This window comes from Anabrus simplex, chromosome 1 (assembly GCF_040414725.1).
Source record: "Anabrus simplex isolate iqAnaSimp1 chromosome 1, ASM4041472v1, whole genome shotgun sequence".
Taxonomy (NCBI): Eukaryota; Metazoa; Arthropoda; class Insecta; order Orthoptera; family Tettigoniidae; genus Anabrus; species Anabrus simplex.
The window spans coordinates 108,886,372-109,030,550 of record NC_090265.1 but is presented as its reverse complement, the minus strand read 5'-3'; positions in this window follow the sequence as shown (position 1 = coordinate 109,030,550).

The window sequence follows — 144,179 nt, the reverse complement described above, 5'->3', positions numbered from 1 at the left end:
AGAGATCTGTATTTCTGTTTTCAGTTCCGTTAATATGATTATCCCAACGAAGTTATTTCATTATATCAATACCTAGGTATTTACAGCGATCCTCATGAGTAACTTCCACTCCATAATACAGTTTACCGAGCGAGTCGCTTCGCAGTTTCGGCCACGTAGCTGTTAAATTGCATTCTGGAGATAGTGGGTTCCAAGCCCACTGTCGGCAGCCATGAATATGGTTTTCCACCGTTTCCCATTTTCACACCAGGCAAATGCTGGGGCTGTACTTCGACTAAGGCCTCGGTAGCTTCCTTCCCACTCATTACCCTTTCTTATCCCATCTTCGTCGCCATAAGACCTATCTAGTTCAGTGCGACCTAAAGCCAAAAAAAAAAAAAAATAATAATAATATGTCAACACAGTTTACAATTGAGAGGACCTTTCCTCTCGGTGAAACACTTACAACGTGAGACTTCACCCTCCACCCTCACCCCGTTTACCATCATACCGTTGTTTGCTGTTCATCACACAACGTAGTCATAGTCATATAATACTAAAACAAATCAGTGGTTCCCGAAGCACTAAAATATGAAGGTCTTCCGCGACGACGATGGAAAGGAAGAGAGTAGGATAGGAAAGGCTTTGGTCAGGGCTTTAATCTTTGAATTGTTTTCAGAAGAACTCACAAATCTATCTACGCTGAATTATTTTCACAACTGTGTACGTCTTCATGGCGTTGGGTCAAATGAACATATCAACCATGTAAATACAGTATTATCTTTTTTTTTGCTAGTTGTTTTACGTCGCCATCGACACAGATAGGTCTTATGGCGACGATGGGATAGGAAAGGCCTAGAAGTTGGGAGGGAGCGGCCGTAGCCTTAATTAAGGTACAGCCCCAGCATTTGACAGGTGTGTAAATGGGAAACCACGGAAAACTATCATCAGGGCTGCCGACAGTGGGATTCAAACCCACTATTTCCCGGATGCAAGTTCATAGCTGCGTGTCCTTGACCGCACGGTCAACTCGTCCGATATGTTATTGTCTATCGCACCTATACCCTTATATATATCTTTATATAATAATTTTCTTGTCATTAAATACATTCTGAATCATGCAGTACCGAAAAAAAATCGATCCATAATCTTACGTCGTATGAAGTCAAACCAATGGAAATATCGTCTAGTTCTAAAGACTGTCACGTGATCCTGATTAAGTTCGTATCCTAACAATATCACCGCGCTGTAGACGGCTATAGCTAAACAAGTGTGTTAATAGTGATGAACTATTTCGTACCAAGCATTTTAATTAAAGTTCAGTCTCACATTTACCAAGTGAGGTGGCTGCACGTTTTGAATCACGTAGCTTTGAGCTTTCATTCGAGAGGTGGTAGGTTCGAAATCCACTGCCAGAAGCCTTGATGATGGTCTTCCGAGTTTTTCAATTTCCACACAAGATTATACTTTAATTAAGCCCATGGTAGATTCCTTCCCAGTCCTAGCCCAGTCGTATCTCATCGTCGCCATGAGACTTGTCTGTGTCGGTGCGATGAAAAACAAATAGTAACATTTCTTCCATTTGTCTAGTGTGAAAACTGGAAATCATACAAAAACCATTTCCAGAGCATCCGATGATACTGGTTAGACTCTTATCACTTCCCGTCAGCTTTTATTTACACGGCCATTACACTGAAGCCAACCGGTTCGTTAGATTGCAAACTTGGAATAATCAGTTTTCTAATGAAGTTCTGAGGTTACATTGATGAAAGTAAGAGAGTAAGTTCTCTACAGGTCTGCTTGTTAATTTTAAACCAAACACTGTACTTCACTTTCATTTTATTTATGTCCCAACTTCAGTATTCGAGAACCGCTTCTTGGTGAGGCTTGACAACATTAATGATGCCCAAGTATTAATTATTGCCGTCTTAGAGGAAAGGAAGTTCGGTGGCTCCAAAACAAATCAATATACTCTGAAAGACAAAGCTACAGATTTAGAAAGCTGCTCGCTCTCAAGTTTGACATTTTAATTACTTCTGTGTGACGTCGCGCTCCGGGTTGCTTAAACTTTCATTACAAGGACTATATACTACTACTTCACAGTTAAAGTAGACGTTCGAGAGCTTGTTCTCAACATTAAACATGTTTCTTAATTCACTTCTTCACTCACTGATATACTCACGTATAGATTTGTGAGAAACTGCAAAATGACCTCAGTAACGTTGTGAGATGGACAGTAGACAATGACATGATGATAAATGGGTTAAAAATTAAGCTTGTGATTTTCACAAATAGGAAAAATTCTCCCAGTTTTAATTACTGCTTTGATGGGGTGAAAGTTTCTATTCGGGATCATTGTAAGTACCTAGGTGTTAATACAACGAAAGATCTTCATTGGGGTCATCGCATAAATGGGATTGTAAATAAAGGGTACAGATCTCTGCACACGGTTATGAGGGTATGTAGGGGATTTAATAACGATGTAAAGGAGAGGGCATATACGTCTCTGGTAAGACCCCAACTAGAGTATGGTTTCAGCGTATGGGAGCCACACCAACATTACCTGATTCAAGAACTGGAAAAAATCCTAAGTAAAGCAGCTCAATTTGTTCTGGGTGATTTCCAACAATAGACTAGTGTTACAGAAATGTTGCAAAGTTTGGGCTGGGAAGACTTGGGAGAAACGAGAAGAGCTGCTCGACTAAGTGGTATGTTCCGACCTGTCAGTGGAGAGATGGCGTGGAATGACATCAGTAGGCGAATAAGTTTGAGTGGTGTCTTTAAAAGTAGAAAGATCAGAATGTGAAGATAAAGTTGAAATTAAAGAGGAAAAATTGGGCAAATATTCGTTTGTAGGAAGGGGGGTTACGGATTGAAATAACTTGCCAAGGGAGATGATCAATAAATTTTCAATTTCTTTGCAATCATTAAAGAAAAGTCTAGGAAAACAACAGATAAGGAATCTACCACCTGGGCCACTGCCCTACATGCAGACCAGTAGTGATTGTTGTTGTTGTTGTTGTTGTTGTATAACAGATTATTTATCTATCAGTTATGAGTGTTTTTGTGTCCTGCATCAATTATTTATCTACCGTCCATTTTACCAAATAAAACAGCTTTGATAAGAAAGCACACATGGAAATGTTAATTACAGATTAGAAGGATAATTGAATGATATGCAGTCAATTTTCATGATTGCTTACCTGTACTTCAACGAATTATTCTTTAGGTTTGTTAGTTGCTACTTTGTTGTTTGCTTGTTGTTTCAAGGGCCTAAAGTCTATGTCATCGACCAGTAGCGTAGCCAGGATGGACCCCGATTAGTGTGGAGGGGGAGGGGGAAGGTTATGCTTACAAAATGATGAAATGAAATTAATTGGCGTATGGTTTTTAGTGCAGGGAGTGGCCGAGGACCTGCCAGATGCAGGTCTTTTGATTTGATGTCCGTAGGCGACCTGCGCGTTGTGATGAGTATGGAATGGTGATGAAGACGACACATACACCCAGCCCCGTGCCATCGAAATTAACCAATTATGGTTAAAATTCCCCAACCTGCCAGTAATCGAACCCGGGACCCTGGTGACCAAAGGTCAACGCGCTAACCATTATGATGATAGAACATAATGAAGGTGTTTGTGCTTGTGCTTGTGCTTGTGTGGTGTGCGCATGCATGAATGTCATTCCAAGGATACTGATACATGTAAATTATGTTAATATTCAGATTGCAGTAGGCCTACCGGTACACTACAAAATCTTACATTAATATAAAACACAAAAACAATGGAATCAAGGTGAATAGTTTTACAGCGAATGGTGTGTTCAGATTACAATCTAAAACTCAACTTTCAGACTTCATAGAAAACAGACTCAAGAAATCCGTTGGTTTTAGAATTATGTCTCTGTGAATGTTCAAAAGAGTTAACCCCTTGAATCGACTTTCACTTATTTACTGTCAGTTTCTCTTTATTTCTCCTTCTTCTTAACCTGTTAGCCCACCGGGGTTAGTTTTTCCCTCGGGCTCAGCGAGGGATCCCTTCTCTACCGCCTTAAGGGCAGTGTCCTGGAGCTTGAGACACTGGGTCGGGGGATACAAGTGGGGAGAATGTTCTCTTTATTTTCTTTTCTAAAAAATCCAAGCCGGGTTCTAACCCCACAGTAATCCCCCTTGGCTACGCCCCCGTCATCGATGCAAGGCTATTAGATGTTAAGAGTGTGCTTCTATAACACTTCTTCTTCTTCTCCTTCTTTATCGGTTTGCCCTCCAGGGTCAGTTTTGACCTCGGACTCAGGTCTGGGTCGAGGGATACAACTGCGGAGGACGACCAGTACCTCGCCCAGGTGGCCGCACCTGCTATGCTGAAAAGGGGCTTGCGAGGAGATGGGAATATTTGAAGGGACAAACAAGGAAGAAGGAGAGAAGCGGCCGTGTCCTTAAGTTAGGTACCATCCCGGCATTTGCCTGGAGGAGAAATTGGAAACCACGGAAAAAGACTTCCAGGATGGTTGAGGTGGGAATCGAACCCACCTCTACTCAGTTAACCTCGCGAGGCTGAGTGGACCGCGTTCAAGCCTTCACACCACTTTTCAAATTTCTTGGCAGCCGAGAAACGAACCCGGGCCTCTAGGGGTGGCAGCTAATCACACTAACCACTTCACCACAGAGACGGACCGCTTCTTTAACACTCACAAGGTAAAAGCAGACTAAGAGTAGAAATATTTTAAAGATTTAAAATACGTAGAAATATTCTGTACAGTATTACAATTTTGAAATTTTCCTCGATATACGATGATGGAAGAGAATACAGTAATATTATTTATAGACATATGTTACTTCTTTTTCTTACCATCATAACATTCTTACCATCGGCACTTAACAGTCTGTTCTCACTTCTTGAAAATAAGTTTTATGTGAAACGTAATCGACTGCAACAATGAACATATAATTTTAAGACCACATAATTTCACAGTATGATGTGCTAACGTACCATATCGATACTTAATACACGTCGAGAGAGTTGGCCGTGCGGTTGCGGTCGCGCAGCTGTGAGCTTGCATTCTGGAGAAAGTGGGTTTGAAACCCGCTGTCGGCAGGCCTGAAGATGGTTTTCGGTGGTTTCTCATTTTCAGACCAGGCAAATGCCGGCGCTGAACCTTAATTAAAGTCATGGCCGCTTCCTTCCCACTCCGATCCCCTTCCTATCCCATTGTATTCATAAGACCTATCTGTGTACGACCGAAAAAAACAATAACAAAACAAAAACTTAGCGCAGAGGTGGAATTACACGCAAAGTTTTGAATCGAATATGGAAAAACTTCCCTTTTGACGATACACTGAACTGTGGTTTATTATTATTATTATTATTATTATTATTATTATTATTATTATTATTATTATTATTATTATTATTATTATTATTTAGTACAGGGTTCAAATGACAAACCGCGATCTGGAACTGAACCAAGAACCTCATCCTTTTGGGATTACCGTGACACTGGGCGCACCGTCTTACTAGAGTGACTTGACATTCTTACTATGGATTGCTACTGAGGACTCTCTTCCCGGTCAATGTATGACAGATTTTTTGAAACGAAAATAAGCCACGACCCTGTCGTTCGGATTCTATGTAAGACTGCATTACCTACAGCTAATAATAATATTGTTTGCTTTACGTCCCATTAACTACTTTTACGGTTTTCGGAGACAGCGAGGTGCCGGAATTTAGTCCCGCAGGAGTTCTTTTACGTGTCAGTAAATCTACCGACACGAGGCTGACGTGTTTGAGCACCATCAAATACCACCAGTCTGAGCCAGGATCGAACCTGCCAAGTTGGGTTCAGAAGCCCAGCGCCTCAACCGTCTGAGCCACTCAGCCCGACTTTCCTACAGCTATAATCATATATCAAATGTAACGTTAAACTACAATCTTTGTTGTTAGTAGATTCAGATCGATATTTCAATGGGAAATACTACTACTACTAATAATAATAATAATAGTAGGTTCGAACCCCACTATCGACAGCCCTGAAAATGGTTTTCCGTGGTTTCCCATTTTCACACCAGGCAAATGCTGGGGCTGTACCTTAATTAAGGCCACGGCCGCTTTCTTCCCACTCCTAGCCATTTCCTGTCCCATCGTCGCCATAAGACCGATCTGTGTCGGTGCGACGTAAAGCAACCAGCAAAATTAAAATAATAATAATAATAATAATATTAATAATAATAATAATAATAATAATAATAATAATAATAATAATAATAATAATAAATGTACACTTCATGGGTGGCAAGAAGCCGGGTGTCACTGTCACAGCTTTGCACCAAATAGATCATGCTTCGAATCCCGACCATTGCATGCGGAACTATTATAATGGAATATCACGTCCTTGTGGTTCAGATTCCCCACGCGAAGGTTGAGTGCCCGTGGCTGCAATCACGATATCAGCACTCACGAAAAACGATTTCTGTTTTTACTTGCTGTTATCTATTCCCTATTGTTTCTATTTCATTTTTTACTTGCTGTTACCTATTCCCTATTGTTTATCATGTACCACGACTAATCCAGTGGAAAACCAATTACTAAAAGAGGAAAAAGAACGAAGTATATTAATGTTTTTCTTCGAGCATCGGTAGCAAATCTAACAGTGATCCTATTTTCTTAGAAAGCCTACGATACTGTTAAGAGACTGATTATCACATGTTAAATCTGCCAATTAAGAGAGTCATTAAAAGCCTCGTACATATTCCGCATGTATATGCTATATGAAATTATATCTTCAAATCCTTTTGGAACGGATCGATCAAAGATTTCAAAGAAGTCTTCGAGTGAACCTCCACTTTGTGAATAGAAGAGCATTCTTCAATGGTTTATAATGTGATCGGATAATTTCTAAAACACCAGTCTCAGTCACGTGCACGGCAAGATGTTAATGTTCAAGGGAAACGCCACTTCTGAAAGGTTCTTAACGTTATACATTTTTCTCTAATTTTATAAAATGTCTTGGACTACTCAAAATTCTGAAGCTGTCATGAAGATAAGGTTGCTGAACTGACGTCTTGTCGTTTCTTATAGAGACACCAAAGAAATATTGATAAATACTTTCTTCTGTGCATGTTAAGTATTAACCCTGCAGGCTGGTTGGATCCTGGACAGTTTCACCATCGGCTTTCATAGATGGCCTATGCGACACTGAAGAGGCGTTCGAGGCAAATGAGGGTGAAGTAGTTCCCCATTGCTTTCCTGCTTTCCTCACCAAGCCATCGCGCATCATTGTGGTAAGCCCACTGAAATATCTGGACCAACCGACCCTAACAGCAACATTTTCAAATCATTCATAACAGAGATTGTTTGCATATGGAATCGCTCATACCTCAGTCACTTGCACATTGTCAGAGCCAAGGATGAAAGTGAGGCAGGTCATTAAAATGAACAAATTTTTCCAGCCCCTGCCAGAATATATAGTGCACTGTAAACACTAGGTTTACCGGGCGAGTTGGCCATGCGGTTAGGAGCGCGCAGCTGTGAGTTCGCATCCCACTGTCAGCAGCCCTGAAGATGATTTTCCGTGGTTTCCCATTTTCACACCAGGCAAATGCTGGGGCTGTACCTTAATTAAGGCCACGGCCGATTCCTTTCCATTCCTAGGTCTTCCCTGTCAGCCATTTAGTCCGCTAGATCTGGCGTCTTATGGTACAATCATTTGTCGATATGACGTACCGTTTAGCAGCAGTTAATCTTTAAATAAAGGTCTGCAATATTGTAAACAAGCATATACTTTCGTATGTCGATCTATACATATTCCCTGATGTCGATTTGTAGCGATCGAGAAAGGGTGTGTCTGCTATTGTAATCAGTACTCCCCACACCGATTTTGACAGGCAGTAGGAATGGGGTAAGATTGCGTTCGAAGAAACTAAGATTTCTTCCCGCATTCTCTGACGTGGGAGTTTTATGTATTATTCACTATTCCAATTTACCTCTTCTTTGTCTTGATTTGGCCGGCATACTTGGCAATAACTCCAATGCTGCGCTTCCTGAATACATCAGCATATTAAAGTCCAGATAGCAGAGACTGTATCGCCAATTATGGTAGGCCTAAGGGTGAAGGGCGCCACAATTCTTAGCGACGCCATTGTCCTCCCAATTCACATTCTTCACAGACCTGTTGATCACATACTGCGATACTAACCGTGCCAGGGACTGACCGAAAACAATACAACATGTTGTCAGTCACTCTGCGAAGCTGTATAGTAAATGAGTTTCATTTCGCAAGGCATCCTGATGTCCCACTGTAAGAATGTTAAAATAGGGAGTTAAAACGATTGCAATTCTGACGAACGATTCTAATATTGATACTGATCCTCATAGTTCATACAGCTTTTAACCCCATAAGGAATTTATCCCACTTCGAGATTGAGAAAGCACAAGTTTGTTAATATCATTGAAAGCACGTGTAACACACATACATAAAAATATCAAAGCCATTATGATGTGTTGATGATGTATTATTATTATTATTGATTCTTGTTTCCTGTGCAAAAAATACTTCACGGGTATTTCATTCTAAATCGTAGTTAACTTTAAAAATTAACTTCATGTCTTTATCAATGCCTTATAAATTATGGATGTTATTGTAAACTTGTTCTACAAAAGCTGAATATCTGTTGTATTTTATAGCCTTAAAATATTCTTGGTATCGCTGTATTAAGGTCCACCCAGTCTTAAAATTAATAATGGAAAAAAATAACAAAAAATATTTTTTAGTCCTCACATTGATAAAAAACAATAACGGAGTAGATTTGAAATTTTCATAAAAACTCACAATATCTATAACTACCGTCAACGAAATTCTAAACTTATAAACAAACAGCATAGAATTGCTACATTAAGAGACCGTTAAGAATCCTCATGAGCAAAGAAAATAAATTGAAAGAAATCAAAATAATAAAACAAATTGCAAAAACTACTGGATACAGCACCGAAATGGTCGACGGAAACATACGTAAAAAGGAAAACGTAAAGAAAAATACTGAAAACAAGAAAAATTTATATTGTAATCATTACGAAACACGTATACACGTCGAAAGTGAAATTTTTACATTTGCAGATATCTTCAAATATGTACAGTAACTTAATATCAACTTTCAGAACAAACAAACAAAAATCAGAGAAAGTCTCCAGTTCCAATGCTGTCCACAGGCATATGTTTATACCAATTCGGAAGTATATAGGCTCACCTGTTATTGTAAAATGAAATTAAATGGAAACATAACGACACAATATTTATAACAAACAATTATATGAAAACAGTATAGGCCTAATACGAGACTGTATTGTTAGGAATAAATCACTCACTTTTTATCGACCTTATTTAGTACTAGCGAATGTACCCGTGCTTCGCTACGGTATTCTACATGGTATTCGAATATCGAAGTAAATAGTGTACATGCAGTAAATAAGATTGTTTTAAAATTGCATGTCTCTTAGCGTTATCCGAGAAAGAGCACGGGGAGGTCCCCGTACGTTGTTTCCAATGTAAAGTGTTTGTTACGGATTTGTGATATAACGGCAGGCTCACTTGCCTACTGGCATTCACAATCGAGTTGGGAAGTTTATATTATAATTGCAGGCCCCATTGCCTACTACGTGGACAGAATCGATTTGGGGAGTTTTCGTTAAAATGGCAGCCCCCTTTCCTACTTCCAGACAGATAACAGTTGAGGAGCTTTTACTATAATGGCAGGCAATTACCCTACTATCACTCGAAATTGAGTTGCGCAGTTATCATTATAATGCCAGGCCCATTTTCCTACTGCCAGCCAGCTTACTGCCAGTCACACCAAGTTGGTGAGTTTCCATCAAAATAGCAGGCCACTATACTTAATGCCAGTCTCATTTTAGATGAGGACATTTCTTTATAATGATGGGCACCCCCTACTGCCAAACACAATCGGGTAGGGGAGTTTTAAACAAAACTGCATGCTCACTTGCCTTCTGCAAGTCAAATCGAGAAGGGAACTATTCATTACAATTGTAGGCCTTCCTTACTAATGACAGTTACACAGGAGTTGGAGAAGGAACCCTTTCCTACTGCCAGTCAAAGTCGGTGTGGGGAGTACTGATTACAATAGCAGACCCACCCTTTCTCGATCGTTAAAAATCGACATCAGTGAATATATATAGATCGACATACGAAAGTATATGCGTGTTTACAATATTGAAGACCTTCATTTACAGATTAACTGCTACTAAACGTACGTCATATCGACAAAGGATTATACCATAAGACACGCCGGATTTAGTGGCCTAAATGGCTGGTCCTATGATATGTCATCTATTCTTGGGTCAGATTGAGTTAGAAACGTGGAACAGGGTAAAGGTTTTGTAAGATTATCTCACATTACATTACTTTTCGGATAATTATGTGACAGCTACATACATAGCATTTGGCGCACATATGGCTACTGGGTCGGCCAATTTTCGTGAAGAGTTTGATGATTCTGTATTTCATATAAGTAATTGAAAGTATGAATTATGCATGTGAAAATTCCAAATTGACTTAACATCGATTAATAGAGAAAATCAAACGTAAAAGGGATACAAATACGGCAAAAAGTCATAAGACCAAGGTTGTAGATCATTCCAAACATCATTAAAATTGCCTGCATATTTCGATATTCTTCGGGGATAAAAAGTGAAAAATTTAATGATCTAGGATGTTTTCCGTTCGTTACAGGCTAAAACGTATAATTTTGTCAAATTTCAATTATCTTCTGTTTTTCTGGCAGATTATGCCGCAATCTGGATTTTGGGCGAGGCGGGTAAAAATTAGGACTTTCAGTAAACTAAACCAAAAATTATGGAGATGGTCATTATTACCCCTTAAACGGAAAGCTGTACGAAAATTTCGCAAAAATAGTCAGTGTAGAGGCACACAGTCGTTACGATTTAATATATATAGATAAGGAATCTGCTCCATGTAAAACACTTTTTTGGCTATGTCCGCTGGACTTAACCTGCAAAACTGACCATTCATGATATCTCCCTTATTAATCTTCGTGACGAAAAAATGCACATGAAAAAAAAGGTTTAGAGGTGGAATTCCATCACGTTTGGTCGATTTCCAGTCAGGTTGGTCTTGTTCTGTATATATTGTGGAAGAGTAAAATCACCATTTCGGTTCCCTATAAACCGCCAGTCCATTCCGGAACATGAAATGTTATTTACGTTTAAAACCTACCTTTGGACAGGTGGATGCTAAATATAAATTTAGGTTCGAATGTCTTCAGTAGTTTTCAAGTTGTAAGGAATACGCTTTACACGCACCCGCTCGTGAGTTAAGTCCGATGGGACTTGTACAGAAAAACGGTCCGTTAACGATATCTCCCTTATTAATCCTCGTATCGAAATGATGCACATGAGAAAAAGGTTTAGAAATTAATTTCTACCAAGGCAGGTAGATTTAAATTAACGTTGGTTGTGTATATTTTGTGGAAGTGCAAAATCACTGTTTCGGTTTCGTATAAACCCCCAGTCAGTTCAGGGATTTAGAAACAATATTTGCCCAAAAACCTATCAAGGACAGGTGTATTCTAAATATGAGTCTTGGTGGAAATATATCCAGTAGTTTGTAGCACTCGCGTACATACGGGGTAATTAAGGAAGATAATAATACAGTTAAGAAAGCTGAAAGTAATAGAAAATGGATTATAACTGAGGACAGCCGGATAACGACAAATATGTAAATGACAAGTGAATGTATTGGAAAATCAAATGCCCCTCAATAAATTATGTTAGTGTGAGTTATGGATATAATAAAGCGGTAACAGAGGAGATATTTCGGTCCAGTGATTCTTAGGTAAACAAATAATAAGAAGATGACTAATGGTGTTATTACTTGATCTATTCGAGGGCGGTTATAACAACCAACGATATTCCGCCAATAACCCGCAGATAGGCCGATTGACGCCTCTCTTGCCTTCTACCCAAGGAGCAACCACGAATTTAAAAGCATGATGAGGAAAATGGCAATACGTTACTTCCCTGCTGGCATGCAGTCAGAGACTTTGCCATGGTAACCTGTAGGTTCGTAGTCGGTCTGTCGGTCACTCAATGCAGAGCATGATACCAGCGGAAAATTGTAAATTTCGCCGTCATGTGAAGAGTAAGGTAAATTATGAACATAACGAAAGTTGTTTATAATGAAGAGACGTTTCACGTACGGTAAACTAAGTTTACATAAAATCAATAGTACAAGAGAAAATGGAGGAAAACCATTCTGGTTTTCCTATAAACCCCCCGTCTATTCAAAGATTTTAAAATAATATGCATATCAAAACCTTCCCCTGGATGAGTATACTCTAAATATGAAGTTTGGTTGAGATCTATCCAGCCGTTTCGACGTGATGGTGGAAAAACCATTCTGGTTTTCCTATAAACCCCCCGTGTATTCAAAGATTTTAAAACGATATGCATATAGAAACCTTTCCCTGGATGAGTATACTCTAAATATGAAATTTGGTTGAGGTCTATCCAGCCGTTTCGACGTGATGGTGGAACAGACAAACAGACAGACAAACAGACACGAAACGTAAAAACCACCGATTCGGTCTTGAGTTGACCTAAAACGGATAAATATCTGAAAAATTGGCAAAACGAAAGATATTACAGACACCGGACCCCGTACAATTTTATTTATATAGATAGGGTGATCTAATTAGTACAAAAATATACCAGTACACTCACACAGCTTTAACTGAAAATGAATGACAACAGTTCGCTTGTTAGTGGCTATTTACAAAATTCTTTAGTTTTGACAACTGGTCTCAATCTGACCGCTAATTACCTGGAGAGGGCGAGCCTTCAGTAATCTTGATAGACTCTTCGTTACGCACACATCAGTCGCTTCACCCAGCATTTACTTGTAGCTGGGTTCGAACACAGGTTTGTTGACTCTCATGCAGCACGTCGAATGTTCACTTGGCTTGACTCCAGACAAGTCCGATAACTCCCATATTCACACGAATGCTGTACACCCGGCTCGACTCCAGATGAAGCCGATAAATCGCCTACTCAACACAATACAAATAACTCTCAATAAACTTGACTGCTCTACCACTGAACTACTCGGGATGTATCACTCGACAATGTCCGACTCGTTGGCTGAATGGTCAGCGTACTGGCCTTCGGTCCAGAGGGCCCCGGGTTCGATTCCCGGCCGGGTCGGGGATTTTAACCTTCATTGGTTAATTCCAATGGCCCGGGGGCTGGGTGTTTGTGCAGTCTCCAACATCCCTGCAACTCACACACCACACATAACACTATCCTCCACCACAATAACACGCAGTTACCTACATATGGCAGATGCCGCCCACCCTCATCGGAGGGTCTGCCTTACAAGGGCTGCACTCGGCTAGAAATAGCTACACGAAATTATAATTATTACTCGACAATAACACAGCCCGACCGACACTAGCAACAACGACAATACTTCAACATTATTCTCCGACACACTACTCCAATACATTCCACGATGACAACTCTCCCCGACAGCCCACAATGACGACATTAACTAAACACTCTGACTTTGACACGCCCTTGTTCGCGACTAGCCCTGGTGATAGAGAACTAGAATTTTCGAGGCTCGGCAGGAATGGGAACACTCAAGTTTTGCCTTCCATGCAGACACCAGACGAATGCAGAATACAAGGATAGGCCGCACACACCCTCGGGCCCACTGTGAGGTCCCTGGCCTCACTTACTCATCCCTTTCAGGAAATACCCTTGAAGGGGGCCACATCAGTGCTGAAAGTCGCATGAGCACGTAACAATATTAAAACAAGAAACTACAAAATGATGAAAGAAGAACTGATTAGGAACAGACCTACATTAAACAAACAGGCAGGCACCCCATAACTTTTGACTTTCCAGAGTATGTTGTACCTCGGTAAATGAGTTTTCAAATCGTACGACATGACCTGATGTTTGCACTGACAAGTAATATTTTCATTTTTTTTTACTACTGTTTACCTCATTATATCAAAAAATTCAAAATTTTTAGCTACTTTTGTATAAGTTATTCATATTACTGTTATTTAATACATTCGAACCTATGGCCATATAGCCAACTATGGGCCTTGGCCTGCCAATATGGCTGGTGCCCAGCATATACATGGTGTATCCGTGGTGATGTTACAAACTTTCAGGGATGATGGAGGACGGCAAATAGATCAATTTGAGATAGGAAACCATATTCCGGAAACGATCGAGTCAAAAGCTAAGCAAAATTCTACTCATTTAAGTCCGTTTCGTGCACAAGTTTCACGAGCTGCTCCATTTACAACAGATGTTCGAAATGGAGTCCCCTTGCATCAATGCAGACATGACATCGTCGCGCATAGTTCTGTCGTACCCATTCGAATATCCCTGGTGTCGTTTGAACAGCGTCGCAGGCAGCGAGAATTCTTGCCAGTAGATCCTCTCCAGTCTTAATAAGTGTCTTATATACAAGGCTTTTCATATGGCCCCACAAGAAGAAATCAAGTGGAGTGAGATCAGGTGAACGAGTGGGCCACGAAACAGGACCTCCTCTTCCCATCCACTTTTCAGGCAATCAAGTAACCTCAGTCCAAAGTGAGGTGGAAACACTTCCGTTGACGAAAGGAGTGGGATGTGTTCCAGGAACGTGGGTGGTACATCTCTGAGCACCACTATGTACACTGTTGTATTTAGGCGGGGAGGAAGAAGAAATGGACCTACGACGTAATAATTGACTATGCCTGCCCACACGTTGACTGAAAGTTGTGCTGATGGCTCTTCACAACTGTAGCGTGGGGATTCTCATCGGCCTAAACATGACTATTGTGACTATTTAGCATTCCGTCTCTGGTGAAACAGGCTTCATCTGTGAAAAGCACATACACAGGAAAGTGAGGATTGACTGCAAGGTGCAGCAAGTCCCATTGGCTGAATACGACTTGAGGTGCAAAGTCAGCAGGACTCAAAGCTTACATTTTCTGTGGATGGTAGGGGTGTACCTGCATTTTATGTTTTACTCACCACACAGTCATTATGCGAAACATTCATTTCACGTGTAACTGCTCGAGTGCTGACTGCAGGCGCTTCATCCACGCGAGCAAGCTCTGCATTTTCTAAGTCGGGAGTCGGTGTAATTCGTTATCCTCCTCGGTCATTGTACTGTGCTACCAATTGTTCTGTTTTACTCAATCGTTGGAGCAGTCGTGTAAACATAGTGTGAGCCGGATGCCTCCTACATGGATATTTGGTTCTGTACAACCGTTCGGTTTCTCTGATGCTACCACTTGCTTGCCTATACTCGAACATCACACCTGCAAGTTCCGTAACCAGGTACAAGTCCATTTGGATAGGGCTGATCAACGTACTGCAACCCGTAAACATAGACTGAAGCCTACAGTAGAGACATCGCACACCCATCACGTCAGTACACAGTACGCCATCTGCATTGGAATCGAGTTATTATCCTTGCACCGTCGGGATTGTACTCTTAACACATGTGGTGTACAGTACAGTCGGAGGTATCAGACAGATTTCTGCTTTAACTTTGGACTGCCAGCCGCAGTGGTGTAGGGGATATGGCATTGGTCTACTTATTCCGAGTTAACGGGTTCAAACCTTATTGAGATTGGTGCCTTTGAATGGTGTTTGAAGGTGACAACCCCATGTCGTTGGCTTCTGGTACGTTAAAGAAATACTGTGGGACCTAATTCCGACACCCCAGCGTCTGTTAAGAACGGACGGACGTTAAACAACTTGGATTATTAATAACTTTTGTCTCAAACGTTTGCTGACTACGGCTCCGTACCTCAACTTGATTCATTTGCCGTCCTTCATCATCTCTGAAAGTTTGTAACATCCACACGGATACATCCTGTATCGTTGTGTCACGAAGTCAGTGTGACGCCTTCAGGCTCCTCACTTTCATCTATGTCCGGCTCCATGACTAAATGGTTAGCGTGCTGTCCTTTGGTCATAGGGGTCGCAGGTTCGATTCCCGGCAGGGTCGGGAATTTTAACCATAATTGGTTAATTCTCCTGGCATGGGGACTGGGTGTATGTGTCGTATTCATCATCACTTCATCCTCATCACGACGCGCAGGTCGCCTACGGGGGTCAAATAAAAATACCTGCACTTGGCGAGTCGAAGTTCTTGGACACATCCCGGCACTAAACGCCGTACGCCATTTCATTTCATTACCTTCATCTATCCTATCCGACGTTCCTTGATCAACACTTGTTCTTTCCCGACCCCGACGCTATTGGTTTTGCGAGTCCTAGCGAGTCATTTTCACGCCCTTTGTGGCCCTTGTCCTTCTTTGGCCGATACCTTCATTTTTCGGACCCCTTCCATTTTTTCTTTCTGATAGTGTTATATAGGGGTTGTTGCCTATTGGTGCATTCTCTTAAAGCAACAATCACCACCATCACAATCTCAGCCGTGACCGGACCACTGCCTATCATGTCAAACAGCTCATCAGTTGATCTCACGAGGCTGAGTGAACTCTGTTCCAGTTCTGAGTGCAGAATGAAAATACTTTGACGGGACTTCAGCGTTGGAGGCAGACACGCTGCCCTTACACCACGAAGCTGACAAATATGTATGGTTTAATAAGCTAAATTGGAATGGTTTTGATCATGAAGGATCACGTCAAAGATTATGTAAGTTCTAAACTCCAGTTTTAGACAGTTTGTGTCATTATAACCAGTTCCTATACATCTCCTTACTGCCGCTTGCTCCTCGGTAATAACTTGTTTCCACCACCTTCCTTAGCTGCTATTTATAAATTATCACACGAAGCCACATTATTAGCAAGAAACCAATGGAGTGCCATTCACGACTCGACATCACTGCAAATTAATTTCCTGGTCCCAAACCCTCCTCTACATTTTTCTGTAAAACACGTTTCTGACACCTGTAATGCAACGTGCCGGGCTGTGGTAATTTACCGCTATGACGTCAAAACTACTTAATTAAGGTAACTTCATAGGCCTTTTGTTAAGATGAACGCAAGTTGTTACAAAGTAAGTTGTGTTTGATACGTGAAAATCAGCAGCATTATTTTCGCACGTGTACAGGCCATCCATCGACATTTTTAGGATAATGCAGCCTATTATTAGGGATGAGATTTTGCATATTTTATTACTGTATACGGAAATATAGGCTTTTAATATACAAATTCATCTTTACTTTTATCTAGAATTTGTTGGTTTTATTTTGCCTAAAATGTCTATTTCATGGACACCCTAGCATTCGATCCATTTGGTACGGCCATTATTTCACTGACGCAACAAAAATACTCCAACCGATGTGGAGGCATTTTAGAGCTACTGCCAGGATATAATTTGGCCGCCCCTAACATGGAGTACAGACACCACTTGTAGCCGCCCGATCCGAAAGAGACACTACAATTGCTATCTGCCCCTTAATTGGGACAGATACCTTTAACTAAATTCACCCCAAGCCCTGGGTTGCCACTTCCGCCATCTACACTGTACCAAAGACTTTCTTCTCCACTCCAAATGCCGTTGAGGTCTTTACTCATTACCCTGAGCTATGGCTCTCCATATTTATGACCCCTGGAGAGAGGTTGTCCTATTATTATTATGCCCCCAGAAAATGGGCTGCCTTTTGGTCCGCTGGTTCATTTCCGGGATGTCTGAACCACCCCACATTTCTGTGGGTCCACTATCCGCCGCCTGGGGAAGCGCCCTCTAGAGGTTAAGAGGCTCCCCCGAGGGAGATATTACAAGAATGGACCATGTCACAAATGAAGATGTCCTAAGGCGATTGGAAGTAGCACCTAGCCCAGAGAAGATGCGAGAAACACGACTTAGATGGTATGGCCATGTCGTCCGAAGCTCTCCAGATTCAAATTGATCCTGGAGGTTCTCGATCTCGAGGTCGTCCCAAGAAGCGATGATCCGACTGCATCATGGAAGACAGACGTCTTGTAGGAATCATTGGAGCTGATGCCCTTGACCGCAGGAAGTAGAGAATTGCATGTTTAAAAGCGAACCCTGTACGAATGTGTGACTAAATGCTACGAAAGGAGAAGAAGAACAATGTCTATTTCAGGGGTTCTTGCCTTTTTGGAGTATTCAATGCATTTTGACAGTATTTTAATGTATCCGATTTTCTTACAATGCGTTATATTCCAGCTGGTGTGTTCAACAGAATAATTTTCTCGTTTCAAAACATCTGTTTACGAAACTAACAATAAGGAGAATTGTACAAAGGCTCCAGAAATAGCGATTGGGGAATTTACTTCAGGAAAAACAAGGGAAAATTTGACCACGAAGCGTTTCACCCCACCCATCTCTTAAGAAGATATGCGAGAATCAGTCATCGACAAACTATGTTGTACACAGCCAAATTCCCTACCTCCCTCTGACTGCAAATTGTTGAACGCTTTGTCTTGAGATCGTGTAGGATCTACTTTGATGAAGTGATGATGATTGTTGTATAAATGAGCCTATCATCTAAGTCATCAGCCCCTTTGAATAACTGGGTGTGGCAAATGGCTAAAGATAAATGTTCCAAGTCGTGCTGATTGAAGCAGAGGATCACTGGAGATCCGAACTTCACTACCGATGGAACAATAGTGTCTTCTGCCAAGCTTGAAGTAGTGAGGTCCCTTTTATATTTCTGAGTTTGACGACTACGATCGCATTCCGTTGTAGCATTTATAGGCTTATTAATTTATGTATTGTTGCAAGATGTTTTTTTGCAATGCTAAGTATTTTTTCATTTCATTTTTTGCACAGAATAAGTTATTTTAACTTTCCATTTTTGCACACAATAAGTTATTTTATCTTTCCATTTTTTCATTATTCTATACAGAATTGATAAGGAATGCAAGTCTAAGATCTGTGGGTGCGGACAGGCATTAAGGAGTATGATGGAGGAGTTGAAGAGTTTGAGGGATATGATTAGAAATCCCCCAGAGGACAGGATGGAAGGTAGGCCTCCCTCAAACAATGTACAGGGTACAGAAGGTGTAAAAGAGGGATGGGAAGGAAAGAGGAGGAATTGTTAAAGACAGGTTCTCTAATGTTTTAAGGGGAAGGACACTGCAGGCTAAGGACTCTATTCAGGATCAGATTTCAGGGCAGGTGTCTGTACAAAAACGATGCGAGTCACTGCAGGTAGAATAACAGAGGAAATATGAAGAAGAGGGAACTGTTGCTAAGAAGTGTGTAAGTAGGAGGAAAGCAAAAGGTAGGAAAGGGAAATGTAGAGTATAGGATAGGAAAAGACAGGTGGAACGGGGTCATGAGAGGTTTAACGCTCTGGTCATGGTAGATTCCATTGTTAGATGTGTGAGGAAAGTGTGTGGAGAAAAGGGAACCAGGGTAGAGTGTTATCCAGGAATTGGGTTAAGGCAGATGTTGAGGGAAGTAGAAGACGGGGAGGATGGAAAAGAGAAGGTGGTAGTGTTTCACGTTGGTACCAACAACGGTAGGCAAGCAGGTGTAAGTACCAACAAAGTTGGGATGTGGTAAATGCAGCACGGGTGAAGTTTATGGAAGCGTAGATTGTTATCAGTGGAATAATATGTAGGAGGAATACTGACTAGAAGGTGATTGGGTATTGAGACTACGGAGTGGTTATGTAGGAAACTGGAAGTGAGATTTCTAGACCCAAATGGGTGGATAAGAGATAGGGATCTAAGATCAGATGGACTTCACTAAACCGCAGTGGTACGTATAAGTTAGCAAACATGTTTAGAAGGGTTATAGGGAGATACATTCAGGGAAACGGGGTGGTCTAGGGAGAAGTGATAAGGGTACAAGGATATGGAAGTCAAGTAGAGATGACATTAAATGTTAGTGTTATACTGTAGAAGTATCGTAAAGAAAGGAATAGAATTAAGTAATTTAAGAGATATACACTTTCCAGATATTGTAATAGGAGTTGAATCGTGGTTCAGGAATGATATAATGGATGCAGAAATTTTCTCAGAGAACTAGACATAGGATAGGATTCTCGTAAAACAAGAATTTGTAAGCTACGAAAAAGTTAAAGATGACAATCATTAATTATAGGTGTAAGGCTCATATCTAAAGACAATAGGCAACTTGATCATTGCGGAGTGTACTGACCGGGAAAGGGTAGCGCTGATGCTGATTCGTAATTATTTGATAAGATAATCAGCTATGAGGGAAACGATATGGAAAGGAACGTGATTGTAGCGGGTGATCTCACTTTAACAAATGTCTATTGGGAAGGTAACGCGAACGACAGGAAGCATGACCAACAAATGGCAAATAAGTTAATATGGGAAGGTCAGCTGATTCAAAAAGTGATGAAACCAACTAGCGGGAGGAATATGCTGGACGTAGTGCTGGTAAAACCAGATGAGCTCTATAGAAGAACCGAAGTAAGAGATGATATTAGTGATCACGAAGCGGTTTTTGTCGTAGTTAAATATAACTGTGATAGAAAGGAAGATCTTGAAATTAGGACTATTCGGTAGTACAATATTGCTCATAAAACAGGCATGAGGGAGTTTGAAAAAGCTAACTATGATGGATGGAAAACGATTAATAAAAATGTAAACAGACTCTGGGATGGGTTTAAAGTAATTGCTGAGGAATGTGAAAACAGGTTTCTACATTTAAAGGTGGTAATAATGGTGAAGACCCACTATATTATAACAGAGAAGTAAACAGACAAAGATGGAGGTGTAGGTTGGAAAGAAACGGAGTTAGAAATGGCTGTAGAAGTAAGGAGAAACTGAAGGAACCTACTAGGAAATTGAATCTAGAAAAGTTGTCATCTAAGGATAACATGATGGCAGCAAAATTTGCAGTCATACAAAGTTTAGTGAAAAATGGATGGGTATATACAGGTACTTTAAGACAGAAACAGGTTACAAGAAGGACATTCCAGGAATCATTAATGAATAACGGGAGTGTGTATGCGAGGATCTTCAAAAGGCAGAAGTATTCAATCAGCAGTATGTAAAGATTATTTGTTACAAGGATAATGTCCATATAGAGGAGGTGACTAATACTAAAGAAGTATTAAAATTTACCTTTAGAATAAGATAGACAATTTGAAAACTAGAAAAGCAGCTGGAATTAATAAGATTTCGGGGAATATACTAAAGACAATGGGCTGGGATATAGTATGATGTGAAGTACATGTATGATTTTGTTTGCATGAAGGTTCTATACCAAATGAATGGAGAGTTGCTGTAGTAGCCCCTGTGTATAAAGGAAAGGGTGATAGACATAAAGCTGAAAATGACAGGCCAGTCAGTTTGACATCCATTGCATGTAAGCTATGGGAAAACATTGTTTCTGATTATATCAGACATGTGTGTGAAATTAATAACTGGTTCGATAGAAAGCAGTTCGAGTTTAGGAAATATTATTCCTCTGTAGCTCAACTTGTAGGACTGCAGCAAGATATAGCAGATATCTTGGATTTAGGAGGTCAAATGAACTGCATCGCGAATGACCTGTCTAAGGCACTTGATAGGGTAGATCATGGGAGACTACTGGCAAAAAATGAGTGCAATTGGACTAGATTAAAGGGTGACTGAATGGGTGGCTATATTTCTAGAAGTTAGAACTCAGAGAATTAGAGTAGTTGAAGCTTTACCTGACCATGTAATTATTACGAGGGGAATTCCCCGAGGCAGTATTATTGGACTGTATGTTTTCTTATATATATCAATTATATGAGTAAAGAAGTGGAATCATAGATAAGGCTTTCTGCATATGATGTTATTCTGTATAGAGTAATAAATAAGTTACAAGATTGTGAGCAACTGCAAAATGACCTCGATAATGCTGTGAGATGGACAGTAGACAATTGTATGACGATAAACGGGGTTAAAAGTCAGGTTTTGAGTTTCGCAAATAAGAGATGTCCTCTGAGTATTATTTACTGCGTTGATGGGGTGAAAGTTTCCTTTGGGTGCCATTGTAAGTATCTAGGTGTAAAAATAGGAAGAGACCTTAATTGGGGTAATCACATAAAAGGGATTGTAAATAAAGGGTAGAGATCTCTGCACATGGACATGAGGGTATTTAGGGGTTGCAGAAGGATATAGAGGGGAGGGCATACAAGTCTCTGGTAAGACCCCAACTAGAAAATGGTTCCATAGTATGGGACCCTCATCAGAATTACTTGAATCAAAAACTGGAAGAACTTAAAAAAAAGAGCACCTCGATTTGTTCTGGGCGATTTCTGACAAAAGAGTATTGTTACAAAGAATGTTGCAAAGTTTGGGCTGGGAAGACTTGGGAGAAAGGAGACGAGCTGTTCGACTAAATGATATGTTCCGAGGTGTCAGTGGAGAGATGGTGTTGAATGACTTGAGTAGACGAATAAGTCTGAGTGGTGTCTTTATAAAAGATCACAATATGAAAAGTTGGAATTTAAGAGGACAAATTGGGGTCCGAATATTCATTTGTAGGAAGGGGAGTTAGGAATTTGAATAACTTACCGAGGGAGATGTTCAATAAATTTCCTATTTCTTTGCAATTATTTAAGAAAAGGCTAAGAAAACAACAGATAGGAAATCTGCCACTTAGGCGACTGACCTAAATGCAGATCAGTGTTGATTGATTGATTGATTGATTGATTGATTGATTGATTGATTGATTGATTGATTGATTGATTGATTGATTGATTGATTGATTGATTGATTGATTGACTGATTGATTGTTTGATAAGTTATATAATTTAGGCCATGGAATATGAGAATACTGTCTGTATAAGAGAAGCCTTAAAAGCCATGTCCTGCCCATCTGTTCGATGAGATTTGGCGTCCCTAGTAGGAATTTCAGCAAGTTGCCGATACCCGCCACAGAGTTGGTGAGAAGTGCCATGCCTCTTATGGAGTCCATTAGGATTGAGAAATAAGTTAAAAGAAGTCTTGAACAAACATCTGGGAAGGTAGCCACTATCAGGGAAAAGGTTGATAAGGTCTTGCAGCGAAACCCATGGTGGGAAGAGATTGTAAAAGTATCACTTCATGTGATATTGAGAGATCCATCTTACAATACGGAAACATTCTTCATGACAACAGAACACGAATGTTATATGAATACACTGAAAATTTGTTAGTTGTAAATTACTTCCATAGTCACTAAATTTACTATTCACTTCTAAGTATTTGGTTGCCTACTTTACAAAATAGTGCCTGTTTTGGCTATAGTGCCTATTCCTGTGTGCCTGCCAACTTTAACTGCTTTCAGTACTTATAAATCCTGACCCTAGTTATTGTAATTGGGAGGGAATATCTAACGCTTCATTTGTTAATGGTCTAACATCGACGGGAAAGATTGTGATCACTAATACCATAGATCCAACAAGAACGAAGAAGCACGATAAAATTCCTTATTTGTAACAAGGATATGAACCACTTTGATATAATTCATAGCAGTCATCAACTAAAATGCTCCTTGACCGAGCACAAATACACTGCCCCCTCCCCCCAAGCTATAGGAACTGACAAAACGCGATTTGGAATTGAGCCCAGAGCCCTCTGAACCGAAGGCCATAACGCTGACCGTCAACCCAAGAAACCAGATCCTTGACTGATGAATAATGTAACATTATTACAATGATGATTACCTATAATAGCAACATGTTAGACTTTGGTAATTTACCTGTAGGACGCCAATATTTTTTTAATGAAGGTGAACGTAAGTTGTTACAAAGTAAATCGTGTTTGATGAGTGAGGTTCAGTGGTACACAGATTAAAGGTTTTTTTTTTTTTTTTTTTTTTTTTTGCTAAGTGCTTTACGTCGCACCGACACGGATAGGTCTTACGGCAACGATGGGATAGGTAAGGCCTAGGATTTGGAAGGAAGCGGCCGTGGCCTTAATTAAGGTACAGCCCCAGCATTTGCCTGGTGTGAAAATGGGAAACCACGGAAAACCATCTTCAGGGCTGCCGATAGTAGGATTCGAACCTATTATCTCCCGGATGCAAGCTCACAGCCGCGCGCCTCTACGCGCACGGCCAACTCACCCGGTACACAGATTAAAGATTTTAGATCAGACTCACAAAGAAACCCGTCCAACTGTAAGTCTCCGATCTGATTTGGTACAAAGACTTCAGTAGGAATGATTTATTCAGCCATATCAAGGGTAGATGGCCAGTCGTATTTTTATCACCTGTTTTGAGGTGTCAACCTTTGCGCATTTAAGCACCGCATAGACAAGAGTGAGCGGCGGGAAGCAGGTAGTGGTGGGGCGGCCGGCCAGTTCATGTGTCACGCTGTCACTCTTTCTCTCTCGCACACACATTACTTCCCCACTTCTACCATTAATCTGCAGTAGGCACAAGCAGATTACATTCCATAGGCTTACAGTTGGAATTCATGGATCATTCTAGGGTCGCAATTAAACACGTCATGTTAGGTGATTTAAGTTGTTTCAATTTTTTGATTATTTCTGTTCCCACCTCTGGAAAGAATAGAAGAAAGGGATCATGGTTCAATATGCATGTTAAAAAGTGTTTCAGTACGGAATTTCGTCCCCATACATATGATTCTGCTACTGTATCTGTTTCAGACTTAAGAAATCAATAATCAACCCGGATATTGGCATCTTTCTGCTAGAATCACAAATAAGCTCTCAGTCTGAAAGTTTCAGTTTCTTTAGGTATTCGATACAGTAGACTACGTGATTACAAATTGTGGCTCGGTTCTTCTTCGATACTGGCAACTTTGTGGCCATTACCAATCCTGCTATTTGCTACTTAAAGGATTATGTTCAATATTACCCCTATCCATTTTTAGATTTCTCGCAGTACACTTACAGTCATCAAATTCATACATCCTATTTCTTTACAAAACACCATGGCGCAAAAAACAGATCTGCTAAGTGTTTCGGCTGCTTAAGTAACCTTCATATTTTTGGAAATAATACTGCACGCGCTGTTTCTTAAACTTTTTAGCAGCATATAAACATTCCTTTTCGTGTATATTTTGCAACTCTTCCACATAATTCCAGTGACTGTATCGTCGGGAAGATACTTATCTGCTCATAAATTGCGTGTCAACCTTAACATATGGTCAGCATCAAACAAGCAACAAACTCCAACATATTATATTTCTGGCACAGTCCGCCATTAAGACCAAGTGATTGATATAGGCCAAGATAAATTAAGAATAAATCTTCCAGAAATGTTCTGATATTCTTAAAGTGACGATGCGTCGAATGCACACCGCAACTTACTTCTTCCCATCAAGAAGATCTGAAAAATTTGTATAGTATTGATATGAAGACATCAAAACGATTTTGACAGACATGATACATAAGTTACAAGTATTCAGAATTGACGTTGACAGGCAATGTCATGGAGGCTAAGGTCGACAGGTCAAGGAATGAAAAACTTATGGGACAGATCACGACTGAATTGTCAGACGTTACTCAGTACGATCGAAGATTGCTAAGATCAAGACCACCCTAAATTAATAGAGTATGTGAAAGCACTGGAAGATAACCGAAGAGTTATTTTATTACTAGTATTGCTTAGAAGCCATACCTTTTGTTATTGCGTAGCTAGAGTTCTTTCGTAGGGTGTTTCAGTCTATCACCACCTTAATCATGATTCCTTATTGCGTTTTGCTTTACCTCGCACCGACACAGATAGGTCTAATGGCGACTATGGGATAAGAAAAGACTAGGAGTGGGAAGGGAGCGACCGTGGCCATAACTGAGATACAGTCTGGTGTGAAAAAGGGAAACCACGGAAAACCATCTTCAGGGCTTCCGACAGCTACGTGACCCAAAGCACACGGCCAGCTTGCACGATAATCATATTCCTCATTACGTACATGCATGCATGCATATTTTATTTTACCAGATATTTAACCCATTCGGATCTGGTTTCCTTTATACTGTAACGTACGAAACATGTTTGTGTTTTTGGTGCTTCATTTACTTTAAACTTCTGTAATTAATTATACGTATGTGGAGTCTTCTTACTTCTTCTTTTTTGACACACTGGGGTGTATCAGGACCCTCAAGAAAGCAAAATGAACTCCCCCTCGCAAGTATGGATGAACATCCATTAAGTACCAAGGCCAAACCAAACCTCATGGCGCAACAGCCCCAAAGGGCCATGGCCTACCAAGAGACCTCTGCTCAGCCAGAAGGCCTGCAGATTACGAGGTGCCATGTGGTCAGCACGACGAATTCTCTCAGCCATTATTCTTGGCTTTGTAGACCAGTGCCAACCATTTCATTGTCAGATAGCTCCCCAACTGTAATAACGTAGACTGAGTGGACCTCGAACCAGCCCTGAGATCTAGGTAAAAATCCCTGACTTGGCAGGGAATCAAACTCGGAGCCCCCGGATAAGAGGCAGGCACTCTACCCCTACACCGTGGGGCCGGCTCATCCATTAAGTACGGTAATCTCAATTTCTGATCCTCCTATTATATAATTTTTATTTACTGTTACAGTATATAACACGTTTTGTCTCGGATATAGCTTACCTCGCGTGTTAATTTTAAGCATTCCGGAGTGTTTAAATGCAACAATTCCACGTTGCTTCTCACACGGGTTTTCACGAGGACGTCGCTTCCGAAATTTAAATGATAGCTCTACACGACGGTGATGAGGTCTACAATGACTTGTATTCGAAATGTTGAGCAGCGCAAGCATTGTCTAAATGCCACGGAGATGAAGATGGTTAGGACGTTCGAAGAAGGATCACATTCGTCTTATTCTTCGTTGATTTGTCACCGATGAAATTCATTGATGATGTTCTGGTTGTGGAGCTGTAGCTGCAGATATTCCAGGGTTAGATGAGTTTTTGGCAGCTGCTTTTATTTCAATATCAGTGGGGCAGAAAAGTTCTTATTGTCACCTCTTTTGTTGGGCCCAACTGTTCTTTGACCTTCCTCTTCTTCGTACCCTGGGTAGCAGGTTAGTGGCTGTTTTGGCTGTATACCAATATCTCTCGTCCTGCTCATTCACCTCCAGAAACCATGTTACCAACTCGCGCTGAACCATCTCCAGGCCCACTTCATTCACGTGAGTCGTGCTCCTGATGCGCTCATTGTGATCCTTCTTCGGGGTCACGTCGCGCATTCCTATTTACGAAATGTCACTGTAAAATTTGTCACAAATGGAACATAATAATTGCTCTTACACAGTTGAAGTCTAAAATCTGCGTTAAATTATGAAATATTTTATTTTTGGTGAATATTATATATACCTACTTTACTACTTACTTTACAAATAACCGGGCGAGTTGGCCGTGCGTGTAGAGGCGCGCGGCTGTGAGCTTGCATCCGGGAAATAGTAGGTTCGAATCCCACTATCGGCAGCCCTGAAGATGGTTTTCCGTGGTTTCCCATTTTCACGCCAGGCAAATGCTGCGGCTGTACCTTAATTAAGGCCACGGCCGCTTCCTTCCAACTCCTAGGCCTTTCCTATCCCATCGTCGCCATAAGACCTATCTGTGTCGGTGCGACGTAAAGCCCGTAGCATAAAAAAAAACTTTGCAAGTACTTTTGGTGCTACGCTCACAGTAACACACGTATGTCTTTTGTTTGTCTTACACTTTCAGCAATTTCGTGTGTGATGTCTGTGTTCACTGAAGTTCTTTGCTTTCGATTCATTGCTTCAGGTGTCAATGACATTTCCTGAATTGTATCGCGATATGCAAGATTTAATAGGCGACAAAAAGCTATGGCCAATGTACATAAGAAGAATTCTGTGGACTAGTGATTTATTGGTCCAGGGATCATGCTATTTTCGTTCGAACAAAAAAAAATACTTATTGGTCCAGGGAAATTATCAAAAGACGGCACCAGCAGCATATAGGAGTCCTGTATACAGGCCTTAAGTATGTATTCATATTTCAGTTATAACGACGGTATTTCTTAATTTACCGCAGATTTTTCACTTCATTTAAATAAAAGCAATTATTATGTTCCATTTGTGACAAATTTTACAGTGACATTTCGTAGATAGGAATGCGCGATGTAACCTTCTTCGGAAGTCCTAACCAACTTCATCCCTGCGGCATTTAGACACTGCTGGTGATGTTCAACAATTCGAATACAAGTCATTGCAGGCCTCATCACAGTTGTGTAGAGCTAACCTTTAAACTTCGGAAACGGCGTCCTCGTGAAAACCTGCGTGAGAAGAAATTCCCACATCCTCACGTCCCTTAGAACATACTTTTACGGCTGCAGGAGCGGCCGATGTGCCGAAAGATTGTCTTATAGGAGTTCTTTTTGCGTGTCGGTTAATTTACGGGCATGAGGCTGAAGTATTTTTAGCACTTTGAATTACCACCAATCTAAACCGGGGCCGAAACCCACCAACATCGACTCAGAAATCTTGCTCTCTACCGTCTAAGCCACACAGCCCACCAATATTCTGGCCTTCTGACTCTAAAGTGGCAGGTTCGATTCTGGTTCAGTCCGGTGGTATTTGAAAGTGCTCATATACGTCAGCCTCATGTCAGGAGATTTACTGGCACATAAAATAACTCCTGCGGGACTAAATTCTGGCACCTAGGCATCCACGAAATCCACAAAAGTAGTTAGTGGGACGAAAAGCCAATAAAATTATTCTTTCTTTCTTCCTTTTTTTACAACTTGATTAACGTCGCACCGGCACAGATCGGTCTTATGGCGACGATGGGAAATGAAATTGGAAGGAAGCGGCCGTAGCCTTAACTAAGGTACAACCCCAGTATTTGTCTGGTGTGAAAATGGATAACCACGGAAAACCATCTTCAGGGCTGCCGACAGTGGGGTTCGAACCCACTATCTACCGGATGCAAGCTCGCAGCTTTGCGCCCCTGACAGCACGGCTAACTCGCCCGATATTCTTATTCTTAGTCTTATTCTTACACTTGTGGAACTTTGGAAGTACTCCTGAACATGTGACGTATGCGAGCACTGACCACGGTCAATGTACCTTGACTTCGTCCACATACTTGAAGCTCATCCACCATCCTAACTTGTAACGAGGACTTTCTACAATTACAACAGGAAATCTGCTTCTCATCCACTGTGCAGTAGAAATAACCTGCACTTCGACAATTTCAGTAGAGAATTTGGAACCTATACCTCACAATTGTTCTATGACCTGCTATGAAGCTTTCCCCTTTAAGAAACGTCCTCTTCTTCGCTCTCGGTTTATTTACTCTGGCACAAGCTCCAGGGTGAAGTGAAACTTGATCATGAACAGGGTTTCCGTCGCGGACAGACTGCGGATGTTTACACATTAAGAGAGAGTTTAAATAGCCACTAAAATAGTCAAAGTGAGGTGTAAAACAGTATGCGATAGTCTCTCACATCCTAATTTATAGTGACATCTCTATTATCACGTGAAGGTTTGGAGACAATGATACTTAAGTTAAAACTAAACCGTCCCATAAATATACGGGATGTCATAATCATGGGGAAGTTCAGACTTTAAGGAGAGTAATATTACTTCCCTTGCGGTAATACACATTAACTAGGAAAAAAATACTTCTATACATAATTCATCAACATTTACTGGAAAGTTTTAGCACACTGCATGTGCGGTTTGTCCAAACCAAACCAAACCCCATGGCACTACAGCCCTTGAAGGGTCTTGGCCTACCAAGTGACCGCTGCTCAGTCCGAAGGCCTACAGATTACGAGGTGTCATGTGGTTCGCATGACGAATCCAATCGGCCGTTATTCTTGGCTTTCTAGACCGAGGCCGCTATCTCTCCTCAATTCTAATCACGTAGGCTGAGTGGACCTCGAATTAGCCCTCAGTTCCAGGTAAAAATCCCTGAACTGGACAGGAATCGAACCCGGGGCCTCAGGGTAAGAGGTAAGCACGCTACCACTACACCACGGGGCCGGCTATACGGCTTGGCACATCTTTTTAATAAATACACAAATACGTCATGCCCTAGTACATGAATTACTGTATATTCTTTAATGAAGTGTGAAGAACCATGTACGGATATAAATTATGCTGCCTTTACAACAAAACAAAACTAATATCATTTTCTGCCCGCAAAATCAATATTAATACATGTTGAAACATTATCATCAAACCCGAACAATTTGATAATTAGTACTTCGTATGCATTCTCTGGGCACCTATAGCTGCTTAAAGCATTCGTGACATGGAGCTTACAAGGTTTGATGTGGCTTCGGCATCGAATTTCGATCATTCCTTCTTCAGTTGGTCGACGAAGTCCTCTTTTGACTGGCATGTCCTTTTCTCTACTCTCCGTTCCAGCAATGCCCACAGATTTTCTATAGGATTGAGGTGTGGGGACTGTGAAAGCGTTGTAAATTGCTCGCGAACATTACACAACAGCCATTCTTTCCTTATACGAGCAGTATGCTTAGTCTTGTTAAAAAAAACGCGTACTCAGTATTTAATTTCGCAACATTGGCCAGCAAATTATCACGAAGTATATTCACATATGCTATGGCAATCATATCATCATCAACAAGAATCGGTTCTCTTATCCCAGCGTAGCTCACGCCATAACATGACTTCCGCCATGCTTGACGGTTGGTACAATGTTCTTAGGATCAAGGTCTTCATTTGGTTTACGGCACACATACCTTCACCGATCAGATCCAAAATGATTGAACTTGCTCTCATCCAAAAATACAACCTTTTTCCAATATTCCATGGGCTTGTTGAGATATGCACCAGCTAACTCCAGTCCTTTCACCCTATTTCGCTAGTTAATGAACGGTTTTCTTATTGCTACTCTGCCTTTTAAGTCAACTTCATGAATGCATTTATTTGTGGTTTGAGGTGTTGCTCCCTTGCCGGCTGCTGTTGCGACGTCTTCAGCAACGAGATACTTTTTCCTTCACAGCAGTCTTCAACTCACCCAACTGACATCCCATTCCTGTACACCTTCAGCAAGCGCGCTTGGTGTGCTACATATCGCGATTCTCGATCCGTTAGAGCTCTAGGACGTCGCATATTCGCCGTAGATCTTGTTCGTTTGCACTTGCCCCCAACAGAAGAATGCGACAAGTTCAGTTTTTCTGCAATGTTTCTGCAACGAAATCCCTTTTGCAATAAGGAAACTACTTTTCCTTCACAACAATCTTCAACTCACCCGAATGACATTCCATTCCTACACACCATTAGTTTTAAGCACTTATACTCCCTGTTATACCAGATACACGATGAATGATTTGTTTTCAGCCATCTGTCAGTGACGTTTACGTACTATACATGACTACGATGTAATTGTATGAAAACTTTTTGTGTGGCGTTAAACACTACTTTGTTTTAAATCAAGAGATGTACATCACAATGAATTATGTCATGCAGTAGTGCATCTGCCTACTGTTAGTATAAATCGCTTACCGATAATCCCGTTTGTGTACCGTTTGCAACCACACATATATGAATACTTATTTTACTCACTGTACATTAAGTATTCTCAGTTCATGACAAATTCGACAGTATAATGGGTACGGCAGATGTAGAATGTTGTTTTTCTTTGGTGATAATTTTAAACATATACGTCATCGGCCCGATTCGAATGTTGTTAGTGTTGTCAGCCTACTTGAACACAAGCCCTCCAAACTCAGAACGTTATTTACATAATGAACATTCGTAGTAGTGGTATGGATATACAGTACTATATGTTATTTTCTGCCACACTGTATAGCACACTTTGCCATTACGTCGTTGCATTGTACCTTGGACGATCCTCATATCGCTAATTATCAAGTTTCTGTCTAACAAGGGTGTGCCCCTTCTATTCGCCTAAACAGAATAGAGATCTATAGTAAGAAATAAATTATCTATAATTTTTACTTCCAGAAAATGTATTCGATTCGTTATTGCACGCAACGTATATTTGTGGGAATCGCCAACAGTCACTAAGCACATTGGATAACGTCGTGCGGTTCAGATTCTCCATCATATGTATCGATATTGAACGCCTGACACATTTTATTTGTATATCATATCGATTTCATTCACAATCATTAAAGTTGACGCTACAAACTCGATGATGTAATGACAGTTTTAAGAGAATACTCGTAAACAAACATCAAAAATTATACCCAAATCCACAACGTATTTTATCGATAATTACTCAATTACATCACGAGTTGCTTCACTGTCATAGATCTAGAGGCACTTTACCTGAGTTGATGAACAGACAAACCAAATAATGTACTGGACTTACGAAAATCAGGCGTTTAGCTCAATTCCTCCATGGCCTTTGGATATTTGAACCACTTGAAAACTTAGGAATAATTTTGAAGCCACTCAAGGGAAAAGTTTTTTACTCATTGTAATAATGTTGTCCGCCTCTGTGGTGTAGTGGTTAGTGTGATTAGCTGCCACCCCCGGAGGACCGGGTTCGATTCTAGGCTTTGCCACGAAATTTGAGAAGTGGTACGAGGGCTGGAACGGGGTCGAGTCACCCTCGGGAGGTCAAATGAGTAGAGGTTGGTTCAATTCCCACCTCAGCCATCCACGAAGTGGTTTTCCGTGGTTTCCCACTTCTCCTCCAGGCACATGCCAGGATAGTACCTAACTTAAGGCCACGGCCGCTTCCTTCCCTGTTCCTTGTCTATCCCTTCCAATCATCCCATCCCCCCGCAGGGCCCCTGTTCAGCATAGCAGGACGAGCCTGGACGAGGTACCGGTCATCCTCCCCAGTTGTTTCCCCCGACCCAGAGTCTGAAGCTCCAGAATACTGCCCTTGAGGCGGTAGAGGTGGGATCCCTCGCTGAGTCCCAGGGAAAAACCGACCCTGGAGGGTAAACAGATAAAAAAGAAGTAATAATGTTATTTGAAAAGTTTATAAATTAGGTATGAAGATGATAAAGAGTCGTTTAAAGGTCCACCAGCAATATTGATCGTGCATGTAACTGCCTGTGTGGATCAGTGGTAGAACGTTGGCCTACGGATTCCAAGACAGCGGGGTTCAAACCCGGCAAAAACATTTGGACTTTTCAAGATCGGAAAGAAATCCATTCGACACTCCATGACGTACGATATCGTCATAAAAAAGGTCTGTGGCGACATATTTGGTGCTTATCCACCCGACAAAAGAAGCCGTAGACAACCAAGGGAGACTGGGCTTACACTGGCATCTAGTAGGCGCAGAGTTAGACGAAACATCGAAGAGCAGGCAGCCGAGACGGCGTCAGATCAAAATGCTTGCTCCAAGTAACTGAGGCATTATCATTATTGTTATTATTATTATTATTATTATAATTATTATTATTATTATTATTATTATTATTATTATTATTATTATTATTATTATTATTATTATTATTATTATTATTACCGTGTTTTGGTGGATCAGCAGAGGTGAAAGAAGGTGCGGGTTGGAATGGGTCTAACTACAAATCCAAAAAAATTGATTTTAAAACTTTAACAAGATTATATTTTCTTTTCAAAATCAACAAGTAACAGAATAACAGGTACTAAGTAGCCGAGAAACAAGTTAAGGAAGTACAATTCTAGTAAAACTTACAGTTCTTGGGTTTCGAGCCCTTCACTTTATATATCCTGAGCTCGTAGCTCAAATTTGGAAGTGATAACTTTACATAAGGGCAGAAATCCCCTAATACATGTAGCACTTCCTCCTACCTAGCACTGTCAGACCACCTAGAGGCACACATCAAAATACAAGAAAGAGCCGACCCGCTCTCAATTTTACAAGCCTATCAAAGGCCACAATAAACTTTACTTCTGACTGCCCTCAAGGCACACTTACAAGGAAACAGGGGTATCTTGTACCCAACCTACAGGGCCTTACAAGAAAAATATGTGATTAATTATAAATGGCCCAAAAACAAGGTGAAAGGAGGCGAGACTTGCACTCCTACATGAACGCTTGTAAAATACCTAAGTGGCGCTAGGCCAATTACACAGGGGCTAATCCCAAGCTAGGGAGGTGACTCGTATAGGGAACACTTTAAGGAAGAGTAGAAACTCAGTTATGAAAACGTAGTCACCTCAACTTTAAAATGAAGGGGAGCTGGAGAGGGTAAAGCACTCTCTATCCCCAATTTACAGTTAAAGAAATTGTAGTTTTACATAGACGGAAATGGGATTTACATTTTAAAAAGGTTGGTTACATATTAAAGGTTTCTGACCTTCCTCGCGAGTTAAACTGCTGAGCTAGCAAGAAAAGATGTTAAATGGCCATTACCTTGTTGAAGATCTGTTGCCCGAAGAAAGAGGCGCTTCCCGCCCCCTGCTACATATCCACACGCTAAGCTAGATGGTACTGAAGTGGCGAAGAGCGGAGAAAATCAGCAGTTTTTAAACCCTCGTGGAAGCTTCGAGACCTTTCATGAACAATTAAGACACACCCACTCAACTTTATTGGGTAGCTATAAGTTATACATCAACATCGAAGAAGAAGAAGAAGAAAAAGAAAGACACTATTGGTCAAAATTCATTAAAGAAATTCGGGATTGACTGAGTTCAAAACTGGCGGAAAGGAAGATTAATATTGCCAACCCAAAAAATGAAAGAACAAAATTTAGTGAAGCCAAAATTTCGAATACAAAATTTCTTCAAAACGTTCCTTCCCTTCGCACCAGGGTGCATGATCATAGTTTTTTTGTAGAGACATCTGTCAGAGAAGGTTCACAGGTCTTGGTAAAAAAAAACCAAAAACAAATCGAAATACATACAGTGGGATCTTCTGAGGAACTGTTGAATTAATTCATTTGTTAAAGTTCAGAGTTTTTCCGGTAGAAGTAGTTTAAGGCGGAACATTCAAATATGCGGCGTACAGGTGTACCAACCGGTACAGACCTCCCCCCCCCCCGGCAAAAGTCCTTCCAAGGGGTGACACAGAAGAATGTTGAATAAAGTTCTTTTCCAAAACAAAAGTCCAAGTTTTGTTTAACCCAACTTGAAGAAAATTTTGCTTCCCAGGTGATAGATTTGTTGCAGTACATGGAAGAAACATTAATCGATGAAACAGTCTTAATATTGGAGGAGAAAAATTGGAAGGAAGAGGGAAAAAAATTGAAGTTTTCTTTTTTTGTTGATAACTTATTAGACTCCAGATTTAGAATGTCTTGTTTGCCGTAGAATTCCAGGTACATGTTGCTACTTTTAACGGCAAGACCAGCCGCCGCTGCCAAAGTCCAGTCGAGGTCGCCCGGACCCCTCAAGTACCCTGAGATACCTCTCTCCCGCACTATGAGAGGGGTAGTCGTGGTGAAGCACGCCGCAGATGCAAGGTTTGTTTACAGTCCAGAGATAAGCTGGCGGATGGTGCAACGCACATCAGCCTGTGCCGGGCGAAAGACTCCGGCGCGCCGTACCCAGGAAGGCATCACGGTAGTGGGGTGGGCCCTTACCCCACCACAGTGGGGGTAAGGCGGCGTACGGCTTAAGGGCGCTGAAACAGTAAAATCTTGGCGGCAGAAATTTTGTCGGAACTAATGCTTTAGGGTACTATCTTGGTGGTGAGGTTGAGGGGCCAGCGGCGTAGAGACTTTTTTTTAATGCCACTGGTATGATTTAGCAGGAGACGGGAGCTTGGTAATGGCCGTACAGGAAAGAGCAGCAGAATAACTCACGGGTAAGGTCTTACATCAAAAATTGAATACCATAAGAATTAAACAATATTGGGGCAGAAGGCCTCTGAAGAAAAACCAAAATATAACCTTTACGCCGCTCCAACACATAGATGACAAAGTTACAATGACTCTACAGGGGTTTAATTTGTAATATATGTACCCTAAAGATCCTCTCAGTGGCTGGATTGCTCACATCCAATGTGACTGGCGTAAGAAAATCTAAAATAATGCACGGCCCATGAAATCTGGGGGCAAGCTTGCCCGCGGGAACAAAGTTCTTGACCATAACTTGGTCTCCTATCTTTAAATTGGTGGACCTCCGTCCACGATCATATCTTTCTCTAACCTTTTCATGAAATTTTTTAAGTTGGCCTTAGCCTTCTTCCAAAGATCTCTAATATTATCTGGATCTATTGTCTCAGGTAGAATATCACTAAGAGACCAAAGGTTAGAGAGCGGCGTGTTGGGAATAAACTTAAACATCAAAGAAGCAGGAGTAAACTTATGGGATTCATGAACCGCCGAATTCAAAGCGAAAGCTAACCAATGCAGGGACGTGTCCCACCTGGAGTGATCGTCATGATGGTAGGCAATGAGAGCCGATCTCAGATTACGATTGACCCGTTCATCCAGGGATGGTTGAGGATAGTACGCTGAGGTAGTTACATGTGAGATGGATAAATCAAAACAGAAATTTAAGGAAGAGATTGGAGGTTAAAGCTTTGGCATTATCAGAAACAATGTATTGGCACGGACCAAAAGAAGCAAAGATGGAGTTTAAACAAGAAATAATGGACTGAGCGGTAGCCAGCTTATTCGGAAATAACCAGGAAAATCTTGTGAAACCATCTACACACACAAGAATGAATTTGTTGGCGTTCCCCTTAGATTGTTGTAACGGTCCTACGTAGTCGATGTAAAGACGTTCCATGGGGCGCGACGCTAGGTGAGAAGGCAATAAACCTAGCTTAGTGGACATGGTAGGTTTACTTAGCCAACAGGTTTTACAAGCCTTTACCAATTCACGAATTTCGCCGTCCATACTTTTCCAGATGAACATTTCTCGGATCTTTTCTCGAGTTTTGAAGATGCTAAATGCCCCCCTAATGGGGTCTCATGGTAGTACTTGAAGATCATAGGTACTAGAACCGCTGGAACCACAACTTTCATTTTATGATCATGCCTGGACGGGCAACATAAAACACCATTCCTCAACACATAAGGGACAACATGTTCCCCAGAAGAAAGGGTTTCCATGATAGGGGCCAGCGTCGGATCTTCACGTTGATATTTTTCAATATCCGTAAAGAGCATGGGAGCATTAGTTAAAATGGCATTAACCTCAAGATGTATGGACTCAGGAAGTGAAGAGCTATCCACCTGTTCAGGGGTCTCTACATCATTGGCAAACATACGGCTTGGTCCATCTGCCGCAACATTTTCCGTTCCTCTTATATGCCTGACATCAAACTGGCAGGCGGAAATTCTGATTGCCCACCGGGCTATACGACCAGTACGACGCGGCCTAGCTAAGACCCAGCTTAATGCTTGGTTATCCGTTTCCAAGTCGAACTTGACGTGTTCCAGATAGAGACGGAACGTCTCTAATGCAAATAAGACAGCCAAACCCTCAAGTTCATAGATGGAATACTTGGCTTCTTGAGCCGATAATGTCCTAGACGCATAGGCTAGTTCAGTCTCTTGAAGACGGACTGCAGCCACTGCCGACGACGACGCGTCGGTTTGGACGATGAATTTCTTTGAGAAATCCGGCATAGCAAAAACAGGAGCATTACAAAGAGCTAATTTCAGGTCTTCAAAAGCGGTTTGTTGAGAAGGCCCCCACTCAAATTTGACGCCTTTCCTACGAAGTAAGTTCAAGGGCGCCGCTCTATTAGCGAAGTTAGGAATAAATTTCCTGAAGAAATTCACCATGCCAATGAACCTGGCGATACCTTTGATGTCCTTGGGAGGTTTGGAATCACGGAGGGCCTGTGTTCCAGAACGATCCACTGCGACGCCATCGGGTGACACAATATGCCCTAGGAATGACATGGAAGATTTAGTGAAGGTAACCTTAGATAACTTCACAGTTAACCCTGCCTTACGAATGCGATTAAGGACTTCTTTCAAATTATCTAGATGTTCTTCCAAGGTCTCCGAAAATACGACGACATCATCCAGATAATGATATAAGTACTCGAATTTGATTTCGGAGAAGACCCTATCTAGCAGTCTCGTAAGCACAGCTGCTCCCGTGGGGAGCCAGAAAGGCACGCGGTTGTACTCATACAAGTTCCAATCCGTGGCAAACGCTGTAAGATGTTTAGATTCTTCCGCCAGGGGTATCTGATTATAAGCCTGATTGAGGTATAAGATGGTGAAGAACTTAGCTTTCCGAAACCACGAGAAACAAGAATGAAGGTCAGGAAGGGGCACAGATTGTAACACCACCTTCCGATTGAGAGCCCTGTAATCAATCACAGGCCTGAAGCCACCTTGGGGTTTCGGGACTAGAAAAATAGGCGAAGAATATGCCGACTTAGAGGGGCGAATAATACCATCTTTAGCATCTGATCTATGATTTCTTTCAGAGTCTTCATTTTAGGTGGAGACAACCTGTAAGGAGGAAATCTAACTGGAATCGAATCCGTAACCTTGATCTTGTATTCGATAAGGTCAGTCACACAAAGAGTATCAGAGAAAACATCAGGAAACGACTGACACATCTTACGAATACTCTCAGCCTGCTCCTCAGGTAGATGTCTAAGGTCTAACAACATCTCATCCTGGGTAGTCGAAATAGATGAACATGACACAGAACTACATTTAAGTAAGAGGATTTTGAAATTACCAGCAAATTTGAAAGTGCACGACTTGCTCTGAATGTCGAGCACAAGACCGGAATGAGACATGAAATCCGCTCCCAATATAATGGGGCAAGACAAATGCTTAGTCACAAACAATTTTATCTTCCGAGTGAATTGGGCAATTCTAATTTTGGCATACAGAAAACCTAAAATTTCTACTGGAGAAGTGTTAGCCAAAATGCATTGAACCGAAGACGAACAAATATCAGAAAATTTACAAACAGATTTTAATTTAGAATACCATTCAGCCGAAATAATGGAACACACACTCCCAGAATCTAATAGAGCGGTGACAGGTTCATTATTCAATTCAATTTTGAGAAATGGAACTGGTGCGGGGGTATCCGCCGCAATCCTAAGACATTCTTTGGGACATTCAAATGGTAATATAGAAGAGTTCTGACTTATCCCTGAATTTTCGTCGGGTTTAACCGGGGCTGAGCCTTGAAAAGATGAATCTGCCGACTCAGCCGAAGCCATTAGTCATTTTTGATTCTTGGTGGGAGTTGCACCAGAAGTTGAGCAGGAGGGGATGCTGTTAGCATTAGGGCAGTTCTTGGCAATATGGGAAAAGGCGCCGCATTTAAAACATCCTTGAGATGACCCTGCTCCATTGTTTATCCCATTGGATTTAATTAATGGACACTTATTACGTAGATGATCTACCGACCCACAAACGTAACATTTGCGGGCAATGAAGGTTCGACGAGGTGGAGGCCGAAAATTGCTTGAAGATGGAGGGGGTTCCTTCGCGACACGTAAGGTGTCGGCATATCTAACCCCTTCGGCTGAGACAGCCATAGCTTCCAACTCGGCAAAGGTCTGAGGACGCGACGCAAATCACAAGTATGACCTGTAGGGAGGTGAAATCCCTTCTCCAATAGCCTGAACAATTTGATCTTCGGGAAAATGGAGAGCAAGTAGAATTTAATATCTTGGATGAAGTCGGCAAGGTTTTAATCCAGACGCTGTACTCGGTAGTAGTACTTTTGAATTAGCGATGACCTAGCTCGGGCCGGAATAAAATTAGCTAACAAATCTGCATGGAAGTCTTCTATGGATGATTGTTCAGCAATTGCCCTAACTATCTTGTCTGAGAGGTCACCAATGGAATAAGGGTAAATAATTTGAAGGATTTGACACGGAGAAAGAGAAAAAACAAGGGCATGATCCTGAAACTCAACGAAAAATCTTAGAAAGGCAATAACATCACTGGTGGAATTGACGGAGAACTTAGAAATACCTCTGAGCAACATTGCTAAAGGATGGGGCAAATTGCTGAAGCCAGGTGACATAGTAGGTAGAGGCCTAAATGGCGGAGAAGCTGATTCAGAAGGGGCATTATTCAACGACATTCAGATTCGTTTTTAAGGGGGCAGATGTTTGTTGAACTCCGACAGATTTCCTACTATCTTCCCCCATGGGAGAATCCTCCTCGGTAACTAAGTTTACCGTAGCAGGATGGTCGTTTTTGGGAGGGACTGCCCCAGGTAACAATAGGCTAACCTCACTGGACAATTTAGAAAGGTTTTCGAGAAGAAAACTAGCCTCTTTCCCTTGAATGTCATTCAACATAAGAGACAATAGGTCAATAACTCTATTAGAAAATTGGTACAATCTAGCTTGTACACGTTTGAGTTGATTAGGTGATGGATCACCCCCTTCAAAAGAACTAACTGCAGATGCTAGCTCAGTAGCATTATCAGTGATCGTGGAGAGATCGTCGTCAATATCTTTCTCCCCCAAGGTGGGGATACTAAACGGCAAATCAAGAGAATCTTTAAGTTCAGTGGTATCGGCCGCAACCGTGCCTCCAGATTGAACTTTTCTAATTGTTAATTCATAAATCAATTCTTCCTTTCGCAAATAGCCGGGGTGTAGGACATCGCGAGGGCCGGACATGATGACAGACACTTTACAAATTTAGGAAAATCGAAAAATTCCAGCGACGGAGAAAATTGTTAGAGTTCGAATCAAAAGCAATGTTTAGCAGCCAAAAGGGGCTAAATTGAGTCCCATTCAACCACGCTCTGCTACCACTTGTTACCGTGTTTTGGTGGATCAGCAGAGGTGAAAGAAGGTGCGGGTTGGAATGGGTCTAACTACAAATCCAAAAGATTTATTTTAAAACTTTAACATGGTTATATTTTCTTTTCAAAATCAACAAGTAACAGAATAACAGGTTCCAAGTAGCCGAGAAACAAGTTAAGGAAGTACAATTCTAGTACAACTTACAGTTCTTGGGCTTCGAGCCCTTCACTTTAAATATCCTGAGCTCCTAGCTCAAATTTGGAAGTGATAGCTTTACATAAGAGCAGAAATCCCCTAATACATGGAGCACTTGCTCCTACCTAGCACTGTCAAACCTCCTAGAGGCACACATCAAAATACAAGAAAGAGCCGACCCATTCTCAATTTTACAAGCCTATCAAAGGCCACAATAAACTTTACTTCTGACTGCCCTCAAGGCACATTTACAAGGAAACAGGGGTATTATGTACCCAACCTACAGGGCCTTACAAGAAAAATATGTGATTAATTATAAATGGCCCAAAAACAAGGTGAAAGGAGGCGAGACTTGCACTCCTACATGAACGCTTGTAAAATACCTAAGTGGCGCTAGGCCAATTACACAGGGGCTAATCCCAAGCTAGGGAGGTGACTCGTATAGGGAAAACTTTAACACTTTAAGGAAGAGTAGAAACTCAGTTATGAAAACGTAGTCACCTCAACTTTAAAATGAAGGGGAGCTGGAGAGGGTAAAGCACTCTCTATCCCCAATTTACAGTTAAAGAAATTGTAGTTTTTACATAGACGGAAATGGGATTTACATTTTAAAAAGTTTGGTTACATATTAAAGGTTTCGAACCTTCCTCGCGAATTAAACTGCTGAGTTAGCAAGAAAAGATATTAAATGGCCATTACCTTCTTGAAGATCTGTTGCCCGAAGAAAGAGGCGCTTCCCGCCCCCTGTTACATATCCACACGCTAAGCTAGATGGTATTGAAGTGGCGAAGAGCGGAGAAAATCAGCAGTTTTTAAACCCTCGTGGAAGCTTCGAGACCTTTCATGAACAATTAAGACACACCCACTCAACTTTATTGGGTAGCTATAAGTTATACATCAACATCGAAGAAGAAGAAGAAGAAGAAGAAAAAGAAAGACATTATTGGTCAAAATTAATTAAAGAAATTCGGGATTGACTGAGTTCAAAACTGGCTGAAAGGAAGATTAATATTGCCAACCCAAAAAATGAAAGAACAAAATTTAGTGAAGCCAAAATTTCGAATACAAAATTTCTTCAAAACGTTCCTTCCCTTCGCACCAGGGTGCATGATCATAGTTTTTTTGTAGAGACATCTGTCAGAGAAGGTCCACACTTCTTGGTAAAAAAAAAACCAAAAACAAATCGAAATACACACAGTGGGATCTTCTGAGGAACTGTTGAATTAATTCAGTTGTTAAAGTTCAGAGTTTTTCCGGTAGAAGTAGTTTAAGGCGGAACATTCAAATATGCGGCGTATAGGTGTACCAACCGGTACAGACCAATTATTATTATTATTATTGTACCGAGTGGTACACCTCCACGCCGCTAATTCAAATATTGCGCCAGTTGAAACTTCTCTTCAGGAGAAAGCCTGAACTTTAACAAGCTGTATTAACTCAACGGTTTCTCGGAAGATGTCACTACTGCAAATTTGGTAATTTTGAAGTGTTCTGAACTGTGTCTATTTTGATTTGTGTTTGTTTGCTCAAGAAGTTTGAACATTCTCTAACAGAGGTCGCTACCCAAAACTATGGTAACACACTCTGGTGCAATGGAATGAACGTTCTTGAAGAAATATTGTATTCCTAAGTTTTATTTTTACTAAATTTTGTTCTGTGGTTTGTGGGTTGGCTATATAAATCCTTTCTTTCCGCCCGTTTTGAATGTAACCAATCATGAATTTACGTAATTAATTTTCCACCAATAAGGTGTTTCTTCCTCGTCTTGTGTAATAGTTTTTGCTGTTGGCCAATAAAAGTTTGTGGGCGGGTTGTTATCATTCATGAAAGGTCTCGAATGTTCCACGAGGGTATATAAACTGCTGATTTTCTTGTCTCGGTGCCACTTCAGTAACATCTTTCTTAGTGTGTGAATATGTAGCAGGGGGCGGGAAGCGCCTCTTTCTTCAAGCAGCAGTTCATCTACAAGGTAATGGCCTGTTAACATCTTCATTTCTTGCTAGCTCAGCAGTTTAACTCTCGGGGAGGGTTCGAAACCTCTAGTATGTAACCTACCTTTTTTAAATGTAAATTCTTTTCTGTCTATCTATAAATTACAAATCTGTAAAGCGGGAATAGAGAGTGCTTCACCCTCTCGAACTCCCCTTCATTTTTGAAAAAGGATGTGACTACGTTTTCATAACCGTTCTTCTCTTCTTCAATGTAGTAAAGTTTTCTCATACGTGTCACCTTCCTAGCTTGGGATTAGCCCCTGTATGATCGGCCTAGCGCCACATAGGTTTTAGACAAAACTTGGTGTAGGAGTGCAAGTTATCGCCTCCATTCAATTTTGTATTTTGGGCCATTTACTTAACCCGTTTGTTTTCCTTCCTGCGAAGGTCCAGTAGATTGGGTACGATATACCCCTGTTTCTTTATTATGCCTTGATGGCAGGTTGTGTAAGAGTCCGTTATTGCCTTTATAGGCTTTTAAGATCGAGAGCGGGACAGCTTGTTATAGTGTTGTGGTAAAAGTGCCTTAGAGAGGCTTGAGATGTAAAGTTGGGAGTTAATGCTCCATGTAATTAAGGGTGTTCTGCCCTTTGGTATCTTGTTATTGTGAGCCGAGAGCTCAGAAATTATATTTGGGGCTCGAAGCCCAGATCTTGTAATAACCCCCTAAATCTTGTGATTTCTTTGTACCTGATTTTGGCTTGTTGTTGACTTGTTAAGTTTACAAATTCTATGTCATCATTGTTAAGTTTTGAAAATATAACCTTTGTTAAAGTTTTAAATTAACTTTAATTTTGTAGTTGAGACCTATTCCTGCCCGCACCTTCTTTCACCTCTAACTACCACGGATATCTCCATAACAAGTGGTAGCAGAGCGTGGTTGAATGGTCTCAAATTGCCCCTTTCGACTTGCTTTGTTTTGAACTCTAACGATTTTCTCAGTTGATGGATTTTTTTGTTTTTCTAAAAATTTTCTGTCGACATATCCGGCCCTCGCGACGTCCTCCATCCCGACTATTTGCGCAAGGAGGAATTGATCTATGAATTAACAATTAGAAATGTACAATCTGGAGGTACGGTTGCAGTAGATACCAATAAACTTAAGGAGTCCCTTGATTTGCCTATTACTACCCCAACTTTGGGAGAGAAAGGGATTGACGACGCTCTCTCCACGATCACTGACAATACTACTGAGCTAGCATCTGTAGTTAGTTTTTTTTAAGAAAATGATCCATCACCTAATCAACTTAAACGTGTGCAAGCTAGATTGTTTCATTTTTACAATAGGGTCACTGATCTACTGTCTCTTAAGTTAAATGACTGTCAAAGGAAGGAAGCTAGTGCAGTTCTCGAAATCCTTTCTGAATTGTCCAGTAAGGTTAGTCTTTTGTTAACTGGGGAAGTCCCCCCCAAAACCGACAATCCCACTCTGGTAAACGTTGTCAGCGAGGAGCATTCTCCCACTGGGGAAGAAAGTACAAAATCTGTAGAAGCTCGACAAATTTCTGTTCCATTAGAAATTGAGTCCGTTCGTCGCACATCCATTCCACCCTTTGTGTTGAATAATGCACCTTCTGAATCTGCTTCTCCGCCCCTTCCTACTACGTCACCTGGTTTCAGCAGTTTGCCCCATCCTTTAGCAATGTTGCTCAGAGGGATTTCTAAGTTTTCTGTTAACTTTACCAGTGATGTTATTGCCTTTCTCAGATTTTTTGTTGAATTTCAGGATCATGCTCTTGCTTTTTTCTCTTTCTCCGAGTTAAATCCTTCAAATTATTTACCCTTATCCATCGGTGTCCTCTCAGACAAGATAGTTAGGGCAATAGATGAACAGTCATCGATTGAAGATTTTCATGCACACCTTCTTGCAAATTTCATTCCTGCTCGTGCGAGGTCATCTCCGATTCAGAAGTACTATTATCGAGTACAGAGACTGGATGAAAATCTTACTGATTTCATACAAGACATTAAATTCTATACCAGGGTGTGTTTGCTCTTCATTTTCCAGAAGATCAAATTGTTCATGCTATTGTGGAAGGAATATCACCATCCTACAGGTCATATTTGTGTTTTGCGGCACTCCCGCAAACCTTTTCCGAGCTAGAAGCATTGGCTGTCTCAGCGGAAGGAGTTAGATACGTCGATACCTTGCGTGTCGCGAAAGAACCCCCTCCATCCTCTAGTAATTTTCGGCCCCCACCTCACCGAACCTTCACTGCCCGTAAATGTTATGCTTGTGGGTCGCCTGACCATCTTCGGAACAAGTGTCCATTAATTAAATCTAGTGGGACCAAGAATGGAGGATGGTCATCACAAGGCTATTTTAAATGTGGCGCTTTCTCACATATCGCCAAGAACTCCCCTAATGCTAATAGCACCCCCTCCTGCTCAACTTCGGGTCCAACTTCCACCAACAACCATAAGTGGCTAGTGGCTCCGGCTGAGTCGCCAGATTCATCTTTTCAAGGCTCAGCCCAGGTTCAATCCGACGAAAATTCAGAGAAAAGTCTGAAATGTTCTACATTATCTTTTGAATGTCCCAAAGAATGTCTTAGGATCGCGGCGGATACCCCCGCACCTGTTCCATTCCTCAAAATTGAATTGAATAATGAGCCCGTAACTGCTCTTTTAGATTCAGGCAGTGTTTGTTCAATTATTTCGGCTGAATGCTATTCCAAATTAAAATCTATTTGTAAACTTCCTGATTTTTGTTCGTCTTCGGTTCAATATAATTCGGCCAACTCATCTCCATTAGAAATTTTACGTTCTCTGTATGCCAAGATCCGCATTTTGAAATTCACTTGGAAAATAAAACTGTGGCTAAGCACTTGTCTTGCCCCATTATATTGGGAGCTGATTTCATGTCTCACACCGGTCTAGTGCTCACCCTTCAGAGCAAGTCGTGCACTTTCAAATTTGATAGTAATTACAAAATCCCTTTGTTAAAATGTAGTTCTGTAACATGTTCATCTATTTCACCTACCCAAGATGAGATGTTGTTAGATCTTAGACATCTACCTGAGGAGCAGGCTGATAGTATTCGTAAGTTGTGTCGGTCGTTTCCAGAGGTTTTCTCTGATACTCTTGGTGTCACTGACCTTATCGAATACAAGATCGAGGTTACGGATTCGATTCCTGTCCGTTTTCCACCTTATAGGCTATCTCCACCTAAAATGAAGGCATTGAAAGAAATCATAGATCAGATGCTAAAAGATGGTATTATTCGCCCCTCTAAGTCCGCGTATTCTTCGCCTATTTTTCTAGTCCCGAAACCCCAAGGTGGCCTCAGGCCTGTGATTGATTATAGGGCTCTCAATCGGAAGGTGGTGTTACAATCTGTGCCCCTTCCAGACCTTCACTCTTGTTTTTCATGGTTTCGTAAGGCTAAGTTCTTTACCATCTTAGATCTTAACCAGGCGTATAATCAGATACCGTTAGCAGAGGAATCTAAACACCTGACTGCCTTCGCCACTGATTGAAATTTGTATGAATACAACCGAGTGTCTTTCGGGCTCCCCACGGGAGCAGCTGTGCTTACGAGACTGCTAGACAGGGTCTTCTCCGACATCAAATTTGAGTACTTGTATCATTACCTGGATGGTGTCGTCGTATTTTCTGAGACCTTTGAAGAACACCTTGATCATCTGAAAGAGGTCCTAAGTCGCCTTCGTAAGGCAGGGTTAACGGTGAAGTTGTCCAAGCTCGCATTCGCTAAGCCCTCCATGTCATTTCTAGGGCATATTGTGTCGCCCGATGGTGCCGCAGTAGATCATTCTAGGACACAGGCCATCCGTGATTTCAAACCCCCCAAGGACATCAAGGGGATTGCTAGATTCATTGGTATGGTGAATTTCTTCAGGAAATTTATTCCAAATTTCGCCAATAGAGCGGCGCCCTTGAACTAACTTCGTAGGAAAGGCGTCAAATTTGAGTGGGGGCCTTCTCAACAAGCCGCTTTTGAAGATCTCAAATTAGCTCTGTGTAATGCCCCTGTTCTCGCCATGCCTGATTTCTCGAAGAAATTCATCGTCCAAACCGACGCGTCGTCGTCGGCAGTGGCTGCGGTCCTTCTTCAAGAGACCGAACTAGGGAGGCGACCCATCGCCTATGCATCTAGGACTCTTTCGGCTCAAGAAGCCAAGTATTCCATCTATGAACTTGAATGTTTGGCTGTCTTGTTTGCTCTAGAAAAGTTCCGCCTTTATCTGGAACATGTCAAGTTCGATTTGGAGACTGATAACCAAGTCTTAAGCTGGGTCTTAGGTAGGCCGCGTCGTACTGGTCGTGTAGCCCGGTGGGCCATCCGAATTTCGGCCTTCCAATTTGACGTTAGACATATAAGAGGTACTGAAAATGTTGTGGCAGACGGACTAAGCCGTATGTTTTCTAATGAGGTAGAGACCCCTGAACAGGTTGATCGTTCTTCACCTCCCGAGTCCATACTACCTGAGGTTAATGCCATTCTAACAGATGCTCCCATGCTCTTTAGGGATATTGAAAAATATCAACGTGAAGATCCGACGCTGGCTCCTATAATGGAAACCCTTTCTTCTGGGGAACACGTCGTCCCTTATGTATTGAGGAATGGTGTTTTATGTTGCCCGTCGAGGCATGATCAAAAGATGAAAGTCGTAGTTCCAGCTGTTCTTGTACCAATGATCTTCAAGTACTACCATGAGACCCCATTGGGGGGCATTTAGGCATCTTCAAAACTCGAGAAAAGATCCGTGAAATGTTCATCTGGAAGGGTATGGACGGAGAAATCCGTGAATTGGTAAAATCTTGTAAATCTTGTTGGCTTAGTAAACCTACCATGTCCACTAAGCAAGGGCTTTTGTCTTCTCATCAAGCGTCGCGCCCCATGGAACGCCTGTATATTGATTATGTAGGACCTTTCCCCCAGTCAAAGGGGAATTCCAACTAGTTCATCCTTGTGTGTGTAGATGGCTTCACAAGATTTTCTTGGTTATTTCCGACTAAGCTGGCTACCGCTCTGTCCACTATTTCTTGTTTAAATTCTATTTTTGCTTCTTTTGGTCCGTGTCAATATATTGTGTCCGATAATGCTAAAGCTTTCACATCCAATCTCTTTCGTATATTTTGTTTTGATTTGTCCATCTCTCATGTGACTACTTCTACTTATTATACTCAACCATCTTTAGCTGAACGGGTCAATCGTAACCTGAGGTCGGCTCTTATTGCCTATCATCACGACGATCATTCTAGGTGGGACACGTCCCTGCGTTGGTTAGCTTTTGCTTTGAATTCGGTGGTTCATGAATCTCATAAGTGTACTCCAGAATCTTTGATGTTTTTTAAGTTTGTTCCCAACACCCCGCTCTTTAACCTTTGGTCTCTTAACGATATTCTACCTGAGACAATAGATCCAGATAATATTAGAGATCTTTGGAAGAAGGCCAAGGCCAATCTGAAAATTTCTCATGAAAATGTTAGAGAAAGATATGATCGTGGACGGAGACCCACCAATCTGAAGGTTGGCGACCAGGTTATGGTCAAGAATTTTGTTCCCGTGGGCAAGCTTTCCCCCAGATTTCATGGGTCGTGCATCATTTTAGATTTCCTTACCCCGGTGACGTTGTTACTAAGCAATCCAGCCACCGAGAGGATATTTAGGGTTCACGTGTCACAGGTGAAACCTGTATAATTTCCGTGCTAACCTTGTCTTTATAACTTTGTAAGAATCCTGAAGGTTATATTTTTAGTTTCAATTTAAGGCCTTCTGCCTCTTATTGTTTTACATTTGGCTGAATCTCTCTTGTATAAATTGTGTGAAACCTTCCCTAAAGTTACTCTGCTGTCCCCTCCATATGGCCATTACCACGCTCCCGTCTCCTGCTAAACCACACCTGTGGCAAAATAATAAAAGTTTCCACGCCGCTGGCCCCTCAGCCTCAACCACAACGACTGTACCCTAAAAACATTTCTGTCCAACACAAATTCTGCCGCCGAGATCTTACTGTTTCAGTGCCCCTGCAACCGTGCGGCGCCATACCGCCACTGAGGTGGGGTACGGGCCCACTCCACTCCAGCGAGGTCAACCTGGGTACGGCGCGCCGGAGCCCTCCTTCCGGCCAAGGCTGATGTGTGGCGCACCACCCGCAAGCTACTTGTGGACTGTAAACAAACGTCGCATCTGCGGCGTGCAGCACGACTTCCCCTCTCATAGTGCGGGAGAGCGGTATCTCAGGGTACTTAAGGGGTCCGAGCGGCCTCCTCTGGACACAGGCGGCGGCGGCAGGTCTTGCCGTCAAAGTAATCGGCAACTAATGTACTTATTCAGCTACATGGACATTCCATATCCACAATTACTACGTTTTTGGATTCAACTGGAGGACTTAGAAATTTTTTTTCTTCTTCCAAGAATTAAAGTTTTCCTTTGGAATTCAACTACTACAACCATAGAGACCTTTCATCAAAATCTACTACAAAGAAATTCCAAAACTGGATTTTATTTAATCCCATTTATATCAAACTTCTGAGACCTCCGACTACTGAAAAGTTATATTTTTCTCTTCTAAATTCTTCAACACCTCAGCAAAACTTGGACCTTTTTTAAAACCAATTTTTTGTTTTTTTCTGTGTCACCCCTTGGAAGAACTTTTTTTTGGGGGGGGGGGAGGGCTGTACCGGATGGTACACCTCCACGCCGCTAATTCAAATATTGCGCCAGTTGAAACTTCTCTACAGGAGAAAGCCTGAACTTTAACAAACTGTATTAACTCAACGGTTTCTCGGAAGATGTCACTACTGTAAATTTGGTAATTTTGAAGTGTTCTGAACTGTGTCTATTTTGATTTGTGTTTGTTGCTCCGTATCAAGAAGTTTGAACATTCTCTAACAGAGGTCGCTACCCAAAACTATGGTAACACACTCTGGTGCAATGGAATGAACGTTCTTGAAGAAATATTGTATTCCTAAGTTTTATTTTTACTAAATTTTGTTCTGTGGTTTGTGGGTTGGCTATATAAATCCTTTCTTTCCGCCCGTTTTGAATGTAACCAATCATGAATTTACGTAATTAATTTTCCACCAATAAGGTGTTTCTTCCTCGTCTTGTGTAATAGTTTTTGCTGTTGGCCAATAAAAGTTTGTGGGCGGGTTGTTATCATTCATGAAAGGTCTCGAATGTTCCACGAGGGTATATAAACTGCTGATTTTCTTGTCTCGGTGCCACTTCAGTAACATCTTTCTTAGTGTGTGAATATGTAGCAGGGGGCGGGAAGCGTCTCTTTCTTCAAGTAGCAGTTCATCTACAAGGTAATGGCCTGTTAACATCTTCATTTCTTGCTAGCTCAGCAGTTTAACTCTCGGGGAGGGTTCGAAACCTCTAGTATGTAACCTACCTTTTTTAAATGTAAATTCTTTTCTGTCTATCTATAAATTACAAATCTGTAAAGCGGGAATAGAGAGTGCTTCACCCTCTCGAACTCCCCTTCATTTTTGAAAAAGGATGTGACTACGTTTTCATAACCGTTCTTCTCTTCTTCAATGTAGTAAAGTTTTCTCATACGTGTCACCTTCCTAGCTTGGGATTAGCCCCTGTATGATCGGCCTAGCGCCACATAGGTTTTAGACAAAACTTGGTGTAGGAGTGCAAGTTATCGCCTCCATTCAATTTTGTATTTTGGGCCATTTACTTAACCCGTTTGTTTTCCTTCCTGCGAAGGTCCAGTAGATTGGGTACGATATACCCCTGTTTCTTTATTATGCCTTGATGGCAGGTTGTGTAAGAGTCCGTTATTGCCTTTATAGACTTGAAAGATCGAGAGCGGGACAGCTCTTTATAGTGTTGTGGTAAAAGTGCCTTAGAGAGGCTTGAGATGTAAAGTTGGGAGTTAATGCTCCATGTAATTAAGGGTGTTCTGCCCTTTGGTATCTTGTTATTGTGAGCCGAGAGCTCAGAAATTATATTTGGGGCTCGAAGCCCAGATCTTGTAATAACCCCCTAAATCTTGTGATTTCTTTGTACCTGATTTTGGCTTGTTGTTGACTTGTTAAGTTTACAAATTCTATGTCATCATTGTTAAGTTTTGAAAATATAACCTTTGTTAAAGTTTTAAATTAACTTTAATTTTGTAGTTGAGACTTATTCCTGCCCGCACCTTCTTTCACCTCTAACTACCACGGATATCTCCGTAACAATTATTATTATTATTATTATTATTATTATTATTATTATTATTATTATTATTATTATTATTATTATGTCCGCCTCTATGGTGTAGTTTTTAGAATGATTAGCTGCCACGCCCGGAGACCCGGGTTCAATTCCCGGTTCTGCCACGAAATTTGAAATGTACGAGGCCTGGAACGGGGTCCACTCAGCCTCGGGAGGTCAACTGAGTGGAGATGGGTTCGATTCCCTGGAAGTGGTTTTCTGTGGTTTCCCATTTCTCCTCCACATACTGTAAATGCCTGGATGGTATCTAACTTAAGGCCACGGCCGCTTCCTTCCCTCTTCTTCGTCTATCCCTTCCAATCTCCCCATCCCCGCAAGGCCCCTGTTATAGCACGTGAGGCCGCCTGGGCGAGGTACTGGTCATCCTCGCCAGTTGTATTCGCTGTCCCAAAGTATGAAGCTCTAGGACACTGTCCTTGTGTCAGAAGAGGTGGGATCCCTCGCTGAGTCCGAGGGAATAACCGACCCTGGAGGGTAAACAGATAAAGAAGAACAAAGAAGAATATTATTACTATTAATATTATTATTATATTAAAATAAGTAACCCAAGTAAATATACGCGTAAATGTTTCATAGAATATATTAACGATGGGTGTTCTGTACAATTTTATGTACTGTGCACGCTATGTTTAGAGGTAATTGTGAAGGATGTAATCGTATCTTATTCTCTGAGTGCATTCTACAATGAGGAAGCTTGGCGACGACTTTGTCGAAGTTAGTTCGATCTCCTGTTGTCCTTATCAAACTCTCTGAATCCATTCCTCACCAGTCACGTAAGTTACTCAGCCATGACTGGGCCATAGATTAATTTGGCCTTGCAATATTAGTTTTAGGTCGTGATAATGGCTGTTCCTTATAACGTTTTCTACTTAGGCTGTCTTTCATGATAAAAAATAAATCTTCGTCAACGGCGGATAGGAGGTTATAAAGTTGTTTTGGTCCATCTGGAAAGACGTGGGTTTGCTTATCCCTCAGGTGGTTGAGTATTTTGAAAACGAGACGATAATTTCTGGAGAAGTACATAGCCCTCAGATTCTCTTAGCCTACACTAGAAATGAAAATTTACGTAATTTCCTGAGGTGAAGGCGATCGAATATAGCACAAACCACTCCATTTTACAAAGCGTCGAGTTTACGGACAATGGAAAGCTGTTACTTCTACCTCTCCATCGGCTTCCATTGCCTATAAAGAGATCAATATTTTTATAGTGTTACATAATTCGTATCCGTAGCGCACGTCACATGAAAACTGGAAGAAATATTGAGGATGTAATGCAGCCTGAAGGCAACTTTCTAGCAAGGGAGCCTGTCAAAGAATATCTGAAGAGAAACATTATGAGATAATGTAGCTAGTTCTAGAACAGATTTACTCTTGACTCACTTAATTTCGACTTATTCTAACTGCCGTTAAGTTAGTTGATGCCTGCTATGCAGATAGTGGTAAATATATTGCGTCAATAGGTATTCTGCGACATGGTTGGCACTGTGTTTGGTTGTTTTCAGTACTTATGTATGGTATACACGTTGAACGAATACACTTACATATAAATGTACTGTAGGTCTACATTATGGGTTAGGGAGAGTTCCACCACGAGGACTCTGCATGGAGTGTTACCAAAACTGGCAGCGTACAAGGAAGTTCTTTTTACGACTGGGACCTAGGCTCCGTAAAGGAGGACAGCTACCAGTCCCTTCACAAACAAACAAAAAAAAAAGCACATGTAACATTGAGACGTGCTCGGTGAGGTACAAGAAGATATTATACCCGAGGAAGTTACGATAATCCACTAGCCTTAGCGCGACAGATAATTCGCAGTATACGATACTCACGACCTAGCACTTAATATGTCTACAAAGACAAGAATCTCCATTTACATTATCTAGCGTGCAACAGTTTCACTCAGAAGACCCTTCCTGCTGACTAAAATGCTTTGAGTGGTTACTCGAAGATTACAACGATCTCCACTTCAATGAAGTTATATGTTCTACTTGTGAAGCTTGCTCTAGAGAGACAGAATACTAAGTACGCATATTGGACTTCACTGGACACCAGATAACCCTCACGCCGTTGGTGAGTGTGCGTGTAAAGTGCGATATTTTGTTTGTGCCTGGATGTAAGTCATAAATGAATTTGTCATAAGCACACACCTCCATACCGGCTGTTTATATGCTTGGTTATTTGATTCATTGCACAAATTCGTACTGCCGCAAATATTGGAAGAGGTTCCATTGAGCACACTACATAATGTGGTACAAGCACGACGGGACGCCTGGACATCTGGGATATGTCAGGCGACGGTGCAATATTGCATAATGTTCACTTGGATGTAATCTGCCTAGTTCAAGTCTCTATTGCTGCAGAGGAGTATAATTTTGACCAGCTACTGCAGTGATAAAAACAGAGTCCAATAATGGCGTCATCACCATCCTGACTTTACAGATGAGCCCATTGTAGAGTTGAGGAGGAATTCAGTAGAAAAGGGACTCAACCCACGTTTGCTCCGAGCGTCAATGATTCCTCCTATCAGTTATCTGCTACTATTTAACAACTATTAAATAATCTTCTAAATTAGTAATACCATTGTGCCGGATGAATGGTTCAAATGGTAGAGTTATGGATTTCTAAGTCCTAGAGGTCATACCTATAATCTAGCTTAGGTGATATTCAAATGTGTTTAAAATTTAAAGCATCATGTCGCTCGAAAGAAATCTCCTTAATTGCAAACGATATCCAGTTGACAAGGGAGATATGTTCAAAGTAGGAAGGATCATTTTAAGTAATTCTCTTAATTAACTGTTTTAACCTGAACCAATTAAGTCTATGAACTGATGAACTGAAAAATTCATAAATAAACTGGATACATTGTCTCCGAATGAACTAAAATAACTGCACGAAGGTAAACATGCGTAATATCCCCTGAAACTAGTTGACGTTCCCAGTGGTTTTTGATATACTGAATATATTTCCCTTGCTGAAATTGGTTCTTCAGGTCACAAGAGATACAATAAAATGACAACAAAAGTTCAAATGTTATCGAAATGCTTTGTTAATCTTCAACATTATTTGTGATAAAACAGAAACAATTTGCCTTACTTATATACCATTTCGGAGAATATCAAATGCTGGTGCTGTACCTTAACTAAAGTCACAGCTGCTTCCTTCCGATTCCTGACCCTTTCCTATCACACGGTCGCCATAAGACTTACCTGCATCTGTGCGACGTAAAGCCAATTGTAAAAACGAAAAATAACACAAACACACCGTTGTTTTCAGCGAAAATATTGAAATAATGAAAATATGGAAATAAACTTTCAACGTACTAGGTCGTGTTCAATATACAGGGTGGTCGCAAACAACGTAAACCGGGTATATGAACGTTAGAGGTTTGAAATAAATAAATCGATACCTTGCACCGCTCTTATTCTATCAGCTGTTGAAGGCAAGCTCACAGCGTGTTTGTGCTTAAAGCTGATTTCTAGGCATGACTCACAAGTCATTCTTACGTCATGTGTAGATTTAGCAACACTGCAACCCAAAGCCCATTTGAATTCGCCCGCGAAGCGATCTGATTGGCTAAATTCAGCAGCTGATATAATGACAACTGTGAGAGATATCGAATTATTTCTTTCATATTATTTATCAGCATGGCCAACCCACTCACACATCTAGGCAACGTTGTTTCCGACCATCTTGTATAGAGTACATCTTGAAGAGATGTTAAGTTACAAAAATGGCCAACTATTCAACAATGGGACGTGAAATCGGAAGGGTGTGGTTTCGTATCCCACTGCTGTCCGGTTGGCCATTTTTGTTATGTACTTAACCTCTCTAGTCCGCTGATCTGAAAGGTTGCTGAATGTACTCAAGAGGACCTAATACATTGAATGTATATTTCGAGTACAAAACCGTCGTAAAAATAAAATATTGAATAATTACCTTTCTTCTTTTCGACGTAAAAACTTAGGAAATAACTGAAAAGAACAGAAGGTTCGGAGGATCCTAATTTTGAATTCAAACCAGGTCTGGAATTTTAAGGCATTCCTCTGACGCTGGGAGTGGGTCTGTATTAGTCCCAATCGACATCTCTTCATACACAAACAGCACATTAATAAAACATGTAATTGGCATTCGATCCCGTTACATTTTATTATCTGTCATACCTATCACTGAATCTCGGGCGTCCCCTGAGGAAGGCCTCCGTTGGCAAGACCCGCTCAACGTGAGAGTGTGCTAGGATTTCCATCACACGGGTAGCGATGGCTAAAGAAGCTAACTCTCAATTCCTTTCTTGCAACACTCAATGTTGTCCCACTGCCTGGACGGTAAAACGAGCTAGTAAATGTCTTCCAAAACCTATGAATCGATGTACTGTATGTGCAGCACAGGAAATACAACGGAGTGGAAATAAGTCATATACCAGTAACATCGATTGTGGCTACGAAGTAATTTACAGTGGTACCTCTGGAACAACTGGCAATATTGGCAATTTATCTGTCTCCGAAGTTCTGCAATATGATGATTGCCTGATGAAAATTGATTTACCGCAGATGGGGAGGAACAATCTTCTCTTTCAGGCCAAACAACTTCAACAACCAAATATGCCGTTTGTGCTACAATTTACGGACAGGTTGCTGAAGTGCTCCCAGAATACCTGAATGGGCATGGAGATCGCAGAGAGTAGGACTCTGCTGCCAATGGCAGGCATGGGTATGGAGAAAATAACAATTCTCATTATGGCACGAGCTCATGATATACTTTTCATGAACCGTGATTCACATCAAATCACGCACTACAGCGGCATAAATATAACGCAGATTGAGTACATCCTTGTCAAACTTCGTGAACTCAAAAAGTACTCACTGCAATTGAAGTGCCGTATGAGACAGTCATGACGCAACGTCTTCCACTGATCTGAAAACTGCGCATCAAGTCACTATCAAATCTGCACAAAGAACGACCTGGATCAACGAGAAAAGCATGATGGCATTCCAAATAAAAGGAGGCCTACGTCGTTGCATGAATGACACTATTACCGATTAACAACGTTGGAAGAAAGCTGAATGAAACTAAACTGGATGATCATGAAGCTACTCGTGTCATTCTTAGAACAACAAAGCCAGGACATCAGCGGATCGATAGATATAGTGGCTTCTGAACGATAATGTCAAAGACGCAGTATGCAAAATGAAAATATTGTACCATGAATTTCTAGTCTACGAAACACGGTCTTGTTGGAGTGTGTACAGAACACCCAATAGTGAAGAGAAAAAGATGCTGGCTACGACGCAATTCGCACGGTTATAGATCTCTGCGCAATACTTGACACGCGTAAAGGAAAGCGAGTAAACTACCGAGTCGCTAAACTGCAAAACGTAATATATCTTTTGATTCTACGGTATCAGTGAAGGAATTGATAACTTGCTGGTTAATTGGAGAAAAATGAGAGAACACCTGCAAAATTACTTCCAGAAGATCTCGACCGAATAATTAAGTTACCTTCCAATTCAGACCACTTTTGTTGTCCAAGGACATGAGAAAGAAATTGTAGTCTAAGAGGTCTAGGCTGCTTTGAAGGAAAGTAAGTTAGGAAAAGCTATCTGTACAAATGACCTTCCAAAAGAACTATGGTATTCTCACTATTGGGATGCAGTAGGATGTTTAAAACAGGTCTTCAACCAGGTTGTCAAACAGGGACAAAACCCGACTGGATGGGAACGAAGCATCACCATAGCAAAGTTTAAAAGGAAAGGAAGGTCCATTGAGGCCTAATCCGGCTGCTGTGTTCCGCTTTAAGGTCCTTGAGCGTGATTTGGACAAAACTATTCGTGCGAGCATTACGTTTAGAAACAGCCAAGATGTATTAGTAAAATTTTACAGTACGAGATGCAATCCATGTTGCAAGGCTCTTAGTCGAGATATATCGTGAGAAGGACAAATCGTTTCATCTCGAAATCCTGGACCTCGAGAAGACATTCGATCGGATACCGCACAGCCTCCTCTGGCTAGCACTTCGAGAATATGGTGTACCAGAATGTTTCGTCAACTGGGCGCAGCTTCGTTATGCAGAACCGAGGAGCTACGTCCAAGCAACTGCAGTACCATTCAAAGATTTTCCCTTCCTAGCTGTGCACACCAATGTTCCGCCCTATCACCGCTCTTGTTCAAACCGTGGTCCCATCTCTATGATGACGATGCTGTATGAGCTGCAGAAAACAATATTATCGAGTGATAGAGCGACGGAGCTATAGACCGGCGCAATACGGCCTGCGCCTCAGCAAGAAGAAAACTAAGTACATTATGTCAGACGCACACAAAACGGGAAGCATCAAAGTAGACATTGACGACCTGCTGACCTGTTGCAAGTGAGAAAGTTTAAATACCTTGGTTGGAAAAAAACTCTGATGACTGAATCGTACAAAAGAACAACACGAGGATTAATGCAGCCTGGATGAAGTGGCGAACAGCAACCGTAGTCACTTGCTATCGGAGAATGAAAGATAGTCTAAAATCAAACATCTACCGTACTGGGAAACCACGGAAAGCCATCTTCATGCCTGCCGACAGTGGGGTTCGAAACCACTATCTCCTGAATTCAAGCTCAGAGCTGCGCGCCCCTAACCGCACAGCCATCTCGCTCAGTCGTGCCATTTTTAACTGTCGGATATTATTTATTCTCCTCTCCTTACCGTGGAAATTTTTGTTTTATGAAATTTCTTGTTCAACATAATTTTTAGTAATATTGTTTTTCATTTAATTTTTTGTAGAATTCTCTGTTGTTCTTATATATAAATTCTGTTTTAATTTACTTGTTATCCTGCTTTAAGTAAGCATTGCCACCATGGTATTTCACAATTGCAACTGCAATGTATTTTTAATAATGACAACACTTGTAGCATATTTCCAATACAATATTGTCAAGATTTTTCGAATTTAATTGGAATTAAGACATTTTAAGGTCGTAAGTAACAGTCCTAGCCTGTGAACCATGTGACCTTGCCGCGGTGGGGAGGCTTGCGTGTCCCATTGAAGCACATAGCCGAGCCGCAGGTGCAACCATATCGGATCGGTATTTGTTGAGAGACCAGACTAAGGAATGCTTCATCGAAAGGGGGGTAGCAGCCTTTCGGAAGCTGCAAGGGCTGCAGTCTGGATGATTGACTGCTATGGCCTTGTAATAATACTCAACATGGCTTAGGTGTGTTGATGCTGCTACACGGCTGAAAGCAACGGGAAACTACAGCCGTAACTAACTCCCGAGGGCATGCAGCTCTTTCTGTATGAATGGTGTACTGATGATGGCTTCCTCCCGGGTAAAATATTCCGGAAGTAAACTAGTCCCCCATTCGGATCTCCGGGTGGGGACTATACGAGAGGGGGCGATCAACAGGAAGATGGATACTGACATTCTGCGAGTCGGAGCGTGGAATGTTAGAAGTTTGAATCGTTGTGGTAGGTTAGAGAATCTGAAAAGGGAGATGGATAGACCAAAGTTAGATGTAGTTGGTATAAGTGAAGTACGTTGACAGGAAGAACAGTATTTCTGGTCAGGCGACTACCGAATTATCAACACAAAATCAAACAGAGAAAATGCAGGAGTTGGTTTAATAACGAATAAGAAAATAGGGCATTGGGGAAGCTACTATGACCAGCATAGTGAAAGAATTATTGTCGTCAAGATAGACACCAAACCAATGCCCACCACAATAGTGCAGGTCTATATGCCTACTAGTTCAGCGAATGATGAAGAAATCGAAAGAATATACGAGGAGATAGAAGATTTAATACAATATGTAAAAGGTGACGAGAATCTAATTGTGATGGGAGACTGGAATGCAGTGGTAGGCCAAGGAAGAGAAGGTAGTACAGTAGGAGAATTTGGATTGGGACAAAGGAAGGAAAGAGGAAGTCGGCTGGTTGAATTCTGCACTGATCATAATTTAGTCCTTGCCAATACTTGGTTCAAACACCACAAACAACGGCTTTATACGTGGACGAGACCTGGAGATACTGGAAGGTATCAAATAGACTTCATTATGATAAGGCAGAGATTCAGAAACCAGGTGTTGGATTGCAAAACTTTCCCAGGAGCAGACGTGGACTCCGACCACACCTTGTTGGTCATGAAATGCCATCCGAAGCTGAAGAAATTGAAGAAAGGAAAGAATGCAAAAAGATGGGATCTAGACAAGTTGAAAGAAAAGAGTGTGAGGGATTATTTCAAGTAACATGTTGCAAAATTATGAAATGAAAAGGCTGAAGGTAACACAATAGGGGAAGAAAACTGAAGTCAGCAGGGCTGCTGAAGAAACGTTGGAAAGGAAGAAAAGATCAACTAAGTATCAGTGGATAACTCAGGAGATACTAGACCTGATTGATGAACGACGAAAGTAAAAGAATACTAGAAATAAAGAGGGCAGAAAATAATACAATGGACTAAAGAATGAAATGGACAGAAAGTGCAAGATAGATGAGGAAGACTGGCTGAAGGAGAAGTGCAAGGATGTCGAAGGTTGTATGGACCTAGGAAAGGTAGATGCTGCATACAGGAAAATCAAGGAAACCTTTGGAGAAAGGAAATCTAGGTGTATGAATATTAAGAGCACAGATGGAAAGCGACTTCTAGGGAAAGAAGACAAAGCAGAAAATGGCAGTAACATATCCAACAGTTGTATCAAGGTGAAGATGTAGATAATTTGGTTCTGAAACAAGAATAGGCTGTTGATGCTGATGAAATGGAATACCCAGTTTTGAGGTCAGAGTTTGACAGAGCTGTGAGTGACCTAAATAGGAAGAAGGCACCTGGAATTGATGACATTCCCTCTGAATTACTGACTGCCTTAGGAGAAACCAGCATGGCAAGGTTATTCCATTTAGTGTGTAAGATGTATGAGACAGGAGAAGTCCCATCCGATTTTCGGCAGAATGTTGTTATACCTATTCCCAAGAAAGCCGGTGCTGACAGGTGTGAAAACTATCGCACCATTAGTTTAGTATCTCATGCCTGCAAAATTTTAACACGTATTGTTTACAGAATAATGGAAAAACAAGTTGAAGCTGAGTTGGGAGAAGATCAATTTGGCTTCAGAAGAAATGTAGCAACACGTGAAGCAATCCTGACTTTACGTCTGATCTTAGAGGATCGAATCAAGAAGGACGAGCTCACGTACATGGCATTCGTAGATCTAGAAAAGGCATTCGATAATGTTGATTGGACCAAGCTCTTTAAGATTCTGAAAGTGATTGGATCAGATACCGAGAACGAAGAATTATCTGCAATCTGTATAAAAATCAGTCTGCAGGGATAAGAATCGAGGGCATTGAAAAAAAAAGCAGCAATCCAGAAAGGAGTGAGGCAAGGCTGCAGTTCGTCCCCCACCCCCCACCTCCTTTTCAATGTGTTCATAGAATAGGCAGTAAGAAAATCAAAGAGAAATATGGAAAGGGAATCTCAATCCAAGGAGAGGAAATCAAAACCTTGAGATTTGTCGATGATATTGTTATTTTATCTGAGACTGCAGAAGATCTCGAGAAGTTGCTGAATGGTATGGATGAAGTCTTGGGTAAGGAGTACAAGATGAAAATAAGTAAGTCCAAAACAAAAGTAATGGAGTGCAGTCGAACGAAGGCAGGTGATGCAGGAAATATTAAATTAGGAAATGAAGTCTTAAAGGAAGTAGATGAATATTGTTACTTGGGTAGTAAAATAACTAACGATGGCAGAAGTAAGGAGGACATAAAATGCAGATTAGCACAAGCTAGGAAGAGCTGACTTAAGAAAAGAAATTTGCTCACTTCAAACATTGATATAGAAATTAGAACGATGTTTTTGAAGACTTTCGTGTGTAGCGTGCGATTGTATGGAAGTGAAACATGGACGATAACTAGCTCAGAAAGAAAGAGAATATAAGAACTGTGGAGGATGACCAGTACCTCGCCCAGGCGGCCTCACCTGCTATGCTGAACAGGGGCCTTGTGGGGGGATGGGGAGATTGGAAGGAATAGACCAGGAAGAGGGAAGGAAGCGGCCTTGGCCTTAAATTAGCTACCATCCCGGCATTTGCCTGGAGTAGAAGTGGGAAACCACGGAAAACCACTTCCAGGATGGCTGACGTGGGAATTGAACCCACCTCTACTCAGTTGACCTCCCGTACCACTTTTCGAATTTCGTGGCAGAGCCGGGAATCGAACCCGGGCCTCTGGGGATGGCAGCTAATCACACTAACCACTACACCACAGAGGCGGACTTAAAGAACTCCTTTGGTATAAAATTCCGATACCTTCTCGGCTGATGACATATAAGGATTTAAACAATAAGTGTTCAACATCTCTTCAATTGCTCTAAAATTTAAGGGACAACGAAGCACAAACATATATTTAAAAGTAGGGCACTTTGCTGTGAGGGGCTAGCTGGTCGAGACGGTAAAGGCGTGCTCGGTGTCCGCGGAAGGACATGGGTTCGAATCCCCATCAGGAAGTCATAAAATTTAAGAAACATCCGGAGCTGCACATGGTCCTGAGATTCAGTTAGCCTACACCAGAAATGAGTACCAGGTTAATACTTGGGGGCGAAGGCGACCGGGCGTAGAGCTAACCACTCTACCCCATCAAGTGCCGAGGTTACGGATAGTGGAAGCCTTTACCTTCCACCACTCCAAAGGCGTACATGGCCTGTACGGGGATGACTGTGCACACTTTGGTCTGGCAGTAAATCAGAAATGTAGAAATAAAAGACCATTGCGAAAGTGACCTTTTTTACATTTAATGCCTTCTAGGAGGCGATCCAGATAGGGAAGGAGCTCATTTGTTAATGTAAATTTAAGAACAACTAGGAGCCTCATCTAGTACTTTTCAGTGCTTTTATTTCTTTCACGAAGAGCTACAGTCATGGAGAAGCCCGACTTCGCTCAGAGGATAGCCACCAGAACCGACCATGGGAACTCATTCCTGCCGTCTCTGATGGTGTACCACCGTGAAGGTCGTTATGATAGACACTAGGAATCGTACCATCTGATCGTGTACCAGGCCAAGTTACTGTCGTATGGTGGTGACGATCCAATCAGGATCATTGAGGCTTTCCTAACACAGCCGATAATAATCCGGATCGAGGACCCTGAATGCATCGAGTTCTACAAGGGGCATCATTCTCTTTCGTTTTTCTTTTCAGATTACCCATCTTGCCTGATATAAGAACCAGGCCTGAGGGCAAAAGAAAACAGGAAGCAGCCGAGCAGACACAGCTGGACGAGAAGATCACCCCCCACCACCACCATCACCACAACCACCACCACCATCATCACCACCACCACAAGGTGGGACAAGGTGCTTAAGCACAAGTTGTTTCGTACCAACTCCTGTCCCGCAGCTTCTGAGGAGGCCGTGAAAGGGGACGCACTCAGGTGTCGCGATAGAGCGACTCCGGTCCTGTGGTCGTGTTTCCCGAGTGGAGGCTGAGGCCTAAGGCCGTCAAAAAGGAAAGTCCACCATCAGTACCGCACTACCACTACCAATATGTAGGACGGCGCCCAGGATAGCGGGTGGCAGCAATGAGGTGGATGCGGACGCCCAATCTCGTTTGGAGGCTGCTATACAAGCCTCACGGTCTACCAGTGCCAACCCCTGCAACATTGATGTCTGGCTGTGCTCATCAGGATGGGTAACACAGCGGGTCTCAGCGCCCAAGGCCACCAAAGAGTGAGAAGAAGAAGAAGAAGAAGAAGAAGAAGAAGAAGAAGAAGAAGAAGAAGAAGAAGAAGAAGAAGTTACAGCCCGTGCCGTATCGGCCTCTAGGCCTTGACGTGCGACACTTCCAGGACGAAGCCTCATCCACCACCGAGGAGACAGCTAGAACAGGAAAACGCCGCCCCCACATCGGGAAAGAGAAGAAGTCGGCCCACCGGGAGAGGACCACCCCGCAACTGCATCTAAGGAGGCAGTCGAAAGAGGGACCAAACAGGAGAGGACGCCGGCGATAATCAGATCCCAAATACAGAACATACTGTTCAGTTCAAACGTAAATAAACGCACACAGCCCATTTCACGTCACAGAGTTCTTTGTTTTGATTAAATACGCATAGGCCTAGTATTACTGTAAAATAGATAATGTTATATATCATCGAAGTGTATTTAATTACGAAGACTGTGAACGTGTAATTTACTTCATAAGTCTTTAACACAGACTTGCCTTCTGCTTTACAAGTCGCGAAGCTGTATCAACAGCAGCGAGACCGCTCCAAGGCCAGCAATATTTCGGGAGATTACTGTTGCAGTCTTTCAACTTTACAATCATTATTCAACCGCAGGATGTCCCTTGTTAACAGCAAGTAAAATTGAATTTTACGTTACGTAAAGACACATCACAAGTCACTCGTTTTAAGGATTTATTCAAGAGATTCTCAACAACACAGTTGAGCAAGAAAATATGTATATAACGCTTTTATCTGTAGTAATTACGGAGCATACGTTTTTACAAAGAACCTTTTGATGAACATTATGACAAACAGTCACAGTTTTTGCATATAAAAGAACTTTTAATATCAGTAGATACCAACAAGATTCTCCAACAACCAACTTCCCACACCCCTCCTCCCCACTATTTAGCTCATTACAGTATTACCTTAATAAACCAATACCGAGGTCGATAGCTGCAGTCGCTTAAGTGCGGCCAGTATACAGTAATGGGGAGATAGTGAGTTCGAGTCCCTCTGTCGGCAGCCCTGAAGATGGTTTTCCATGGTTTCCCATTTTCACACCAGGCAAATGCCGGGGCTGTACCTTAATTAAGGCCACGGCCGCTTCCTTCCACTTCCTAGACCTTTCGTATCCCATCGCCGCCGTAAGGCATATCTGTGTCGGTGCGACATTAAGCAAAACAGAAAAAAAATGCAATACTTTTTAAGTTTTTAAGCTTGACTTTTAGAGTAGTTTAGAAAAGCTGCGCTTTAATTCAATTTTATTGTTTTCAATTGAGCAAGGACACTTGTAGCTGATGATATTTGTATAAACATGTACTACTAACTGAAGAAATTGCTTAAGGCAGAGAGAGAGTTTTATTAAAGAAAGAAATCGCAGTCCTCCAGTGAGGGAGACCATTCAGATCCGGAATACAGTCAATATTACAATTTCAATGCAGTTTACAAACATCAAAAAGTGCAATTGTAATTTTTAGTACTCTTATTAGCTTCTTTTTTCCAGGGTTAACGGGGGAAGAATGTTAATCACGTTCTCAGGTATACATAGAAATGAATAATATCGGTAAGGCGGAATAAATATTTAATTTAAATTTATCAAACACCTTCTGCTCTTAACCCGCCTGCCGCTGCTGACAACATACAACCACCTCTCTCATACACTTTCAACGAATATTGAGTTCGGCTCCGTGGCTAAATGGTTAGAATGTTGGCCTCTCGTCTAGGTGGTTCCAGGTTAGAACTCTGTGGTATCGAAGACCCAGGAGAGCGATAGCACGCAAGGGACGATAATCCTCCCTTGCAACATCGTTGTCATCGGCCCCATGCATAAAGTGTGAAAGAACTATTTTCTGATAATTTTTGCTAATGTGATGCCTGTACTAACGAATACATAAGTAATTCATTGGTTTAGTCTGGCCATAGCCTGCGTGTATGTCGGGAAACAATTCGTATTCATCTAGTGTTGATGTGAGCATAATAAAGGGGCAAATTTTAATGGTATTCAGGTGCACAATATCCGCTTCCCAGAAGATACTGCTATCCCAGCTAATTCTGAAAAGAATATGAGTTATTTGCTAAGAACATTCACTAAATCCTTAGGAAAATGTTAACTAAAAATAAATATAAAGGAAACAAAATTCATGATAGTAGACAAAAGGAATCATACAGCCAGAAAGAACTTAAAGTTAACTCACCGATAGAATAATTCACAGAATTCTCCTATTTGGGTAGTGTTATTTCCCCTGATAACAGGTCCATTCCGGAAATCATAAAAAGAATAGTGGTAGCAAATAAAGCCTCTCAAAATAAGAAAACTTATTGATAAACAACCATCTTAGAAAATAATTCCTCAAGACCTTTCTTTGAAGTTTGCTACTGCATGGATGCGAAACCTGGACATTAGAGAACAGGAAGAAACACAGCTTGAGGCTGCAGAAATGTAGTTTTGGAGCAGAATTAAAAAATAAGCTGGATGGATCAAAAAGCAAATGACCTTGTTTTAAAAAGCATAAGGAAGATCAACAGTAATTATTTATTAATTACTATAAAGAAGAGCAAAGCAAAGTTCCTTGGACACGTACTGAGAAATGACTCTGTTCTCCAAACAATCATCGAAGGTAAAGTACCGGAAAAAAGGACCCAGGGGACGACGAAGGATGTTATACATCAGGAACTCCGTTGGTGAACTGGCATATGGTTCACATAGCAACATGAAGAGGCTAGCAGAAGATCATCAGATGTGGCTACAGGACAAGGCATTGCCTTTAGTAGACCATGATGATGAGAATTGAAGTGAGAAGCCACAAAAATCATTTTGTGGACAGACAAAAGTCGAATTTTAGCAAATATTTTCAGCCAGTGCACTCTTTTGTAGTCTCTTAAACAAGAGAGCCAGGAATGGACCTCAGGCCATGATGCAGCAATATGAGGAAGTGATAAATAGGAATTTCGAAGGATACATAACTGAAAAACATCAGAAAACCAATAGTGTTTCGCAAGGCTTGGATAATAATCCCGTCTAACGTAAATGGACATCGGGGAAATCGGAGAAAACCTATTTAACAACAATCATCATAATAATCCGTACTCATGTTCATGGCAATAGTGTAATACTACTAGCAGTGTCGCGGATCTGTCGCCTTATACTGCATCTGTAGTATGCGTGGCCTCACGAGCTTCCACCTTCCCCACTGTGGTTGAACGTTTGCTGCCACAATAATCACGAAAAGTGTTTGTAACTGGCCTCCTTTTGTTCATTATCTACCCTCATGGATGCTGTAGTGGTAGGGTCTATCCATACCCAGAATGACATAAACCATTTCCTATAGGGAACAGTCATCTTATTCATGAGCATGCATAAACTAACTACCTACTTCTATTCCGTCATGATAGACGTCAATTTCATGTCCTTTATTTAAATATATTATAATGCAAGTAGGCAGTACCATCTTCTCCTGACGTCAGCCGCTGTTGAACAAGCGTGCTACTGCATAATTAATTGGGGCCAGGATTGAGAAGCAAGGCCTACTTGGTCCTTCTGAAATTAAAGTAGAAAAGCCGTGAAGAACTACTTCTAGGATGACCGAAAGATATGGAGACTCCTGAATATAATGGAATTGAAATGAAGCCCATGCTTAGCTCGTAAACCTGGATCCGCCGGATTGTTTTCACTTGCACCACCGAAATGATAATAATAATAATAATAATAATAATAATAATAATAATAATAATAATAATAATAATAATTTCTTCTATCCTCCGTCCAAACAAGAGTATCTTAAAGACCAGAAGCCGTAGGAATCTGCAGGTTTGTATGTAGTCAGCCCCTAACCGCGAATGCTTGGTGAATGAAAATTCCCTTTGGAGGCTCGGTCGGACGATTTCCCATGGGCGCACATATTATACTACCGTATAAGTTCTGTTTCAAACCTGACTTCATCAACTCACCAAGAGCTTGGCACGTAAGGGAAACATATCAATAGTACTTTGTTCACTGTTGCTGATCACTTCATTAAGTTATTTCAGTAAACTTTAATTTAGTAACTGACTGACCATTAAAAATGAAATAAAATCGTTGATTTTTCAACGGGTGTTATGCAAATAATAATGATAATAATAATACTAAAATAATAATAGTAATAATAATAATAATAATAATAATAATAATAATAATAATAATCATGCGGGCAAAGTGGCTGAGACGGTTGAGACGCTGGCCTTCTGACCCCAACTTCGCAGGTTCTATTCTGGCTCAGTCCGGTGGTTTTTGAAGATGCTCAAATACGTCAGCCATGTGTCGGTGGATTTATTGACACGTAAAATAACTCCTGCGGCACTCAATTTAGGCACCTCGGCGTCTCCGAAAACCTTAAAAGTAGTAAGTGGGGCGTAACGCAAATGACATTAATAATACGGTAATAATAATAATAATAATAATAATAATAATAATAATAATAATAGCCTAATAATAATAATAACCAAGTAATATAGTCACTAGCATATCACTAAAGCTGCCGGGGCGCAAATCGCAGCCATGCATGTGGGACTTTTGAAATGAAAATTAATTTTCCTGTTGCTCAGACTCTGCGGAAATGGAGATCCTACAGCTGCGATCACGATATCAGCAGTCAAGTTAAACTATAAGTTTCTTCCTGGATGATTGGCTGAGATAGTGGAGCGCTGGCTTTCTGAATATAAGTTTGCAGGTTTGATCCCGAATCACTCCAGTGGTATATCAATGTGATCAAATACGACAGTCACTTATCAGTAGATTTACTGCTACGTAAAATAAATCACGCGGGACAAAATTCCACCATCTCGCAGTTTCTTCTTCCTTTCCGGCCTTTATCCCAATTGGTGTCAGCACAAACGTGGGTTAACTCCAGTTTTACGACCGGATACCCTTCCTTACGCAAGCCATATGTGGAGGGATTTATTCACTATCGCCTATGTCTGTGGAGGGTTCTAAGCGTGATATGTTGTGTGTGTAGATGGTCAAAAACACTCAGTCCTTGATCTGGAGGAATTAAGTATATGTACTTAAAATCCCCGATCCGACCGGACCTCTGAACCGAAGGCTATTATTATTATTATTATTATTATTATTATTAACAAATACATCGCTTTTTGGGAAATATCTCGGCGGCAATGATCATTTACAGTAGTGTGATAATAAGGAATAATTAAAACATAATTTCCCAACAACAACTGCAACAACAAGAGTACAACAAGCAATTACATGGAAAGAAAATATTACAAGGAATGTCATTTGTTTAATATTCTAAACCCAGCATCATCATAAACAAATTAGCACATAACTTAAATATTTCCAGTACTTAACACTACGGCTTACAATCCTATAGGTTGAGCTTACTGCTAGCTTAATATAACAAGTCATAATAAAGGAAAGTTTAAACATAAATTACCGGGCGAGTTGGCCGTGCGGTTAGGGTCGCGCAGCTGTGAGCTGGCATCCGGGAGATCGTGGTTTCGAACCCCACTGTCGGCAGCCCGGAAGATGGTCTTCCGTGGTTTCCCATTTTCACACCAGGCAAACGCTGTGGCCACGGCCGGTTCCTTCCTACTCCTAGGCCTTTCCTATCCCATCGTCGTCATAAGACCTATCTGTGTGGGTGCGACGTTAAGCAAATAGCAAAATAACAAAATAAAGAACAAGAACATAAATTTCCCAACAACCCAAACTACAACATGAGTAGAAAAAGCAATTCCATGGAAAGAAAGTACGCTGACCATTCAGCCAAAGAGACGGATAGCACGTCGGCGAATCTAGAAATCATAAATATTTGTTAGTAATGCCAAACGAATGTAATAATAATAATAATAATAATAATAATAATAATAATAATAATAATAATAATAATAATAATAGTATAAACTTTCAATGGTCTCTAGGTCGAGTATGAAGGAGCTATTGAAAGTAATAATAAAATAGATCAACAGAAACTGTGCAGAAGTAGGCCTACACATCCAGTCGGAATACGTCCAATCTATACGTCCAACTGCGTATGTAAACCGAGATTCGTTCATTTAAGAGGAAATTCATAAGCACAGAACCCCGTGGTATTCGGATGATTGAGTTAAGAAAACATGAGTTGGGATACGAATAAAGACCAACAAATAAAAGATTACATCAACAGCTGTGAAGAAGTTAAATCTCATATGTAACATTCAGGTCCAGAAACGTCACGCGGTTGAGGCCATGGAACGGTTTGGAATAGTGCAAGTTTAATCATCAAGAAGGCGTATGCGAAGTAATGGATTGTATGCGTTAAGAAGATGAATGAATGGCAGAGTGTGTTCCTTTGCGTATTTCCTTGAATGAAGAGAGCGACTGTGTTAGACAAAATGTTCTTCAAATGTCAAAAACAGATGTAAGGGAGATTACAGCGTAGTAATTTTAGTATGAATCATAAAATGCGAACGGAAGTATTATTGTAATATTATAAAATAAGATTTTGTTTTTATGACAATGAATGAGAGAAAAAACATCGAATAAAGTTGATTTAAGAACAGCTCTGGTACATTTTGAGAAGGAATTGATGAGATTATAAAGGATTTTAAGATATTGTAAGGTGTTAAAGAGCTCAAGAACCAATTAAACAACGTTAATATACGAAGGCGAGTGTCGTAAACAAAATTGAGAATTTAAAATCTATTTGGCACTGTACTAATCTATTTTGTACAATTTTCAGGCCAGAAGAACAACAAGATTGATTATTATAATGATGAATCCAATCAAGGCGGAAATGTGGTCCTAAGTCAAGACTGATATCTTGATGGGTCCGAGTTCTGATGGAATAACCACAAGGATAAGGAAATGAATGCCCATGACTACCGCAACCAAAAGGATGGGACGAACACCAGAGTCGTCAAATGATAAGTACCCAGGCATTGTCTTCCTTTATTCTATCTGCAGAGAGTTTATAGTAGTATTAGATTTGTCATCACGTGATGCAGGTGACCTAAAGTGTATACAGCTTGAGTAACCTAACGTGACTGTCATTGTGTATTTGTCAGAGAGTGATAACCCAATCATTAGTAAGAGTAACATTTCGGTTTATGTCAGGTGATAAAGGCAGACAAGTGTGGTAATATTTTATGGAATTTCCTGATACTGTCTGAGTGATTGTAAGAGTCTATTCGTAAATAAGGTAATTTTGAGTACTGCGTATGTAATTCTAGTGGTTGATTATACGTAACTAATGTCAATGTCGAGATCTTCTATAGAATGACTTGTGCTGCATAATAATTTAGTGAAGTGAGAGTATGCTGTCAATTATGTGATGATTTAATAAGCGAATATATGAGGTTTCTCGGGTACATGCGCTTATGTATTTAGAATGATGATGTAGGCATGGTGCACATTTTGATGTGAGATATGGTAAATGTTAGTGTCGTCGAGTATATTATGGTGATGTAAAGTGATTATTATGATAATGTGGTTTGTTGAAATTGATACTACAGTAATGTAGTGAGTCTTCGAGAATGTCAATGAACCTAGATTGGTAATAGTTAAAATGGGATGTTCATCATGCGATTTTTAAAGATTTTCGGATAGGCAAGCGATATAAGTTAATGATAGTATTTTCGAAAGGTATTCCGGAGATATTAAATGTTGAGTGTGTGGAAATCATCGAAATACGAACTTATGACACGGCATGAAGGTAAGACGAGGTATTAACGTATGAATTTGAAAGGATCTTCGATAAATGACACGAATAAACCGAGAAATGTGGTGTTTAAGAGGTTAATGTCACCTGTTGCAGTACGTTAGCATTCAGAGTAGTTGCTTGCCGTAGTTGATATTTGGCAGTAGTATTATTCAAAGGAAATCTTGGAGGAGAGCAGACGCAGTGTGGACATCCCGATGTTACCGTTTACACTGAATATGCCAGTAGTTAGATGTTAGATAGTTAGACAGTTAAATGATCAAAACAGATAGAATATGGGAAGACAAACTGTGGACTGATATTTGACTCAGATGAATGAACAAAGATTTTTGGAGAACTGTGAATAATTCATTATTTTGTGGACATATTTTAGAAATATTGTAATGAATTATTTATGAACTTTAGGAAGTTAACGTCAGATAATGTTTATAATGTTAATGGAAACCAACAAAGATTAATCAGTGTAATTTTTTTATTATTCTCCATCATGTTGTCTAGTCAATTATTATTATTATTATTATTATTATTATTATTATTATTATTATTATTATTATTATTATTATTATTATTATTATTATTATTATTATTATATTTTCTTTCAAGAATAATTAATTAAAGTGGAATATCCTTCCAAAATTTTATTGCGATCTTATCATTTCAAATTATAATTTAATAGCCTTATGCAGTTAGGTAGGACGTAGAAGTTACACTGTGTTTTGAGCCTGACGTTGGAAAAGATATAACCAGTACTCGCCGAATGACCATACCCTGAGTGGAATTTCTTGCGAACCGTTGACACTAGCCGAGGCCTAATTGAAAACAAAACATGTCATTTCGAACTACCCACATCCACGTACGGTTATAATAATAATAATAATAATAATAATAATAATAATAATAATAATAATAATAATAATAATAATAATAATAATAATAATAATAATAATCATCATCATACGGGACTTTTCTCAATTACTTGGGGTCTGCACTGCATATGGACTGGGCACAATTTTGCTATGGATGGGTACCTTTCCTGACGCCAACCTCATGTGGAGGGATGTATTTACTATTGCGTGTTTCTCTGGTAATTCGTTTTGGGATGCCTTGTATCTAAATGAGAATGTGTATATTAAAATGTTCACAAACGCCCAGTCCCCGAGTTATACAAAATTAACAATCCGTGGTTAAAATCGTCGGTTCGGCCGAGAATTGCAACCTTGGCCCTCTGAACCTGAAACTAATTCATCCAAGGAGCCAGACTATAACGCATGTAATATTATTATTTTAATAATAATAATAATTATTATTATTATAATTATACTACAGAGATATAAGCCAAGTCTCTAAGGTAAAGCAGCAATATTTTTCGTTAATCATAATAAATTTTGATCATTTCTTCCTCTTGTGTTGGAACTTGGGTCTAGGTATGTTCCTGGTGGAGTACGTGATGTAAGGCAGCTAACGAAGAGTGACGTGACAAATCCGAACCATCTACTATCACATTAACAGAGTGAGCATGAGTTAATCGATTGGCTCGTCAATGGGTAGGCCAATGTAATTCTGGACCAGCATTCTGCTACGCCTGACAAACAGGAGGTACGTGCTGCAACGTACGTGAGTGGTCGCGCGTTTGCCACTTACAATATTTTTTCCAATAAGCTGGATCGTCTGGTTTCCGTACACAGCAGTGATTGTGAATAAGTGCGGTGTCCCAGCTTGATAGCAAAAGTTTTCAGTGACGACATCTCTACTTGTGCTATAATGCTAAAAACAACATATTTAGATTATTTGTTCCTTGCGCGTCACAAATGAATCTTTTTTTCTTTTTGAACTTCGCAAGAAAGAGAGATTATTTAGCACGTACTGAGGACCATAAGTAATCACGAGGATCCTGGAATTCATAATTCATGGTAAGAATTAAGGCTGCCTCGGGAGAAGCCGATACGACGAAGCTAATAAAATGTTCACATTCACCCCACATAGGGATCTATACAAAAGGTAGTTTTTGAGTGTATATCAGTGTCGGTGCGACGTAAAGCCACTAGCAAAAAATGTTGCTGCGTCATACAGGACATTAGGATTTGTGATGAGGAATGTCAAACATTTTAAATGCCTAAAACCCTGTATACATCACTATATCTCTCTCGTCAGGCCCAAAGTAGAATACGCAAGTGTTGTAGGGAATCCAGCAAACAAAATATATAAGCCTATTGCTCAGATCGGAAAAATCCAAAAGAGATATTTAAAATACTTCCATTTCAAAATCACCGGCAATTATCCACATATGGTACCGTACGACGAACTTCTCCTGAATTTTGAAATATAAAACTTGAAACTGAGGAGACTAAAGGATGACATGAAATTTCTGCACAAAACTGTAACTTATATTATTGACAACCCTGACTTTTTATGCCTCTTGAGCTTTCACGTGCCCCGCTTTAATGCGAGGACAAATGCAACTTTTCAGAATAAAAATATCAGAATAGCCATTCACAAAAATTCTCCACTCTACAGGCTATGGAATGTCTACAACAGTGAAGTTCAGTAAATAATTCTTTAGACTTCTGTTTACCTTTAGACCTGTTTGCACAACAATTCACCATCCCCGTGAAAACTCTGTAGATAATTTGCAATGCTAATTTGAACCACAAAACGTACTTCAAACTTCCTAGATTAAGCCCTATCGCATAAATATAACCATAAGTGTTAGAAGAAAAAATAATAGTTTAGATCTGAAATTTTTATTTTACTCCTTTTTGTAAAGGTTAAATTAGATTAGATGTCAAATATTGTTTCTTTCTCATTGTAACTGTAGTATTAGAATAGTTTAGATATTAGGTTATTAGCCTGAATTAATTCATTGTTAATATATACACGTAAACAATTGCCACTGTAATTGGTATTAGAAAACCTGTAAAGCGCAGTAAATTCATTTATGAGACAGAAGTGTCACCCAATTTCAAGAAGAAGTATGTACTTCCGATATCTAAGAATACAAGTAGTAACAAACGTGAAACACTCCCCATCTCTCCTCATAATAATTTTAACACGAATTATTTACAGAACGGTAGTGGTGTAGGTGACTGCAGTCACGTGCTAGTTCGTGAACCATGGGCAATGGCGGAGTGGCCTGGTATGTGGTATTGGTGTTGCTATACCAATCGCTTCGGAAAATGAGTTGGCATCTCGGAAATATTCTGGGTCATGCCCCTCCCATGTCCAGGTGGCTAGGACTGTGCAATCAATCGAAGGTTCCTAAACCGTCAGGGGTGTGATCCTCACTGGGTCTATGTGTAATTAGGGTAGCATCCTCCTTCACGGTATTTACCTTAGAATATTTTAAGCAAGTCTTGGACTTATGGGAGTCATCCTGACAGTGAACTAACTCATCATGTTACCAGCGTTAGAAATAACAACATGCCACTGTTGAAGGTCATCAGTGCGCTGATCTCTTAACTTGTAAGCGCAACCTAAATGTAGGAGTAGGAAATAAGCGACCGTGGCCTTAATTAAGGTACAGTCCCAACATTTGCTTGGTGAGAAAATGGGAAACCACGGAAAACCATCTTCAGAGCTGCCGACAGTGGGGCGCGAACCCACTATCTCCCGAATGCAAGCTTACAGCTGCGCGACCCTAACCGCACGCCCATCTCGCTCGGTATTTCTAGGACTTGGGGACTGGGTATTTGTCCCAACAGACTCCTCTTCATACACATCACACGAACTAAACATCGCAGTAAAGGCAATGGCGAATTTAACAGTCCAAATAGGGTTGGCGGTAGGAAGAGCATTCGGCCGTAAAAAGGACAAAGTCAAGACAGTTCGCACCCAGATTTCTACCAGGGTGACCGAGTTCGATAGCTGCAGTCGCTTAAGTGCGGCCAGTATCCAGTTTTCGGGAGACAGTAGGTTCGAACCCCACTATCGGCAGCCCTCAAGATGGTTGTCCGTGGTTTCTCATTTTCACACCAGGCGAATGCTGCGGCTGTACCTTAGTTAAAGCCACGGCCGCTTCCTTCCCACTCCTAGTCCTTTCCTGTCCCATCGTCGCCATAAGACCTATCTGTGTCGGTGGGACGTAAAGCAACTAGCAACATCTACCAGGGTGTGGTAGGAAAAGCGGTAGAAATAGGAAGTGTCCATTATTACTCATTTGCAACAGAACTGTGTTCCTACTTTGACTCCATCACTACTTTGATACAATCTAGAATATAGAAGAACTAGAACTCAGTTGTGTGGTCTTTATAAGAGCTACACGGGTAGGGCTACCTGGAGTAGTATTAGGAATAGGTTGGAACCTCCCCTTTACTTATCGAAAAGGTTTCACAAGCATAAAATTAAGCCCAGAAACCAGCATACGGATGTGGGCAAGTTCTCCTTCGTAAAGAGGACCACAAGGGATTGGAATAAATTACCTGCAGCAATCTTTGATAGATTCCCTTCCGGTATCAAAACATTCAAGAAGATCATTAGTGCTAGTGTAAAGTGAGAAGTAAAAGTTTTAAATGATAGACACTGAATTAGAGACTTTCTGCAGGATTTAGAATTAGTAGTATTTCTTGTAATATTTCCTTTCCATGGAATTGCTTGTACTCTTGTTGTTGTAGTTGTGTTTGATGATGGGTAATTATGACTTCAACTTAATTTATTATCACTTATGATGATAAGCTAGCAGTAAGCTCGACCTATAGTATTAAAAGCTGTAGTGTTAAGCACTGGAAATATTTAAGATGTGTGTGAATTTGTATATGATGATGCTGGATTTAGAATGTCAAACTAGTAGTATTTCTTGTAATATTGCCTTTCCATGGAACTGCTTATTGTACTATTTTTGTTGTAGTTGTTGTTGGTGGTGGTGGTACTTGTGGTGGGCAAATATAATTTAATTTTACTTTATTATCACTTGTAATTTCAAGCTGGTTGTAAGTTCAACGTCCTCCTCTGTGGTGTAGTGTTTAGTGTGATTAGCTGCCACCTCTGGAGGCCCGGGTTCGATTCCCAGCTCTGCCACGAAATTTGAAAAGTGGTACGAGGGCTGGAACGGGGTCCACTCAGCCTCGGAAGGTCAACTGAGTAGAGGTGGGTTCGATTCCCACCTCAGCCATCCTGGAAGTGGTTTTCCGTGGTTTCCCACTTCTCCTCCAGGCAAATGCCGGGATGGTACCTAACTTAAGGCCACGTTTGCTTCCTTCCCTCTTCCTTGCCTATCCCTTCCAATCTTCCAATCCCCCCGCAAGGCCCCTGTTCAGCATAGCAGGTGAGGCCGCCTGGGGGAGGTACTGGTCATCCTCCCGAGTTGGATTCCACGACCCAACGTCTGAAGCTCCAGGACACAGCCCTTGAGGCGGTAGAGGTGGGATCCCTCGCTGAGTCCGAGGGAAAAACCGACCCTAGAGGGTAAGCAGATTAAAAAAGAAAGGAAGCTCAACCTACACTATTGTAAGCCGTAGTGTTAAGCACTGGAAATACTTAAGGTATATGTCAATTGTATATGATGATGCTGGAGTTAGAATGTTAAACTAGTAATATTTCTTGTAATATTTTCTTTCTATGGAATTGCTTATTGTACTCTTGTTGTCGTCGTTGTTATTGGGTAATTATGTTTTAATTTTACTTAATTATCATTTGTGATGTAAAGCTAGTAGTAAGCTCAGCCTATAGTACTGTAAGCCGTAGTGTTAAGTACTAATTGTGTGTGAATTTGTATCCTACTATAATGCTGGATTTAGAATGTTAAACTACCAGTATTTCAAGTAATATATTATTTCTATGGAATTGCTTGTTGGACTCTTGTTGTTGTAGTTGTTGTTTATGTTGTTGCTAGATAAGTATGTTTTAACTTTATTATCACACTACTGTAAGTGACCATGGCAACCGGGATATTTCTCAATGGATATGTATTTGTTAATAATAATAATGATAATAATAATAAGAATAAGAACAAGAATGAAAGCGGAGAGTATTACAGAGCCTTCAAGCTCAAGCTCACTGGCTATAAACCACCTTCTCTATGCTTTGAGCGAAAGGACGGCACACTGGCGACGTCAGATGAAGGAAATTGTAGCATTTTGCCTGACTACTTCAAGAATTTACTCAATTGCTCTAAACCGCAAAGCCCCATTGAGACCAAGGAACCCTTACTCAGGTACCTAGATTCCAGACCACCCGACAAAGATGAAATTAAGCGCCACATTGCCTGTCTCAATAATAACAAAGCGCCGGGGGAAGACTCAGTAGTAGCAGAACTATGGAAATATGCCCCAGAGGAATCACTTGATATCTTGCAAAAGCAAGTAGAAGAAATTTGGGGCAAGGAGACCCTATCCGGAGATTGGAAAATAGATTTGATCCATCCATTACACTAGAAAGGCAGCATGAAGAACAACAACAACTACAGAGGAATATCTTTGCTACCCGTAACTTACTAAATTCTATCACTTGCCATCCTGGAGCGCTTGGAAGCACGAGTCGAACATCAAATAGGTGAATACCAAGGAGGGTTCAGAAAAAGTCGCTGAACAGCCGAACAGATCCAAAATCTCAAAACGATCATCAGATATTGTACACTAAGGTCCAAGCAGTTTGCGTCTGTCTTTGTGGACTTCAAGAAAGCGTACGACTCCATTGACCGGGAAATCCTGCTAAACATCTTAAATGAATTTGGAGTTGATTTGGAACTATTGGCATTAATTAGAGCCACCCTGACCGATACAAAATCCAAGGTGAAGTTCCACGGATGTCTCTCGCATTACTTTGATATTAAAAACAGGAGTCCGACAAGGTGATGGGCTATCCCCAATACTCTTCAACTGCGTTCTTGAAAAGATCATCAGAACCTGGCGGGCGAGATTACAGGGAACCAACTACAGTCCACTAAGAATAGGAACCAAATCCAAGGGGATCACAGCAGACTGCTTAGCATTTGGCGATGATATTGTCGTTTTCTCAAACGACGTAGAAACCGCTAGAACTCAAGTTGAAATGTTAAAGGTAATTGCCGAACAAACTGGTCTGCAGATATTGTTTGAAAAATCAGAAGTAATGACTAACATCAAAGAGGCCCCACCAAAACTCCATTTAAAATACGGGGACATCACCCCAGTAGACAAATTCAAATACCTGGGTGAGATCATCATGAAAAATGGACTGGACAAAGAAGGACTTCAGGAGCGAGTATGCAAACTAGAAATAGCCTACCAAACATTCCCCGCAATCTACAACAAAAAATGCCTTTCCCAAAACACCAAGATACGTCACGATGAAACAGTTCTGAAGCCAGTAGTTCTATATGCAGCCGAAACCCTGTCTCTAAATGCCAACAAAGGACTCCTTGAAGAACTGGAGAAAAAAGAGCGCGAAATTGTGAGAGGAATCTTGGGATCAAAGTACAGAAATGGAATCCATCAAAAGAGATCCAACGAAGACGTCTACAGTAAAATAGAGAAAATTACTGACACAATCCGAAAAAGGCGAGCACGATTTTACGGTCATCTGAAAAGAATGGACGGAAGAAATTTAACTAAAGAGATCTTTCTCTTGTTTGATTCAAATCCCGAAACCACAATTCCCTGGTTTAGAAATACCAAAGAAGACCTGCAAATGCTACATATCTCAGCAGAAAATGACCTTAACAGAGATCGCTGTCCCCTCGGACAGAGGAGTGTAAGCAGGCCCACTCACAAAGAATGAGGGAAATTCGGGCTCTATAGAAGGCCAAGTTCAGTGTCAAATGCAAGAAGACTTAACATGGTCCTTGATGGCCCCAGCGAATTATATATATATATATATATATATATATATATATATATATATATATATAATAATTTGATCCATAACGTGGACTTGGCAGACAATTTGAGAGGTTTCACTTTTAAAGGAGCATTTATGATACTGTTCTTTCTCACTATTCCTTTGGAGGAATAAGTGGATGCTGTTAATCAAGGGACACAATAAACCTACTGATCTCGCTGGTAAACCCGGGCTTGGAGATAGTAAGATCCGTTATCTCCACTGGTCGGTCGTTCCCTTATGTAGTTTATCGGTGTTCATGACTCAGACTTTCCCAACATTAGCTCTATTTATAACATCCCTGGTAATTATGTTTGTAGTGAGGTGATTCACAGTTCAAGGTTGGTGCATTTATATTTTATAGTTAGTCAACGCTTCAGACCTTGTGGCGAACGTAAAACATCTGGTTTGCAACTTTCGCTCTTAAAGTAACTGTTATGACGTACTTCACAGTGCAGGCCACGTCGCTGAACAACAAAAGAAAGGGCTCTGTGGTACATTAAATAAATCTGGCCTTGCGCTTTTTACGAACATGGATGTAAAGTTGTATAGAGTTCCTTGTTCTATTATTTCCAGACCAATTTTGTCTCAAGTAAATGAAGCCGAGATTCATATTCTCTCCTCTCGTAGTTTTAATGCTGTTTATTACTTTAAAGTTGTTTTACTACAAGTCGTAAAGGGAATTGTGATTTCAAAATGGGAGGTGCTTGGGGCAGCATTCATTAGCCTTCGTAACGAATTATTTTCGTACGCAGGTAAACAAGTCTCAGGGGAACTACTGGCTTGTGTATGGATGGAAACTTTGTGATGTGATGAGAAGTGTATTACAGTACATTCATTATTACAGTTGGTGTCACCAGGCGAGTTGGCCGTGCGGTGAGGAGCGCGCAGTTGTGAGCTTTTATCCGGGAGATAGTGGGTTCGAATCCCACTGTCGGCAGCCCTGAAAATGGTTTTCCGTGGTTTCCCATTTTCACACCAGGCAAATGCTGGGGCTGTACCTTAATTAAGGCCACGGCCGCTTCCTTCCAACTCCTAGCCCTTTCCTCTCCCATTGTCGCCATATGACCTATCTGTGTCAGTGCGACGTAAAGCCAATAACAAAAAAAAAAAAAGAAAAAACACTTCGTGTCACTTAACGTTGGTTGCTAAAGGAAATAGCTTACTATTTCTCTTCCATTCTTAATGAAGCAATTAATCTGTAACTGTTGGGTTTCAGTACTACAGTGAGTTTCTCTCAAGGGTTGGCCGACAGGGACCCCTAGCTTATCTGCCTCCCGTTGACTCATCACTCCCCGCTCCTCGGCATTGCAACAAAGACAGCACTTCGTTCACTTTATCCATGAATGACATGATAAGGTAAGGGTGTATTCTGCCCGAAAGCAGGTCCGAACCTCCGCAGAGGTGTGCCTGAACAGGAGTTTATGTGCGGTAGGGTGGACAGTTCCTTTCCGCTCCTCCATTCCCTCACCCCCACCAACAGCGCGTGGCAGTCCATCCAAATCTTGACCACGCCTGATGTTGCTTAACTTCGAAGATCTCACGGGATCCGTTGTTTCAACACGGCTACGGCCGTTGGCAATGACATGATAACAATTAAAATTATGGTATTAAGAATTAGGAGACAGTAATTAATAACTAAAATAAGCTCGTACTTTATGAGAGGAGATGTTGGAAATGTTCTCCTCCTGCATCCACACATTTTCGCAGCCCGCCATACTGAGCTCTTCGGAATCCCGGTTTCTTGTCCAAGTCGTCTCAGGGATTTTTTAAGCGTATGTTATTATATCTCTGCGATTTCATTTACTGTACTTTTTCCTCCTTAAGTACACGTTTTTTAACTCTTCGCTTCTTATCGAGTAAAGAACAAGTTCCGCTCAATTTGTTTACGAGTTTCCGCATGATCTCTCTATGTGATGGGCGTACGACTTTCCTGCAAGGCTCTGTTTTCACATAATTATCATACATAAATACCCTTTCTTCTAACGAGTACACACGTAGAGGCATTATGAGAATTATACCCTGAAGTAACACTTTACAACTCGAGAACAGTCGGAGCGACAGAACAACACTTAACACACGTTCTAAGCACGGACCAGAACTGCGAAGTGCATATATTCCCGTGCTGCCGTTGCGCTGTGTAACGGGAAGTGATGAGTCAAGGGGAGGCAGATAAGCTGGGCGTGCCTGCCGGCCAACCGATGAGAGAAACTCTGTGTATATCCGCGTCACGAGAATTTTGTAGGTATGACACGTGGAGTAAATACCGCACACTGCTAAAACATTAGTCACAATGAACTGTGCAATCTGTTCTCCTCTTAGTAACCAGTGAAATCTCTAAAAATATATATATATATATATATAATAATAATAATAATAATAATAATAAACCTACATTTGAAATCTAGCATGGTAGGTCAATAGGTCAATTCTTTCTATCTGGCCTTCCCTTAATATCCAAATCCTTTTGTTGCTTCTCACAATAATGTAAAAATGGTTTTTAAAAATCTCACATTTTTTTGTAAGCTGCGTTTGTACTCAACTCTGTCAGCAATACGCTGTGCCACTGTTTAACGAGAGAGTTTGATGTCGTTAAATTTTCTAATTTCTGACGGGCTCGAAGTTCCACTGCCTCGATTAAACATCACTTCGCATGTCACCTTTTGGAAATAGCTTGGCTGATATCGCTACGTTTAGGGATAGTTTGTAGCTCGCAGGTAGAGTTGAACTCAATATTTCAGGTTCCTGATAACAGACATACCTACACAGCAATATATTAGGAAAAGGAAGTCAAAGTGCTACGAAACTGATAGCAGGCATGAAATAAAATAACGTTTAAAACTACTTAGCTACACGTGCCTTGAGAACTATAACACCTGCTAAGTTCACTCAGCTTCATATCATGATCGAATCCTACTAGACCACCGTAAGTATACTCGTTGGCTGAATGGTCAGCGTACTGGCCTTCGGTTCTGAGGGTCCCGGGTTCGATTCCCAGCCGGGTCGGTCCAATGGCCCGGGGGCTGGGTGTTTGTGCTGTCCCCAACATCACTGCAACTCACACACCACACATAACACTATCCTCCACCACAATAACACGCAGTTACCTACAGATGGCAGATGCCGCCCACCCTCATCGGAGGGTCTGCCTTACAAGGGCTGCACTCGGCTAGAAATAGCCACACGACATTATTAATACCGTAAGTATTCTTATGCTTTCGAGTATAATGGCCTTCTAGGGAATGTTCTTAAATTTAAAATGATAATAATCGAACAAGTGGCTGCGCTGTTTGAGTCACGTAGCAATCAGCTTGCATTCGGGAGATAGTGGGTTCGAACCCCACTGTTGGCAGCCCTGAAGATGATTTTCCATGATTTCCCATTTTCAAATAAGAAAATGCTGGGGATCTACCTTAATTAAGGCCACGGCCGCTTCCTTCCCACTCCTAACTCTATCCCATCGTTGTCATAAGATCTACCTGCGTGGTGCGACGTAAAGCGAATTGCAAAATGATGTCTGCCGAGAGACATCATGTGTATCTGTGAAGTAGAAAGCAGAAAAATCCCACTTCTGAAAATCAACGGCTCTCTGCTTCTCAGTTTCGTTTCAATTTTTCCCTAGTTACAATGTTACGATCAAGCATACCCGTTTCTTCCTACTATAACAAGTGCTTAGTAAATGCTAGGTAATCAAGGAGAGACACGGAGTTGGACTGACCCGTGCAACTTTTGTGCACCTGTGAGTTGCTGCGCCGCTAGCGCTGTTTGGACAGCTCTGACCTAGCAGATTAGCCAATGATCGGTCAATCAAGTTAGTCATCTCAGGAGGACAGAACTACCAACTTCTTCCACGCCAGTGTACGTCGATCAGAGCTTATTTGAACGGGAATAACCATAAAAAAATCATATGGAATTGTACGAATATTAAGGATCACAGTCATTCCAGCGTATGATTTTTCTCAATGATATTTTCTTTTGAGACTGAATTGACTGATGTAGGATGTAGGTAGAATATTCTTCAGTTCAAAAGAAGTAAATCAATTCTGGAAGCCAAAATGAGATAGCTACATCTCCAGTCTAGCTACTTTGTTTCGCAGCATTGTGCAGTTTAGGGAGGTGTCTTATATTCAATGGACGGGTTAATGTCATCAAGCACTATAATATTCTTCTCTCCTACCTCCATTTCTCGCAATTTATTAGCGGGATGGAGAAGAAGGACACCCATCCGTAAAACTGGGCCAAATCCACATCACGTGCCGACACAAGTAAGATGGAAAACTGTAAATATTCTTTGAATTAACTGATGCCCCTTGGTGCGCAGAGTGGGGTGAGAGGGGAACGAAACCCTGGGCTGTATAAGATATAAATATTAGAGTCGTTGATTACATAAAATATTTCACGTTGAATGAGAAGAAGAAGAATAAGAAGAAGGGAAGAAACATAAATTAAATAAGTGTAATAAGTCACTGAGAACAAACATTATACATTGAATCAACATTTAAATTTTGTGAGATTTCGAAGTGTCACTCAACACTAATCTGCATTTAGGGCAGTCGCCCAGGTAGCAGATTCCCTATCTGTTGTTTTCCTAGCCTTTTCTTAAATGATTTCAATGACAATGGAAATTTATTGAACATCTCCCTTGGTAAGTTATTCCAATCCCTAACTCCCGTTCCTATAAATGAATATTTGCCCCAGTTTGTCCTCTTGTATTCCAACTTTATCTTCATATTGTGATCTTTCCTACTTTTAAAGACGCCACTCAAGCTTATTCATCTACTAATGTCAATCCACGTCATCTCTCCACTGACAGCTCGGAACATACCACTTAGACGAGCAGCTCGTCTTCTTTCTCCAATTCTTCCCAGCCCCAACTTTGCAACATTTTTGTAACGCTACTATTTTGTTGGAAATCACCCAGAACAAATCGAGCTGCTTTTCATACGATTTTTTCCAGTTCTTGAATCAAGTAATCCTGGTGAGGGTCCCATACACTGAAACCATACTCTAGTTGGGGGTCTTACCAGAGACTTATATGCCCTCTCCTTTACATTCTTACCACAACCCCTAAACACCCTCATAACCATGTGCAGATATCTGTATTCTTTATTTACAATCCCATTTATGTGATACCACATACCGCGTACAATTGCATACTGTAACGCTTTACGGAGATTCGAGGTGCCGGAGTTTTTTTCCCATAGGAGTTTTCTTTAACATGCTGTTAAATCAACCGACACGGGGCTGACATTCAAATGCCAATGGTCCGACTCGGTATTGAACCCACGAAATAGGGTTCAGAATACCAGAATAAGAATAGGAGTAACAGACAATTGCTAATCAGAACTTGTTTTTTTTTTTTTTTTTTTTTTTTTTTTTTGCTATTTGCTTGACGTCGCACCGACACAGATAGGTCTTATGGCGACGATGGGACAGGAAAGGGCTAGGAGTGGGAAGGAAGCGGCTGTGGCCTTAATTAAGGTACAGCCCCAGCATTTGTCTGGTGTGAAATTGGGAAACCACGGAAAACCATTTTCAGGACTGCCGACAGTGGGGTTCGAACCTACTATCTTCCGAATACTGGATACTGGTCGCACTTAAGCGACTGCAGCTATCGAGCTCGGTACATGAAAGAGAAATCTGGTTTAAGATTCAATTGGATTGACACAATATATGACCATTATAATAGTAGAAACAATATACGGTAGGAACCAGAAAGTTCTAAGGTTTTGGAAAATAGGCCTAAATAAAAAATAATTTAATTGTGATGACCTCACTGATCAAAATAACGTATGATTTAGAAATGATAATCTCACGGCGTGTTCAATAAATACTATGTCTATTTTGGATGGTAGGATGTACGTCACCCGTACCTCGAAGCGTCCTAATTAGAAAATGTCAAATTGTCTTATGATTGATAAACATAGATTATCATAATAATATTCTATTTATATAAAAAGGGTACTCCCTGATGGAGGGGGTGAATGTATGTTTGTTTCATGTGGAAGGACTTCGGTCAGGAAGGTGATAAACTTAGAAATTATCACTTTGGAAGATGCACATTGCCTGCGGTTCATGAGTTCGGCAATAGTAGGTAGAGGTGTGCATTGAGCCTGGATTTGGTCTTAGTTCATTTACAGAGGTTCTCAAGGGTTTTCAAAGTGGTTGACTACCTATGGTCCTGGATGAAACACAGTCTGCCTAAAACAAGCTCATGGGCCTGGTGTGCGCAGTGACGGCGATCGATCTATAAACAGGCGCAGAACCCAGTGAGCCTAACGGCCTCGATTTGCCCAGATAAACTCATAGGCTCAAACATGTTGGACTGATTTAGCTGATTGAGCTGGGAATGGATTTGAGACAAGTCGGGACAGGAGTGAAGTTCAGGACTCATCATCACGTTGCGCTGTTGCCAAATGTGCGCTGTTAATGAGTTATACCGGTGCAGAAGGCCCCATACACAACAGAGTCACTCACGGGAGACTGAAAATTATGAACAAGATTTTGCATATGAGCGCAAAATATTAACATATTCAAGCATATTCAAAGCGCAGCGTGAAGATGCCGTGAAGATGCGGCTTTGAACCGGTGAAGACTAAGACTAGACTATTTCCTTGAGAAATTAGTCAGCCTATGGCACCGAACTTTACCTATAGGACTATTTCCGTCGCTCACTGAAAATCTTCTATCGCTCGTCCGGTGAGTTATGAAGCCTCAAATTCGAGATGCAGTATTAGTTGTAAGGAGTAGTAGCGCTGGATGAGAAGATCCCTCACGTGTGTCGGTGCGTGTTTTCAGTGCTGCACTGCGCTCAAGACGATTGTATGCTAAGATTGTAAGAGAATTCGACAACATGGTGGACGGGGACTCACTGTGAGGGCTGTTCTCTTACCACAGAAACCTGCCTGGTCAGATTTGGCAAGCGCGACCTTCAGGCTTCACCGCTCGCCGGACGAGCTGCAATGTGCACGAAATGAATGACTGTTTGGCAATATTGTGCGTTTGCATTTGAGCCACGACCTCGAGCCGTAACCGACCCATAAACCTCAAGAATCTCATTTCGCTAACTTAGACTCAGTGCTGCTTGTCTTGCCCATTCGCCCAGTGAGCCTGGCTCAATTAGTTAGGCACATTCAAATGCCGCTCAAACAGATCCATGCCCGTATATGTTCACTACCGTCCCATGTTAGTCGATTCGTTTGGGTGAGTCCTATTCTCGGGCTCACATAGTCGTAGGGTTTTGAGAGCCGTTCAGTCTCAATGGTAGCCTCTAGTAGAGTCATACGGAGCAACGACACAGGGCATGGATCTTATCACTCTATCTTACGTACTGCCGCGATTATGGGTAGGGAAAACGTTTACTTTTCACTCTTTCACGGGTCTCCAAGGCCCTATTTTTCGTTTCCTTGTTGTTTAAGAACGATATAAAATTAATTGCTTGATTTGTTACATTGCCTGTTGATATACTGCTACCTAACAGATTAGCTCAGTATGTTGAAGCACGGCCAGTAATGGCTGTCAGGTATGTACCCGGAAGGCAGGTAACCCCTTGCGCAAATTGTGTTGGATAGAACGGAAGAAGAACGGACCCGCGTTGTAGGGGTAGCGTGCCTGCCTCTTACCCGCAAGCTCCGGGTTCAATTCCCGGCCAGGTCAGGGAATTTTACCTAGATCTGAGGGCTGGTTCTAGGTCCACTCAGCCTACGCGATTTCAATTGAGGAGCCATAACTATCTCGGTAGAGAAATCCAAGAGTAATGGGCGAGAGGATTCGTCTGCAGGCCCTCGGACTTAGCAGCGGTCGCTAGGTAGGCCTTGGCACTTCGGGGCTGTTGTCCCATGGAGTTTGGTTTGGTTTGGAAAGGAATTAGGATGTCTAATGTTACAGCATTTTGGTTCATTTGTCTTCATCCCAGGGGTATGAGACTCACCGTGCAAGCGGCCATCATTCTATTCATGGATGATAGCTGGGATACACCAGCTCATCCGACTCTCGGATGGTGTCAGCTTTATAAAAAATAAACAAACTATGTACTGGCCACAGGGACTCATGAAGGAGTAGAAGGTGAAGATTCCTGCTATCGACACTATGAAAGGTCGATTCTATGATTTAAAGGTAAAGGAGCAAGTAACATACGGATCGTGTAATAATTTCCTTTTGATGATCTCCCAGAATTACTATTTTAATATCATTTAAATGCATTGTATATTTTTAATGAAATGATTTTATATGCTTTCCACTATGTATTTAAAATTGAATATTGACTAAGGCTTCAAGCCATCTTCTGTATTACTGTACCATCCTATGACGTCCTTTTCATCAAGTGAACAACACATGTTTTCATCACTACAATAGAGTTTTAGTTATTTCATGAACATTTGTATAATAACTGTAGAATATTTAGAAATGTTGTCTGACAGAAATAATAAGGTTTTGATTAGTGACTGAAGATGCCTCAAAATATGAGGCGAAACATGTCTCACTTTTGAAAAATGTTTTAAGTTAAATGTCAATATCTTATATTGTATTGAATAGGTGGAAATAAAATTTTAAATATTTTCCTATATACTTATCTCCAAGAAACCATACCGGCAGAGTAATTCCCATAATCAGTTGTCTGAAGGGTAAAGTTTTGGGCATTTCGAGGGTCGGATGAAACATTATCTACCAAGTCGTTCTTGAAAGCTGGAACTGTTCGCCCTATAGCGAATAGCACGCTAATTTGGTTAGCTGGCTATGTACAGTAGATAACAACAAGGCACAGTAACACTGATCTGTACGGAATGACTTTCTTCATATCCTGACTGGTAGTAATCAAACAAGGCTGCATGCATTTACATTATTAAGGATGAAAATCACAAATATCAGAATATTAATGAAAGTGTTGGGCGCTTAGCAACCTGCTAAGTAGAGTTATTGGAGTGATCATTTAATAATCTGATTTTATGAGTAGCCGAAGTTGGCTGAACTTAAGAGACCTATCAATGTCTCATGATTCACCGGCAGGCAATTACGGAGAGAATAAAACAAGAAGCAGATCGGTCTAGTAGAACGGAACGACGGATTTGCCAAAGCTGTTTTTAGTACACTGTTTTAATAGATTATTATTATTATTATTATTATTATTATTATTATTATTATTATTATTATTATTATTATTATTATTATTATACCGGGGGTACACCTCTGTCCTGTTAAACTGCGTGCCTTATATAAAGCCATCTGAGTTCTGTCTGTCTGTTAGGTCAACAGCCCAGAGTCTGGTTGGATCCTCAAATAGCACCACCAAAGGTTATGCGGTTGTAAGGAAACCCCAAAAACCAATGGCAGCACCAAAATGAGGCGTACTAGGCAAGATGAGGAGTGAGGTAGTTTGCCATTGCTTTCCTCACTGGGTCAGAAAGTACTATTGCAGCACGACTGACCCTGTGAGCAGCACCTTTCATAACACTCAGATGCACTAGTCGTGCTCTGAATGTCATTACTCAGCACTACCCATACCCCAGCAGCTTCCTTATTGTCACAGCCATGGATGTTGACTGGGACTTCGGTGGAAGCTACACTTTACTCTGGCCTGTGCCAAGAGATGGATGCAAAAGTACTGTATCCATCAAGAAATGACAGCAGGCAGCCATCTGTGTTATGGAACTTGAACTAATGTAATGCAAGATACTTGGATTTTCCACCATTATATATCTCTACCATCGGCCTAAGTGCCCCTCTGGTTGGATTAAGGATAATTAATTCTCAAGGGAAAGTTAACTTTTTAAGGTTGGATAACCTTAGTTTGTGAAGATTGTTTTGTTCATGTATCAAAGTTGTCAACACTTCTACTGCTTCCTTCTTCATTAGTTATTAACCAATCAGGAATTTTTTGAATATTCCCTCTAGCCAATTAAGATTTGGGGTGTGTACAAGCATCCATCCTATCTGTAAAGAGTTCTGGAAACTTCCCCTCGTAGATGCTATAAAAGCTGGACACTTTAAGGCCCCATTGTCATCTTCATCGCTCCAGTTGATCGTTTGCGGCGTCTATTAAGGAGGAAGGGGCCGTAGATCGGCGTTTGGAAGGCCCAGCAAGCAAGGTAGGTAATGGCAGAAGTTCCTTAATATGTGATAGCTCCGGCAGATAGCTTGAGAGGAAGGTTTCAAACATCTTTTATTTTGTGTAAAGTCCTAATTTACCGAGCTCGATAGCTGCAGTCGCTTAAATGCGGGCAGTATCCAGTATTCGGGAGATAGTAGGTTCTAACCTCACTATCGGCAGCCCTGAAGATGGTTTACCGTGGTGTCTCATTTCACACCAGGCAAATGCTGGGGCTGTACCTTAATTAAGGCCACGGCCGCTTCCTTCCCACTCCCAGCCCTTCCCTGTCCCATCGTCGCCATAAGACCTATCTGTGTCGGCGCGACGTAAAACAACTAGCAAAAAAAGTCCTAATTTAGATTAAAATATAGATTTTCTGCAAGTCTGAGGACTCTGTTCTAATCCCCGCTGGGAAACATGTGAACTAAGGTAACAAAGAGTGGTCAACTTGGTATGTGGTGACTAAAATTTTCTAAACCTCTAAATTGTTAACACACTTTTGGGATTTAATATTTAATATTTGTCGTTTAGTTAGACCTCTGTAGAATAGGCTTAGCTTCTGCAACTTCGAGCCATACGCCCACTTAGGGTTTTAGGAGTTTTCGAAAAAAATAGTGCAAATGTTTCGCCTCCTAGCCTTTTGTTTACGTCCATTCAAATTAAACTTTTCCTTTTTCTGCATTAAGGCCATTTAGAATGGACACTCATTGCCCCTGTTTATTTGTAATGGTTGATCACTAGTCTGTAACAAAATGTTGAGCAGAAGTGGCTGCAAGTACATTAGTTGAAGTTTGTCAAACATAACCTTGTAAGAAGCTTGGACTACAGTAACTTTTGGGCTCAGTCTCCTTGGATGTAAACAATTGGAGCAAACATGCTCATTATGAAAAGTGTACCGCTGTAAAGCTATATTGCTCATCCCTTGTAGATTATCGTGTGGATAATTTTATCTTCTTCTTGTAACTGTTTGTTGGACTTATAGTCTGCTGTCGTTATAAGAACTGACGAGCTCATCTGTTGTTGTACATTCCGATTTTCTATCTATCAAATTTTAAACTAAAAAGAAAGGTAAGGTAAGGGTGTATTCTGCCCGAAGTCAGGCCGGAACCACCGCAGAGGTGTGCCTGAGCTGGAGTTTACGTGCGGTAGGGTGGCCAGTTTCTTTCCGCTCCTCCATCAACTCCCCCCCCCCCTCCCCACCAACAGCACGTGGCAACCCATCCAAATCTTGACCACGTGATATGTTGCTTAACTTCGGATATCTCACGGTCTCCGGTGTTTCAACACGGCTACTGCCGTTGGCAAAAAGAAAGTAATAAAGTTTCAAAATTTGGTGCTTTAAATTATGCTCTGGTCATTTCCTTGTCCGCCCATTCAACCTGGCACCGTCTTACACCTCCGCGTTCCACAACAAACCCGAAACAATGATTATTATTTAATTCTATCTTTCTTAATCCGTTTCCCATCCAGTTGTGGTTTTCCCTCGGACTCAGCGAGGGATCCCACCTCTACCGCCTCAAGGTCAATGTCTTGAAGCGTGAGACTTTGGGTCAGAAGGATACAACTGGAAATGAGGACCAGTACCTCGCCCAGGCAGCCTCACCTCTTATGCCGAACAGGGGCCTTGTTGGGGTTGGGAAGATCGGAAGGGATAAAGAAGAAAGAGGTAAGGAAGCGGCCGTGCCCTTCTGTTTGGTACCATTCCGACATTTGCCTGGAAGAGAAGTGGGAATCCACGGAAAACCAATTCGAGGATGGCGGAGGTGGGAATCGAACCTGCCACTACCCAGTTGACCTCCCGAGGCTGAGTGGGCCCCTTTCCAGCCCTTGTACCACTGTTCAAATTTTGTGGCGGAGCCGGAATCGAAGCCGGGTCTCTGGAGGTGGCAGTTTATCACACTAATCACTACACCACAGAAGTGGACAATTATTATTAACAATTTGATTTACGTCGCACCGACACAGATAGGTCTTACGGTGACGATGGGTTAAAAAAGGGCTAGGAGTATGAGGGAAGCGACCATGGCCTTAATTAGGGATTCCCCCAGCATTAGTCTGATATGAAAATGGGAAACCGCGTAAAATCTTCTTCAGAGCTGCCGACAATGGGGTTCGAACCCACTATCTCCGGAGTGCAAGCTGATAGCTACGTGATACGAACCGTGTAGACTCTTGCTTGGTATGATAATTTTTATTAAAATTGTTATTTTATTATTATTATTATTATTATTATTATTATTATTATTATTATTATTATTATTATTATTATTATTATTATTATGCAAAGTCCATTTTCTTAGATTTACGTTCAGCCCTTATTTCTTTCATTGATATCTTGTGGGATTTTATTCTCTCTTTAGTCAAAGACCTGGCTAGTTGGCCGTGCGGTTAGGGACGCGCAGCTGTGAGCTTGCATCGTGAGATAGTGAGTTGTAACCCCACTATCGGCAGCCCTGAAGATGGTTTACCGTGGTGTCCCATTTCACACCAGGAAAATGCTAGGGTACGAGGCAAAGCAAAGAAATCTTTAGACAAAGTGGCTCTGATCATTATTTTTTTTTTTCGGTACGTCGTCTTAGTCAACTTATCATTTGTGATTTTTGTATATTATGTTCGTGTTTCGGATGTTTTTTTGTGTGTGTGTGATTCGTGGAAATATAAGGTCATTTCTAATTTCGTTGATCCATTTCCTTTTTATCTGATGTTGCCTTCCTTCTGACGTGACAGCGTCTTACAACTCAGCCACTGATGTTCGGAAAGTTCGACCCCAAAACAAACAAACCCCCATGGCACTACAGCCCTTGAAAGGTCTTGGCCTACCAAGCGACCGCTGCTCAGTCTGAAGGCCTGCAGATTACGAGGTGTCGTGTGGTTAGCACGATGAATCCCCTCGGCCGTTATTCTTGGCTTTCTAGACCGGGGCCGCTATCTCACCGTCAGATAGCTCCTCAATTCTAATCACGTAGGCTGAGTGGACCTCGAACCAGCCCTCAGGTCCAGGTAAATCGAATCGAACCCGGGGCCTCCGTGTGAGAGGCAGGCACACTACCTCTTCACCACGGGGCCGGCACTATGAAAGTTCGGGTTCTTGGCGATTACTCTTCAAACATAAGCAGTACCTTTAATGCACCACAGTATAACACTATATGCTTCAGAAAACCTTATCGCTCTAACGACATACGGTCACGTAAGGAGCTGCACCTCTGATTTCGAATAATTTAGTATGCTGGAGCGAGCGAACAATTTATCTGATCGGAGCAAGTTTGGTGTCACTTTCGGCGTAAGCAAGTAAACTAACACATGAGAAACACACATTAATTACAAACTCAAATATTGACTTGATAAAAAAAATCTTCCTTGCATTCTGCAGATGGTGGGTTCGAATCCCACCATTGACAGCCCTGAAGATGGCTTTCCCATTTTCGCACCAGGCAAATGCTGGGAATGTACCGTAATTAAGACCACGGCTGCTACCTTTACAATCTCCAAGGCTTCTCCCATCCTTGCGTCCCCGAAAACCTTCGATGTGTTAATGCGACATTATACCACCAGAAAAGGAAATCCTTAGTCAACTCTTCCTTTCTTTCGGTCCCAACGGTATTAGGTTTGCGAGGGTGTCTTTCATTTTCACGCCCTTCGTGGTCCTTCCTTTCACCGATACCTTCATTTTTCGAAGGGTTGGATCTGTCTGTCTCTTCTGTCTGATTAATTTTAATAGAGAATGGTTGACATGTTGTACACAGTCTTAAAACAATAATCACCACTATTGTCCGGGTTGTAAACTTAGACATCAGTGCCACTAGATAACCAGGCAGATAAGTTAGTTCATTTAATATCAGTAACATAACAAGTAGTCCGCTTCTGTGGTGTAGTGGTTAGTGTGATTACCTGCCGCCCCCGGAGGCCCGAGTTCCATTCCCGGCTCTGCTACAAAATTTGAAAAGTGGTACGAGGGCTGGAACGGGTTCCACTGAGCCTCGGAAGGTCAACTGAGTAGAGGTGGGTTTGATTCCCACCTCAGCCATCCTCGAAGTGGTTTTCCTTGGTTTCCCACTTCTCCTCCAGGCAAATGCAGGGATGGTACCTAACTTAAGGCCACAGCCGCTTCCTTCCCTCTTCCTTGTCTTTCCCTTCCAATCTTCCCAACCCCCACCAAGGCCCCTGTTTAGCATAACAGGTGAGGCAGCCTGGGCGAGGTACTTGTCAACCTCCCCAGTTGTATCCCCGACCCAGAGTCCGAAGCTCCAGGACACTGCCCTTGAGGCGGTAGATGTGCGATCCCTCGCTGAGTCCGAGGGAAAAACCAACCCTGGAGGGTAAACAGATTAAGAAAGAAAGAAAGAAAGAAAGAAAGAAAGAAAGAAAGAAAGAAAAGAAAAGAAAGAGAGAAGGAAAGAAAGAAAGGAAGAACATAACAAGTAAAAGGATAAAATCAGTTAATCGTTGTTTATATTTTTGTTCATTTATTTATTTATTTATTTATTTATTTATTTATTTATTTATTTATTTATTTATTTATTTATTTATTTATTTATTTATTTATTTATTTATTCCTGACTTACATTTGTGGCGAAGTTAGGTTTCACGACCCTCTCTTACACTTAACCACTATAAACAGGATTTAAAAATGTAAACATAAAAGTAAGACATAGAAATTCTAAAAAGAAATAATACTACAGACAGATAATTCTAAGACTACCGGTAAGTTAGGCCTACATATCTGTACAGCAATTAATGTGATAATTACTAATAATAATAATAATAATGATGATAATAATAATAATAATAATAATAATAATAATAATAATAATAATAATAATAATAATAATAATAATAATAAATGAAGAAAACCCATTCACACAACATACACACAATGACTCACACAACTCAGTTTTATGTTACCAGGAAAAACTTTCTGGAGGCAGATTTGAATTTATGAGAGGAAGTAAGGTGCCGAATGTCCATTGGGAGTGTATTCCAGAGTCTCGATGCGGTAACTAAAAAGGAATGATTGTAGGAATTCGGTCGACTTAGTGGAATTTCAAGTAGGGAACCAGAACAGGTATTGTTCTTAAATTTATCATCTTAACAATAGCCCACTTATGTGCCATTCGTCTCTTATAGTAGTTATTATCGGCCCCTTGTAAAATAAAGTGTATTTAATTTACTATTGAACTTGTCTTGAATTTACTATCTGACGTGTCAGACGTAATAATGTTACTTGCTTTTTAACTACTTTTATGGCTTTCGGAGACAACGAGGTGCCAGAATTTTGTCCGACAAGAGTTCTTTTACGTGCCACTAAACCTACCCCGACACGAGGTTGCCGTATTTGAGCACCTTCAAATACCACCGGACTGAGCCACGATCGGACCTACCAAGTTGGGGTCTGAAGACCAGTGCCTCAACCGTCTGAGCCACTCAGCCCGGCATGTCAGACTTGTGACGGGTGGTGTTGTCACGAAACCCAGTGGGACTGCCCATCACCTGTCTCCACCCCCTTTTTTTTTTTTCAAAAGATTTACTATTTGTTGTTATATCAGAACTTACTCTTTTGAAGTGACCGTAAAATCTTAATATGTGCTTTCGAATGTCACTCTAACTGAGTAGGAGTGTATTGTTCGAGATCCTTTTTGTCTCTGGGTCTATATTTTCCCCTCTTAGGTTTTGAACTTAGGATATTCCCTATAATATCGTTTTTTATTCTACTGTTTCTTTCTTTTTTCGGTTTCTAAGTTCAAAATTACTATTACTAATACTTGGAGACATCCGTGTTTAATGAACAACGTACTGTAATATCTTAGTTTCGCGCGCTTAGAAATTCACATTCTGTTGAAGATATTTGACGTGAGTCTATATGCGTTTAAATTTCTTGTTATTATTTAATTATAGTGATTATTATTATTGTTGTTGTCAGCAGCAGCAGATTCGTCAGAGAGCAAAGGCTCGCGAGACGGTTTCTGTTTTGCAGTCTCCAGCTTGTCAAGACAGGCTCTGGACAACGACTGTTTCTCCATTAGGCTCCGTGTACAAAATAGATGGTAATGACTACCAGACGGGCTCTAAATCTTTCATCTTTACCGGCAAAGTCTGAGAGTCAATAATGACGCGCACTAGTCCGGCTGACGTAAATGTGTGTTTGTGCATTGTGTTACACAATATTCCCTTAGGGGAAGGGAGGGACGTTTGTCTTACTTTAGTGAGAAATGACGTAAACGGACAGTAAACAAGCCCTTTGCTTGCGTCATCACGATAGGGGCTACTGTCCTTTCATTTATTAACTGTACACTGATGAGTATTCTTAGTTTGTACGAGGAGAATACATAAAGTTCCAATGACATCGATTCTTCCACGATTGTCAGGAATATTTTACAGCGATATATAACTTATAGGAGCCTCCGTGGCTCAGACGGCAGCGCGTCGGCCTCTCGCCGCTGGATACCGTTGTTCAAATCCCGGTCACTCCATGTGAGATTTGTGCTGGACAAAGCGGAGGCGGGACAGGTTTTTCTCCGGGTACTCCAGCTTTCCCTGTCATCTTTCATTCCAGCAACACTTTCCCTTCTCATTTCATAGCATCTATCATTCATTAATAAATCACTTTGGGAGTGGCGACCCCATCGTACTAACAGCCTATATCTGTTTCATTCATTACATCCCTGACCCGATCAATGACTGGAAAACAGGTTGTAGGTTTTCATTTTTTCATATAACTTATAATGCCCAGCTAAGTAGAAGTTTAAACTGAGGTTGAAATATTGTTCATCAGTTGCAGTGTTTTGGCCTTCAGAGGGTCCCGGGTTCGAATCCCGGCCGGGACGTGCATTTTAACCTTCATTGGTTAATTCCAGTGGCTTGGGGGCTGGGTGTTTGTGCTGTCTCCAACATCCCTGCAAGTCACACACCACACGTAACACTATCTTCCACCACAACAACACGCAGTATCCTACACATGGCATATGCCGCCCACCCTCCTCGGAGGGCCTGCCTTACAAGGGCTACACCCGACTAGAAAGAACCACACGAAATCATTATTAGTGTTTTGGAAACTCGGAAATGTCTGTCTCTATATCCAAGTAATTGTACCCTTATTCCAATTACTTGATACGGGGTTGCGGTCAATTGGAATTAAATTATATGGCATATATTACGGTTTGATACTTTTCCAATCGCTAAATCTCATCTGGGAATAACGTAGATTAAATGAACGACGGTGAATAAAATTGGGTAAGGAGGTTGAAAAAATCTGCTGTGGTCTGTGAACAGGAATTGTCCTGCCATTTACCTGGAAGTGAAACTGGAAAAAGTTGTAGAAAACCATTCTGAGGACAGCCGACTATGGGACTGGAACCCTCTTGTCTCCAGAATGCAGAGCTTAGCTTCATAGCCGTAGTGCGTTAACAGCCGCTGCCACTTCGCTCGGCGTTCCGGTATCTATCTATCTATCTATCTATCTATCTATCTATCTATCTATCTATCTATCTTACACCGAGCGAGTTGGCCGTGCTGTTACGGGACGCGCAGCTGTGAGCTTGCATTCGGGATATCGTGAGTTCGAATTCCACCGTCGACAGCCCTGAAGATGATTTTCCGTGGTTTCCCATTTTCACACCGGTCAAATGCTGGGACTGTACCTTAATTAAGGCGACGACCGCTATCTTCCCAATCCTAGCCCTTTCCCGTCCTTTCGTCACAGAAAATCTTCGATGTGTTAATGCGACGTTGAACAGGCAGCAAAAAAAAAAAAAAAAAAAAAAAACTCTGTCTATCTAACAACCCGCATTTATATTCTTCTTCTTTTGTCGTCACTCAGAGAAGGTTGACGTCTATCATGGCGTATCAGAGTTTAGTATCGTGCACGTAAAATAACTGTTGAATGTTCCGCGTCCTGTATAACATTCACCACCCGCGTCCACGTTTTCCTTCTCTCTCTTACCTCCTACGATCAGCTGTATGGGCCTATATTTATCATTTCGAAAGATACAACCGAACTAGGCTGCTTTCCAGAATTTTTTTGTGGACGGCACGACGGAGTACCTATTCGTTGGTCTACCCTTGAGATCTTCACCATTCTGCGAAACATTCACATTTCAATAGCCGGCGGATGGGACGAAGCCTTTAGAGTCCGTCCTCCGAAACAGTAAAGCAGCACCGATAACACATTTCACTAATAAGACAATAACGTTACTTGTTTTACGTTCCGCAAACTACATTTTTATGGCTTTCGGAGACGCCGAGGTGCCGCAATTTGGACCACGCCATTAAATGTACCTACACGAGGCTGACTTATTTAAGCACCTTCAAAAAATACCGGCGGAAGCCAGGATCGAAACCGCCTGAGCTACTCATCCCGGCACACAAATCTCTATTCGCCAACGAGTCTCCAGTCAGACATCAAGAATGCAGGCAACATGATTTTAATTTCAGAAACAGACTCCTTGTAATGCCAATTGTGGTTTTGATTTCTACAATTTGATCCCATTATTGCCGGTCCCGTGGTGTGGTGGTAGCGTCCCTGCCTATTACATTCCCGGCAAGGACAGGGATTTTCACCTGGTTCTCAGGGCAGGTTCGAGGTCCACTCAACTTACGTGATTACAATTGAGGAGCTATCTAACCGTGAGATGGCGGTCTCGTTCCAGAAAGCCAAGAATAACGGCTGAGAGGATTCATCGTGCTGACCACACTACACTTCGTAATATGCAGGCCTTCGAGCTGAGCAGCGGTCGCTTGGTAGGCCATGGCCCTTCGGGGCTGTTACGCCATGGGGTTTGGTTTGACCCCATTCTCATATTAGCCAGCGGTGCTTCAATGGCTCAGATGGCAGCGAGCCGACCTCTGACCGCTGGATTCTGTGGTTCAAATCCCGGTCACTCCATGTGAGATTTCTGCTGGACAAATTGGAGGAAGGACAGGATTTTCTCCGTATACTCCGGTTTGCCTGTCATCTTTCATTCTAGCGACTCTCTCCAATTTCATTTCATTTCATATATCAGTCATTAATCATTGCTCCAGAGGGGAGCGACGGGCTTCGGCAGCCCGCACAATTCCTATATTCGCTACTAGATAGGGGCTTCATTCATTCCATTCCTGACCCGGTCGACTGAATGGAATTTTCATTTTTGTTCTTGTGTTAACCAGCATCCTACGCACTTGATATGTTACCACCTTTAAATGGCGTTTCCATGCAGATTGATATTAGTGTTCATGATTTTCGGCTTGCTGATAATTATGTATTTTGTTTTATAAATATTTATTGTTCAAGGCCAAATTCCTCGCTTTCTTCATCGATGTTCCTCAAAAGGAACTGAAGATATTTTAAATTGTCAGCAAGTATCACCATATAATCTGCATTGCGGATGGGGTTTAATAGTTTACCGTTTAACCGAATGCCGCTTTTTCGCCACTACAACCTGTCGCCAAAAATCATTAATACTAACCTTCCGCTTTCCAAAGTCTACCATCGATCCGCTGTGGGCTATTTCCGTGCTGCATCGATATCGAGCTCCCATCTCCTCCTTCATAAATCGAGCACCTCGCAATAACTCCTCACAGAACGATAACTCTCACTACTTTCATACAACGAAAATGTTAACTTCAGTAAATTATATTGAAATAGACTTATACTATATTTAAGGCATTGGAGTTTACTGTACATTTATGTGTATATGTCATGCAATGTACGTTCAACTTTTTAGATTATTTCAGGTATTTCTGGGGTCAGAAGAGTCACACACGATCTCCTTTGTGTCTCGACTGGAGCTTTACGGAAGGATGCATTTCTTGACGCCAAGTGAATTCCTCCTGGCCATCAGGTGGAAAAGCAGTAGCTGACCTATACGATAACTACGCACCCCATCGCTGACTTATTCCGTATACTGGGCTGGGATTGAATTTCCATAAAACTAAATGATCTCAGGAAAGCCATGTATTTTTGTTGTTGTTAAGTACGCCCCTGATCCCCGAAATATTCCGCATACCATGTTACTGTGACATGATCTAAGGAAAGCCAGGTATTGTTGTTGTAGTCGTATGTGCTTCATTTTGTATGTTCCTGATGTAGTCGTAAAGTAAATCCCTGTCCACACATTTCTCGTGTAGGAGCAACTCTTTTCAATTACACCCGAAAGGAATGTGAACTACATGAAAATGAAAACCTATAACCTGTTTTCCAGACAATGACCGGGTCAGGAATAGATGAATGAAGACCCCATCTTGCGGCGAGTATATGAATTGTGCCAGCTGCCGAGGCCTGTCGCAAGGCCAATGATTAATAACTGACAAATGAAATGAAATGATAGAGGAGAGCGTTGCTGAAATGAAAAATGACAGGGTAAATCGGAGTACCAGGAGAAAAACCTGTCCCGCCTCCGCTTTGTCCAGCAAAAATCTCACATGGAGTGACCGGGATTTGAACCATGGTATCCAGCGGTAAAAGATCGGCGCGCTGCCGCCTGAACCACGGAAGCTTCAGCTGAACTACATATATTTCATATAAGAATATCCACTTCTGCTCTCAGCCCGCAGGAATCCCTAAGCGAGCGCCATATGACTTGTGTCAAGCTTGGCGTGATATGAAGTCTGGACAGCTGACGCAGCAGTTCGCTAGTAACTATCGGACTTTTAAGGTGTGCTGCTAGGTTATTATAGAGATGGTTAATTGCACTACAGCGCAGAGAACACAATTGGTCGAGTGTTATTTGCACACGAAAAAAGAAACCAGATAAAAGGTGCCTTCGAAAATTCCGTAGACAGGTTCCCAGTTCTACGGTAACATCAAAACGTTACGTGCAAGAACTCGTTCACAAGTAGCCGGAAGTAATAAGAATAAGAATAAGAATCAGAATAAGAAAATACAGGGAAGGAGAACAGCCGTCACATAAGAGGTTAAAAGATATACATGCAAGACTGCAAGTCGGTCCACATAAGTCGCTATGGGGAGCAGTTAAGGAAACTGGTATTATAAATTCGTCAGCATGTATGCAAAAATGAAATAAAAATGGTATTACCGGACTTATTCAGTGGTATTCAGATTTAATTTAATAGTTTATTCATTCATTCATTCATTTGTCCTGAGCAGATGGATTCAGTTTCGTTTAGTTTCTATAGAAGTAATGATGCCGCTTGCTCGAGACGATTACGTCCGCTCGCCATTGCGGGCACAGCGCTCGCTGTCACTGCTTCTGTACGTTCCTATGCCCCGTTGTTCCGCTACGGTCTTAAATTACACTCCCTATATTTTCTAATAAATGTGAACACCCCTTGCCAATTGTAAATCTCTAGCAGGGATGATGAAGATGATGATTATTACTATTATGATGATGATCATTACAGACATCTCTAATATAGACCCTTATGTCTTTCAGCGTTCAGTCTGCAAGCCTCTGTGAATTAACTAAAAGCCTCCAAAATATTTGTAACTAGCTCCGTAACCCGGTTTAGTTCCACACCTCTTTTCATTAAATCATTAGAACTCACCTTCGTCGTCTTGATCTCCTGCCACCTATCCTCATCAATTCGCCTCACATAATAATACATACATACATAATCATTATAGACTGTTATGCCTTTCAGCGTTCAGTCTGCAAGCCTCTGAGAATTTACTAAACGTCGCCACAATCCTCGATTTGCAACTAGTGTTGTGGCCTCATTTAGTTCTATACCTCTTATCTTTAAATCGTTAGAAACCGAGTCTAACCATCGTCGTCTTGGTCTCCCTCTACTTCTCTTACCCTCCATAATAGAGTCCATTATTCTCCTAGGTAACCTATCCTCCTCCATTCGCCTCACATGACCCCACCACCGAAGCCGGTTTATCCGTACAGATTCATCCATCGAGTTCATTCCTAAATTAGCCTTTATCTCCTCGTTCCGAGTACCATCCTGCCATTGTTCCCACCTGTTTGTACCAGCAAACATTCTTGCTACTTTCATGTCTGTTACTTCTAACTTATGAATAAGATATCCTGAGTCCACCCAGCTTTCGCTCCCGTAAAGCAAAGTTGGTCTGAAAACAGACCGATGTAAAGATAGTTTCGTCTGGGAGCTGACTTCCTTCTTACAGAATACTGCTGATCGCAACTACGAGCTCACTGCATTAGCTTTACTACACCTTGATTCAACCTCACTTACTCTATAAACCATCCTGGGAGAACACACAACCTAAATACTTGAACTTATCGACCTGTTCTAGCTTTGTATCACCAATCTGACATTCAATTCTCTTGAATTTCTTACCTACTGACATCAATTTAGTCTTCGAGAGGCTAATTTTCATACCATACTCATTGCACCTATTTTCAAGTTCCAAGATATTAGACTGCAGGCTTTCGGCACAGTCTGCCATTAAGACCAAGTCGTCAGCATAGGCCAAACTGCTTACTACATTTCCATCTAACTGAATCCCTCCCTGCCACTTAATACCTTTCAGCAGATGATCCATGTAAACTACGAACAGCAAAGGTGAAAGATTGCAGCCTTGTCCAACCCCTGTAAGTACCCTGAACCAAGAACTCATTCTACCATCAATTCTCACTGAAGCCCAGTTGTCAACATAAATGCCTTTGATTGATTTTAATAATCAACCTTTAATTCCATAGTCCCCCAGTATGGCGAACATCTTTTCCCTCGGTACCCTGTTATATGCTTTCTCTAGATCTACGAAACATAAACACAACTGCTTATTCCTTTCGTAGCATTTTTCAATTACCTGGCGCATACTGAAAATCTGATCCTGACAGCCTCTCTGTGGTCTGAAACCACACTGGTTTTCATCCAACTTCCTCTCAACCACAGATCGCACCCTCCCTTCCAAGATGCCAGTGAATACTTTGCCTGGTATACTAATCAATGAGATACCTCGATATTTGTTGCAATCCTTCCTGTTCCCTTGCTTATAGATAGGTGCAATTACTGCTTTTGTCCAATCTGAAGGTACCTTACCAACACTCCACGCTAATTTTACTACTCTATGAAGACATTTCATCCCTGCCTTCCCACTATACTTCACCATTTCAGGTCTAATTTCATCTATTCCTGCTGCCTTATGACAATGGAGTTTATTTACTATCCTTTCCACTTCCTCAAGCATAATTTCACCATCATTTTCTTCCTCCCCATGAGCTTGGCTGTTTGCAACACCACCATGATGATTTCATTTTACATTGAGAAGATGTTCAAAATAATCCCTCCACCTCTCCAGTGATTCCCTGGGATCTATTATGAGTTCACCTGAATTACTCAAAACACTGTTCATTTCCTTTTTCCCTTCCTTCCTAAGATACTTTATTACTGTCCAGAAAGGTTTTCCTGCTGCTTGACCTAGCCTTTCCAGGTTATTACCAAAATCTTCCCATGACTTCTTTTTGGATTCAACAACTATTTGTTTCGCTCTGTTTCTTTCATCTACGTACAAATCCCTGTCTGCCTCGGCCCTTGTTTGGAGCCATTTCTGATAAGCCTTCTTTTTACGTTTATAGGTTGCTCTCACTTCATCATTCCACCAAGATGTTCGCCTTTTCCCATCTTTACACACAGTTGTTCCTAGGCATTCCCTTGCTGTTTCTACTACAGCATCCCTGTATGCCACCCATTCACTTTCTATATCCTGAACCTGCTTACTGTCTACTGTTCGAAACTTCTCACTAATCATATCCATGTACTTCTGTCTAATTTCCTCGTCCTGGAGATTTTCTACCCTTATTCGTTTGCAGACAGATTTCACTTTCTCTACCCTAGGCCTAGAGATACTTAGTTCACTACAGATCAGATAGTGGTCTGTATCATCGAAAAATCCGCGGAAAACTCGTACATTCCTAACAGATTTCCTGAATTCAAAGTCTGTTAAGATATAGTCTATTATGGATCTGGTACCCCTAGCCTCCCATGTGTAGCGGTGAATAGCCTTATGCTTGAAGAATGTATTCGTAACAGCTAAACCCATACTAGCACAGAAGTCCAGCGAACGCTTCCCATTCCCATTAGCTTCCATATCTTCCCCACATTTACCAATCACCCTTTCGTATCCTTCAGTTCTATTCCCAACTCTCGCATTGAAATCGCCCATTAGCACTATTCTATCCTTGCTGTTGACCCTGACCACGATGTCACTCAATGCTTCATAAAACTTGTCAACTTCATCCTCATCTGCACCCTCACATGGTGAATACATGGACACAATTCTTGTCCTAATTCCTCCCACTGACAAATCTACCCACATCATTCGCTCATTTACGTGCCTAACAGAAACTATGTTGCGTGCAATGGCATTCCTGATAAAGAGCCCTACCTCAGACTCTGTCCTTCCCTTTCTAACACCCGTGAAGTACACCCTATAATCTCCTATCTCTTCCTCATTATCTCCCCTTACCCGAATATCACTTACTCCTAGCACATCCAGATGCATCCTCTTTGCTGACTCAGCCAGTTCTACCTTCTTTTTTCCATAAGCCCCATTAATATTGATAGCTCCCCAGCGAATTCCATTTCGTTCGCCAAGTTGTTTCCAAGGAGTCCCTCGCCTGTCAAATGGGAGTGGGACTCCAATACTCCCATAGGTCCGAGTCTTGCTTAAAGTGTTCTGAGCTCGGTAAATTCATGAAGCAGGATGCTGCCCTACTTGCACATAGTCTAAGTGAGGATCTCTCCTCTAACGGGTTATGGACCACTGGTGAATTGTATAGTCCTAGCCGCCTGAGCACAAGGAGGGCCACGACTCAGAATATGTCCGAGATGCCCACTCCCATTCCATAGCAACTCGTATCCCGACTCTCAGGACCACTTACTAGGCCACTCAGCCGTTGCCCATGGTTCACGAACTAGGACGTGACTACAGTAACCCACAAACATGAACCATCACATAATAATAATAATAATAATAATAATAATAATAATAATAATAATAATAATAATAATAATAATAATAATAATAAACTAAAGCGATCTAAACTAAGACACTACAAAACAGTAATCAAAACAGAGCGTCCGTATGGTAGTAAATGCCTCCGCGTGACAGGTATGTCGGGACTAAGAAAAGCCGAGAAATTTGAGAGGAAGATCCTCCGCAACATAATGGGTCCATAAATCGTGGATGGCCAGTATAGTTTACGAGAAAGTGGAGAATTATACCTAGAAAGCGAAAGATTAATTGAGTCAATGAAGAAAAAAATAAGCCTCCAATTTTATGGATATCTGTTTAGAATGGACGAGGAGAGGCTAACAAAACAGATTTGTAAAACAATTGAGTGTAGATCTAAAGTTTTCTACAAATGGTTCAGGGAGGTAAGAAGGGATCGTGAGTAGTCTGGATTAAATCGGGAAGACATACTAAATCGAAAAAAGTGTAGATAAATGTTCGACAGCTTCAGAGGCTTCCTTGACGAACAGACACTGAATAGCTGATGAATAGAGGAAAGAAGACAGGCTGCCAGAGGAAGAATAAAAATATTTTATCCTGCAAAGAAGGCTTCCACTAATGTGTGATTCTTGCTTAACGTGGTCTCACGTGGCCATAAACGAATAATAATAATAATAATAATAATAATAATAATAATAATAATAATAATAATAATAATAATAGTGCGCGGAATGGTAAAAAAATAAAATGGCGTATGGCTTTTAGTGCCGGGTGTGTCCGAGGACATGTTCGGTTCGCCAGGTGCAGGTCTTTCTATTTGACTTCTGTAGGCGACCTGCGCGTCGTGATGAGGATGAAATGATGATGAAGACGACACATACACCCAGCCCCCGTACCGGTGAAATTAACCAATTATGGTTAAAATTCCCGACCCCCTCGGGAATCGAACCCGGGACCCCTGCGACCAAAGGCCAGCACGCTAACCATTTAGCCATGGGACCGGACTGCGGAATGGTAACTGAGTGGCATAGTGACTGGCTTCTCACCAAGACGTCTCAAGTTCGAATCCAGGCCAACACATGAGTGGATCGGATTCCACGTAGAATCAGTTATAGAACAGTCAATTAAACTACTCAACCTTGCTAGCTTCTTAATGCTATTATTTTCACGAACCAGTAACTACTTTTACAGTTTTCGGAGACATAATGGTAACACAAATTTTGTCGCAGAGCAGTTATTGTATTCGTGATGTTTAATCTATTGACAGGAAGCTGGCATATTTGATCACTTTCAGAAACCTCTGAAATGTATGGGAATCGAACCCGGGAACTGGGGCTCAGAAATCTAGCGCTTGGTCTGCAGTTTACTGCGGAGCTGTAACTCTGACTGTTCACTACGTTAGTTGACTTAGCGCTAAAAGTAAGCCACCGAGCTCGATAGCTGCAGTCGCTTAAGTGCGGCCAGTATCCAGTATTCGGGAGATAGTAGGTTCGAATCCCGCTGTCGGCAGCCCTGAAAATGGTTTTCCGTGGTTTCCCATTTTCACACCAGGCAAGTGCTGGGGGTGTACCTTAATTAAGGCCACGGTCGCTTCCTTCCCACTCCTAGCCCTTTCCTGTCCCATCGTCGCCACAAGATCTATCTGTGTCGGTGCGACGTAAAGCAACTAACAAAAAAAGTAAGCCACACATTCACTGAATTTGCTTCACATGGAAAGAAAATGGGAAGAAAATTATGGCATTTGTTTCTCACACATGCAACAATCAGTGGTGACGCTTTCCAGTCCTAATGTGAAGTGAGAATTATCACACCCAGTCATAGAGGTGGGTGTTAGTTAATTCACTGAACCCTGTCAGCTATTATTTCATTTACATATTTATTTATTTATTTATTTATTTATTTATTTATTTATTTATTTATTTATTTATTTATTCTCCTTAATCCGCTTCCCACCCCAGATTTGGGTATTCCCTCGGACTCAGCGAGGGATCCCACCTCTACCGCCTCAAGGGCAGTGTCCTGGGGCGTGAGCCTTTGGGTCGGGGGATACAACTGGAGAACAGGATCAGAACCTCGCAGTGGAGGCCTCACCTGCTATGCTGAACAAGAGCCTTGCGGGGGGAGGGGGATGGAGATTTGAAGGGATAGACAAGGAAGTGGGAAGGAAGCGGCCGTGGTCTAAAGTTAGATGCCATCCCGGCGTTAGCTTGGAGGAGAAGTGGGAAACCACGGGAACCCACTTCCATGATGGCTGAGGTGGGAATCGAATCCACCTCTACTCAGCTGACCTCCCGAGGCTGAGTAGACCACGTTCCAGCCCTTCTACCACTTTTCAAATTTCGTGCCAGAGCCGGGAATCGAACCCGGGCTTCGGGGGATGGCAGCTAATCACGCTAACCATTACACCATAGAGATGGACTATTTATTTATTTATTTATTTATTTATTTATTTATTTATTTATTTATTTATTTATTTATTTATTTATTTATTTATTTATTTATTTGTGGAGAAAATATATTTTCTCTCTAGATCTTACCATAAAACTATTTTGCTTATTGTAGAATGTTCTTGTAATTACATTTCACTCGGGAAATATACTGGATGCAATCAATTTTCAGTACACTGTATATTTGAATTGGACGATTTATAGGATATATTCGTTCACACATATCTTATAGCTCATGCATCATTATATAAAAATTATGAGATCATTTATTTCATATTAATGGAGGAGGTAGCCTTGACAGACTGTGTCTTGTTTGTTATCATACCTGCACAAATTTAAACACCAGAAAATCAGATCTAACAAGACAAATAATCATATGTTTGTCGGGAGAATATGAAGTATCTTGAGAAAGTCATGGTGCGGTGCATCAGGATTCCTTTCACATTTGTTACACCAACATTTTCTTACAACCCTGAATAGAAACAGGTTAACCTTCAGTTTTTGATGTCAATAAGGACGAAATATTAATGAGTTGACTTTGTGTTCTTCCGTACCAAGATGAAAATAATGAATGGATTTTCCTATGTGATTTAGACTATTCGAACCATCAATGGCGTTATATTAAGAAAAACGTTACTTGCCATTTTCTCAATGAAACGTCAACAACTAACGCAAAGGACGAGAAAGCTGCGAACATTTAATTTTCCTCAACTTCAAAGTCATCATTTTTATAGGATAAGATAGTATTATGCTGGACATTCGAGAATAACACTTGAAAGTTAACACGTACAGGAGTTTCTTTCAAGGAGGACGTGATTTAGCGCAATATGTTAGTTGCTCGTCATCCACACAGACGGCTGAGGTTCAAACCCCATGAATCAGGAGAATCACATAGCGTCTTCAAGGGTACTCGACCTTACACCCTCGTCCAAAATTGAAAACGATATGGGGTGGTCTCAGTGACACCAAAAGTAAGAGGGAATCTGAAGAGTGTTTGTATAGGTTACCTTGGATATTGCATGACATACAAATTCATAACGACTGCCGGAAAAGTTAATTACAGAAGTAGTACAGTATAAGTACATAAATCAAATAAATTTATTATTCTACCGTCCCTTAACAGCTGCCATAATTGCCCTATAATTTAGATTAAAGTTCTCACATGGAAATGTACTGTATAAGCACTAGGAAATCAACAGTATTTAGAGTATTTACACACAATCTAGCATATGTAAAAACACATCCATTGGCAGTTACAGAGATAAAGGTTAAGCCTGTTAACAATAGCGACTACCTGACCATAACTCTACTATGAAAATGGAGAATTCTTCGCGGTTGTTTGAAGGCTCCAGTTCGAGGAACAGTTGCAAAATAAAATTGCCGTATCCCCTGACTTTGAATTATCCAAATTTAATCTTCGAAAATTCGAATTAAATACGATTTTTTGCATTGATAAAACTAGGAATTTCAATGCGAATAAACCTTTATTCGAATTATCCAACTTTCGAATTATCCAGTCGAATTTACCAGAGTACAATGTATATTGATATATATTTAAATATTCTGTGGAGAGGGAACTAGTGCAAAGTGAACAATCGTCGTTTACAGCTTGCATTGTAATTTTGTAGGTTAGGTACTATGTAGATGCATAAACATATTTAGCAAAGTCTCTATGCTTGGCACATTAAATGTGGCATAGTCCATTCTGACCTACTGATCTATTATCCATTGTAATTTCTGAGAAAAAAAAAAGTGCAATGGTTTTCTGGCACAGCAGGTAGAGAAATCTTGTCACATGGATTCAGAACATTCCAGCCAACGCCCATCTTTCTAGATCTGTGGTCTTGTTCAATTCCATTCCCCTAATCAATAAATTATTAAAAACTGAGTCTAACCACCGTCCCTTTGGTCTCTCTCTCTACTTATCTTACCTTCTATGGCCGAGTCCGTAATTGCCTTAGCTAAATATAATGGGATATTCGCTTCATTTTACTGAATCGATTCATTTGATTCGTTCACGTTATTGAATCGATACAATGACCCGATTCATGGCACATTAGAGTCACCGTTCCTATTACATCTCTATAGACAGCAATGCTCCTGCTGCCAACTGGTCTTTATTCAATGAACTGCTTGCCTATGTGTCATCCAGTTTTCAGATTCAGGTTTCTCTTGCAGCCACCTCATCGCATCAAGTCTTGATGTGACAAAGCTTTTTCCCAACAGTGACAAATACATTAAGTAAGTACATTCAACCATCAATAAACATTTACGATCTGCATTTAGGGCTGTCGCCAGGTGGCAAATTCCCTATCAGTTAATTGTCTAGTCTTCTCGTAAATGATTTCAAATAACTTGGAAATATCACTGTATTCATGGTTTTCTGATTCAACATCTGTTTAGTTTATTGCGTCAGTCGGCTCACTTACTCATTGTCAACATACACCAATGATCTCGTGATTCGATTATTGAAATCTTGTGCAATGATACGATATACGAACTGAGAGAATACTGAGCGGTTTTTTCCAATTTAAAACAGATAATTTTGAGTGGTCATGTGTATGACTCATAGTCATAGGGTACGCTTGAGAGCTGAGTTGAATTAACTGTCGAATGTTAGCTAAGGTATAATAATAAGATGCATTAAACTAATAAATAGAATAACTTATTACCCTATCTACTTACTAGCTATTTTTGAATTATGTTTTGACTACCTTTTTAACACTGTGAATTAATCCGACTGTTATTTAAACCACCCTGTAAGAAGAGCACAGTGAATGCAAGTGGATATTCTTTTCAAATGAGCTAAGAGCGAGAGTCCGTTATAGCGTACGATTCTTTCAGTGAACCACGTCTCGTCCGCAGCGGAAGTTCGGCTCTCCGCCAATGTCCATGTTCTGTTGAAAAATGAAATCACACATGGCTTCTAGTGCCGGGAGTGTCCGAGGACAAGTTTGGCTCGCCAGATGTACGTCTTTTGATTTGACTCCCGTAGGCGACCTGCGCGTCGTTATGATGATGAAATGATGATGAAGACGACACATATACCCAGCCCCCGTGCCAGCGAAATTAATCAATGATGGTTAAAATTCCCGACCCTGCCGGGAATCGAACCCGGAACCCCTGTGACCAAAGGTCAGCACGCTAACCCTTTAGCCATGGAGCCAGACATGTTCCGAAAATGAACTGTATGTGTGTGTGTTGTGTCTCACGAATTCGTGACGGCGTCACTCAGAGCTAGCGAGTCAGCTGAATCGTGTGCCGTGAGCTCACCGTTACTGCAATTCGATTCACTCGGACTGCTAAATGAATCGAAACACTGCTTCGAATCATACACTCAGTAGCCACCACTACTAGCTAACTCACGTAACCCAACCATCGAAGCTGGTTTATACTTACAGCTTCATTCATCAAATTTATTCCCAACATAGCCTTTGTTCTTCATCCGAATACACTCCTTTCATTTCCCCTTCTGAATGTATCAGCAATCATTATCGCTGCTTTCATGCACGATACTTCCAATTCATAAGATATCCTGAGACCACCCAACTTCCTCTCTTGAACAACAAAGTTGACCTGAAAACTGTTCGAAGTGAAGACAGGTTCGTTCTTAAATTCACTTCTTTCATATACACGGGGTTTCAAAAATGCATGCCAACTGCCGTAGCCGTGTTGAAACACCGGATCCCGTGAGATATCCGAAATTAAGCAACATTGGGCGTGGTCAGGGGTTGGATGGGTTGCCACGCGCTGTTGGTGGAGGGTAAGGGAATGGAGGAGCGGAAAGGAACTGGCCACCCTACCGCACGTAAACTCCGGCTCAGGAACACCTCTGCGGAGGTTCGGACCTGCCTTCGGGCAGAATAACCCTTACCTTACCTCAAAAATGCATGGCATAATTTTAGGGTTGGTTTCCTCAAATATAGAGAAAGAAAAATGTCTGTATAAACATGGATCCGGAAACATGTATTTTTGAGGATATCAGACTATGTCTTGGGCTAGTTCCTCGAGTGTTGTGGGCTATCTTGCATGTACTGATATACTCCTGGCATTACCTTACAACAGGTGTTCAATATCCCCAGCCCTTGCCATACTACAGGCTTGTGCTCGACGTCGCATGGAGTTAGGAATACACTCGAACATGTCCAGTGTTGTACGTAATGTTTGAAGGGATGTTATAATTCTGCCATGAAGTGTTGCTTCATCTTCCACAACAGTCACGTACACCAAAGAATGAAGTTGAACGGATATAGATCTGGTGGTCGTGGAGGCCAAGAAAGTACGGATTTCCGGACCCATGTTCATACATACTTCTTTCTTTGTATGTGAGAAATACAACCCTGAAATGATACCGTGTATTTTTTAAACAACCTGTAGAGTACATTGATTGCAAGTGCGAGCTCACTGCATTAATGTTGTTGTACTTTGATTCGATTTATCTTACTACTGTATACTATATGCCTTTGCTGGTGGGATGTAGTGTTTACTGTGCACTATGTCTTCTGGTATGGGCTAGAATAAATTTGTTACTTTCCTTGACCTGTCTCAGTCTCGTCCTTGGCTTTGACAATATGAAAGTGACTGAGGTATGAGCGATGATAGTAAAATCATTTCTTACTCAGCCAGTCCCTGTTCTGAATGCTGTGAAAATATCGCTCATAGGGTCAGCTGGTGCATGCATATTAGTGGGCTTGGCAGATTGATATGTAATAGCAACTTCTGGCTCAGTGAGGAAAGCAACGGGAAACTGTCTCACTCCTCATTTCCCTAGTATGCCTCTTCAGTGACACCTGGGCTATTTATGACAGTTGTTGGTGGAGCTGTAGAGGATTAAACCAGCCTTCGGGCTGAATACCCAGCATACAACATACACCGTATACTACCGTCCTAGGATAATACACATCCTAAGTACATTAAATGATCCACCTGTTCCAGTTCTGAATTTTCTTTCTGGCATTGAGTCCTCTCAGGTTTCTTCACATTACCTTAGTCTTAGAAATGCTGATTTTCATATCCGACTCGCTGCATTTCTTTTCAAGCCTCTATTAGACTGCTGGCTCTCAGTAGTCAGTTGTTTAAGACAACGTCATCGGCATGGGCCGAACTGCTTGCTACATTTCCATACACCCCTGCTATGTTATAAATTTCAGTGAATCATCCATCAACATTAAGGTGAAAGATTAGGGTCTTGTCTAAGCAGTGTAGCTGCTGTGCTGGGAACCAAAAGCTTACTCCATTAGAATCCCTCAATGGATCCGATTTTCAACGTAAATATCTTTGCTTTCCTGTAATAACCTACCCATAATCCCATAATCAAACTGCTAACATATTTTCTGCTGTTACTTCCAATATTATCCCTGTGTTTAAGAAATCACACCCTTCCCAACCATCTGAGGACGGACTAATTTCTATTCTTGCACTTTGTAAAGCGCCTGAGCGTCTGGTTCATGAGCAGCTGTTGGAATACCATTGCACGAAGGGACACAGCCCTGCAACAGCATTGCTCAAAGTGCTTGAGGGCATAAGACACACAATGGCCATAGTCTGGTGACTTTTCCTCCTCGATTTCAAAGCGCATTTGAAACCTTACATACAGGCTGGATTAAACTGGATGAAATCTTACTACTTTGACGAACAAAGTATTAATTTCTTTTCATCGTACCACAAAGTCACTCGTGTGTAATTATTAGTTTTCTTTTACATAGTATGGATAGGACTTAAGCGAGTAAGAAGTTCCCGCGTTATATAATGCTTATATTTATTTATTGTAACGTAATCAATGATATAGCTAGATGGGTAATTCGAAGGGCTGTAATTAATGATTAATTAATCAAATGCAGGTGGATAGTCCTTGCTGGTCGAGTTGTTATCAACTCTATGATTTCATATGGTATTGTTGGCATAACTAAGTATAAACGTTTTTGAGCCGAATAATAATAAAATATGCTCCGGGTTTTCCGTGGCTCACAAAGGATTAGGAAGCGCCTGGTTTCAATGGATTGACAAGGAATTAACTTGAGCAGAAGTTCACACAAATTTTTTTGAAATTATTGATTTCTTTCCTTTTCTGAGTTTACATTTAGAGAAATGGAAAGTCTGAATGAATAACAACAATATTAATGAGCTCGTCAGTTCCAACAATATAGTAGACTTAGAAGTCCGAATATCAGGTACAAAAACTTGAGAGAATTACCAATGTTAATTTACACAGAAAAGAGCTGAATTGCTCTAGCCGGGTACAAAATTTTAGAAGAGCAGGAAGTGCTGCAGAGAAATACACTTCGTAGGAGTCTGTGCTCCAACTATGTCAATAGTCTAGACTCGTAGAAGCATCAATTTTCTTGTGGCGCACTTAAGTTCCACCTGACAACCTGTCGGTTGTCCTCTGTTAAAGTATTTGCACACCGTTGCCCCGATGTGAACTTATCTATTGCTCAAAAGTTATAGGGTTCACTGTTTCCAAAGGGAACTAACACCAGAAAATCACGATACAAACAATAAATGTACAGGGTATAATTGCCCATACTAAGTGGCCTTAGTGGAAAACGAAAAGTTTGAACATGACTGGCCATAAACAAAAGGCTAGGAAACGAAACACTTGCCTTCCTTGTAGAAATAGTTAAAACCCTAGGTGGGCGTATGGCCCAACGATACAGAGGCTAATCCTATTCTACACCGGGGTGACTAAATGAGAAACATTAAAGCCAAAAAGGTTTTAAGAAATTTCGAGGTATAAACAAATTAGTCATACCATGCAATTTGAATGGGAACCGACAGAGGGCAATCACTCTTTGTTTCCTCACATTACATATGTCTCAGTCGGGAATAGAACAGAGTCCTGAGACTTGCCGAAAATTCTACATTTAAACCACCAAATTTAGAATTTTACATTACATACAAGAGGTTCAGACCTTCCCCTCACTCTATCCGCAGGAGCTATCACATATCTAGGAAGATTCTGCCATTACTCTGAGTCGCTGGGCCGTCCTCACGCAGGCCGCGCCCCTGCCTCCTGGTTCACGTCAATTCACCATCTTCACACTGGAGCAATTCAGACAATACGGCCCTAAAGCGCTCTGGTTTTCCATTAAATTGCCTAGCATTTGCCATAGTTTCAGAAAGCCTTACAGATGCAGCAATGCAAGTCGATCTGCTTGAAAAGACAGCCAACATGACAGGCTTGAGAATCTCTGCCGAGAAAACAAAATTTTTGACGAATATAAAAAGTGCTCCGAAGTTTTTAGTAACAGATATTGGTCAGATAGAAAAGGTAAAGGAATTCAAATATTTGGGTGAGACACTTACAACAAAAGGTGCTTATCAATGAAACTTAAAATAAAGCACTACAACACAGTAGTGAAACCAGAATGCCTGTATGCCAGCGAATGTCTACCACTGAACTACAAGCTTGATAAATTAGAAATATTAGACAGAAGAAATATAAGGAAAATATTAGGTCGTCTAAGAATTGCAGAGTTTTGGAAATTAAGAAGTAGGAATGAAATTTAGCAGAACATAGAAAACATATCAGAAACAATAATAAAAAGATTGCTATCTCTTGGACACATTTACAGAATGGATGTCAATAGATTAACTAAACGAATCTTCGAGTACCTTTGGGAAAATAAATCAACCACCACCTGGATTCAAGAAGTCAAGAAAGACCTGGAAAGGAATAACATACGAGAATAAGAATTATTGGAAAGAAAGATTTTTAGGAAGAAAGTCTTACAAATGCAAGGATTCCAAGGGAGGAAGGAAAACAGAACAGGCACAAAGTGGACTGAAGACAGGAAAAAGAAGCACAGTGAAACAATGAAAGAATACTGGAAGAAAAGGAAAGAACAACTAAGGAGGAAATATTGAAATTGTAACGTGGTCCTTAGAAGGCCCGAAATCAATAATAATAATAATAATAATAATAATAATAATAATAATAATAATAATAATAATAATAATAATAATAATAATAATAATTAGTGTCCCCACCCCAGATTTGAAGTTTAATAGGAATTTGGAATAATAAAATAAATTGAGTAATGTTTAGTGACCGTGGAGGCAAAGTTTTAATAATTAAATACTCATCCGAAGAGTGTTCAAGTCGGCGGTTAGGAACCGTAACGCTAAGGTAAGCACACAATTCGTAATGGAAATTATTTTGTGCTCCATCCGCATGAAACATGAAGTCACATTGCAGTGGACAATGCCGACCCAGCGCTATCTGGGTATCGAACCTGCCTCGTACCCGAAGGGCCCCGTTTCGAGATCCCCGGGCTGGTTCGAGATCCACTCACCTTACGGGAGAACAATTCAGGAGGTATCTGACGGTGAGATAGCAACGCGGGCCTAGAAAGCCAATAAGAATTGCCGAGAGGATATTTTGCGCTGATTACCCGTCATCTCGTAATCTGTATGCCTTCGGGATGAGCAGTGATCTATTGGTAAGCCGAGACCCATCGGGACTCTTGTGTCATAGAGATTATTGGTTTATGAAACGGACCAACATGCAGCAAACCATTTGACTGTATTTTCCTGAGACACTGGCAGGGATAATGAGTTGAATACTGTAGAGCAGGTATTTTTTGGTCTTTAGTGAAACACTTTTCGGACTGAGTAGCTCAGATGGTATAGCGCTGTCCTTCTGAGCCCAGCTTGACAGCTTCGAACTTCGGTCATTAGGGTGGTATGTATAACTTATGGGTAGTGTTCGGAAGTTTATGACCTAATGAAGTATAAAATATGCAAGCAAATATTACCTAAAACTACCTAAATATGACCTAAAATATGAAAATATAAATTAAGCATTTTAGGAATAGGTTGCAAGTATTATGGTATTATTAACATTGAGCGTGCCAAAGCGATACTAATGATAGTATAGGAGACACATTTAATATGCAAACTGACAGAGCTAGAATAGGTACGTTAAAACTTCCCTGAGGTGCAGCTCTCACTCTGTTCTCCCAAAGAAGGACAAAAAACATGGAATATTAGCATGCTTTTTGGTATCTGCCGGCGTACGTTCGTACAGCATCACGTTATCGGCATCAGATCTTCTAAACCTGTTACCTATCTCTTTCGGGAGAAAAGAAAAATATATCTAAAGTATTTTGAAGTCCTTTGTTTGATACTCGACGCAGATAACATGTTTCTTGTTAAAAACGATGCCTCAGTTTAAACATGAATGCCGAAAATATAGCCAAATATGACCTTATAACACTAAAATAACCAAAATGTTCCCAAACCAATAAAATTGGCCGAAATATGCATTTACATGCAACATAAAATTACACTAAACTTGGCAGAGGCCCGTCTTTCACATTAATTTTTCAGATATCGTGTAAAATAATCTCAGGAAAGAAGTAAGACGTTTCCTTAAGATCCGAACCTTAATTATGAGTATTCAATTAATATTAACCAATGTCTTCAATGTTATCATTGTAGGTGTGGTGTGTAAATGTATTAAGAGAAATGTGTGGTCATCACTGTGCAGTTTTTGTAATTGATGGTGCACAAATACGTCAACCTCACGTCGATCGATTTACTGGCACGTAAAGGAACTCTTAAGGGATTTATTCTGGCATCTCTGCGATAACTGAAAAAGTAATTATATAATTACTATCAAATATCGTATTCCTTGTAGTGATAATCTCGGAGTGTTTCTAATATCCGCTTAAACTTTCTGAGCCCACTATATCACTGACAATATAATGATTAACAAGAAGAAATAGCTTCTTGCGTTCGGGGTAATTAGCTTCATAAAGAATATATTTACAAGTTCATTTAAAGATCCTCCCACATATCAATTAGTAGAACTTGGTAAACAACAAATACTGTGATCACTGGAAAGCTTCAGCAGGTGTTTCCCTGCTAGGAATGCCGTTGGGAATGCGCCAGCCCAACTAATGATCGTACGCGTCACTAATTGGATTACGAAGCCATTCATCTGACGAGTGCCTCGCCTGGATGGATGAGCTCTCTCGTGAAACTTCGATATCGGCGGTCATTTTTAATAATAGAAAGGTACAGATGCTGACAATAACAACGAAATTTATTCAAACCGATATCCAGTCTCTGAAAAGGTATAAATCAGATTTAATTGATTTAATGAATACTAAAAGTTGGCAAGTGATTATATTTTGAGTTTTATAGCTAACCTGTCATAACAAACGTGACATTCAGGAGAAAATTTATCTCACACTCCTGCTTCAAGTCTCCTCCCTCCAGTAGCTACTTCCTTGCCCCTGGTAGGGTGGTTACCGGACCCAGTGTATCAAGTGGAATTTTCTTCGTATAGTTTGCTATACGAGTACTATTGTATGGGGTATTTTGTGGAACAGCTGATGACCGCTATTTCTACAGGAGTCAGTGGAGAGCACTCTCTCATTCCGACATAAGTGAAAAAGTGTAGCAAGTTATTTGCGGCGTTCATTACATTACAGTAGAATTCCATTAGTCCGGCATCCAACAGTCCGGAACGCCCGATGGTCCGGCACCACTCCAGGATTTTTTAAATGTTATTATCCCTTAGCAAAGATCTCTCGTAAACAATTTGATGCATTATTTGTCGAAACCAATCGAAGTGTATTTTTTATTATTTCAAAGTTAATAGTGCAAATGTATCTGATACAATCCATTTGTTATGCATTGACTTACTTTAATATCTCTACAGTATCTCCGGAAATATTCAGCCTAGAAGGCTGTGTGCTATACTGAGTACTGGAAAGCCAACCATATGATAAAATAAACAGATTTCAAAAATTGAATGTATGGGCCAAGTTCAAAAACGGATGGGAACATGACTTCAAAAATTGAGGCGGACAGATGGAAAAGAGAAGTTGTAGATGGAGAAAGTCTCTAAATGTTAAAGGAAGACTTTCAGATAAAAACATCGGTGAACTCCTGCATTATTATGGAATAGCAATAAGAAACAACACGTTTGAAAAGAGGAGTTTGTTATTAAACTAATGTTTCTGCTGATCAACATTTTACTTCAAAACGCCGTGTTACAGCTGTTTTCGCTGTACGCCTTATAGCGCCCGATAGTCCGGCATTTTCGGTAATCCGGCACCGGGCCGGTCCCGAACGTGCCGGACTATCGGGCTTCCACTGTATTAAGACGTTTGGTTTATTTTTGGTTTCATTTAGAGACCCCCTTGGAATGATTTATTTCAATTCGTCTGAGACATCAAAAGTTACATTGAAATAAAATTTCTCAATATTATCTTGATGTCCGGCTCCATGGCTAAATTGTTAGCGTGCTGAAGTTTAGTGCAAGGGATCCCGGCTCTGATTCCCGGCAAGGCCGGGTATTTTAATATTTAATTGGTTTTTTCATTGGCTTATGTGTCGTCTGGAAAATTAGAAATCATCCTAGGTAGAGCCCCATACTCAGAGACGTACAGATTGCCTATAGGCTTCAACTCGAACGAACTGCACCAGACCTCTCCGAGGACAATATGACATTAATTATCGTAAGAGTTTCTAAGTCGACCACCGTGAGTAGCTAAGACCGTGGAACACTGGTCTTCTAACGGAAGTTGGTCAGGTCGGTCCCGGCTCAGTCTGGTGATATTTGAAACTACTCACTCCAGTACATGAGGTCTATAGATTTAGCATCACCTACAAGAAATACTTCGGGACAAAAGTTCTGGCATCCTATTGTCTCCGGAAAAAAGTAACAGTAGTTGATGGTATGAACAATCAATATTATTATTATTATTATTACTATTACTAACCCTGCCATCCTGGGCCCAATGTGTGGGAAGCCAGGCTCTGTCTGTCACAAGCCAGAACAAAGTGGGGAGTGATAGAGGAGTAACACCTCTTTGAAAAACCTTGGTCCACCTGGCCCGGCTGGTAGTACCTTGTGAGGGTCCGTACCAGGGTTACGATGAAGATAGTCAACGGTTTGGTAGGCGGAAGACGACAACCAAGTCCGAACGGCGGATGAACTATTTTCATTTAGCAGTGTATGTTCTTCAGTGAAGCGGCTGCGAAAGGCATCTGACTCCAGAGGAGCGGCATATTGTTGAGCTCCAGGGCTTACAACCTTGGTTCTACTACCGGGAAGGAGTTTTCCGATCCATTCTGGTTTGAACAACCAAGCATCATGGAATGTCGTCACAAAAAGGACACTACCCCAGGTAGTACCTCGTTGAGGGAATCTACCGCTCCTTAGAGCGCAATCAGGCCTGTGGATTCTGGGGAGCCTGAACCAAGATGCTTTGAGGACACTACTACACGTACAAAATTCAAGACGAAACAGAAATACTACTTTGGGACGCTGAATGTCAATTAACTACTGAAAGTGCACAAAGAATTGTCGATGATATTGGGCAAATACAACATAACCATCTTAGCCATCCAAGAAACAAGATACCTAGATGAAGACAAAATGGACATTGAGGGGTATAGGATTTATAAAGGCAAAGGGACTATGAAAATTAGTAAGAACATGCTTTTACTCGGCACAGCTTTTGTTGTTCATAAGAAGGTTGTCAGTTCAATCCTGGACTTCTTCAGCCCCTCTGAGACACTTTCCATTCTAACTCTCAGCTGCGGTAACAAAGGATACACACTGATCAATGTGCATGCACCGATCAATGAGGACAACAGACGTAATCCTGAGAAAGTCGAACAGTTTTGGGACCTTCTTGAAGAACAGTTGGAGAAAATACCACCAAAGAACATCAAGATCTTATTAGGCGATTTTAACGCTCACCTGGGAATAGAACCACAATTCAGATCAACAATTGGAAACTATCCTACTCACAAAATTACTAATAGAAATGGTATAAGACTTGTCAATCTGTGTTGTACCTTCAATCTTCAGATAATGTCAACATTCTACAAACACAAGCCAAGCAAACAAAAAATGGCCATCACCAGGCAATGTGTGTGGAGAGAAACACATTGATCATGTAGCAATATCCAGGAGAGCGATTAAAGAAATAATGAACGTTAAAGTGCAGAGAGGTGACCAGTTTTATTCAGATCATTATCTCTCCAAGATCAAAATTAATTTCATTCCTCTCAATAAGGCCCTGAAACCAGGAAACAGAATTTATAAATACGACCTTGTAAAGTTAAAAATCAATCAAAATGTCTTAGAACAATACCACCAGCAACTGACATTTGAATATCATAAATGGACGAACATCGCCTCCAAGATCCAACAAGCAACTAATACTGCAATTCTGACAGCTAAGAAAAGAAAGCATAGGTGGTGGAATGAGGTCTGTGATGAAGTGCTGACCCAAAGAACAAATGCCTGGAAAAAGTGGAACTCGACCCGAAGATTTCGATGTGTTCCGTGAAGCTCGAAAAGAAGCAGCCAGAACTTTCCGAATGGCCAAGCGACTATATGAGAAACAGCAGTTAGAACAGATCGATCAGGATTACCGGAAAAACAATTCAGAGACTTCTATCAAACATTCAAGACTATTTTGAGAGGGTACCAATTCCCCAGCCTTTGTTTTAGAGATGAAAATGGAAATCTGGGCTTGACCAGAAAACTGTACGATCATATCTCGATACTTTGAAAACCTTCTTAATTGTGATGAACCAAAAGAAAGATTCCCTGTGTGCGACCCGATCCACAAACTACCCAACTCAACCACTCCTTTTAAAGAGGAGATCAAACGGATTATAAACAACTTAAAGAATAATAAGGCAGCTGGTAAAGATTCAATAGTGGCAGAACTACTGAATCTGGCAAATGATGAAACTGAAGAGCATCTTCAGGTACAAGAAGATGTACTAGTCAAACTTTTTGAAGATATCTGGAGAACTGGGATGATACCAACTGAATGGCTGTCAACACTAATCCACCCTTTGCACAAGAATGTCAACAACTATAGGGGCATCTCATTAGTATCTGTTACCTATAAGATTTTCTCCAAAGCAGTTCAGAGCAGAATAGAAGCTCACCTTGACCAACAGATTGGGGAATATCAGGCTGGTTTCAGAAAAAGCCGTTCGTGCCCAGAACAGATATTTATCCTGAAGAGCATCATCAGGTACAAGAAGACAGGAGGACACAGCTACGTGGTTGTGTTTGTTGACCTTGAGAAAGCATATGACTCCACTGACCGCGAGTCATTAATGAATATTTTGGAAGAGTTTGGAGTGGACGATACGTCAAGAAATTTGATCAAACAAACTCTAACCAACACTGTGTCGAAAGTAAAATTTATGGGCGAGATCTCAGAACCGTTTACAATCAGAACGGGTGTCAGACAGGAAGATGGACTATCCCCACTCCTCTTCAACTGTGTTTTGGAAAAAGTCATTAGAGAGTGGAGGAAGTTGTTAGACCAAGAAGAAACAAAGGAAGATCAGTTCAGACTTGGTCCTAAGCACAAAGGGGTGTACGTTGACTGCCTGGCCTTTGCGGATGATCTGGCCATTTTTGCTAACAACATAGATTCAGCAGTCAACAAGACCAATAGGCTGTCAGAAGTTCCTGAAAAGGTAGGACTCCAGATTTCTATTCCGAAGACAAAATATATGACAAACGTATGTGATGGACCTGAATGGATGATCACTAATCTTGGAAAAATCGGTCGTGTCAAGAATTTCAGATATCTTGGTGAAGTCATCCAGAAGAATGGATTAGAAGAGGAAGTAATTAATGTCAGGATGAGGAAGTTAGACCAGGCATACCAAATGACAAAGAATATCTATAAAAAGTCTATGAGTATAGGGGCGAAGTTCCAACACCATAACACAGTTGTAAAACCTGAGGGATTATATGCGTCTGAAACTTTGACCTTAAGTAGTAACGGTCAAGCTGACCGGCTGGATACTAAGAAAAATCCTAGGTAATAGGTGGGTTGATGAAAAATGGCGAATGAGACCAAATGAGGATTTGTACAGCAAGAGAGAACCTCTCACAGCGTCAATTAAGAAGAGACGGCTATTTTATGGTCATATCTAGAGGATGACTGATGTTCGACTAACAAAAAGAATATGGAATTTTATTCGATCTAAGGCAACAAGGCGGAGATGGTTCCAGGAATGCGAAAAAGATCTGAGGCAGATTGGTGTTTCAGACCAAGAAATTCATGACAGGAGCGCATTCAGAAGATTGGTGAACCACTATCAATGTTTCCAAATGGCATCAACTTCCAGAAGACGGAAAGGACCTTTGTCTGAAGAGCATAAACAGGCACTCGTCGCTGGGCTCAGAAGATACTGGCAGGAAGTCAAAGCCGGGACAAGAACAAGACCTAGACACTGAAATGAAGTTGGTTGTTACCACGCAGTCCATAGAGGCTCAACTCGATATATTAAAAAAAAGAAACTATTACTATTACTATATCGCCGCCTCTGTGGTGTAGTGGTTAGCGTGATTAGCTGCCACCCCCGGAGGTCCGGGTTCGATTCCCGGCTCTGCCACGAAATTTGAAAAATGGTACGAGGGCTGGAACGGGGTCCACTCAGCCTCGGGAGGTCAACTGAGTAGAGGCGGGTTCGATTCCCACCTCAGCCATCCTCGAAGTGGTTTTCCGTGGTTTCCCACTTCACCTCCAGGCAAATGCCGGGATAGTACCTATCTTAAGGCCACGGCCGCTTCCTTCCCTCATCCTTGCCTATCCCTTCCAATCTTCCCATCCCCCTACTAGGCCCCTGTTCACTATAGCAGGTGAGGCCGCCTGGGCTAGGTACTGGTCATACTCCCCAGTTGTATCCCCCGACCGAGAGTCTGAAGCTCCAGGACACTGCCCTTGAGGCGGTAGAGGTGGGATCCCTCGCTCAGTCCGAGGGAAAAGCCGAACCTGGAGGGTAAACAGATGATGATAACTATTACTATTATTATTATTACTGTCAGTCGATAAAAGCAGTATTATTAAGATATCACTCTAAATTAGGCGGATAACTGGTAAATATACATGTAAAATAAAACATGAAGTAATTAGAAGCACTCGGTCGTTTAACCTACGGGTTGAAGATGTGCTTGGTTTGTATCATCGTGAAGACCTCGGTTAACTTACTAGTCAGAGATTCAGTCACTCTAGGAAGCTTATAACTTCTAGAAAGGCAATACATTCTGGCCAAATTATAAACGAGGTTCAAGGTAAATTCCGCAGGCAAAGGCATCGGGGCATACCACTTAGCATCGAGGTTTACGACTGAGAAAGTATTTATTTCCAATATTCTAGTAACCAATGATGGTTAAAATTCCCGACCCTGTCGGGAATCGAACCCGGGACCCCTCTGACCAAAGGTCAGCACGCTAACCATTTAGCCATGGAGCGGACAATGGGAGATGAAGATGTATGGCTGGAAAGTTGACGGGTGATTACCTGACTATTAGTGAGGGGCAAGTGGGGATGGTAAGAAAAGTGTGCGTCCTAGCGACGGACAACAGGACACTGTGCAGCAGCTCTTCACTACAGTGTTTAACAGGTCTTCTCATTAGGCAGCCCACGGGCCACATCTGGCCAATACAGAGATATTTTTTTCTATTACCTAGTATTTTTCTTAGTATCCTGCGCTCTCTTGTTTTCAGCCGGTCAGCTTGACCTTGACTACTTAAGGTCAAAGTTTCAGATGCATATAATCCCTCAAGTTTTACAACTGTGTTATAGTGTCGGAACTTGGCCCCTATACTCATAGACTTTTTATAGATATTCTTTGTCATTTGGTATGCCTGGTCTAACTTCCTCATCCTGACATTAATTGCCTCCTCTTCTAATCCATTGTTCTGGATGACCTCACGAAGACATCTGAAATTCTTGGTCATCTCTTGAGGATGACTGATGATCGACTAACAAAAAGAATATGGAATTTTATTCGAGATGGTTCCAGGAATGCGAAAAAGATCTGAGGCAGATTGGTGTTTCAGACCAAGAAATTCATGACAGGAACGCATTCAAAAGATTGGTGAACTTGTTTTAAAATTAGTCACTTTTATACAGACTAACAAATGTACCCGTGCTTCGCTACGGTATTGTACACTATATACGGATATCAAAGTAAATGACTCTACATGCAGTGAATAAGATATTTTTTAAATTGCATGTCTCTTAGCGTTATCCAGAAACAGCACCGGGAGGTCGCTATACGTTGTTTCCAATGTAAAGTGCGATTTGCGGAGTTGTGATGACAACGGCAGGCTCCCTTGCCTACTGCCTGGTTACAATCGACTTGGAGAGTTTTTGATACAATGGCAGGCCCCCTTTCCTACTTTCAGACAGATTACAGTTGAGGAGTGTTTTATTATAATGGCAGGCAAATTCCCTGCTGCCAGCCAAAATTCAGTTGTGCTGTTATCATTATAAGGACAGCCCTCTTTTCTTAATATCAGTCACAAAAATGTAGGTGAGTTCCAATTATAATAGCACCCCACTATGTCTAATGTCAGTCAATTTTAGACGGATAAATTTGTTTATAATGGCGGGCAACTTCCCCACTCCCAAACACAGTCAGTTTGGGGGAGTTCTGAGCAAAATTGCATGTTCCCTTAACTTCCGGCAGTCAAATCGAGAAAGGAATAATTCATTACAAAGGTAGTCCCTCCTTAGTCCGACTCGTTGGCTGAATGGTCAGCGTACTGCCCTTCGGTTTAGAGGATCCCGCGTTCGATTCCAGGCCGGGTCGGGGATTTTAATCGCTTCTGATTAATTCTTCTGGCTCGGGGACTGGGTGTTTGCGCCCATCCCAATATTCTCATCTTCATATTCAGACAAAACACCACACTGCTATCCACCGCCGAAACACGCAATAGAGATTACATCCCTCCACATTGGGTTGGCGTCAAGAAGGGCACCCAGCCGTAAAACAGGGCCAAATTAAATTGTGCGACGCAGTTCGCACCTAAGAACCCACTGCTGTGGGAAACGCGGTAGAAGAATGGTAGTCTCTCCTTATTAATGCCAATTACGCAGGAGTTGGAGAAGGATTTCATCCCTACTGCCAGTCAAAGTCCACGTGGAAAGTAATTATTACAATAGCAGACGCCCTCCTGCTCAAAGTCACTATTTGTAAAATATTAATTCTCCCACTATCGGCAGCCCTGAAAATGGTTTTCCGTGGTTTCCCATTTTCACACCAGGCAAATGCTGGGGCTGTACCTTAATTAAGGCCACGGACGCTTCCTTCCAACTCCTAGGCCTTTCCTATCCCATCGTCGCCATAAGACCTATCTGTGTCGGTGCGACGTAAAGCCCCTAGCAAAAAAAAAAAAAATTAATTATAATGGCAGACACCCCCTTTCACACATCACTACAAATCGACTTCAATGAATATATATAAATCGACATACGAAGTATATGCATGTTTAAAATATTTCAAACCTTCATTTACAGATTAGCTCACCGGGCGAGTTGGCCGTGCGCGTAGAGGCGCGCGGCTGTGAGCTTGCATCCGGGAGATAGTAGGTTCGAATCCCACTATCGGCAGCCCTGAAGATGGTTTTCCGTGGTTTCCCATTTTCACACCAGGCAAATGCTGGGGCTGTACCTTAATTAAGGCCACGGCCGCTTCCTTCCAACTCCTAGGCCTTTCCAATCCCATCGTCGCCATAAGACCTATCTGTGTCGGTGCGACGTAAAGCCCATAGCAAAAAAAAAAAAAAAAGATTAGCTCCTGCTAAATGATATATGATATCGACAAACGGATTTTACCATAAGACGCCTCATTTAGCGTTCTAAATGGCTGGCCCTAACATGTTTTCTCTTGTCCCATCTATTTATGGGTAAAATTGAGTTAGGAACGTTGAATAAGGTGACATTTTCGTAAGGTTGTCTCACAGTGCATTATTTTTGGGTACGAATGTGACAGCTAAAAACTGGGTGGACCAACCTTCGTGCCGAATTAGAGGATTCTATCTTTCGTCTAAGTGATTCAAACTATGAATTATACGTGTGCAAAGTGCAAAATGTTCGCACAATCGAGAAATAGAAACAAATCTAGCATATAAGGAATAGAGATATGACAAAACATCGTAGGACCAAAGTTGTAGATCACTCCAAATTGAACTGATATTGTGCCATCCGTTTTGTGATACGACTTACCGTTAAGCCACGAAATACCTCGAAAGGAAGGTGTGCACCGACATTAAAATTGCTTCAATGTTTCGATATTTTTCGGGGGTACAAGTGAAATATTTAATGATCTTGGAAGCTTTTCCTTTGTTACAGGCTAAGAAGTATAATCTGACCAAATTTCAATATTCCAGCTCGTCTGGCAGATTGTGTAGCAATCTTGATTTAGGGGGAGGGGGTGGATGAAATTGACGATTTTCAGGAAACTGAAGATAAAAAATATTCAGATTGTCATTATATACCCTAAAATAGAATTTTACAAATATTTCGCCAAAATATTCAATGTACAGACACAGGGTCGTTACGATTTTATTTATAAGAAAGGGAATCTGCTTCACGTACAACACCTTTTGGGATATATTCGCTGGACTTACCCTGCAAAACCAACTGTTCATGATATATCCCTTACTAATCCTCCTATCGAAAAAATGCACATGAGAAAAAAGTTTTAGAAATAGATTTCCATCAAGTTTGGTCGATTTCCAGCCAGGTTGGTCTTGTATATATTGTGGGAGAGTAAAATCACTGTTCCGGTTCCCTCTCAACCCCCAGTCCATTCCGGGAGTTTTGACATGGCATGGATCCTAAAAGCTGCCTCTAGACAGGTGGATGCTGAATATGAATTTTGGTTGAAATATATCCAGTAGTTTTCAAGTTATAAGAAATACGCTTTACACGCACCCGCTCTTTAGTTAAGTCCAATGGGACTTGCACTGAAAAACGGTCTGTTTATGATATCTCCCTTATTAATCCTCGTATCGAAGTGATGCAAATGAGAAAAAAATAGAAATTGATTTCCATTAAGGCAGGTAGATTTCCATTAAGTTTGGTTGTGTATATTTTATGGGATTGCAAAATCACTGTTTCGATTCCGTATAAAACCCAAATCAATTCAGGTATTTAGAAAAAACATTGGTCTAAAACCTACCCAAGGACAGGTGGATTATAAATGTGAAGTTTGGTAGAAATATATCCAGTAGTTTTTAAGTTATAAGAGCTCAGACAAACAAACAGACAAACAGCTAAGAAATATGTAGCTGGTCATAATTACACCGGAAACGGATAACTGAATGAACATTTTGCCAAAATAGTCTATGTACAGACACACGATCGTAACGATTTTTATAGGTAGTTCTTGACATAACCATGAAGCATTGTGATCTTGAATAATCGAACGTAAATAACTCGATCCTTGCTGCGCTCTGAAGCTCGATGGTACTGAATATAAAGACTCTCTGGGTCACTGTCATGTTCTCCCACTCCAATGGTTTCGGAATGTAAGACGAGTTGTTTCGTGTGCTGAAGATTTTATGCACGCGCAAGTTACAGTAATCTGTTTTACTGAAGAGTGCAAAGTCACAATCCTGTCATGGAGCAAGTAGTGGACAGCTGACACAGAAAACCGCCGGTTCAAGAGAGATTGAACGAACTAATTTTGCTTTCCCGGCTAGAGTCTAAATAAAGTAATAGCTTAATTTTCAGAAACAGGATTATTTTGAGAGATGACACTCTTGAAAAACTGCTACGTATTTCTCGCACAAGTTCTGAACCTCAGCCTACGGAGCCAGTCAAGAAGAGGACTAGTTAGTTTTCACATTAAAATCCTTGTCGGGTTGGTTAGCATGTAATTGTAATTTTGTCATCTACATCTTCGTATACCATTTGCATCTCCAATACTTATTTTTTGTGTTAAAAAGTATTACTTAAAGTGAAATTAATTTAATTTAAACTTTGCCCTACCGTATTTCTGCACTAGCTCCTACCCGCGGCTTCCCCCCACAGTCATGGTTCGAATATTTAAAAAATGTTTCAAATATGCCAGAGAGGATAAAATTATTACATCCAACATATGAAGAATACCTGGAAAGCATTGTTCTACGTAGCGTAAGAACTGATAACATATTAGTACAGTCTGATTTAAATTAACTGAATAATAACTATTCGTAACTTCCTCAGAGTTTATGGACACCAACGAGTTGTATTTGTCCTGAGCTGTAGAGCGTTCTTCTTAGGTGCCGTCCTCGATCGTCATTTGGAGAACAGAGCATCGTCAGCATAGGAGCTCAGGAAAGCCTTCTATGTTGACAGTTGTGTGACCTGTAAAAAAAAATGGAGAAAAATCATACAAGAATTCTGACAGGTGTTTGCTGCTGCTTTATTTTATCTTCCAGGGTGGAAACGCACAGCGCCGAAGGAAGTAAACCATACAAATACTCAGCCTTCTGCGGTGCATACACAGGGATTTTCTTTTCTGTGATGTCAAATCGTTGGACAGACTTGGCCAGGTGGTTACCAGGCAGATCATATTATCAACTTCACGGACGATCTTCGGTCCTGTTGGATTTTCCTGTCCAGTGGCTTTGTTTCCTAAGCTTTCAGTATAGGATAGTCGACATCTAAAGGTAGACTGAGTTATAAAACTCCCTGGAAAACAATGCAGTGATTCAGTTGATGGGTTACTGACTTACTATTGCTTTCGACAGTTATGATTCCCAGATGCGTCACTAATGGCCATTATTATTATTATTATGACTTTTTTGCTAGTGGCTTTACGTCGCACCGGCACAGATAGGTCTTATGGCGACGATCGGTTAGGATAGGGCAAGGAATGGGAAGGAATCGGCCGTGGCCTTAATTAAGGTACAGCCCCAGCAGTTGCCTGGTGTGAAAATAGGAAACCACGGGAAACCAAGGCTGCCGACAGTGAGGTTCGAATCTACTATCTCTCGCGTGCAAGCTCACAGTTTTGCGAACGAGAACCCTTAGACAAAATCGAGTCGTCCTTGCTACGTAAAACATTCTTCTGGTCTAGAAAAAATAAAGAAACAATTGAATCGTTTGTTTCTGAAACAGCACATGCCAAGGTGTTGTGCCGAATCAGACATTTAATTGTTAATGAAGTCCAAAAGAAAAGAAAGAACCTCATTCGGACCTTCATGTCCTTTCCCGTCATGATATGTATCAAACCTGGTCTTACTAGGTCCCAATGGTGTCACGCTAAATACATTCACTGTTAACTGACGGAAGTAAAAAATATATTGCACAGTAATGTCTGGCAGCTGCAAATTTAGCATATAACCGAATATTATAGCAGCAATTGAATGGTCTTCCAAGCATTAGCTTTGACAAATTTCATTTTGGAGTAAAATTTGCTTGCCTTCCTTTTGTGTATAAGTACTTCCGTTATTTGCAACTTTCTTTACTACTGAGTTGTAATGGGTTGTTAATTTTTTGTGAAAGTTCTTCACGACGGGAACATGTAATCACTTGCGGACGACCAAAGGACATGCCTGTATAGGGCAACAGGCTAAACGATACTCTGATGCCAGGATGTTTTTCTTCAAAACGTTTGTGTATCTATACTAAGTTCAGTTTAGGATTAAGTTATTTCTCTTCTCTGCTTGAATAATGCACTAGTCTTGTAGGAAAACTCTTGATATCATCAACTGTTGCTTGTATAACATCACCTGGTTTTACATTGGCTGGAGTAGACATCCCTCTTCGATCAATGGCTGTAGTTGAGAGAGCAACATGGCTATAAATCCTACATGTCCTCCAGCGGTGACAGCTAAAATATGTATAAGTGCCTTTTTACAAACCTCAGTTATACCATGATAGGTAGTTACAGTACACTATATAAAAACGTGTTTCCTTTCAGTTTCTCCCTGTCCTGATGTCTTGGACGTTTACTTTTAACATCCATTCTCACAACAAGCCTCCGCAGAAATTCGTCTTGTTCATCCTTTGTTTGGAACTGCCGGAACTGGGTATCGATGGCTTTCTTTAAAAACTTCGTAAGTCCGAATAATCTTCCTATCCATTATATTCCTTAAGACTGGTCACACCTCCCAGTCCCATATTTATATGCAGTCCAAAAGAATAATTTTCGTTATGGTCATTTTCCTCTGCCAATTTGTAAAGGAAAATGAACCTTAAATACATTATACTGTAGGAGTGTGTAAATTTGCCATGCAATCAACATCCCTACAATACGGTACGTTAGACCATTTTCCTTTAGACATTAGCAAAGGAAAATGAACACAGCGACTGCATTTGGACTGCATAAAAATATATGACCGGTAGGCGTGGCCAGTCTTAAGGGATTTAATAGGTAGGAAGAACATTTGGACATACGAGGTTTTAAAAGAAAGCCATCGGTATGGATCTTTTCCTGTCTTCAGGAGTAGTACGCTGCAAACACTTCCCACGGCACCTATTTGAAAACAATAATATATAGTGTATTAGGTGGCTATGAAGGCATTTAACACGTTATTTATGTTGTACCATAAGCAACATCATACAAAGAATATAACCTACAATGTTTTACCTGCAATCTCATCCTGATTTTATTTTTTCAGGTACAATGTTGCCTTTATAATTAACATACACTTCTTCAGAAATCCTAGGCTTTTTAATTACTTCTCGTTTATAGTTCTTCTTCGTTTTCACATTCATTTCAACGATCTCCGCATCTGAACTGCACTCCATGTCTGCTCAATGCATGTTCCTGCTCATTTCTGTAATACGTACAATGTCTGTCAGCTGGATGCGTGGGACTGCCGATTTGATACAGCACGCCAGTTCATTTTAAGGATAAAGCGCACATGTCAGTGACAAGTGCTGTTTCTCCAACAAACTATTATTAGCAGGCAGAGCTACCGGATAAAGCAATGAAGTGAGGTGTGTAGTTTCTGTAGAAGACGATATATCTATATTTAATGAATTCATTACTTGCCTGGCAAACTCTTGACATGTGCCGTTTCAAAAAATAACGATTCAATTATAAATGGTTAATAACTTTATTGGTTCAACGTACCATTAACTACTGTATATATTTGTGAGACGTCGCTGTACAGGAATTTTCTCCCGTAGGAGTTCTTTTACGTGCGGTAAAAATACCGACAAGAGGCCGGCGTATTTAATCACCTTTAAATATCACTGGAATCAGCCAGGATTGAACCTGTCAACTTGGGCTCAGACTTTAAGTAGGAATTAGAAGCTTACTAACGCTTGGATAGAGAACGAGCACATCGCACAATTTTAAATCTTAGAAGCTTATAATGAAATGAGAAGAAACTGCTGTCATTTCTTATAGAAGACAAGTTATCATATCATACCTTTCGCTGTAATAGTGCTTACATTGCCAATTCCCTTTAATAAATATTTTAATCACTTAACATGCACAATGAACAGTGGCATTTCCGACAGGTCAACTAATTTGCGTGTTTATTTTTCTATATATAGATTTTCAAGCAAATTTACATAATCAAATATTGCATGGATAGAATTTTGAACCGAGTGATTTGGCCGTGGATTAGCTCCGCTCAGCTGTGAGCTTGAATACGGGATATAGTGGGTTCGAATCCAACTGCCCGCAGTACTCCGTGTAATACATGTATACACAGCGTGATTCAGTCGCCCCTTTCAATGTAGTTTTATGCAACCCACAATATTCATCCCGTCCTGAAAACATCTGCCCTGCCAGTATGCTCAGACAACAAGCCGGATATCTTGATATTTACCGCCTCAACATGATAGGACGCCGTAATGTTATATTCGTATTAAACACTGGAAGACATGCGCGTGCCTTCTAGACCATATGAACCTGCCAAGCCGGCGAAACACTAAATTGATATTGTGACCGCAGTAAAACTAATACTTTCATTAAGCTACAGAGACTGCCGTACGGAACCGTGGTGGAGTTGGTAAAAGCGTGGTGGAGCGGGCTTGCCTGTGAGGTGGGAGGTTCAAGTCCGGGGCGAAGACTACAAGTTTTTTAACATGTACCGCACGTAATGCAAGTTCAATCCCCGTTTTCATGAAAATTGTGTGTGAATGAATGTTTTATGGTCCTAAGGAGAGCCGATTAGTTAGCAGGCAAATGCTGGATGTAATGACCCTTTTGGTTTATGCACATTCGGGCCCGGTGTCCAATAGATCGTCTTGTGCGCTGAAGCATTCCAGGTATAATTGCTCGGCAGGCGTCCGTGATGAGTTGCCGGAGCTGGTTGGGGTTTTCCGGCGCTTGAGTGTAAATGACGTTCTTCAAATGTCCCCTCAAGAAGAAGTCTAACGGTGTTAAATCCGGTGATCTGGCGGGCCAAGAAACAGGGCTTCCTCGCCCTATCCACTTCCCTGGCAGCTCCTCGTTCAGATGGTTACGAACGGGCGAAGTCGAATGCAGTGGTGCTCCATACCGTTGCAAACACATCATCAAACGATCGTGCAAGGGCACATCCTCCAGCATCAGTGGGAGTTCCTGACGCAGAAAGTGCAGGTAGCGTGGGCCCGTCCTATAGCCCTCAAAGGAATAAGGTCCAATCAAGCGATCCCCCATGATTCCGCACCAAGCATTCACTCCCCATCATATTTGACGGGCCGCCTGTCGCACCCAGTGAAGATTGTCCGGACTCCAATAGTGCATGTTGTGGTGATTGACGTTCAAATTATTGTGGAAGCGCGATTTGTCCGAGAACAAGATATGCGATACGAATACTGCACCATTGTACAGCCTGCCTAATAGCCACAGACAGAACTCCATTCGAGCTTCGAAATTCCGCCCATAGAGCTCTTGGTGTAGCTCAAGATGGTATGGGTGAAATTTATGTTCATGCAGTATTCGCCGGACGGATGGCTGGCTGGTGTTCACCTGTCGTGCAGTCGCCCTTGTACTGATGTGTGGATTATTACGAGCTGCCTCCAGAACGGCCTCTTCTGTTTTACCCGATGAAACTGGCCTATCGCGGACTGGTGGCTGGTTGAAAATCACGCCTGTTGTCCTGTTGGGATACCGTTCCTGGTACAGACGTAGTGCCTTGCGTTTTGTCTTGCTTACCCATAAATGAAGAACATGATAACGTATTCCTCTGGGAAAAACATGCCGAATGATAGCAGCGATTACAGTACATTCAGGCCCTAACCAGCGGAGTATGCGCAGGGCACAAGGTAAATAACAGCGTCGTTCTACTGTTTGAATGTCGAAAACGTGGGCCTGTGTTTACGTATTCAAACAGCATACCGATGCAAAAATATTTGAACGATGCAGGATTCGAGCCGCCCCTGACACACTCCGTCGATGGTTAGGTGAACGCCTAACCACATCCGCTATGCTACACTGCTGGAAACATGCTGGTAGTACGACGAGAGCAGAGTACATACCCCATCCGGTTCGATGTTTAACCCTCCGTTACACGCGCCCTCTGTTGTGACACCACTACACGCGCGCGGACCGACAGTCCGCGATTGTTTGTAAGCTCCCATTCCTTTCATTTCAATTATTTTTCCAAGAATTCTTCATTTCCCTCTTTTGTCAATCCGTCTTACATCGTAATTACTTTATTTTGATTTTATTTATATTGATACATTTATATACCATAATCTACATTTACAAGAACATTTCAGTCCTTTAGGATAAATTAGAAGTTATCAACTGCAAATCACAGCACTTAGCAAAACTAATTGTAAATTAACAATAATTAGTTATTAATTTACTTCTTGGAATAAAATTGCAATCGTTACATTCTATTAATTGATGTATATCGCACGGAAGAAGTCACGAGGTCGTGATGATCTTGCCATGGAGTAAGTGCACTTCATTTCATCCACCTTATCAACGCCCGACTTCGTGCCATTATAGAAGGTAATCATTGAGGGTTTTGACACATCTGAATCGTCATCAACAGAATGGTCTTCATGGAAAGTAGATGGAACCAAAACAACTTTGTCTTTTCTTGACTTGCATGACACAAGGGTATTGTACCGGGAACGCCGCTACGAGAGAAGTCCGGAGTATGTTTGTTGAACTTCGCGCGAGGTGGAAGGTAGGCAGCCGCCGAACGCAGTGACGTACCCAGCAAGTGGCGTGGCCGCCGTAAGCCAGCTATACTTGCCATATATTGTAATGTTCCAGCTTACCCTCAAAAGTACATTTTGCGCTACTTTATCGCTATTTTGACACTGCCATCTTAAAAACCATTACAATGGACGTAATCTGTCAAGATTTCAAGAAAATCCACCGAGTATTATAGACGTGATAAGGGCAGATAATACCCGGGTTCTAGACACTGCCATGCGAACGTGTATTAAAGGAGGACCACCCGACCTACGTATTCAGTATCTGTCACTCCGCCGTCTCTGTGACACGGGTGACAGGAGAAGTATTGTGTGTGTCGAACTTCTAGTTGACAGTCTTCGAAATCCAAGTATTGGAACTTCGGTATTTTCTCTAAGTGTTGTGTCGGAACTTTATCATATTCTTGAAGTGCCTGATTGGGACTTTGTTATTTTCTGCGAGCATCGTGTTGGAACTTTGTCATATTGACACCTTGGAACTTTGTTATTTTTCATGTGTTTGATTGGACTTTGATATTTTCTTAAAGTGCCATATAGGAACTTCTTTATTTTTCCGAAGCGTCTCATTGGAACAGTTATTTTCGCCAAGTGTCGCGGTAAGACTTTATTACTTTCTTAAGGTGACATACTGGAACATTGTCATCGGAACTTTATTTTCTTCGAGTGTCGTGTTGAGACTTTAATATTTTGACACATCGGAACTTTGTTATTTCTACACATTGGAACTTTGTTATTTTTTTAAGTGCCACATAGGGACTTAGTTATTCGACGACGATTGAAAGGTCTTTGAATTTTCACGAGTGTTGTGTACCACATTGAACTTACGTTTCGAACTTATTCGAACTTGTATTTTGTGAATCAATTTCTGGAACATTGAAATTTTCCGAGCGTGTAGGATGAACTTGTGCCCTACCGACATAAACTTTCGTGTGAACGATATGACTTGTTTTCCCGAGTGCCTCATTGAACTTACGTCTTGTAAAAACTGTGGAACTTAGGGGACGTTCAATATTACGTTTAATTGTGAAATATGCAATATTTCCCAAGTGCTGCATGGGGACTTGTGTTTTGATTCTTATCCTCATTAAAGACTGAGACAATTCAGAATACGCATGTCGCGTTCCCAGAAAGCCTGGAACATTCCAGTAGTTTGAGTGAATCCATAATTTATGAAATCAGACTTTTTCTTTCAAATATTATTTTCTTTAATGGCTATTCACTTCGCCTATCGACGGAACAGGACAGTTTCCAAGTGCTATTTATTCAGTTCATTGCCAATGTGTTTTAAATCTTCAGAACTATTCATTTAGAACTGTAGTGACAGTAATCCTCTAGAACATTTTGACTTACAGTAAGCTTGTGTTATGAACTTGCATTTCTACCTGTACAAAGTCAAAATCATCTTGTCCTTCGAGTGATTATTCCAGAACGTTTTGATTTAATATCCAGAGTGCAGTAACAATAATTAAAAGGTTACATGTGTTCAGACAGTGCCATGAATGTGTGGAGTGCCGTGCAGAAAACTCAAGTGTGAATTACGTCTCACATCGAACCCAGGAACGTGTGCCAATCTTCGAGACATTCCAGTACGTCGAGACATTCCAGAACCTTGAGACATTCCAGAACTCCTCATCCGAGCAGGTGTGGTCCCTGACCAGGCAATGTCCAACGCCATCCCAGGACTTGGAGGTACCAACCAGCTACGACACTTCCATGCTGCTGCACGAAGGTGATATGAACTTGCTTTTGATGATCAGTAAACTCAATTTATCAAAATAATCTCTAAAATTGATAACAATACCCCTCTCTGTACCAACTCCAATGATAAAGCCACTCCCTAGTTTAAGAACCATGCTCGTTAATTTAATATCAAGCGCCTTAAAGATATGAACACTTTTTACGGGTACAGTATATATAGCGATTTGTGCATGTTACGATTTCTTGTAGTATTTCGTCGGTGAAGAACAATTGCGCCTCAGTATTCTTGGCAACTCCTACTACTCCAGGCAAGTGTTTTATAATATTATGTTCAAGTTGTCTGACCCTTCCATTACGGTTCATTACAGGCCGATGATTCCATTCGGTCCCGTCCTTTCCTGCATACATTTCATGCTGCTCACTTTCAGCCACATCCTCTTCACACGTGGACTGTTCGCTCTCAGAATCATGATCACTATCGTTTACGACGTCCCAATCACTATCATCACTTGCACCAACTTCATCGTCGTCCAACGACTGCTCGATTTCATCCATAACTCTACTGCACTGTTACCTAGTTTTATGCATTGATTCCCCTCTTCGTTAAACCCAGTCACGATTCATGACACATTAACATAGTTACATGATAAAAGGAAAGAGGACGCAAAATAATTATCCATACCTCATTTCGTAATGTCGTGTTTATCCCACTATAAATAATCACAAGAAGAAAATATATCAAAATGAGCCCACTACTACACTTGTAGGTAATAAAAGTATATAATTTTATAATAAATAGTAACGGAGGAATGGATGACTTACCAAAGAGTGAGTTAGACTGACAACTCACCAATACACGCCTGCGGACACAGACTCCGCAAGTCTGCAGTTGATAATCAACAGCTCCGCGATTACTCAGACATTCTCACGCCGTCACGGCCTTTGTATTGTTGAGGAAAGAAGCTACAAGAAGGCAGCCCGTTCTGCCTTGCATTTTCGGCCTATGATACCAAAGAATAATAAAGTGCGGACTCTCACTCCGCGGCGCGTGTAACGGAGAGTTAAGACATTAATTACTGCACTGTTTCTTTCCTGCCCTTAGCGCCCGAAAGCGCCCGACTCTTCAGTTTGCCTTCCGGTCCGTAGCGCCCGAAAGCGCCCGGCTGCATTATCTGCACACTTACGCGAGCTATGTGATAGTTTTTCTTCGGCTTTGAAGTGTTTATGAGGCATTTATGAAAACGCAGTACGATCTACAAGGCTTAGGGAATGAAAGGAGCAATAATCTCTCTTGGCGTCGCCTAGGAAACGGTCCTGAACTTCCGCGAGCGCGTGACAGCCCCCCCCTGTGGGTGGGGGCGGTAGAATAACACCCACGGTATCCCCTGCCTGTCGTAAGAGGCGACTAAAAGGGGCCTCAGGGGCTCTGAACTTTGGAGCGTGGGTTGGCGACCACGGGGCCCTCAGCTGAGTCCTAGCATTACTTCCACTTTCTTGTGCCAGGCTCCTCACTTTCTTCTATCCTATCCGACCTCCCTTGGTCAACTCTTGTTCTTTTCCGACCCCGACGCTATTAGGTTTGCGAGGGCTAGGGAGTCTTTCATTTTCACGCCCTTCGTGGCCCTTGTCTTTCTTTGGCCGATACCTTCATTTTTCGAAGTGTCGGATCCCTTCAATTTTTTCTCTCTGATTAGTGTTATATAGAGGATGGTTGCCTAGTTGTACTTCCTCTTAAAACAATAATCACCACCACCACCACCGCGGGACAGCTGTTTCCTTCGTAAACATGGCGGGATTGAATACTGCGGATATTGAAACTGAGCTGAATATAGGCGACGAAAGTAACACAGAATCGTTGAATAGGGGCGGAGGTGGATTTTAGTGAGGGAATAACGTATCAACGAAGATAATTTTAGTGATAACAGTGATGTAAGTGAAAACGGATATCGAGAATTCGGACCTGATTGCGATGCCGCGGCATTTCAGTTAACACAAATATTTCGTTTCGTTACTCCGAATGATTATATGGATGATGTTGAACCTGTCCATAATTTCGAAAGAGTATTACGAGAAATATATTATTTTTGACATATGTTAAGAGGAGACGAACTATTCAGTGAGATAGCCACTTGCATATATATCAATGCAGCCTTCAAACAGGCACATTCCGGAAACATAGATACAGAATGTGAAGACACTTGCTCAGGGGAAATAGAAGCTGATATACATTATACATTCCACTTCCACAATCACGCGGTTATTGGTTTAGAGGGATTCATACAACATGAGAATGTGACAAATAGAGCCTATCTTTGTGTCGAGTACCACAATTGGGGGGGGGGGTGAAGGTTTGAACCAACAACCTTATGACTCAATGAATACGGAAATGGATGTGATGGTATGTTTTCTAATATTATTGAAAATTGGAATACATTGTGATCAACAGCTTTTTTTATATTTAACTTTTTCTGAAACAGTTTGCTCTGCTTCCATTTTTCCGAAATAATAGGTTGAAATCTGGCGATAAGCGGGCTGAAAATGTGGGCGAGAAAGGGTTCTGTTTACCCTCCAGGGTTCGTTTTTCCCTGGGACTCAGCGACGGATCCCACCTCTACCGCCTCAAGGGCAGTGTCCTGGAGCGTGAGACATTGGGTCGGTGGATACAACTAGGGAGAATGACCAGTACCTCAGTACTTCGCCCAGGTGGCAACATCTGCCATGCTGAACAGGGGCCTTGTGGGGGGATGGGAAGATTGGAAAGGATAGACAAGGAAGAGGGAAGGGAGCGGCTGAGGAAAGGAAGCGGCTGTGGGAAGGAAGCGAATGTGGCCTTAAGTAGGGTACCATCCCGGCATTTTCCTGGAGGAGAAGTTGGAAATCACGGAAAAACCCCTCCAGGATGGCTGAGGAGGGAATAGAACCCACATCTACTCATTCGACCTCCCGAGACTGAGCGGACTCTCTTCCAGACCTCGTACCACTTTTCAAATTTCGTGGCAGTGCTGGGAATTGAATCCGGGCCTCCGGGGGTGACAGCTAATCACACTAACCACTACACCACACAGGGGGACTACTGCACTGTTACCTAGTTTTATGCATTGATTCCCCTCTTCGTTAAACCCAGTCACGATTCACGACACATTAACATAGTTACATGATAAAAGGACGTTGCTACATGATTTCAAGACGTCATGGTTTGGGAGCAGATGATATAACATTTCACTAGGGTTAAGAATCGTATGCAAAATGTGCTCACTGAACATTGGTGCCATACAGTTCTCCCGCAGGGGAATAGCACCCCTATAACCTTGTGCACATTAGTTGGGCTGCAGCAAACGATATTGGAAGGGGCTGCTGAATCACACTGTAGAGGAAAAACAAACCCCATAGCTCAAAAGCCCGTAAGGGTCATGGCTTACCAAGCAACCGCTGCTCAGTCCGAAAGCCTGCAGATTATGAGGTGTCGTGTGGTCAACACGACGAATCCTCTCGACCGTTATTCTTAGCTTTCTAAAACGGGGCCGCCATCTCACCGTCAGATAGATCCTCAATTGTAATCACGCAGGTTGAGTGGACTTGGAACCAGCCCTCAGTTCTGGGTAAAAATCTCTGACCTGGACGGGAATCGAACTCGAGGCCTCCGGTTAAGCGGCAGACAAGTTACTAATCTATGAAGTACGAATATTATCTGTTTACGCTTTAAGGAACTTAATATGCTCCTATGAGTCTACCTCTGTGGTGTAGTGGTTAGTGTGATTAGCTGCCACCCCCGGAGGCTGCCGTTCGATTCCCGGCTCTGTCACGAAATTTGAAAAGTGGTACGAGGGCTATAACGGGGTCCACTCAGCCTCGGGAGTTCAAATGGGTAGAGGTGGGTTCGATTCCCACCTCAGCCACCCTCGAAGAGGTTTTCCGTGGTTTCCCACTTCTCCTCCACGGAAATGCCGGGATGGTACCTAACTTAAGGCCATGGCCGTTTCCTTCATTCCTCCTCTTTTTCTATCCTTTCCAAACTTCCCATCCCCCACAAGGCCCCTGTTCAGCATAGGAGGTGAGGTTGCCTGGGCGAGGTAATGGTCATCCTCCCCAGGTGTATCTACGACCCAATGTCTCACGCTCTAGGACACTGCCCTTGAGGCGGTACAGTTGGGATCCCTCGCTGAGTCCAAGGTAAAAACCAACCCTGGAGGGTAAAAAGATTAAGAATATTCTCCTATGAACAGTTATGGAGCAACATAATGCTGAATACTATGCCACTCCTATCGCTTCTGTAGCAAAATGTCACGTTTTTATGAACTTAAAATAAAATAGGCTACGATAAAAGTAGCATCTCTTCCGCCCGAGTCCTTGGTTGAATAGTCAGCCTTGACGACTTCTGCTCAGACGGTCACCGGTCCGACTCCTGGCTGTGTCAGGGATTTCTATCGCGTCTGATTAATTCTTCTGGCTCGGGGACTGAGTGTTTGTGTTTGTCCCAGCACTCTCCTCGTCGTATTCAGACAACACATGACGCTACCAATGACCACAGAAACACGCAATAGTAACTACTATATTCGATTGCAAACGTATTTGGACAAGGCGCAAGTATAATCAAGTCGCTCTACAGATATGTAGGTAAGTTGAATAAATTTTAGGTGTTCTGATAGTTCAGATTGCTAATATCTATGAAAATCTCACTCCAGAACCGTTGTGCGGGGTAGGATAAACATGCGCCTTGCTTAAATACGTTCGCATTCCAACTTATTATTGTCTAAAATTTCTTCCCCTAGTGATTACATCCCTCGACATATGGCTGGCGTCAGAAAGGACATCCGGTCGTAAAACAGGGCCAAATCCACATCTTCGCACCCGCGACCCCACAGACGTACGAAAAGCGGTAGAAGAAGGAAAAGGAAAATAACATCTTTCCAAGCACCCATGTTGATACGAGTGCGAATCAAAAAGTAAGTTACACTTCCAAGTTAAAGGGCATTTATGAACTCACTTACATTTACACGGCTATGACAACATACAATGTAAATTTACTTTTCCACGCAGACCCCCAAGAGACTGTAAGCATTTCTGGGAACGGTCAACCAACTTTTCGATTCCAGATGCGTAGAAACCACCTGGATACAGCTGACTTCACTTCCTCGTCGTTTCGGAAAATTGAACGCCGGTGTGATTTTGTTGCACGATAACGCAAGACCTCATACGGTACGCCAAACGTCCGAACTGCAGCAGCGATTCAAGTGGGAGGTATGGCAACATCCTCCATACAGTCCAGACTTAGCACCGTGCGATTATCATGTGTTCGGTAAGCTGAAAAAGAATCTCTGTGGACGACGATTCCGAAACGATGAGGAGGTGAAAGTACGTAGCTCTCTCCAGGCGGTTACGTATCGCTGGAGGAATCGAAACGTTAGTTGACCGTTCAGAGAAATGTTGACAGTCTCTTGGGGACTATGTGGACAAGTGAATTTACATTGTATGTTGTCATAGCCGTGTAAATGTAAGTGGGTTCATTAATGCCCAAACGCTCTCGTACAAATGTACATATATACAAACAAACACTAACAAATTACTGATTCAATCCTTATGGCGCAGCCTATACAGGTGTAATATTCAACCATTACTTGCACACAAAAACAGGTAACTGGAGCCTATCACCGGTAGACGTGCACAGCCCTGAGTCAGCAACACGGGGAACTACAAGCTGATTGAGGGGAAGAGACTTGCACCCGCGTGCATATTAATTTCCAGCATGGGCACTGTGCTTACGGCGAGCAAGGTTTGACAACGCTGCACTATTCTTTGTGTGGATTCGTTGACTGTATGATCAACGTAGAGACCTTCAGTTCATAGGTTCCAGGATTATTTCCCCTGACCGTATATGCTGGCTACGTGTTTGTAGTAGAGATTACATTCGGAAGATGGCGAGCTCGAACTACACCGTAGCCAGTCGTCGAGATTGTCCCCCGCACACTCCTATTTTCAAACATGATAAATGTCGGGGCTGGACCTTCATTTAGGCCGTAACACTACCTTCCAAAAAATAAAATTTTTCCCGTCCGACGTAAGATATTGCGACCTTAAGAAGAATCCACAGCCTGTTTCCTGTCATTCGACCTGGTCAGGAATGGAATGAATGAATCCCCTATCTAGCGGCGAGGATAGGAATTGTGCCGCATGTCGTAGCCTGTCGCACTCCTCTGGAGCAATGATTAATGACTGACAGATGAAAGGAAATTTTATTGGAGAGTGTTGCTGGAACGAGTGATGACAGGGAAAAGCCGGAATACCCGGAGTAAAGCCTGTACCGCCTCCGCTTTGTCCAGCACTAATCTCACATGGAGTGACCAGGAATTGAACAACGTGATCCAGTGGTGAGAAACCGGCGCGCTGCCGCCTGAGGCACGAAGGCTCAGTGCGGCCTTGAAAAGCTAGCAAAATATAATTTCTCAGGCTCCGGGGGGTGGGTCTGTATATTTCTATTAATATACAGTCATGTTTTCGTTTAAACTCAGCACATAATATGATGAATCATCATAAAAAATACATGACACGTGATAAATTCTGCCTACTCAGATAACGACGGCAAGAGGGCCATCTAACTGTAAACTTGAGTAGGAATCCCCCTGTCATGCCGGCCTGAAGGAAATGTATGATTACGGACACATATAGGGTGGTCAGAAACAACGTAAATCGGGTATATGAGAGTTAGAGCGTTGGCCATGCTAATAAATAATTTGTAAAAAGCCAACATCGATAATTTCATTAGTTGCTGATGTTAGCCGAACAGACGGCATCGCGGGGATAATTCAAATGGGCTTCGCGAGACGGTGTTGAAAAATCTGTACGTGGCTACAGATGGGCTTGAGTGCACCGATCGCACAAGGCTTGCGTTTGAATGTGAGTCCAAGTCCATTGTATGCTTGCCGCATGGCATCTAAACGAACTTCTTCTTCTGCACCTTCTTCTTCATCTTTATCTGTTTACCCTCCAGGGGATTCAGTGAGGGATCCCACCTCTTCCGCATCAAGGGCAGTGTCTTTGAGCTTCAGACTCTGGGTCGGGGTACAACTGGGGAGGGTGACCAGTACCTCGCCCAGGAGGCCTCACCTGCTATGCTGAACCGGGGCCTTGCGGGGGATGGGAGATTGGAAGGGATAGACAAGGAAGAGGGAAGGAAGCGGCCGTGGCCTTAAGTTAGGTACCATCCCGGTATTTGCCTGGAGGAGAAGTGGGAAACCACGGAAAACCACTTCCAGGATGGCTGAGGTGGGAATCAAACCCACTATTCTGTTGACCTCCCGAGGCTGAGTGAACCCCGTTCCAGCACTCGTGCCACTTTTCAAATTTCGTGGCAGAGCCGGGAATCCAACTCGGGCCTCCGGGGGTGCCAGCTAATCACACTAACCAGTACATCACAAAGGCGGACGCATCTAAACGAACATTTCTGTAAATTACCGATCGCCTAGCAGCTACCCATGCCCAGAAATCAGCACCAAGCACACAGACCTTGGGTTTCACCCGGTGTCACCGTAGCGTACTTGCTACGGAGCGATCCTGTCAGCTCTGAGGTGCTTGTTCAACACCCTCTCCTGACAAAGTTTTCTTCTTCGATTGGTGTTATGAAACCGGCCTTAAGTGAAAAGTATATTTAGCAACACCGCTCGCAAATCCCGTTTTAATTCACCTACGAAGTAATCTGATTGGCTAACTCCACCCCCTGATAAAATGCCAACGTCGCGAGATTTCGAATATTTTTCTTGACAATTTGTTTTACGTTGCACCGACACAGATAGGTCTTAAAGCGACGAAGGGATAGGAAAGGCCTAGGAGTTGGAATGAAACAGCCGTGGCCTTAATTAAGGTACAGACCCAACATTTTCCTGGTGTGAAGATGGTAACTACGGAAAACCATCCTCAGGGCTGCCGACAGCTGGGTACGAACGCACTGTCTCCCGAATGCACGGCCCCTTTCTCGGTGAAGTTTTTCTTCTTCGATTGGTGCTCTTAAGCCGGTCTTAAGCCACACAACAACACAACACGTCTTGCAAAACCTATTGAAATTCACAGGTGAAGTGATCTTATTGGCTAACTCCAGCAGCTGATAAAATGAACCGGGGCCCGAGATATCGAATTGTATTCTTCACATTATTTATCAACAGCCAACGGCTGTAGCCGTGTCGAAACACCGGATCCCTTGAGATCTCCGAAGTTAAGCAACATCGGGCGTGGTCAGAATTTGGATGGGTTGCTGCGTGCTGTTGGTGGGGGGTAAGGGAAAGTAGGAGCGGAGAGGAACTGGCCACCCTACCGTACGTAATCTTCGGCTCAGGCAGACCTCTGCGGAGGTTCGGCCCTGCTTTCGGGCATAATACAGCCTTACCTTATTTATCACCACGACCAATCCTCTAACGCTGATATACCAGGTTCACATTGTTTCCGACCACCCAGTATACTACCAGGAAACAAGGTGAAGCAAGAGATGAAATAGGAATTTGAAAGTTTTGAAGTCAACTGCACTGTTTGTTTTAAGGATGGCAGTTAAGTGCATATGGAATTGATGATTTTAACCTCTGCGGTCAAACGCAAACAGTAAGAATTCAAATTGCTTACTCCATACACGGGAGAATAACTGTTCAATACGAATAATGGTGAGGTTTAACCCATATGAAGGTAGTGAAGTTTTATTGCCGCGGTGTGCGAGGAGAACCTACCACATCACAACAAAGCACCGTTTGTTTATGAAGTGTGGCAATGTAAGGGAGAACAACCACATATGCAGGCGCTCTTTTACTGCCGTAGATAATCGAGGCGGTTTTGTTAAAGCACGACCAATAATATACGAACGTTGGCGTGAAACATCCGCGGCAAACCTCAAACTAATTTCACCATTATGAGGTCACTTCGGTGCAGAATAAGAGTGGAATGAGATACGCGTGTTGGAAATATAACTCAATGGATGCAGGTGAAGAGCAATATAAGAGAAGACTGTTTATGATTCTTATTCTTTTTCTCCTCGAGCCTAAGGTTGCTGCGTAACATGCATGCCTTCCAAGTGTTTCCGGTCTTTGGCCAGGTGGCAATAGGTGTGCTTGTCTTTAATGTTGTCGATAAATTCCATTCTAGGTCTTCCATTGGTCCCTCTACGTCGACACATTAAATGGATATCGGCCCTCTCTTCCTGTGAGATGACCATACTCTCTTGGTGATTTGGCCACATGATATACATAGTTTTTGATAGTACTTTAAGGTCGCACTAACGCATCGGAAATTTCTTGCGATGCAAGGATAGAAAAGGACTAGGATTGGGAAGGAGACGGCCGTAGCCTTAATTAAGGTATAGCCCCAGCATTTGCTGGTGTGAAAATGGAAAAGCACGGAAAAACATCTTCAGGGATGCCGACGGCGTGATTCATACTCACCATTTCCCGAATGCAAGCTGACAGCTACAAGGCCCTAGCTGCATGGCCAACTCGCTTGGTTGATATAACTTATGTTGGTGGCTATACACATTCTGTTCCCAATTTCCTCTTCTGCACTGAGTACCTCACAGAACAGAATTTAATTATTTCGTTACTTGTTCGCCTTGGATTTTTCTTTTACTTTCTCTATATCTTTCTCTTCCCTTGCTATTAATAAGGACATTTAGTTAGGGAAGCAAAGCTCTCTCATACAGACCATGAAGGTCTTTGAAGGAAATTAAGATAAAGGATTCCACTACCCGTGTCCTCGGCACTAAGGGAGATAAGTGCTTCTCAGCCTGGTACTTATTTTCGGTGTAGGTCGAGGGAACTTCTGGGCCAAATGTGGAAATCTCGTTTCTAAATGCATCGACCTCCTGACAGGGAGCATACATTTACAGCGTACAATTGGCAGGTCGTAATAGAAACATCTAGATAACAAAAACGTAATCCGAAATTACTCGAATACTAAGCCTAAATAATTAGCCTCTGTGGGTCAGATGACAGCGTGCAGACCTCTCACCGCCCTTTTCCGTGGTTCAAATTTCGGTCACTCCATGTGATATTTGTGCTGGGCAAAGCGGAAGTGAACCAGGTTTTCCTCGGGATACTCCGGTTTTCGCTGTCATCTTCCATTCCAGAAACACTCTCCAGTATCATTTCATCCGCCAGTCATTAATCATTGCGCCAGAGAAGTACGACAGGCTTCGGCAGCTGCTACAATTCCTATCCTCTCCGCTAGAA